Here is a 140,194-nt window from a genome sequence, read left to right on the forward strand (position 1 = left end):
GGACAGGTAGGTGTGAGATGTTAGTGTGTGGTGATGTATTGTGGTGAGGTCATTGCGTAGTAAGGACAGTGCTTGGTGAGGTCAGTGTGTGGTGAAGTCACTGTGGTGGGGTCAGTGTGTGGTGAGGTCAGTGTGTAGTGGGGTCAGTGTGTGGTGGGGTCAGTGTGTGGTGAAGTCAGTGTGTGGTGAGGTCAGTGTGAGGTGGACATGTGAATACAAAGTGAGAAAACAAAGAGTGGTGGTGAAAACAAAGATGATCACAGAAAACAAAGAATTTAATCTGCTGCCTGCTAAGTAGGGTTAAACCTATACCCCCCCCCAACATTGTGGTTGTCTTATTGCTTCAATGTGGGGTGATCCACTAGGACCACAATAAATGTGGGGCACTAGAGACATAAGTGGGACAGAATCAAACAAGCCCTCCATTCTGTGTAACGGGTATTGGTTATCTACAAACTTCCCTTATATGGGATCTACAATTCCCCTTCCCCTCTATGTGGGACCTACAAACCCCCCCCCCCCCTCCCTCAATGTGGGACCTACAATTCACCCCCCCTCCCCTGTATGTGGGACCTACAAACCCCCCCCCCCCCCTCCCTCTATGTGGGACCTACAATCCACCCCTCCCTGTATGTGGGACCTACAACCCCCCCCCCTCCCCTGTATGTGGGGTACCAATGTTGTGACTGAGTGGAATGGATCTGTGGCAGTACAGAAAGTTGCTGCTAGAGAAGAACCAGACGATTGCATGAGCTACATATACACAAGCCTCCAGTGATCTGGCACTAAAGAAAAAGATGAGCAGAAAGACAATGAAGCAGAATAGAGAATAATGGAGGTACATATTTGCAGAAACTCATGTTCATAGAATAGATCTGAAATCAAGCAATGATTTTTAACTTACTTTTTTTACATTAATTATTTAATCAAAGTAATATTTAATTCTAATTATTTTACAAAAACACTTCTTCAAGATTTTGATCCATTCAAATAAAGTGGAATAAATACAATATAACTACACAGTGGATACATAATATGTGTACATACATTGGATTCTTGTCAGAAGTGTAACAATCAAAAAGTGACTCAACAATGAAAAAATACTTGCAATAAAAATAAGCTGATCTGAAAACAAAAGCAAAAGGCTGAACAATATTTGAAAATATGAATAGTAAAAATTGAGGACATTTCATATGCATATACTTATTGCATAATCCAAGCTCAAGTGAAGACAGTTACAAGCATGAGATTCACAAGCAGACACCAGGTAGGCTACTGTTGTACCAACAAAACAGTTTTGTTACCAGTATGGGTTAGCTCCAGTTGATATGATAACACTAACTTAACAGTTTCAAGTCTCAATTCATAAGTGGGTTTGGGTTTTTCAAGGGAGGTTACTCACTAATATGTTTTATTGATAAACTTGTCTCCCCTGTCAATTGCTAAGATATCAGAAATAGGACAATTTGTACAATTTTTTATCCTATGTTACATACACATTTACAAAAATATTGTGTTATATTGGACTACATAATAAAAATTTTCAGAAAAAGTAAAAATATAAACTTCAGAGTACCACGTACCTCCTAGATTAGATAAAAATCACAGTACTATCTATAGTAGGACATTCTCTAGTTACTTGCGACCAGAATCCTGTAGCAGGAATCTAGTATGATAATACTGTCAAATCAAACACCAGTCAATGAACTAAAGCTTAAATTGGGCAGCCATTCAAGTTGTTAGACTGACTTTAAACTGCCAAACAAAATGAACCTAGTTTGAACTTTTGGTTAACAATATTTTCAACTGTGATAAAAATTACTGCCATCAAGCTCCATCTTGCTAGAACCTAGCTTGTATGGTCATCAACAGATTCACTCAACTTAGGTTTTTTACAGGTCATCAACAGATTCACTCAACTTAGGTTTTTTACTGGTCATAGCTGTGTCTTCTTCAGTCGAGAGTTTTCTCTTGGAGTTAAGGCCTGTCTGCTTATCAAGGCCAGTTGGGACAATTGTCTGCTTATCAAGGCCAGTTGGGACAATTGTCTGCTTATCAAGGCCAGTTGGGACAATTGTCTGCTTATCAAGGCCAGTTGGGACAATTGTCTGCTTATCAAGGCCAGTTGGGACAATTGTCTGCTTATCAAGGCCAGTTGGGACAATTGTCTGCTTATCAAGGCTAGTTGGGACAATTGTCTGCTTATCAAGGCCAGTTGGGACAATTGTCTGCTTATCAAGGCCAGTTGGGACAATTGTCTGCTTATCAAGGCCAGTTGGGACAATTGTCTGCTTATCAAGGCCAGTTGAGATCAGAGTTTGGTTTTCACCATCAATGGAAGTGACACCAACTGGAGTGTCACCTTCAATGGAAGTGACACCAACTGAAGTGTCACCATCAATGGAAGTGACGCCAACTGGAGCATGACTGTCATTCTGTGCCAAGTCGTTAGGTAGAATGGAACTTGTTTCAGTGGGCTGAGGTCCCAACGTATCACTTGGTATAACAGTGAGCTTAGGTCCCAACGTATCACTGGGTATAGCAGTGGGCTGAGGTCCCAACCCCAACGTATCACTTGGTATAGCAGTGGGCTGAGGTCCCAACCCCAACGTATCACTTGGTATAGTAGTGTGCTGAGGTCCCAACCCCAACGTATCACTTGGTATAGCAGTGGGCTGAGGTCCCAATGTATCACTTGGTACAGCCTCTCCTGACTCTGCACTGACCAACTCTAACACAACATGCTTGTGGACTACATTGTCTTTTTCTATACCAACATTATTTGATGGCTTGACCAGTTGACTCATTTGATTCTCATCAATTTTTTTGGAATCAGATGTCTGACTGATTTGATTCCCATCAATTTTCTTGGAATCAGATGTGTCACACCTCCCTAACTCTCCTTTTGTTGTATCAGTAGACTTTGTTGAAACATCAAGCTTTAGTTTTTTCTCATTCCTGTGTTTACTTTCTGAACCATTGTGTTTCCTGCTTGATTTACCATCTATTTTGGTACCATCTGCTTTAGTACTTGGCTGACCATCTGCTTTAGTACTTGGCTGACCATCTACTTTAGTACTTGGCTGACCATCTACTTTAGTACTTGGCTGACCATCTATTTTAGTACTTGGCTGACCATCTACTTTAGTACTTGGCTGACCATCTATTTTAGTACTTGGCTGACCATCTACTTTAGTACTTGGCTGACCATCTACTTTAGTACTTGGCTGACCATCTATTTTAGTACTTGGCTGACCATCTACTTTAGTACTTGGCTGACCATCTATTTTAGTACTTGGCTGACCATCTATTTTAGTACTTGGCTGACCATCTACTTTAGTACTTGGCTGACCATCTACTTTGGATGAAACAAGTTTGTCACTGCTAGCCTTGTGATTTGAGTGCCCATCTCTGCTGCTGTAGTTGACCAACTTGGCTCTCTCATCCTTGCTACTGCCCTTAGACTTGAGCTCTTTGCTTGTTTTCACATGCTCGTGTTTGGAGCTTAGCTTGGACGAGTCTTCTCTGTTACTGAGGGTGGAGCTTTTCACATCTTTACGGCTGATGCTTTTTTCATCCTTTCTACTGCTAAGTTTCTCATCCTTACATCTGCTTTTATCATCTTTCTTGCTACTACTTTTTTCATCCTTACTGCTGCTTTTGTCATTTCTACTGCTATTACTTTTGCTTGGTTTGAGCAAATTATCTCTACTACTGAGTGTATGTGTTAACTCATCCTTACTGACGCCATTCTTCTCCTTTCGGCTGCTACTTTTATCAACTTTACTGGTACTTTTATCATCCTTACTGCTGCTTTTATCATCCTTACTGCTGCTTTTATCATCCTTACTGCTTTTAACATCCTTACTGCTTTTATCATCCTTACTGCTTTTATCATCCTTACTGCTTTTAACATCCTTACTGCTTTTATCATCCTTACTGCTTTTATCATCCTTACTGCTGCTTTTATCATCCTTACTGCTTTTATCATCCTTACTGCTGCTTTTATCAACTTTACAGCTACTTTTATCATCCTTACTGCTGCTTTTATAATCTTTATTGCTATTTTTATCATCCTTGCTACTATTTTTATCATCCTTGCTACTATTTTTATCATCCTTATTTTTAGCAGCTTTGTGTGGCTTGTGTGGTTTGGCTGTGTGTTCATTAGTTTTGTCCCCACTACCACCAGCTCTAGAGCTTTCATTAGCTGGAGCTGCCTTATGACTTGATTTCACCGGGTCCTTAACCTTTTCAACAACTTGTTTACCAGTCTGACTTGACCTTTCACCTTCAGCTGATACCTTAGTATCCATTTTTTTATGGTTCTCTTTCTCAGAGCCGGCTTTTGATTGTGGCTTGTCAACTTTATTGTGTGATGTTTCTTTACTGTCAACTTTGTTGTGTGATGTTTCTCTAATGTCAACTTTGATGTGTGATGTTTCTTTACTGTCAACTTTGATGTGTGATGTTTCTCTACTGTCAACTTTGATGTGTGATGTTTCTCTACTGTCAACTTTGATGTGTGATGTTTCTTTACTGTCAACTTTGATGTGTGATGTTTCTCTACTGTCAACTTTGATGTGTGATGTTTCTCTACCCTTGTCCCCCAACTGAGGTACTTTCTGTTTATCCTTGCTTGACTTGTCTGAATGTTTCTGTTTTTGGGGAGATTTGAAAACTTCAGTCATAGCTGATTCAGGGTTGGCTAGTTTAGCCGGAGACTTGGTAAGAGCAGAGGGGTGAGCGGCACTTCGTTGTTCCTTAGAAGGTGAAACTAAGTTTTTCACTAGTGTAGAGCCCTCTATTCTATGATCTAAATTAGAGTCATCTGGTGTATCACAGGTTTCATTCTTATTGACAGCTTCACATTCAAATAGGTGTTTATAGTAAATTTTTAATCTGAAATAAATAAAAAATGTAATCAGTCTAAACTTAGTGTGTATACAATCTTAGAAAATAAACTAACTATAAGCCAATAATTTAATCCATACTACAAGTAATAAATGACATTGGTCAATGCACATGCAGATCATGTTAAATTTTAGAAGGTTAAGATTTATTAATAAGATGTCAATATTAGATTTGTTTGGTGAACAACAAATGAACATCTTAAAAATCAAAATAACAATATACTCGTTTTTTTAAAATTAAGAGCTGAATTGCATAAAATACACCCTTATTCTATATTATGCCATTAATTTTATTAAAAAAAAAAATAAAAAAGTTTGAATCTTTAAGAATTCTGTTTAAAAAAATAAGTTATCTTGTTCATTTCCAAAGTGACTTTTTGTTGACTGAAGAATGACTCAAATGACAAATAAATTTAAAAGCTACTCACCTGATATGCCATGCGATGCTTGTGACAGCAGAAACAGATCTAAATTGGTGAATAACATTTCTAGGAATAAAATAAATATCATTGTCTCGTAAGGCAATACGTGCATAACGAATCCCATCTCTGCGCAGCTGGTTCAATTTAGCTTCTTCAACCCAAGCAATGCACTGAAAAAAGGTTCAATAACTAAAGTTAAATAAGAAAAATTTAAAGAAAAAGATACAGAATCTAAAACATGATGTTGGTGAGCTTGATGAAGATAAGTAAAGGGCCACAACCTGTGAGACAGGGGGTTCATGTAAATCCAACTGCAACAAGTCAGTGAGCTGAGCAAAATCTCCAGGGTGAAAGCACACAACATCTTTCACAATTCTTCCTTCTGGTGGGTTATATTCCTCACTGGAATGGAGTTTTTAATTCATTAAATACAAAACAAATTACTGAGAAGCTGATGAATGAATCCTGCTGTAGTAGACTTACTTGTCTCCCCTTTTATAAACAGCTTTCAACATGCCCACTGCGGCGGTTGTACGGCGCTCAGGTCCATGGTCCACATGATCTGCATGACATCTTGTACGATCTTCAAAGAGGAACTCACGGGGTTCAGAAGCTCGAGGTAAATAATGGAGGTTTTTTAATTCATTGGCTCCGCTGGAGATATTAACAGGCAACATTCAGAGCAGGTAGAGCAAGGTGCTATGGTAAACAACAAATTTTTGTAACAAGTTCAAGATTATTTATTTAAACGAGGTTATAGTACAGTGACAGTATAATTTATCTATATTATAAATTACATATTTTGTTTTTGTACTGTTTTTCAATTATAACTATACCATCAATAAAAAAAATAATTATAAGTAACAAAAAGCAAAAATTGACAGGAGCAGTTCCACACTTGTTCCATTTATATTACAAGTTCTCACAGTTAAGCCTATAATGTTTATTACTCAGTTTACTGGATTTGTTTTCTCAGAACAGTCAAGCCCAGCACTTGGGAAACAAGGTGCGATCACACAAAAGATGGAGCAATTAATTTCTACTCACCGCTTCCTTTTAGTAGGAGATTTGGGCAGCTCAGCAGGGGGGATCATCTGTTCTCCTGGCCGGGTCCACAAAATAGGACCATCATCACTTTCTTTACGAGATTCCATTTTCTCCTTAGAGAAGCGGCCCCATGGTGTGACAGCTCTAATGAAAGGATCAGACTCCAGCTCATCCAGAAAGTCAGGGAAAAAATCCCCAACTTCCTCATTTACTGTTCCTACAAGACTTATCTGATCCAACCCTCCACCACGAAACACCCCACCCTTGTAGGTTTGATCAATCTGGGAGTGAAAAAAAAAACAAATTTTACAAATGTTATCATTCACAATGTCTATCAACAGTTTAAAAATACAATTATGTTTATTCAAAAGTAAAACAAAAATTAAACATATAACAAAAAAATTGATAAATAATTAACAATTCCAAAAAAATTTTAGCAAGTTGGGATCAGCAAATATTCACAGCAAAACATCAAATTATTTACTAACGGCATATGTAGTGTGCTTAAAAGAACACTTGACTTTTAAAGTCAAAAAAATGTCAACAGGTTTTCACTGACAAAAATAACATGTCTAAAATTTGTGTAATCTGATTTAAAAATGGTGTTTCACTAGTATACTCTACAAGATGCTGAAAGTTATGATTTTAATGTGTAGTTCATCTTGTCCTACCACAAATATAATGCTACGACAAAAAAAAATAATCCCTCTATTGTTTTCTACTTACTTGTTCTCTAAATTTCTCTATAGTTGTTGTTTCAATATCTGACTTTCCCTTGTTCCCAGTTTTCACAGTTAGATTAGGGAAATGTTCGACTAAATAATCCAGGAAGTCAGGCATTGGTTTAGCTGCCCCATGAACTATCCCCATCACAAACCTACTTTCTCCCTCCATCACTTCACCAAACACCAAATCAAAATAGTGATCCACAAACTGCTCCATGGTGGCACTATCCATGTCTGCAAGCTCATCATGGTAAGCGTGAAGAACAAAAGCCCCCCCATTTGTATACCTTTCAATGTGGATATATTTCCTAAACTGTGGCTTTATAATGTCTTGAAAATAGGATGAATTCATATTTAACCTATATAAACTCTCCATATAATTCATTTGGCATTGTGGTTTGGTGGGCTCAGAAGTTAACTCTGTAGGATCTGTTTGCACTCCTCTGTTTACTCTGGACTTGGATGATCTTGAAGATGAATGTTTAAGATCTTTGTTGACACTTTTAGATGATGAATGAGAGGATGATCTAGCAGGCGAAGGCTGTTCTTTACTTTGCTGTGATTTGTGCCTGTCACTGTGGTGAGAATGTGAACTTGATTTACTTACACTAGTTGATGATGATGATGAATGGGATTTGGTTGTACTTGATGATGAAACCGTAGGTTTTTCTTTTGATGAATGATGCTTGTTGGGTGAAGGAACAGGTTTTTCTCTAGACGTTTTGGTTGATGCGTCAGAAACAGAAGACACAGATGATGATAGGGCTACAGGTTTTTTAATGTCACCTTTCTTGTTATCTATGCTATTGCTAGTTACAGTATTAGATTTACATCCTGATTCTGGTTTCACCTTTTTTACATTTTTTATATCACAATTTACATCAGCAGTATAATTAGGCTGTAAGTTATCCTGTAGTTCTTTAGATTTAGCCCCACAAGCATCAAAAGAAACAGTGTGCTGATCTGCATCAAGTGAACTACTTTTCCCAAGATTACTGTCTTTGGGAGTTTCAGAACTACTGGTACTGTCACCCAGTTCTGTTTTCACCTCAGTTATATGATCACAATTAATTAAGGACTTGTCATCAAGAGTTTTAACAATTGATTCTAAATAAACCATTTTTTGATCAAGATTGATCACTACATTGGTAGAGGCTTGATCAGTCTCTTCAAGGCAAACATGTGTGTGGCTTTGCTCCTCAGGGCCTGTATGATTGTGTAAAGTATCTAAACATACAGGTACAGCAGCTGGGACAGTGTTTATTGCTTTTTGATATTCTACTATGTTGGTATTCAAAGAACTATTATTTACTAAAGAATGATCATCTGCATATGAATTATTTGTAATAAACTTAACAGGTCCTAATTCAGGAATATTTGTAGCCCCTGAAACATCATTATTTACACCATGGTTTAAACTGTCATTAGCTTCCTTAGCTGTTGAATGGGATTTGGATTTCAAAGCTGCTTTCAGAGGATCCCGTATTACTATTTTCAAAGGCGAAATCTGTAGTAGTTCTCGCTCTCCATCCAAATTATCACCGGTACTTTCATGCTTCTTGCTTGAGTGCTTCTTATGTTGAGAAGACAAAGTATGACTATGGTGTCGATGATGGCGATGGTGTTTTTGGTTATGGTTGGCTGTGGCATCTGAGACTTCTCGTTCTGCAAGGACTTCATTGTTGATGGGTAGTGACCCAGACAGCAAGCAACTCTCACTTAATGCAGTAATCTCTTCTTTTTGGGCAACTACTAAAGAGAAGATTAAATGTTTTAAAAGTGAGCACACTTTAAATCATACATTTAAAATAATTTAAATTGGTTCCTGAGAGCCAACATAGATTCTGATAGATTTTTCATTAACTACAGGAAGAATGGATAATTACCATACTGCTAGTTACTTTGTAATAATCACTTTTTAATATCCAAGAATGCTACACAAGACAGCAACTACACCAATGCTATTTACCATTGTTTGCTAATATGTTACCCTGACAAAAAAAAATCATCCAATGCAGTAATGTATTGTCCTGAAATTTATATTACCGCAGACAACAGCTTTTTATTGTAAATAACGTTTTGTCTACAATCCTCATACTTTACTTTTCTTTAGCTGACATTGTGATGTTTATAATACTACATAGAAATATGTTTTTGAAAGCTTTGTTAGCAATATTTTTGAAGAATTAGATTTTGATATTTTGTAACCCAATATTACTTTACACTGATTTTTACTTAATTATTACTGAATAAAGTGAAGAAAAGTAAACTGCCAATTGCTCACTTAAATGACATCTTGAAAATGGTTTAAAGCTTCTAACAATAACAATTATTTTATTTTAGGAAGAATTTTTTATTTTATAACTTGTATTTTACATCAGTGTAACAGTTTTTTTTTAAATTAAGCAGTCTAAAAAGTGTCTTAGGGATAACTTTAAAACTAATATAAGTTTTTTTGGATAAAACTTCAATATGATTTGTCGTATACTAATTTAGCAGTGATTATGTAGTGGATTTCATGAATTACATCTTTGTGACATCAGTCAAATTGACTTAGATAATCAATTCCTAAATCATAATTTTAAATAGATTTTTATAAACTATAAACTGCACTGTGATGGCTTAAGCTGTTGTTTAGATAGTCATTTCTTCTTCTTCTGTGTTCTTAATTTTAGAAAGAGATTCTTTTCAACACAAATAAGTATACGTGTCAACTTGTTTTTTGCGTCATATACACCTCTGACTTGGATTTCAGCCTGCTTTTCTTTTTGGATTTGCTTCCATAGCCTTTGTCCAACCAAGAACAAACTAAAAGGCAGCAGCTGTTTGATTTTGGAGTTGTCTCTCCTAGATGAGTTGCTATCCCCAACTGTCGAGCCTTATCTGCCCGAAGGTTCAAACTTGAGACTTTTCAGTTTAGTGACCATGAGCTATACCAACTTGACCACGCTCACCCCTACTAATGGAATTAATTTAGTTATATTTTGTGTCATTATTATTAAGCCTTCAATACTGTTAATTAAATATCGAATATGCAGATGTTCATGTGGCTTAAATTAAGTCTCTATTAGATTACTCTTTGAATTAGGCAGGAAACAGATTCAACCCTCAAGCATCTACTTTTAGGGTCGATTTTCGCCAATTTTCAAAGTAACAATTATTGACATATTATATATCAATTTTGTTGCTTAACAATCGAGGAATTCAAAAATATAAAAATTAATAGCACTAGACATTTACATCACGTTCAAAATGTAGATTAACCACACTCACTCAACTGAGATTTTTTTTTTACATCTAAATGTAGTGAGGTCTAAAAATACACGAAATTCACAAAATTAACAATATAATTACACAGAAATGTCACTTAGGCATACATTTATTTGTAATTATGTCAAACTTTACAAAATATACCAGTTTATAGCTTATTTCTATAATTATTCTTGAGAAAAAAAAACGACCGCCCTCCCCTTTAAAATTCTGGCTTTTAGAAACACTCTGAGGAAGAAAAAAATAACAGAGTTAAATATAGAAGGTCTATATAAAAAAACATAATTAATAAAATATGTCTATATGCCAATTTTTAATATAGTTGCAGCATTTACATGGCTAATTATAATTGTTTAGTACTTAAAACATTAATTTAAAGTTACGACTCTCTGTGGCGTCTTTCAAGTGTAATGTCAGTGTAGGTGAACAGGGTGTTAGGGCCTGATACGATTTCATTAGAATTGGTAATGAACAGAATGTATAATTAGAACTGGCATATAAAAACAATGTTGATAATAGATGCAGTTGTTTTAATGCTACTTATAATAGATCAAAATGACAAACATAATTAAAACCTAAGAATCTGGAAGCGCTGACCTCATTTTACTGACACGGTTGTAAGTAGATCTAGATCTAAAAAATAGATCTAGATTTACGTAATTTTGAAAATACGCTAGATCTAGATGCAAAATCACTTTTAAAAACTGAAGTTAGTGATTAGATCTAGCTCTATAATGAAATTGAAATCAACAACTGATATGTAAGTATCTTTTGATTTTAAAAAAAAATACGCTTAGTTCTAAGAAGAAAAAAATTCTATTGTGTACTCGATCCCTATCCCAAAACGTGCCAGCCATATCGCATGCGTAGTCAGCTACTCAGCTGCTTATCAAAACGATGAATTTTAAAATTATATAATAAAAGTAGGTCACCCTAAAAAAAAGAGTAAAATGGCTCCCGTTTTCACGACAGTCGTCACTCGATTCATAATTTACAGAGTTATAAAGTTCTACTTTCTTTTGGCTATAGATTTAAAGAAATATTAATTTGTTATTTCTCATGCGTTCCAACAATTGTACCTAATTTTAATAAACATTGGATTAGTAAGGACTCGATTCTTTTTAGAATTAGCCCTCGACACTATACAGACTATTGCGAAGAAACAGACTCGCGCGAATGTCGTGCGTAGGCTGGTTCAGTGGGCGAAGATTAGAACCCAATCAGACGGAAAATTTTTACTTTGAAATAATTACATTATCAATTAATTTCGATTTAAAACAAATGGCTTAAAGTCAAAAGTAAACTAAAATTGAAAAACTTTGTTATTCGCAGTGTACTCAAGATTCTCGTGTTTTAAAGATAAGTCTAGTTTTACTACGCGTGCGTGCATGGTGCGAATATCGATTTTCCCCGACAGAAAATCATAAACATTTTTTTTTAAAGTATCTACGGCAAAATAATACTTATATTTTACAGAATTAAATACATTTAACTAAACTGTTATTTAAATACATGCCTCGGAGGAAAAAAATACAATTTTATATCCGTAAAAAATTAACTGAAATCCCCGCTTTCAACGACGCCGATGTGTCGTAATTATGGCCATTCACTTTGTTCAAATTAAAGTAAAAAACACATTCAAATATACTTTTTTTTACTTTCATAATTTACAGCAATCATTTCTAATGAAAAATCCATAAAAATAATAGTTATTTTTACAAAATATTATTTCTTACCTTATTAGTGCAGTACACGTACTTTTCCAAGTAGATCCATTCCGTCTAGATTTGCATACTTCGCATCCTTCGCCGCGGCACAAAATGTCATAAAAAACGTATTCCACAAAAATGTTGCTAACGAAGCTTGTAAAAACATAGCTCTATTTATTAGTATAAACAAAATCCCCGACCGATGTCTGGTTAGAAAGTTTATGAACGGCGAAGATCGAATATGCATTTTGCGGTACTAATCTGTTTCCTGCCATTAGTGTTTACTGTTGCAACTACAGTAAATATTTTTAAACCCTAGGCCAAATGTTTTTAATTTTTTTTAAAAAAAAAAAGCCTATTTGTTACAAATAAAATAAAGGGGGACCTATTTTCTACATTAATCATAGAAATTAGGCTAGTTAAATAAATTATTTGTAGGCCTATCATGAGATTACTTCATTGAAAAGTGTTTGTTTTTTTCTGAGTTGGGCGCGGGGGTTGACCTTTTGATTTTTTTCATATAAATCTTATAAATAATATTCTTGCAATATTAATTTCTTAAAATCCTTGCCTAAATGTCGATATTTGTTTCAATAGCAAAGTAGACAATAAGTGCGCCTAAATTCTAAAAGACTGTTGGCAGCTGGAACTACTGAACTGTTTTCTGCGCTAGTCACCGTATGACTAGATCTACTTACTTAGGCCCTACTACTTAGTTAAAATTCAAATAAAACATTTTAGGGCTTTAGGGGCCAATTATTTTAAACAGAAGACTAGTTTCAAGTCTAATCTAACTAAAGTGAAACCGAGTGATACTGTTAACTTTCAAAACGTAAGAATTTTAGATAGATCTATATCTAGAATTCTAGATCTAGAACTTACCAGAGTACTTGTCAGAATTAATATTAAAATCTGCTGAAGATTCCGGATAAATTAATTTTGAATTATTTACGGGTGATTTTGTTCTCGGAGAAACGCTTTTTCTTCCTGGTGAAATGGGTAAAATGTCTGCATCTGTTGGAGAAGTAAATCTGTTATCTTTTCCATTTTCATAATCATCAACATATCCAGAACTTGATAATCTTCGATAATCATGATGTATCCGCTTTCGTTTACCATCGGGACTTTGTGTATCCCCAGTCGGTGAGGTAGTAAAAAATGTATTGTTACCGTTGTGTTGGTAGTGGTTTTGAGGGATGTGAAGTTTTAAACGCTTTGAACCAGTGTCAGAGAACAATTCATAATCATCATCGTTAGCTTCAGGTTGGAAAAAATATGTTTTATGACCCTGCTCCACTCCTACGTGACAAAAGACATGTTCGGGTTCACCCAACTTGGAGTCTGCTGCAGGCATGTTCTGCTGTAAATTTTCACCACAACTCGTATTAAAATCACTTTCAACACCTACATTATTCACTTCTTCTGAAGAATCGGGATTATTAAAACTATTTGCATTGCCAATCACAGAGCTTAATTTTGACATTTTTAAATGTTCATGGGAATTTTCAACGTTTTGTAAACAAATTTTTTGATCGTCGGCCATTTTTGTTAAGCCTGCCAATGGTGGTTCAATGTAAACGTAATAAAAGATATATTTTGATTGGCCATGGAGCGAAATCGACCAAGGAATCCCCGAAATTGAACCAATGATATCAATCGTAAGTTTTTAACAACTTCAAACGAATAATAATGGTACGCATGCGCGTGAACTTGTTAATATTATTATTTTCATAGTTAATTAAAAATATGGAAGTAACATGGAGGCGCTACGAATGAAAACAAATCAATCATTTGCAATATTTATTTTTACAACACCAGTAGGCGTAGGGAGCATCAATATAAAAATAAAAAACAAGCTAAAAGTTTAGACACCCTTTGGCAAAGCGCTTCTACTTTAGATGTCCATACAAAATTAACGTATCTCTTAAAAATTACTTCCACAATACGATATTAAATATTAATTCAATAACATTACATCATCTTTTCCCTTTTTGATTTTTGTGCCTAGACACAGGGCCGCCACAAAAAGCTCCCTCCGCTTGTGCTGTCTCCGGCAATTTTCCTTGCAGTTCCCCCCCCCCCCCCCCAACAGTCCTGCCACAGCCAGATGCTTACCCCCGTAGTACGACTCCACATCTCCTTTGACCTTCTCTGTTTCTTTTTCTGTGAGGCGTCCATCTACTATAGATAATCCAGATTAATTCTTAAGACTTCTTTTTTTTTGCGATCATTTCAAAATCTACTTCTATTTCCATCTATCTTATCAATAAGATTTAGGCGCCTCGTATTGTGTATAGACCTAGATCTAAATAAAATTTGCTAATAATACTAATAAACAAATAAGTAAGCTATACACATGATATTTATGTATTCTTTTCCGAAAAAAAATGTCTTGTTTTAATATTAAAAGTGTAATCTGTTTAGTAGGCTAACAGCAATATTACAGAAAAATGTTTTTAAAATATAGGCTAATTATAGGCCTATAAATATGATCAGCGCTTGTTTTTTTTACACCCCCCCCCCTAATCTTTCCTTTCAGATCGATCAAAAAATTCAGGTAGGATATTGAATTTAATTTGGGGTTTCTTTGTATAGACACGTTTTAAATGTATTTTCTCTATGCAACATTACATCGAGTTAATGACCTCTGTTTCTGGTACTCATTAGGCCTACCACCTGTTTATGACGTCCACGGTACCCCTTTCCCTAATTCAATTCTTCTCTAAAAATATACTTTTAATATAGCCTAGACTTACTTGTAAGTCTAATGGCCTTACCATGTGCTATTTAGCTCGCGATGTAGCCAACGGGTTTATTCTTTTCAGTAATGTCTAACTTTTATTAAATATTCTTCTTCGTCCTTGTTTTTTTGGAGGCTATTTCCTCCCATATATAAATGAGTATTATGTGCCAAGGTATAATGCGCCATATCGCAAGTTGACTGCGGGCAGCCTGTTGTTCTTTCTGGATTTGCTTCCAGTTCCATAGCCTAACTTAAGCAATTGTGTGATTTTAGATGTTTCTTTCTGTGACGAGTGCTGTTCCCAGCTAGAAGCCACATCTGCCAGTTTAGGGGGGGGGGGGGGGGGGGGGGGGAAAGAGGGGATTTGAAATTTTTGAGGGGAGTGAGCGGACACAGGTTGAAGTATGTCCTATATACATCGTATTTCAATCGAGTGGGGGAAGAGTAAATATGTGATATATAAACTATTGCATACAACCACTGTGAAGTTAATTATGTTCGAGTTATAAGGTAATGTGGGGTAATCTTACATGTTGTCTGTCAGTGTCCTTTGAACCTCATCAATATGTAAAGGGGGGGGGGGGGGTCAACCATCTGTGATTTTATGCACTGAAATGGTTGGGGGGGGGGGTGTGTTCTTAATGTGACTATGAACAACAGGAAGGTGAGTAGAAGACACTGCATACATTATTTTATATTGAAATTAAAAATAATTTTTAAAATTATTATAGAATCTGAAAGGTCTATGTCAAGTTGAACACAGAAAACAACCCAAGTCCTGATTTAGTCTTTGATCAAGCTGAACACAGAAAACAACCTGTTTAGTCTATGATTTATTGAAAAGATGTCCATATGTAAACACTGGCACAATCATGTATATGCTTATAAAAGTCAGACCCACAGATCTGCTCTGGAATGATACTCAGGCTAAAATACCATCAAACTTGATGAGCACATCTAACGTGCAGTGGTTACAAGAAAATAAACAATTCTTTTCTTCAATTTTCTTGGCAAATAAATAAAACAAACTAGAAATTAAATTCTGACAAAAAGCAAGTTGTACACAAATTAAAATGGTGGAGTAAGTGTTAGTGTAAGCCTGCTAGAAGCTAGTGGGTAGAAAATGTTATACAGTAAACTATTAAAAAATCAACTGTTATTATCATATTTATGCTTAAAGTATCTTTCAAATCACATAAATGAATGATAAATTAAATGTATTGTTAGCCTAAAAGTAAAAAATAAAAATACTGAATATCTTTAGTTCTAGCAGACCCATACAAAATAAAAAAAATTGAGACTAGAAAATATCTGTTTAATTTTAAAAAAATAAAAATTTCCCAGCTAACATACACCTGTGATATAATCATTTAGTCATATTAATGCATAGGAGTACACTGATGATATGCACACAATTGTTGGATTATGGTTGCAAAAAAAAAGTGGTACTTTATGGTTCATGTTAAAAAAAAAATTAGGTTAGCACCAAAAATATACAAAAAAAAAAAATTCTAATCAAAATGATGAAAAACAAGCTATGTACAAAAATGACTACACACTCAGAATTAAAACCAATCACATCTGATACTGCACCAGCATGAACAGGAGAGTTACATCAACAATTTAAGATCAACTTACAAACCAAAATCACAGTGGCTAGTACATTCAAGAAATGGACACAAAACAGCTGCAACTAGTGATTTAACAGAGAACTAACTAAGAAGAGTTCATCCTCTCATATAGTATCACATTGAGCACAACACAACAGCACACAGTTAAAGCCAAGTTTTACTCAGGACTAGACTACACAGACACATGGATAATACATCCTAATACAGTTCATGTCATTGTGTCAGGGGACCACAGCTTTTCTCTTCCCTCACATCTCATCAAGTTCGCTGTGCTTGAGTTATCTTTCTTACTACCATACTACTAGTTCAACTGAACTGGCTGATACAAATCCAATTTTTAATTCCAACCCATTTTAAAACAAGTTTAATCCTGTTACTCACGGAGTAGTATTTTAAGAATTAAATATTGCACGTTCAAAAGGTGTGATTGATTGAGTTATATAAACCTTCATAAAGCTCAAACTAAAATGTTCTGTGGGGATGTGAATGAGCAGTGGACTGAAAATGTGAGTGGATCATCAGTCTATTTACACCAGCTTTACACTGTTATCTTTACAGCTGGTGAAAAAATCTGTCCTTTTTCTTTCATTTTTGATTGTTTGCATAGGGTAGTTGACCCAAGCGTGAATAAAGGTTGGATACCTTTACAACACTTGTTCAGTTATAATTTTGTTGTATCAAAGAAATGTAGAACCATTTCAAAATGGAGTAAGCCCATAATGCACGTAGTAAATACATGTCATCCAACTCAGCAATTTTACAGCCCAAAACAAATGTGGGAAGATAAAAATCAACCATCTAATTACCTGAATCACATCTATTTTAAAGTTTGGGTAGCAGATTATCTAACTGCTCTAAAACAAAATCATTAACCTCACTGCAGCTACCATTTGTATTTATCTTTTAATGTTTGTGAAGCTAAGGTAAAATCAACCCTGATATCACCTAATTAAAACCTATTTTTAAAAAAGTTTGTGAATATAAAATGAAATCACCCAATAAAACTATCTTTTTAAAAGTGTGTGAAACTAAAATGAAGTCAACCTTTAGATCACCCAATAAAACTATTTTTAAAAAGTGTGTGAAACTAAAATGAAGTCAACCTTTAGATAACCCAATAAAACTATTTTGAAGTCAACCTTTAGATCACCCAATAAAACTATTTTTTAAAAAGTGTGTGAAACTAAAATGAAGTCAACCTTTAGATCACCCAATAAAAACTATTTTTTAAAAAGTGTGTGAAACTAAAATGAAGTCAACCTTTATATCACCCAATAAAAACTATTTTTTAAAACCGTGTGTGATTGTGAAGAGAAAAACTGGTGTCACAAAACATTAAGCTACATCTATTGCTCAAGGACTGAGTTCAGAAGTTCTTGACTTGTCAGCCATTCTCTCCCCTTCCTCATTGGTAACCTGGAATATGTACAAGGGATCAATGGTCATACAAAATACAACTCCAAACAAATCAGAATGGTTATACAAAGTATGAATTCCATACAAATATAAATGCTCATATTAAGTATGCAAAACTCCATACACAATGGTTGTACAAACTGAATACAGCTTCACGCAAACATCCAGTCAAACAACATCTGTACCCTCACATTATGTTTAATTATGGCAAGTCTGGAGTTTATGATTGTACATAAAAAATGTAACAAGCTGAGGATGATCAGGTTCTCTGAGATGGCTTGATACAGCATATCAGATGTGAACCAGCGAGCAGAAACAAGCGGTGAGCAGCAATAAGCGTAGGTGACTATTTTTTTTAACAACACTAAACACTGCTGACTGTGCAGATCTATCCAAGTGACTGCACGTGTTGTCATGTTTCCGAATGGTAGTTGCACCAGACACACAGAAGCCTTTGTTATGTAAGTTTATTGTATGGTAATTCCGTCTTTCCACTTCAAGTTATTTTACATTATTAACAACCACCACTCATTTTACACGTCCTTATGAACAAGTTTTAGGATATTTGAATATTGCACAATGGTTCTTGATAACACATTTTATCACATGACTTTCAATTTAAACCTACCCCAAATTGTAGGAATAAAACAAGTTACTTATATAAGTTGTACATTACTTGTTTGATAGTTGGTATAACTTAAATATATTACACAAGATGAGTTGATTAGTAGACTTCCTTCAGGAGAGTTTGGTCCCCTGAGTAGCTCACATTTAGTCAATTGACACCCCAGATGTTTGGTATATTATTGGAGATAAGATGCTCTATACCATTTATAAGTTAACTACTATGTCAAGAAGAATTTTAAGTTTTGTTTTGTCCAAGTAAATCATTTTATGATTATTAACAGACACTTAAAGCTATTTATTATTTTATTCATAATACAATTATAAATGTCAGTTTTATTAGCAGTTGCTTGTATTATTTGTATTAATTATCCCTATTTGTTTGTGATTATCCAGCAGAAACAAAAAATAACTGCTTTATTGTAAGTATAATGTAGTGTGTTAATACATTTGATTTACAGTTGGGAATGTAGAATCAATCCATTGAATATGCGACAGTTCAATAATGTTGAAAGTTGAAGCCCCCATAAAAATCAAGGCAGTTCACATCATCATGGTGTGTCTAAGTTTTGCTGTGTTTACCAATTCAACCAACATAAAAGCCAAGAGTTTTCACATCTAGACATAGCTCTGACACTGTCAGCTGCTACATACACATACAAAATTAACATTCCACAATTTTAAGTTTTGTAAGTTCATTTCTCTTCAGTCGTTAGATATAGTTTTATCCAGTTTCAAATATTTTATATTAGAGTGTTGTACTAATTCTGTACCTAAACTAAAAGTGAAAGGTTGATATTGTGATGTATTCTATTGTATATTTCAAGTTTGGCTGCTGGTAGATTGAATGTGTAGAGTGAATCCATTGTTCCTACACTGATCACCACCACCAATGTGTTATGTTGTTGCCACCCATTCAAGGTGTTTTTACAGCTGATCTATGGGACAAACACATGCATGTATTGAAGGGGCTGCATCCAGTGAGCATCAAGAAGCAACATGTCTTTAGGTAGCCTGGCTGTTCACATGCTAGGTTCACAAACACACAAACACCATTTAGCAGCAACAAAGTAGCAAAAGCCAAACAAAAGGGGGAGGCATGCAAGGAAAGCACATTTCTCTCAGAGTTTTTGTAAACAAAAGATTTATTTGCAATCTTAACAACATGCATCCACCTGTGTGCAGGAGAGAACCCAACCAGTCAATGGTCGCTATTTGTTTATTTTATGTATTAGGATAAATTATTAGTTCATCGTGTAAGTTCTTACACAGATCATTATTTCATTGTTAATATATAAAATAATTCAAATTATGTTATTAAGTATATATTTAATATTATTAGAAAAAGTTATTTTTTAAAATTACTGATTTGCATACAAAAGTGTACAAATGATACTAATGTATAGTAGTAAAATAATAATAAAAAAACAAGAACCCACAAGAATGAAAGAAAAATAATTGTGTAACAAAAAATGCTTTTATCATTGTATAACTATGAGTGTCTAGTGGACAAGTGGAGAAAATAATGGAGTTTGTCAGTGCTTGAATGTCAACTCTACACTGAACCAGTGACTGTAATGTCAACTCTACACTGAACCAGTGACTGTAATGTCAACTACACTGAACCAGTGACTGTAATGTCAACTCTACACTGAACCAGTGACTGTAATGTCAACTACACTGAACCAGTGCCTGTAATGTCAACTTTATGCTGAACTAGTGACTGTAATGTCAACTCTACACTGAACCAGTGCCTGTAATGTCAACTTTATGCTGAACTAGTGACTGTAATGTCAACTCTACACTGAACCAGTGCCTGTAATGTCAACTCTACACTGAACCAGTGACTGTAATGTCAACTCTACACTGAACCAGTGACTGTAATGTCAACTCTACACTGAACCAGTGACTGTAATGTCAACTCTACACTGAACCAGTGACTGTAATGTCAACTTTACGCTGAACTAGTGACTGTAATGTCAACTCTACACTGAACCAGTGACTGTAATGTCAACTCTACACTGAACCAGTGACTGTAATGTCAACTCTACACTGAACCAGTGACTGTAATGTCAACTCTACACTGAACCAGTGACTGTAATGTCTACACTGAACTAGTGACTGTAATGTCAACTCTACACTGAACCAGTGCCTGTAATGTCAACTCTACACTGAACCAGTGACTGTAATGTCAACTCTACACTGAACCAGTGACTGTAATGTCAACTTTACGCTGAACCAGTGACTGTAATGTCAACTTTATGCTGAACTAGTCACTTTACTTGCTGTCAAACTTACACATTCATGTCAGTGTTTCTATCTTTCATGGTTTCATGACTAGATCTAGTCAGAGAAATGTTCTGCTTTGACTCCAACCACCACAAAACATCCAAAGAAAAAAAAAAAAAAAAAGAAACCTCTTGGATAAAATCAGAAGAATCCAAAGAGATGCAAACTTAGCTAGCCCATATTTTACTTACACAGGACTGTCTCTGCTAATACACATTTCCAGTAATGGGACTATGTTGGCCTGGGGGAATACAGTACACAATCAACACAAGCATAACCCATGGGACATCATTCAATGGATGTGGAGAGGACAGGTTTATAATGAGTGGGTGCCACTGCTGGTGGATACCCTCAGTGTCATCAAAAGCTACAACAACTGGCTAGCCTCTATGTCATCTCTTGTTAGGCTCTAACACAAACTGTCTAACACTTGCCACTTACGGCAGCACAAAGGGCATACCATACAGCCTGACAAATTCCCATACACCACTAATAACTTACATAATTAAAGCAATATAAATCAAAGTTATAAATTAAAGCAATATAAATCAAAGTTATAATAAAGATCTTATTGAGATTCTGTTGGTTATCTTTGTGGTGTCTCTATTTTGATTATCTTTAAATATTTTCTACCCTTCAAATGACCGAACATTATCTCCCTTGTATCAACATCATTAGTTACTTCCCCTGGTATCTTCAATTCCACCCCACCCCATGTTTCTCTTGAGATTAATCCTGAAGTCATTACCACAATTAAATCATCTTTATAAATGTTGAGATGAAACTGATTGCCTGCTACTAGTGTTACAGCTAAACAAAAGTTACAATCTAACATTAACATAATATAATATTAATAGATATGAGATCCTGAGATTCTCATTGCACAACACACATATGGATGGTGGTACATCTACATAGACACGTAGTACCAATGGTATCTTACATGGATGGTATTGATACCAAACAGGTGGTTTTATACATGGATGGTTTAATAGACAGATGGTATCACACTGACCACCACAGTGGTGATGGACTTGTTAGTACCACACAGATGGTATCATACATGGATGGTACCACACACAGATGGTACCACACACAGATGGTATCATACATGGATGGTACCACACACAGATGGTACCACACACAGATGGTATCATACATGGATGGTATTATACAAAGATGATACCACAACACAGATGGCATCATACATGAATGGCTTAACACACAGATGGTATCACACACAGATGGTATCACACACAGATGGTATCATACAAAGATGATACCACAACACAGATGGCATCATACATGAATGGCTTAACACACAGATGGTATCACACACAGATGGTATCACACTGTCTACTATACTGATGGCGGGCTGTTGTGTAAGGACTAAGCTAAAGACAAGATAACTTGAGCTGTCACTGGAGTTATCTATGCATTTTCTATGGAGAAAACAGGAACTGGAAAAGAGAAGAAAAACCTCTCAGAGTTGAGCATTGGGAAGAAGAGGTCTGGGGCTGTCTAGAGCTACTTGCCACACAGAAACATAGATCTACTAACAGCTTCAACAATAGCAGCACACAAGGATAGCTTTCTAAACTTTCTCAGTTAATGTTTCAGGGTTACAAACTTAAAAAGTTATCCATTAAGACATTTAATAAAGTGAAGCAAGGATGTGGACTAAAGAAAATACATGAAACAGCAGTGGAAAGCTACACAGTTCTTGAAGACTTCTGGCAAAGCTGAAGATTTAAAATGTTCAACACAATACATTATGTTCATACAGTTGAACAAAACAATTCTATAAAATATTTGGATATACACTTAATTTGAAAAAAAAAAAGTATCTGTGTGGTATTATAAATAGGCAGACAGTAAAGCCAAATCTCCAGAGGTTAGCTAGCTTGTGAGGACAGCTCTATACAACCTTTCTAGCACAAACTTCTAGGATTTATTCACAACACACAAACTTCTTGTAGCTACACACAACACACACAAAGCTACACATGTTCCTCACTTGGTTTGCTGGGCATCAACTTGTCCTGTCAAATCTACACAGCCTGTCTACACACAAACTTCTAGTAGCTACACACAACACACACAGGATTCTAGTAGCTACACACAAACACACCTCACATAGAAAGCAAACAAATATTCATACAGGTAGCCTTTGGTAAACCAACAGGTAAAAAAAAACCCAGGTATGTGCAGGTGTGGGATAAAAGGGATAAACTTGCACACTATTTTAATTCATGGCTAACAAAACCATACTATCAATCTTTAGGTTGTTGTACCTTCTGTTCATTGAAAGGCATTCTAATATAACACTAAGACCCAGGGCTACCTGTAGCCTACATATAGCAGTAAGACCCGGGGCTACCTGTACTCTACAAATAGCAGTAAGACCCAGGGCTACCTGTAGCCTACATGTAGCAGTAAGACCCAGGGCTACCTGTAGCCTACATGTAGCAGTAAGACCCAGGGCTACCTGTAGCCTACATGTAGCAGTAAGACCCAGGGCTACCTGTAGCCTACATATAGTAGTAAGACCCAGGGCTACCTGTACTCTACAAATAGCAGTAAGACCCAGGGGTACCTGTAGCCTACATATAGCAGTAAGACCCAGGGCTACCTGTAGCCTACATGTAGCAGTAAGACCTAGGGCTACTTGTAGCCTACATGTAGCAGTAAGACCAGGGCTACCTGTAGCCTACATGTAGCAGTAAGACCTAGGGCTACTTGTAGCCTACATGTAGCAGTAAGACCTAGGGCTACCTGTAGCCTACATGTAGCAGTAAGACCAGGGCTACCTGTAGCCTACATGTAGCAGTAAGACCCAGGGCTACCTGTAGCCTACATATAGCAGTGACCTAAGGCTACCTGTAGCCTACATGTAGCAGTAAGACCCAGGGCTACCTGTAGCCTACATGTAGCAATAAGACCCAGGGCTACCTGTACTCTACATGTAGCAGTAAGACCAGGGCTACCTGTAGCCTACATGTAGCAGTAAGACCCAGGGTTACCTGTACTCTACAAGACTGACAAGAAGCAAACACAACCCTGGACCAGCAGATATCACAAGTATCAACCAAGGGGGACAACAACCAAGGGGGACAACAACCAAGGGGGACAACAAGCTGGGGTAAACAATGAAGGCAAAGAGACTGGGAAGGGTGGTGGATTCTATATCCTCTACTGCTGGACAAGTCATGTAAGTCACTCTTGTTGGTTTCAGTTTAGGGATGCCTGGCTCAAAGGTTAGTGTACAGGGATGTCTAGTACAGGGATGTTTAGTACAGGGATGTTTAGTACAGGGATGTCTAGTTCAGGGATGTTTAGTACAGGGATGTCTAGTACAGGGATGTCTAGTTCAGGGATGTTTAGTACAGGGATGTCTAGTACAGGGATGTTTAGTACAGGGATGTCTATTACAGGGATGTCTAGTACAGGGATGTTTAGTACAAGGATGTCTAGTACAGTGATGTCTCTAGTACAAGGTTTAACTTAAAGCCAAGCATCCACAAACTGAACTTGATCAAATATTAAATGACATGAATCTCAAGACTCATGCACAGGCAGTCAATAGAAAGTTCCAGAACAAATGGTGTGTATGTAACCTTGCTGCAGGTGTTAACTCTACAGGGTTGGTTCTAGACCAAGCCCTGGAGTGCCACAGGTCTGTGTGCAGGTGCTAAACCTTTTGAGGATCATTGTCTGAGACAGTACCTGGTTCAGTGGGTGGTTTAGCTTGAACTTTGAACCAGGGGGTTTCCTTGTACAGGAACCACAGGTTACCAACCCAGACCAGGAAGTTCAAAAATCCAAAGATCTGGAAGACAAAGATGGCAAACTCAGGTTAATACTAAACTAAAAATCCAAAGATCTGGAAGACAAAGATGGCAAACTCAGGTTAATACTAAACTAAAAATCCAAAGATCTGGAAGACAAAGATGGCAAACTCAGGTTAATACTAAACTAAAAATCCAAAGATCTGGAAGACAAAGATGGCAAACTCAGGTTAATACTAACCTAAAAATCAAAAGATCTGGAAGACAAAGATGGCAAACTCAGGTTAATACTAAACTAAATAATCCAAAGATCTGGAAGACAAAGATGGCAAACTCAGGTTAATACCAAACTAAAAATCCAAAGATCTGGAAGACAAAGATGGCAAGCTCAGGTTAATACTAAACAAAATAATCCAAAGATCTGGAAGACAAAGATGGCAAACTCAGGTTAACACTAAACAAAAAAAGTATTTGTAAACACAAAGTCAAATAATCCCACTGTGATGACGCAAGATTACGTCAGACATGTTTAGCAGATATAGGTTAGCAGAAACAGACTATAGGCCTAGTTGGTTGGTTAGAGAGGCCAATGGGCGCACAGGACTGACCGGTCACGTGGGACGGTCAGCTGACCACTGAGGCGTGGGTCAGTAGAGCGATGGGCAGAAGGTGTTAGGAAGCGGTTAGAGACGGTCGTAATATGTAGAGCTAGAGAACGGTAGTTAGTGTTAGGATTGATCATGGGAGTGCGTAGTTAGTAGTATAGTGAACAGTCAGTAGCAGAAGTAAATAGTAGAGAGTATAGCTAGTTAGGTAGGACATGATTATATACATGTGAATAAAGAACTTTGTTTTGGAACTTAAACTGTGTGTTATTGGATTCATACGTTCCGCCATCTTAAAAATCCCCACCCTCACATCTGGCGGAGCGCGGGTCGAGTGAGGGAAAGAACGTATATCAGCTATTCATGACGGAGTATGACTGGTGTATTGCTTTCTCTAACTCATCACAACAGCGGGTTTCTTCAGCCGGAGCGAGTTTGGATTACCAACACAAGGGAACAGTCAACGTGTCCAAAAAGATAAGTACCTTCCAAAATTTATTTAAACGTTTGGGTTTAGACCCGTGCTGGATAGTTTGTGCCAGCGGTTTTTCTGCCTTATACATTCTTATGTTACGCCATGTTGCCTTAGTTTTGTTGACTTTCCTCTACACACACACATACACATACACAACCATGGAGGCAGAGTTTCAATGCTATAAACAGGGCATACCATTAGACAAGAAAGAAGAAGAATTTGAAACATCTTTAGAGAATAAGTTAGGAAACAAGATAGTCAAGATAGTAAAACATGTCAAGAACAAAAGCAGAGTTAGCGTTAGAATTAGTGAAACGGAAAGTACAACACATAGATAACACGCAACTGCCCTAGAACATCAACCCCATGATCAAAAATGTGACCCGGACCGTCCCCATAAATGATTTTGAACAACGGACATAAAAGTGAAGTCAAGTCGAGTTTTTGTGTTGATCTAAGTAGTCGAGAAAATCGGCGTGAAGTCGATATAGTTGAAGTCGAAGTCAGTGTAGTCAAACTGAAGTCAATTGTGTTATTGAAGTCAGTGAAGTATAAGTCAGAACTGAAGTCGAAGAAGTTATTTGAAGTCAGTCAAGTCAGTCAATAAGTTGTTGAAGTCGTATTTGAGGTCATAGTGACGTAGTTGAAGTCATGTTGCAGTCAAAGAAAAGTCTTTGAAGTTATATTAAAGTCGTTGAGGTCATAGTGAAGAAGTGAAATCGTCGAAGTTATAGTGAAGTCTTTGAAATCAAAGTGATGTCGTTGAAATCTTTGAAGTCAAAGTTGAAGTCGTTGAAGTCAAAGTGAAGTCTTTGAAGTCATATTGAAATTGTTGAAGTCAAAGTGAAGTCTTTGAAGTCATATTGAAGTAGTTGAAGTCAAGGAAAAGTCTTTGAAGTCAAAGTGAAGACGTTTAAGTCGTCTAAGTCGTTGAAGTCGAAGTTAGGTCATTTTAAGTCAGTCAGAGGTCTATGAAGATGAAGTCAGTCAATTTAGTTGTCGCAGTGAAGTTATTCGTTAAAGAGAATTTAGTCGTCAAGTGAAGTCCAAGTCGGTCAGTGATGTTTATGAAGTCAGTGAAGTAAGTCGTCAAATTGAAATAAGTCGTCATAGTGAAGTCAGTCAAGCTACTGAAGTCTAAAGTGAAGTCAGTCGTTAATTTGAAGTCAGTCGAGTTACTGAAGTCAAAGTGAAATAAGTCAAGTTACTGAAATCAGTCAAGTTACTGAAGTCATGAGTGAAGTCAGTCATTAAGTCAAGCCAGCCAGTTTTTTGTCAGAAGTCAGATAGTGAGAGCTGCTCCACTATATGATCACGTGTTGAAATGACACGATACACACTCACATGTCTATTCTTTTTGTGAAGCTATTTCTAAGCTCTAGTAGTGTTTACGTCTATTGAGTTTATTAGGCTTTACAGATTGTTGTTAGATTAGAGTGTACTGATTTTTTTTTATTTGGTTATGTTGTAATGTTATTTTTTAATGTTTGTTATATTGCCAGACAAATGTTCAGCACGTTTAAATTTGGGATTGAGGTTTTTTTAAATGGAAGGTACCTCTGTCTGAATACTTGTCTGCGCGGGCACTAAGATGGTCACGTAAAGCCATTGCTCATGGTCTCATAATACAATTTCAGACCCACCAGCGCTATTCAGAATGAGACTAGATGAAGCCGACACTTCAAAGAGTGCCGCCACCTGAAACCCTGATTACGTTGAATTACCTGGACAGCGGACAGACCTGCTTAACAGAGAATTGCCCTGGTCAAGACAGCGGACGCATCGCCACCGCTTCGCCCCCGCACTGGGGTTGAATAACAGGCCGCCAGCTACATACACCTACGTCGGCACATACAAAGGGTAGAAGACCCATCGTCCAAGTTCCCAGCGTCGGAACGTTACGTCATTGTTCGCCACCGCATCAGACAGCTCCAGTTCATCGTATAACCACTCTACGTGGACGTCTCAACCAGCGTTGAGTTTGTTGCGTCATCACATTGACCAACGAAGTTACGCCTACACCCGCCTCACGGGAATTTACATCAAAACTCGCCACAACCCACCCACCACAGAGGAACGCCAGCAATTACATAACACATACACTTACACTGCTCGCAGAGCCCGTTCAACCAGTTACACATTCTACTAAGATTAGCTCAAGGTCAGTACACGACAACCGAGCCAGAACTGAGTTACACATGATTGAATTCACACATACCATAACATAGACATACATTATCAAGCAGAAACACTACAGACGTCAGGATACCTACACAAGAACGAAAACAATGACATTTTTTTTCAGGAACACAGACACAAGATTTTATGTTTTTGTAAACTGTACTGTCCCATTTTGTATTTGATTTATATGATTGATGTTAGGGATAGAATAGAGTAGTAAGATAGATAGTTGTTGATGTATTAGATTAGTAGCAGACGCTGAAAAATATAATTTGTCAGCTACAGAAAGGGAGGGAGATATGTGATGACGCAAGATTACGTCAGACATGTTTAGCAGATATAGGTTAGCAGAAACAGACTATAGGCCTAGTTGGTTGGTTAGAGAGGCCAATGGGCGCACAGGACTGACCGGTCACGTGGGACGGTCAGCTGACCACTGAGGCGTGGGTCAGTAGAGCGATGGGCAGAAGGTGTTAGGAAGCGGTTAGAGACGGTCGTAATATGTAGAGCTAGAGAACGGTAGTTAGTGTTAGGATTGATCATGGGAGTGCGTAGTTAGTAGTATAGTGAACAGTCAGTAGCAGAAGTAAATAGTAGAGAGTATAGCTAGTTAGGTAGGACATGATTATATACATGTGAATAAAGAACTTTGTTTTGGAACTTAAACTGTGTGTTATTGGATTCCATCGTTACCGCTTCATAAAACCCCCCACCCTCACACCCACCAATAAATGTTTGATTATTTATAAAACAGAGGACCTATGTTTTCCCCCAATCTAAATCTAAATGTCTAGTGTTTGTTTTAAAAAAAAAGCTCAATCAAGTGGTGAGCACAGTGGACCCAGTTAAACTTGGCAACAACTTACAAGGGATACATTAAGACTGGCGAAGTTGCCCAGGCTGTCTACTGTGCAAGCCTTCGTGTCCGCAGCACATTCTGGAATGCGTTCTTTAGTAAAGAGGCCGCCATCGACTGGATCAGTGTACATCTTGACGTCAGACACCCCAGAAGCCCAGGCTGAGGACCCTATGATCCACAGCAGTGTCAGCACAATGGAGATGACAAAGTCCTAAACACAGAGTTCAATATGGCAATTTTCATCATCACAAAGCTGGGTAAACACTTTTTTGTCAAAACAATAATTTAATCAATTTAAAAAACAAATACATATCTTAGAACTTAAAGGATCTACATAAAAAATGCTCATTAATACATTTTTGTAAGGTTTAATTTTTCTCATTGAGAATTCTGAATATAGTTTTATTTAATGTTTCAAATTTTACAAAAAATGAACAATATGTAAGTTGTCGCATATTCTATTTTCTTATTAACAAAAAGAAATATCACTAATTAAAATATAATCTGACTTGTTATTAAAATATAATCTCCTGTGGTAATATATTAAAAATTTAAAACTATAAAAACAGCTTTAATGAGAATAAGAGAAGAGCTCTTACAGCTATGATGACTCTTGTGTTTCTCCTGTAGAAGTCATCAAAGAAGATGTAGAGCACCAGTGCCCCCAGGCAGTACAGGAACACAATGACACCAACAAACACGTAGAACTCAGCAGATGACTTCGAGCCAGAGAGGAAGCAGACTTGTTTGCCACACACGTCCTTACATACACTTTCCAGGCTGAGAAGGGAGATCACTCTTCAGTTAGGACTTTTTCATTCATTTTACTTTTTAAATTGTTTTTAAAAATAAATTTCTCTTATTGATTTACACAGCACATTTGAAGCTAAAAATAGTGTTAATGCCTGATATGAAATGTTCAATACTTTCACTTAAGGCTAATCCACTGATTAAAAAAATTCTCAATACTTTTTTATAAGGCTAATCCATTCCTTTTCTTAACAATTTAAAGTTTTCTTGTATCCGCTTTAACATGAAGATAGCCATAATTAGAATGTAGTATTTTATTTATTTATGAAGGTAACCAATGAATGACTTACTCGTAAGGATATCCATACTCATAAACATATTTATGGGTTTTGTTGTCTGAATCACAATTTAGCACAGTGAAGGTAGTAGAGGTGTCATGACTAGTGGTTGTAGCAAAGGCAAATATAGACAGCACCTGGGGATCACAGAAATGGTCAAATATCATGTCTTCTACAGTGGTGTGGTTGTAGCAAAGGCAAATATAGACAGCACCTGGGGATCACAGAAATGGTGGTTAAATATCATGTCTTCTACAGTGGTGTGGTTGTAGCAAAGGCAAATATAGACAGCACCTGGGGATCACAGAAATGGTCAAATATCATGTCTTCTACAGTGGTGTGGTTGTAGCAAAGGCAAATATAGACAGCACCTGGGGATTACAGAAATGGTTGAATATCATGTCTTCTACAGTGGTGTGGTTGTAGCAAAGGCAAATATAGACAGCACCTGGGGATTACAGAAATGGTTGAATATCATGTCTTCTACAGTGGTGTGGTTGTAGCAAAGGCAAATATAGACAGCACCTGGGGATCACAGAAATGGTGGTTAAATATCATGTCTTCTACAGTGGTGTGGTTGTAGCAAAGGCAAATATAGACAGCACCTGGGGATCACTTAAATGGTTAAATATCATGTCTTCTACAGTGGTGTGGTTGTAGCAAAGGCAAATATAGACAGCACCTGGGGATCACAGAAATGGTGGTCAAATATCATAGAGCTACAGATCTGTGCCAACATTGTCTAGATCATTCTGGGAGAGGGGGCCTAGCGGTAGGAGCTAGACTGCTAACATGGAGGTCTAGAGTTTGGATCTGGCTTCAAATCAGTAGAGCTTCCCTGAGTCCAATCAGCTCTGTTGGGTACCTAACTCATGTTAGGGAAACAAATCTTGAGCACAAACAGGAAAAGATGATGATTGTGAGAGAAAGCAGACTAACTTTTAAATTTTGAAATAAATGATCAATACTGAATATATGATTTCAGATAGAGATTTAAGTTTTAGACAAAATGAATATATCCTTGATAGAACTAATCAAGTAGGCCTATATACACCTCAAGAAAAACAACACTCAAATATTTTCATGTATCTACATTTTAAAAAAAAACATGAAAATTTGCTATCCCCCCCCCCCCCCCCATGGGCCACCCAACTAAACTAGTAGACAGTTGTGATCTCTTGTTGGTCCATGACTGAAGGATGGCCAATGGTCAGTGGGCCACGCAACTCAACTAGTCGCCAGTTGTGATCTCTTGTTGGTCCATGAGTGAAGGATGGCCAATGGTCAGTGGTCCACCCAACTCAACTAGTGGCCAGTTGTGATCTCTTGTTGGTCCATGACTGAAGGATGGCCAATGGTCAGTGGGCCACCCAACTCAACTAGTGGCCAGTTGTGATCTCTTGTTGGTCCATGAGTGAAGGATGGCCAATGGTCAGTGGGCCACCCAACTCAACTAGTGGCCAGTTGTGATCTCTTGTTGGTCCATGACTGAAGGATGGCCAATGGTCAGTGGGCCACCCAACTCAACTAGTGGCCAGTTGTGATCTCTTGTTGGTCCATGAGTGAAGGATGGCCAATGGTCAGTGGGCCACCCAACTCAACTAGTGGCCAGTTGTGATCTCTTGTTGGTCCATGACTGAAGGATGGCCAATGGTCAGTGGGCCACCCAACTCAACTAGGGGCCAAAAGTGATCTCTTGTTGGTCCATGACTGAAGGAGGGCTAAAGTGGGGGGGGGGGGGGGGGGAATGAAGTGGATAAAGAAGGTTATGGACTAGGGGAAGCAAGTCATCAATTCATCCAAGTGTCAGTAACACCCCTGGCTTTACCCATGGCCTGAGTGGCTCAAAGGACTTGAAGAAACAGGGCTGTTGGCTTATATTGTATCAGTGGTCAGTTGACCAGGAAGAAACAGGGCTGTTGGCTTATATTGTATCAGTGGTCAGTTGACCAGCTCGCTGGACTTGCATTAGCCGACCAACCCTTTAGAAAAGTGTACTTCCTTCAACTGACCAATACATTAGAAATGTGTACTTCTTAAACTGACCAATACATTAGAAATGTGTACTTCTTAAACTGACCAATACATTAGAAATGTTTACTTCTTCAACTGACCAACACATTAAAAATGTGTACTTCTTCAACTGACCAACACATTAGAAATGTTTACTTCTTCAACTGACCAACACATTAAAAATGTGTACTTCTTAAACTGACCAATACATTAGAAATGTGTATTTCTTCAACTGACCAACACATTAAAAATGTGTACTTCTTCAACTGACCAACACATTAGAAATGTGTACTTCTTCAACTGACCAACATATTACATCATTAAAAATGTTTATTAAGACATAAACGAAATTTGAGCAGTGATACAAAGTTACATAAGCAGTATCAACAATAAAACGTGTTTCAAACCGTATTTGTAGGCCCTAATACATACAGGAGCAATGAATCAACACACTGAACTGTGATTTTAAAGTGCAATATTGGGGATAATGAGCCAAGTACAACATGCTATAGAAATTATAAACAATGTAATTGTATGTAAAAAAAAAATTGCCCCCCCTCCCCCCCTACACTTTCGTCAAAACAAGCTTTATAGAGTTAAAGACGGGAATTCCCGATAAGGAGTATTAGTCAGATCAATCTATTTTTAGCTTCTTGTTCACATCTCGACTACCCAGTCAATAGAAATACAGTTGTCAAAGAATTCGACACACGTACCATTAGCCACGTTGGCCAAACCACACAATATAGCTGTACAGAAATGGGGTATAAATAACCGGCTCAAACATTACATTAGACATTACATTCTAATCACATCTAATTCCTCTCTGTTAAAGCATTAGCGAAGTTAATTTCCTTAAACTAATAACTTTCACCGTGCCGTTATCGTAGATTTGATCACAACCCTGACCTGCGAACACCAAGGCTCCCAGTTAAAAGAGAATAGTTTGAGTGAGACGGAAATGAGCCAAGCAACAAACCTAGGGGAGTACGTGATGAAGGTTATTCTAGTGGGCGACTCGGGTGTCGGCAAGACCTCGCTACTGCTGCGGTATGCGGACGACACGTTCAGCCAGGGCTACATTACAACGATAGGAGTCGACTTCAGGTAAGGCTCAGTTTATTCATCGGGTCACTCGTAGGCAGACTTTTTTCTCCGGGGGGGGGGGGGGGCACTTGAAATTTTCGGGGGGGGGGGGGGGGGGGGGGCGGTAAACTTTCTTCGGGGGGGGGGGGGGGGGCGGACACTGTTAAAAGTATATATTTTTTATATAAATTATATAAATTTCATTCCGTTCGGGGGGGGGGGGGGGGGCGGTAAAAAATTTTCGGGGGGGGGGGGGCTTATACACCCCCCCCCCCCGAAGAGATGCCTGGAAGAAACTCTCTGCTCGTAGGGGAGGTACCCTATTACAAGATGTGCTTACCCTGTTACAAGCGGGGTATTTACCCTCTGATCAGCGTTGTTACCCTATTACAATGGTGTTATATCTCTGTTAACTAGCTTCACTATCTGAGCTCTAAATCTATTATTATACAGCTATTCAATGATACAGGTCCGACTAACTGAAACATCCAACCTCCATGACTGTTATAGCTCCGTACCAAACCCACCCTCCAATGAACGACCTTTCTTCCCCAGAATCCGGACGTTAGAGGCGAAGGGCGTGCAGGTCAAGATGCACCTGTGGGACACGGCGGGCCAGGACAGGTTCCGGAACATCGTGTCCAGCTTCTACCGGGGCGCCAACGGCTTGGCGTTTGTCTTCGACCTGACGGACATGGAGAGCTTCCAGAACGTGAGCCGGTGGGTGCAGGAGGCGCAGCAGTACGGCGGGGGGTGCTGCGCCAAGCTGCTGGTGGGCAACAAGGCGGACCTCCAGCACGTCGTCAGCCGAGAGGCGGCACTCTCGCTGGCTACGGCCATCGGCGCCCAGTACATTGAGGCCAGCGCCAAGGACGCGACCAACGTGCAGCAGGTGTTCACCAACATGGCGGACATGTGGGTGGAGCAGCTGCAAGAAGAGAGAATCACAGCCCACCCACAGAGACCACCCGTCAGTATTTCATCTCACAGGGTGCATGGCTATGGCTGTTTAGGCTCGGATTCCTGCTCTACATTGTAAATTTCGTGGACTAGTTCTATCTTATGGCTTTATTTTATTTAAACAATGTACATAGTGCGAAGCATACATTTATAATGCTTTAAAAAAGTGTTCAAGATATATTATGATGCATGTTTCTTTAAGTAAATTGTACAGATAGATTTGTGTAATTTTATGTAAATATGTACAATGTACATGTGTCGTGAATGTGTACCATGTAGTATGTAGGTTTCATTGTATATGTGTACAAATAACATTTATTGTATCATGCATGTTTCATTCAAATGTGCGGCCTCAAAGCGGTAATAAAACTATCTGATAATATATTGACTGTCTCTATTTTGCAAAGCTACCTTAAAGTTTTCATCAAATTTTAAAAAAAACTTCCTTTAAACAACAACACCAACACAAGTATAGGGATTCAAACAAAAAAAAAAACGCAGAAAATATTTTGGCTAGTTAAGTTTGGAAAAACATGGATAAAGCAGCATCATTTTTATACGCCCAAAACTTTCCTTTTTAAAGTCCCAGCAAACACTAAATGTAACTAGACGCTTATAATACAGTGTTTTCAGAATGTGTTATATTCTACTTATTTCACTGACCAACTGAACATCGGTCGCTAGCTAATGGCGAAACAAATCGAGAGGAGCAACCACCATTGAAAGCTGCTCACACACCATCAGATAATTGTTTAGACCGAAGCTCCGCCAGTTGAAGACGATAGTGTCACCAGCAGCTGACAGTGCTCATGTCTAACGAAGCTGGTAAGTAACGTGTAGTCACGTGACTACAAACCTATCAGTCTATACTATACATCACGATTGGACATTTGAGATAAGTTTAGTGTCACGACCACATGATAATATCGATGGCTGACGTATCACGTGGCTTGGGTGAAAACATTTCATCCCGGGTGCATTAATGCGAGCTAGCGTTTGTTGGCTAACAGAATGGTAAGTTTTATTTTTTATAATCTTTTCTGACAGAGATGAACAAAGTATGTATTTTAATAAAACAATCATCCCATGCTAGAGAGAACATGAGTTACCAAGGTAAGCTACCAACGTGAATCCAACGCTCCATTACAGACGGAGGAGAGCAGCTACTCCAGCAAAGTGATCGTGGTGGGGGACTCGGCTGTGGGGAAGACAACTCTACTCTTGCGCTACACACACGATCGGGTAGCTTTTGACAGCACTTTCAAAACAACCCTTTCAGCAGACTTCAGGTAACCGTTACATATTTTACAACCCGCTCAGTAGACTTCAGGTAACCGTTACATATTTTACAGCCCACATTTTACAACCCACATTTTACAACCCACTTGCTCAAACCCGACACAACTCTGGACTCTTTATTTTCTCTCAAGCACAAAGACAGTTGACGTGTCGGGGGTAAAGGTCAAGCTACAGCTCTGGGATACGCACGGGCAGGAACGTTTCCAAGCGTTGTCAAAGATTCATTACAGAAATGCTGTCGGTATTGTTATGGTTTTTGACCTGAGCCAAAAGTCCAGCTTCAACCACATCCAACATTGGCGGCAACAGGTCCACGAACATTGGCGGCAACAGGTCCACGAACATGCCGGAGAAAATGTTGACATTGTACTGGTCGGCAACAGGTCCACGAACATGCCGGAGAAGACGTTGACCTAATACTGGTCGGCAACAAGGTCGACCTGGCCAAGAGCCGAGCCATAGACCACGAGACGGCGAACTCCCTGGCCCAGACCATCGGGGCCATGTATGTTGAGTGTAGCGCTAAGACAGGCGCCAACGTTGACCGGGTGTTCACCTCGCTGGCCGGCAAGTTGGCCAATCGGGTGCCGGTACAACCGGAAGAGCCGGTACGTATAGGATCAGAACCATTTTACCAGGTGCCTTGCTTTGGAAAAAATACATGTTCCTCTTTCTAAGCCACAAAGATAGCGCAAACAAAAGAGTTGAATTAAAATTGCATTTGGATAAAAACTGGTACATTCATATTTTAGCAAAGATAAGTAGAAGACTTATACTAGTCAAATAATAAAACCATTTGATATATTGAGAAGTAAGCATTCGGCTAATAAATTTAAATAAGGAAAAAAATGATTCTTCAGTGGTTGTTTACTAGCAGTTAAGATAATGCGTGTCCTGTCATCATGGGGGTTATAGAAATTGCTTTTCTAACGCAGTGGTTAGCGTTATAAAAACTGCCCACGGCTAGGGTTAGAGAATTATCTTCAGGTTAACAAACGCAGTGGTTAGCGTTATAAAAACTCCCCACAGCTAGGGTTAGAGAAGCGATTATCTAAGGTTATCACATGCAGTGGTTAGCGTTATAAAAACTGCCCACAACGAGGGTTAGAGAAGTGATTATCTTCAGGTGAACAAACGCAGTGGTTAGCGTTATAAAAACTGCCCACAGCTAGGGTTAGAGATTATCTTCAGGTTGACAAGTGCAGTGGTTAGCGTTATAAAAACTGCCCACAGCTAGGGTTAGAGATTATCTTCAGGTTATCAAACGTAGTGGTTAGCGTTATAAAAACTGCCCACCGCTAGGGTTAGAGATTATCTTCAGGTTGACAAACGCAGTGGTTAGTGTTATAAAAACTGCCTACAGCTAGGGTTAGTGATTATCTTGAGGTTTATAAAAACTCTGCCAGCCTCACGTGGTGTAGCAGCCGGTACAAGACAAGAGAAAATATCTTATTAAAATCACTTTTTATTTCCTTAAAGAATACGATAAAAACAAAATCTCTAATGGCTTTAAAAAACTCTACAACACTTTCATAAGAAAAAAATCGTTTCACAATTTTAAAAAATAGCAGCTCAGGAAATATTATGAGGAAAAATGCTAATATATAAAAAAAATTCAGTTTACAATTTTTCGATTCCTAAAATAATATGTTTTTGAAGTTAGACGAATCAGTGTAGTTGGGTCATTTTAAAAATATTTTTAAAAAGTTTTTAAAAAGGTCACCTTCGACAATTTATTTTACTTATTGAATGATGTGATTCTTTCATGTAGAACTATGCGAATTAAAGATTACAACTGTGTAAATGTTTCCACATTTCCACCCTAAGGTCAAGATTAGCCTGTAAAGCTTGTACTAAGCTGAGTGGTTAAACAGGCCATACACAAAGGTGAAGTACCGTGGGCAGGTAGTTGTTGAAACAAAAACAAAAACGACGACACTCTTCCAAATGTAACAAAATATTTCAGAAAGCAAACACTAATGCTGTGTGATATATAAACACTCAACAGTCTCACTGTAGCGGCTAGTAGCCAATGTGCTGATGCAGGAATACATCATGTTCATACAGAGATACTATAAAATACAGCCACATACCATGTTGATACAGCCACACACCATGTTGATAAAGCCACACACCATGTTGATAAAGCCACACACCATGTTGATACAGCCACACACCATGTTGATACAGCCATACACCATGTTGATACAGATATCACACCATGTTGATAAAGCCACACACCATGTTGATACAGCCACACACCATGTTGATACAGCCACACACCATGTTGATACAGCCACACACCATGTTGATACTGCCACACACCATGTTGATAAAGCCACACCATGTTGATACAGCCACACACCATGTTGATACAGCCACACACCATGTTGATACAGCCACACACCATGTTGATACAGCCACACACCATGTTGATACAGCCACACACCATGTTGATACAGCCACACACCATGTTGATACAGCCACACACCATGTTGATAAAGCCACACCATGTTGATACAGCCACACACCATGTTGATACAGCCACACACCATGTTGATACTGCCACACACCATGTTGATACAGCCACACACCATGTTGATACAGCCACACACCATGTTGATACAGCCACACACCATGTTGATACAGCCACACACCATGTTGATAAAGCCACACCATGCTGATACAGCCACACACCATGTTGATACAGCCACACACCATGTTGATACAGCCACACACCATGTTGATAAAGCCACACTATGTATCAACTCTTCATCCCCTGGCAAGTGTATCCCACACGGGACAAAGAGCTAGCTATCAAGGCGACATAAAGGGGAGATAAGATGGCATAAAGGGAGGTCATCTTGTCTGGTTCTGTCACCCGAAAGGAGAGCTTTGATCTCAATTCTTGTCTCCCCATGCCATCATTTCTTGTAATCTTATGCAAATGACCGGGCCGCGAAAGGTCGAATGTTGAGTGAAGGCCACGAAGAGAGTAATGTCAGGTTTAAAACAGCAGATACAAGGAGATGTATGGGAGCTGGAGCAGGACTTGTTCAATACAAACCTGTCAGACTGTGGGTGCCATCTGGTCACAACATATACACAGCCAGTCACGTCAATCAGAAGGTGGGGCCCTCTGATATAAGGCACTTATTGCCAATATCCCCACACAACGTAGGCCATGAGACGACGGCGTGACGTCTCTAGGGGGTGGGGGGTCTATGCGGCGAGAAGCGACGGTAGATGATTTACATCAGACAGTGTAACGGAGATGTTTGATAGACAAATGGGGCTGGCCCTGAGGGAGCAATCAAGTCGGGCTCTGGTACATGGGATACGAACAACCCGCACAACCACACGTTTTATTTATCGCAGCAAGTCTGCCGGTACCAACCCGCACAACCAATAGTTTTATTTCCACGGTAAGTCTGTCGCTACCAACCCGCCAACCCCGCTAAGTGAGAAAAGTAAACTGCAAAGCACTAATTTAAAAATTGTAAATTTAATGGTATTAGCCTAAGACTTAAATAAGTTTTTAATGAGCCCAACACAATGCAATAACCCCAGGCGTGAGCAAGTATTTCTCGTGACGAATCCAGCAAATGTAGTATCCAAACTGCCATGAATATTTGAGGAGAATGCGTCCAGAAGAAGAGGAAATCGATAGATAAACCCGACCAAAACAAAAACTCTAGTACGTTAACTATTGAAGGTGGCGACAACAAAAGCACTTACAGCTGTGACAGCACGTCACCACAGGTCAAGGGTCACCCAAACACGAGCACTTGTACACGTAAGCGTTTTAATGCAGGGACACGAGGTCTGTCAGAGAGAACTGTCACTGCCACTCAATTCCAACCCAGGGGTCACCATCAGACTCCAACCCAGGGGTCACCATCAGACTCCAGCCCAGGGGTCACCATCAGACTCAACTCCAACCCAGGGGTCACCATCAGACTCCAACCCAGGGGTCACCATCAGACTAGACTCCAACCCAGGGGTCACCATCAGACTCCAACCCAGGGGTCACCATCAGACTCCAACCCAGGGGTCACCATCAGACTCCAACCCAGGGGTCACCATCAGACTCCAACCTAGGGTAACCATCAGACTCAACCCAGGGGTCACCATCAGACTCCAACCCAGGGGTCACCATCAGACTCAACTCCAACCCAGGGTTCACCATCAGACTCCAACCCAGGGTCACCATCAGACTCAACTCCAACCCAGGGTCACCATCAGACTCCAACCCAGGGGTCACCATCAGACTCAATCCCAACTAGGGGTCACCATCAGACTCAACCCAGGGGTCACCATCAGACTCAACTCCAACCCAGGGCTCACCATCAGACTCCAACCCAGGGGTCACCATCAGACTCAACTCCAACCCAGGAGTCACCATCAGACTCAACTCCAACCCAGGGGTCACCATCAGACTCCAACCCAGGGGTCACCATCAGACTCAATCCCAACTAGGGGTCACCATCAGACTCAACCCAGGGGTCACCATCAGACTCAACTCCAACCCAGGAGTCACCATCAGACCCCAACCCAGGGGTCACCATCAGACTCAACCCAGTCCAAGGACACCATAAGACCGTGGGGACACCATCAGACTCCAACCATATCGAGGGTACATCCACACATCAGAAGTAACGACCTCGATGAGACAGAGCAGCAGCACACCAACAAGACAACAACTTCCACAAGCCACTGCTAGCAAGAAACTTCCCCCTAGAGCTGTAAAGCCCTGCCAAACTTCGACCCATCCCAAAGGACGAGATGAATCAATAAGACAACAGGCCCTGAGAAAGCAAACCGCTGAAAGAATGTATCCCGCCGAGGCTGGTCGCCGGCTTTTCATCTTTTCATGGGGACGGTCGCCCATTGGGGCATCTGTTAATCAACAAACAGACACGTCAAACAGGGGAAGCCCAATCATCAGATCGCGTCTTCAGACAACTCAATACAAAACTTGTGAGATCAATGCTATGCTACTTCATCCAAGTTTTATCATCCGGCAAAAGGACGGCAACAGTATCCTGTTATAAAGAAAAGATTCAATCTTCCCATGCTCTGGTGTACATAGTGGGATGTTAATCCAAGGGCAATAAGAACAAGTTTCTAGTTTAATCCAAGGGAGATAAGAATAAGTTTTTTAGTTTAATCCAAGGGCAATAAGAATATGTTTTTTAGTTTAATCCAAGGGCAATAAGAATAAGTTTTTTAGTTGAATCCAAGGGATATAAGAATAAGTTTTTTAGTTTAATTCAAAGGCATTAGGAATACGTTTTTTAGTTTGATTCAAGGGCAATAAGAATAAGTTTTTTAGTTTAATCTAAGGGCATTAAGAATAAGTTTTTTTAGTTTAATCCAAGGGCAATAAGAATATTTTTTTTTAGTTTAATCCAAGGGAAATAGGAATAATTTGTTTTTAGTTTAATCCAAGGGTCATGAGTATAAGTTTCTACTTTAATCCAAGGGCCATAAGAATAGGTTTCTATTTTATTAGTATAGACTATAGACAAAGGGCAATAAAATTACCCAATCTATAAGGTTTGTACTTTAAATCAATGGCAATAAGAAAGACTAGATTTTCAAGGAATTTTCTAGTTGAATCTAAAGGCAAAAAGAAAGAACATAAATTGTATGGTTTCTTTCGTTATCATGAGGTTTCTAGTGTACTGGCGCTAAATGTTAATGAAACCAACGGGGAAACAAAGACCCAAATTCTGAGGTTTGTGCAGGACTGACGCCACTCTTGTTAAACCGGGATCAATGTGACTGACCAGAGCTAAAGAACAAAGACCCGAATCCTGAGGTTTGTGCAGGACTGACGCCACTCTTGTTAAACTGGGATCAATGTGACTGACCAGAGCTAAAGAACAAAGACCCGAATCCTGAGGTTTGTGCAGGACTGACGCCACTCTTAAACCGGGATCAATGTGACTGACCAGAGCTAAAGAACAAAGACCCGAATCCTGAGTTTTGTGCAGGACTGACGCCACTCTTAAACCGGGATCAATGTGACTGACCAGAGCTAAAGAACAAACCCGCATTCAACAAACATGTTATCGGAGAAAATAATTGCATTCAGACAAAACGTGCGCGGAAGAGCTGGCTGGACGCTGGCCGAGCGACATTAGCCGTAGGACAAATGCCCTAAATATGCTGTCTTATGCAAAAACCAGCCGAGCAAAAAACCGATCCCTCGACTTGGTATTTTTAGCCTCGGTTTAATGTGTCAGCCGGCCTTTGTGTGGGGGGTCTGTGTAAATAGTGGGGAGGAGATGTCGAACAGAGAGATAGATCTGATAGAAACAAGACGGCACTAGACAGGAATAAAAGCACCGTTGTTCCAATACCAGAGAACATACAGCGTGGGTATCAGACCATTAAAAATGTATATAAAACTCAGAATAGCCTTATCAAAAATGTAAAAATGGTATATTTCAACATGTACAGGAATTTTATTGTTATGGACGTTAACATTTTAATACGCAGCCGCCTAATTAATGGGCCTTGTATTTTGTGCATCAAATGAACTTGGTTGGTAAGTTGTGAACATTTGACCAAATAATGACCAGTTTCTAGCGAAATATTTTGTTTTCATACGCAGCCGCCTAATTAATGGGCCTTGTATTTTGTGCATCAAATGAACTTTGTTGGTAAATTGTGAACATTTGACCAAATAATGACCAGTTTCTAGCGAAATATTTTGTTTTATCAACAGTACAATCTTACAAATCTCCAAGTATAAGGTTAAGAAAATGAAGCAAGTAAAACCTACTAGAAACAGTGAGTTTTGTATAGAAACACTTCAGTACTCCACTGTCTTTGTGCGAATCATTCTACGCAAATGTTACACATTTATATCAATCAACCTATGATACAATGAACCAATAACAAAATAATCAATATTTTTTTCACTTGCAGTTTGTATGAATTGTATTATTGATTTTTTAAACCGTCAATTATCACAATTAAAAAGCACGTATATTTCTAAAGATAATTTTAAGAAGGCGTTTCACCAGAACATTCTATATAGCAATCAATTGATTGTTCGCTCGGTGTTAATGGCTCATATGTTGGCATTTCAGTGTGGACGTCTAACATTGTAGTCGAACAACTAGCTACTACACACGAATGTTGGTTTGTATGGCTAACATTGTAGTCGAACAACTAGCTACTACACACGAATGTTGGTGTTTATGGCTAACATTGTAGTCGAAAAACTAGCTACTACACACGAATGTTGGTGTTTATGGCTAACATTGCAGTCGAAAAACTAGCTACTACAAACGAATGTTGGTTTGTATGGCTAACATTGTAGTCGAACAACTAGCTACTACACACGAATGTTGGTGTGGACGTCTAACATTGTAGTCGAACAACTAGCTACTACACACGAATGTTGGTGTGTATGGCTAACATTGTAGTCGAACAACTAGCTACTACACACGAATGTTGGTGTGGACGTCTAACATTGTAGTCGAATAACTAGCTACTACACACGAATGTTGGTGTGGACGTCTAACATTGTAGTCGAACAACTAGCTACTACACACGAATGTTGGTGTGGACGTCTAACATTGTAGTCGAACAACTAGCTACTACACACGAATGTTGGTGTGGACGTCTAACATTGTAGTCGAACAACTAGCTACTACACACGAATGTTGGTGTGTATGGCTAATAGTGTACTTCTGACAACTAGCTGCTACACACACTAGATGTGATATAAGCTTGAGACAAGCCGCTAATTGGATTAAACTTTCTATAGCCATGAATATTTCATGTAAAAATGTCTATCAGGATAAAAGATGTTGCTCGGTTAGAGCTTTGTGACATAAATTAAGCGATGAGCGACTCAATGGTGACAGTATCTCCAGGACAAACAGTGGGTGGGTTCAACACGTTACACGTCAATACACAGGGGGGGGGGGGGGGGGTGAGTTCGTCAAGTTACACGCCAAGTACATAGTTGAATCAAGCACCATGTTGATACATATCAACAAGACAAACGGTCACCATGTTGATAGACATCAACAAGACCAACGGTCACAATGTTTATATATATAGATATATATATATCAACAAGACCAACGGTCACAATGTTGATATATATCAACAAGACCAACTGCCACCATGTTGATATATACCAACAAGACCAACGGTCACCATGTTGATATATATCAACAAGACCAACGGTCACAATGTTGATAGACATCAACAACACCAACGGCCACCATGTTGATATATATCAACAAGACCAACTGCCACCATGTTGATATATATCAACAAGACCAACGTCGACACCAACAAGCGCAACTGCCACCATATGCTGATAGACCAACAGTAAAACAAGACCAATGAAAACGATTGCACTTGACTTCAACTCTAACATTTAACAAGAAACCCCAGGGATTCGTTGTCAAGGTTACATCCTTACAAGAACAGCCAAGCAAGAAACCAAGAACATGTCTAGATCTATATAAAAAAAAATCTTGCCCATTTAACTGCACCAATCCGAGAAAAGGCAGGGCTTTAGTGGACTCCGAACGTCCAATTTTATGCTTACTAGTTGTGTTTTGTGTGTCTGTGTGCTCAAATATAATTCCCTGCAAGTTAGGTCATAAAAAATAATTACATATGACGTCTTTTTAAATCCAGGGCTATTTGCCAAACTAGCAGACAGGAATATTTGGTCGAGTGGACCAAACATAGGCAGCAAATGTAGACCTCTCGTACTTGTTTGGACAGCTGGCAAACAGCGCTATTGGTGTACTTCGTTCTCGACAGCTGGCAAACAGCGCTATTGGTGTACTTCGTTCTCGGCAGCTGGCAAACAGCGCTATTGGTGTACTTCGTTCTCGGCAGCTGGCAAACAGCGCTATTGGTGTACTTCGTTCTCGGCAGCTGGCAAACAGCGCTATTGGTGTACTTCGTTCTCGGCAGCTGGCAAACAGCGCTATTGGTGTACTTCGTTCTCGGCAGCTGGCAAACAGCGCTATTGGTGTACTTCGTTCTCGGCAGCTGGCAAACAGCGCTATTGGTGTACTTCGTTCTCGGCAGCTGGCAAACAGCGCTATTGGTGTACTTCGTTCTCGGCAGCTGGCAAACAGCGCTATTGGTGTACTTCGTTCTCGGCAGCTGGCAAACAGCGCTATTGGTGTACTTCGTTCTCGGCAGCTGGCAAACAGCGCTATTGGTGTACTTCGTTCTCGGCAGCTGGCAAACAGCGCTATTGGTGTACTTCGTTCTCGGCAGCTGGCAAACAGCGCTATTGGTGTACTTCGTTCTCGGCAGCTGGCAAACAGCGCTATTGGTGTACTTCGTTCTCGGCAGCTGGCAAACAGCGCTATTGGTGTACTTCGTTCTCGGCAGCTGGCAAACAGCGCTATTGGTGTACTTCGTTCTCGGCAGACAACACGACCGTCATTATCCACAACCATTTGTGTACATCACTATAGCCATTTGTGTACATCACTACAGACAGCCATTTGTGTACATCACTATAGCCATTTGTGTACATCACTATAGCCATTTGTGTACATCACTATAGCCATTTGTGTACATTACTATAGCCATTTGTGTACATCACTATATCCATTTGTGTACATCACTATAGACAGCCATTTGTGTACATCACTACAGACAGCCATTTGTGTACATCACTACAGACAGCCATTTGTGTACATCACTACAGACAGCCATTTGTGTACATCACTATAGCCATTTGTGTACATCACTATAGCCATTTGTGTACATCACTATAGCCATTTGTGTACATCACTACAGACAGCCATTTGTGTACATCACTATAGCCATTTGTGTACATCACTATAGCCATTTGTGTACATCACTATAGCCATTTGTGTACATTACTATAGCCATTTGTGTACATCACTATATCCATTTGTGTACATCACTATAGACAGCCATTTGTGTACATCACTACAGACAGCCATTTGTGTACATCACTACAGACAGCCATTTGTGTACATCACTACAGACAGCCATTTGTGTACATCACTATAGCCATTTGTGTACATCACTACAGACAGCCATTTGTGTACATCACTACAGACAGCCATTTGTGTACATCACTACAGACAGCCATTTGTGTACATCACTACAGACAGCCATTTGTGTACATCACTACAGACAGCCATTTGTGTACATCACTACAGACAGCCATTTGTTTACATCACTATAGCCATTTGTGTACATCACTACAGACAGCCATTTGTGTACATCACTACAGACAGCCATTTGTGTACATCACTACAGACAGCCATTTGTGTACATCACTACAGACAGCCATTTGTGTACATCACTATAGCCATTTGTGTACATCACTACAGACAGCCATTTGTGTACATCACTATAGCCATTTGTGTACATCACTACAGACAGCCATTTGTGTACATCACTACAGACAGCCATTTGTGTACATCACTACAGACAGCCATTTGTGTACATCACTATAGCCATTTGTGTACATCACTACAGACAGCCATTTGTGTACATCACTACAGACAGCCATTTGTGTACATCACTACAGACAGCCATTTGTGTACATCACTACAGACAGCCATTTGTGTACATCACTATAGCCATTTGTGTACATTACTATATCCATTTGTGTACATCACTATAGCCATTTGTGTACATCACTATAGCCATTTGTGTACATCACTATAGCCATTTGTGTACATCACTACAGACAGCCATTTGTGTACATCACTACAGACAGCCATTTGTGTACATCACTATATCCATTTGTGTACATCACTGTAGCCATTTGTGTACATCACTATAGCCATTTGTGTACATTACTATAGCCATTTGTGTACATCACTATATCCATTTGTGTACATCACTATATCCATTTGTGTACATCACTATATCCATTTGTGTACATCACTATAGCCATTTGTGTACATCACTATATCCATTTGTGTACATCACTATAGCCATTTGTGTACATCACTATATCCATTTGTGTACATCACTATATCCATTTGTGTACATCACTACAGACAGCCATTTGTGTACATCACTACAGACAGCCATTTGTGTACATCACTATAGCCATTTGTGTACATCACTATATCCATTTGTGTACATCACTATAGCCATTTGTGTACATCACTATAGCCATTTGTGTACATCACTATAGCCATTTGTGTACATCACTACAGACAGCCATTTGTGTACATCACTACAGACAGCCATTTGTGTACATCACTATAGCCATTTGTGTACATCACTATAGCCATTTGTGTACATCACTATAGCCATTTGTGTACATCACTATATCCATTTGTGTACATCACTACAGACAGCCATTTGTGTACATCACTACAGACAGCCATTTGTGTACATCACTATAGCCATTTGTGTACATCACTATAGCCATTTGTGTACATCACTACAGACAGCCATTTGTGTACATCACTATAGCCATTTGTGTACATCACTACAGACAGCCATTTGTGTACATCACTATAGCCATTTGTGTACATCACTACAGACAGCCATTTGTGTACATCACTATAGCCATTTGTGTACATCACTGTAGCCATTTGTGTACATCACTATAGCCATTTGTGTACTTCACTATAGCCATTTCTGTAAACCACTATTGACAGCAATTTGTGTACACCACTATTCACAGCCATTTCTGTAAATCACTATTGACAGCAATTTGTGTACACCACTATTCACAGCCATTTCTGTAAATCACTATCCACAAGCTTTAAACAACCTACACAATCACAAGAATCCTAACGGGCAGTTTTTACACCTTAGATCGTGGTCTACTATTTTACTGAGTTGATATATTTTTACATTTCAGTTTATTAAATAATCGACTGTTTATAATTGTTGGTCTCTCGACCGTTACATAACGAAAACTGTATAGATTAGATGATCATACTATGTACTTGCGACATTTGTTTCTTTAAATCTACTAATATTCCTAGCAGGTGCTAAACTCGGGAGACAATGGCGGCGCCCAGAGAAATGGAATCATTTCCAGGCGGCGTACTTGGGGAACCCATCCCCACCTTGTCGGTATCGTCCGACATGGAATGATTAGCACTTCGTTGGGCACCAATGATTAGCACTGTGCTGGGTACCAATGATTAGCACTACGCTGCGTAATCCTATCGACTGGGTAGGTAAACTAAGAAAAAACTGGCACTAAGATTTGACTCAATATATTGCTGGTATCCGTGTCTGTCTGATAGAATAATAGCCATCTCTTTAGACAACTCATCTATTGAGTTATTATTGAGTTATTATTCAGCAAAAACTTGATAGAATGAACCATTCTAGTGTCTGACTAGGCTGATTGTCTGGTGGACAGGGGGAACATGCATCAGCTGACTGCTGATGAACAAATTGTTACAGCTAACGTGCAACAAATTGTTATAGCTAACGTGCAACAAATTGTTACAGCTAACATGCAACAAAATGTCAGATACAATAGTCAATGTCAGATGTTCTACTTATGTCATACAAAAAGATGCCGTACTGACAGACAAGAAGCTTGCTGGCCCAATGATGCGGAAAAGACCAAATGTTAATGAGAAAGAACGAACAAACTTTCATGCACCAATGTAGTTAACAACATATAAAAGAGCAATATCTCGATAAGCCATTTCCAAGTAAAAACCAAATTTTAAGGTGTAGAAAGTGTATACCATTAATACCAATAGCTTACCAACTTATTGGGCGAGGCAATTTTTCTCTTTCATTGGTCGTAATTGTATAACGTTTAAGCTACCCCCCCCCCCCCATTATACGCTGCCAAGGATGTCTGTCGCTGGAGGCTGGAAGTCTTGGTAAGATTAAAGTCAGGGAAGTGCCACAGACTCTGGAAGTCTTGGTAAGATTAAAGTCAGGGAAGTGCCACAGACTACGTGACGACACGTACATATGAGATGTACAGATGTGACGTCATGTACACACACGATGACATGTACAGACGAGGCTAGCGTTGGTAGGGTTCAACGAATGTGGGCCTGCTGCCGGCATATTTAAAACGTAAGTGGACAAATCTCTAGACAAAATGTCGCGATTTATTTTTCTCTGGGGAAACAACATGTCATTTGTGTCATTTGAAAATGACAAGCAATTGAAACTTGGCTCAGTCGCTGAGCGTTGGCCGATAATAACGTCAAAAAGCAAGCGGAAATAAGACACAATTGCCCATTACTGTCTTCACAATTTCACTGCGGTATGTTTGAAGATTTCAAGCCAGTAGAAATCTAATTAAGTTTAAGAAATCAACTTTACAAAAGATGATTGATCTCAAAAAGATGATTTTTGTCAAATGGAAAGAACTAACAGCCATCACAAGAGCACTTATAGAAACCAAACATTGGAAGAGAAATCTACAAACGCTCAAACTGGGCTGCAGCAATTATTTTTAAAAGCCCGTTTGATTTGAGTTGACGGGTAGCAGCTTGTGAAACTCATGTAACTGGGAGAATAAGGTGTCACTCAGTCAATGTGTTACCTCACGCGTGCCTATGTAATGATGTTGGCCAACCAAGACTTATCGCCGGTTTTGTTTTTTTACTGGACATTCAACAATATGCATTGAAATGGTTTATTTATCGACCGCTGCAAAAATGCTCATCAAATTATACTTACAATTATGGCATCTATATATATAATTATCTTCGTGAACATCACCACGACGCAACAGACCATATCGCTCTCACCCCCACCCCACCAGTCTGGTGAGCTGTGGTTCACGCTGAATGTTTACAATCGTAGAGCCGGGTCGAGTTAGTGAAGGCTATTAGGGGCAGATAATTTAGTTTTAAACGATTTGAAACTGGAGGTAACAAGTTCTGCTTGATCTTTTCATTGTACTGTCGTCACGGACGGCGCCTTTCAAGGAAGGGGGGGGGGGGAGTGTCAAATTAATAAATTATGAATTACTGAAAAGTAGAAAATAAAACAACCAAATAGCATCGTATGCTACGCCGCGGGTCGGCTCGTTAGTGTTAACTGTACTACTTTTATCTGGTTGATATATCTGATATATGGGAGCAGAATATAATAAAGCAGTTGAACTTGGTTTCAAATTACAGAGAAACACATGTAGAATGTAAACCTGTTAGTTTAGACAATGTTTAAGCGTAAAGACCCATACGACACCCTAATCTAGACACGAGGTGTTGCTGCTGTCTCCTCTTGTTCCTGATATCCCTTAAACACCCCATGTGGTGACACCATGTTAAACACCATGTGGTGCGACCTTGTAGTACATACAACTATCTACAGCTATTTGTTTTGTCTCGTCTCGTCAAAGTCCTGATGTAGGATCCATGATTTGCTACTAACAACAGAAGCAGTGGCGCCAACCGTGATTAAGACTTGACACTAACAACAGAAACAGTGGCGCCCCCGTGTTTAAGACTTGACACAAGCAACAAAAGCAGTGGCGCCCCCATGTTTAAGACTTGACACTAACAACAAAAGCAGTGGCGCCCCCATGTTTAAGACGACACTAACAACATAAGCAGTGGCGCCCCCATGTTTAAGACGACACTAACAACATAAGCAGTGGCGCCCCCCTGTTTAAGACGACACTAACAACATAAGCAGTGGCGCCCCCCTGTTTAATACTACCCTTCATGTCTAATAACCAGCAAGTACCCCCATGGTTGGCGACTGTGGACTTACCACATCTAAGATTTTCAACATGATAATAAAAACAATCATGGCAGGCGAGTGTAGTCGTATCAACGTGTGGAGAACAACAAGAGGACCAGGTTGGGGCGTCCAGTCACGCGGGGTAGATCAAGGCTGACTTGCAGAAGATGAGACGCTGGCCCCGTCAGTTTCACTCACTCACACTAATGACATGGGCTCTCATCTCTCTGGCTCAACCATCAATGGACGGACGGTAAATCTCAGATCACTTGCGGCATCAGTCCTTGGTAGCCCACATTAGACCAACAGCTCACCTAGCCTACACATGATTCGTGGCACGGGAGAACAGACTCCAATCTTTTAAGGGCATACATTCAATTGTGCCGCATCAGCCTTTGTCCGAGTGCCCATGAATTGGGCACCAATAAGAATAATGGTCAGATTTACGTTGGTGCCTATACGTCTCCATCAGCACAAGCAAGTCAGTAACAGGTTCGGTATGTGCTCATATTATATAAGCCAGATGTCCAATACTGAGAGACTAGGTGAGCTCGATGCCTCCAGCTGGCTCCAGCACTAGAAACGCATACGTTGGATGAAATATGTCCTGTATCAACCGATTACTGGTGCAGTATAGTGATAGGTCTTCATTTATTGCTTCAGTGTGGAAGTAGCATGAATAGAATATCACAAACACCGGTATGGTCCTCATTGATTATCACAGTGTAAAGGAAACATGAACACAATTCAACTAAGGTCCTCATTGATTGCCTCAGTGTGGAGATAGCATGAACACAATTCGACTAAGGTCCTCATTGATTGCCACAGTGTGGAGATAGCATGAACACAATTCGACTAAGGTCCTAATGGATTGCCTCAGTGTCGAGATAGCATGAACACAATTCGACTAAGGTCCTCATTGATTGCCTCAGTGTCGAGATAGCATGAACACAATTCGACTAAGGTCCTCATTGATTGCCTCAGTGTCGAGATAGCATGAACACAATTCGACTAAGGTCCTAATGGATTGCCTCAGTATTGAGACAGCATGAGGCAGGCTACCAGCTGACAAACCCAAGTCCCACTGAGCGCACGCACGCACGCACGCCCCGGATAACTCCAGCAAAGATGAGACAACTCACACTAATGTTTTCTTGATAAATCGTTTACTCACGCGAACCACACGGCTTGAATAAAACGTGAGTTTGTAAGAAGCAAATATTTTTTTACACAAGTGTAAACCTCATTAGCGTAGAAAAAATCCATGTTAGCCGGCGACAAGAGAGACCGAGTGAATTGATTGAAGTTGTAGAGGGGATCCTCTAGGCCGGCCGACACGTGCTCTATGAATGCAGCTTTATTTATCTGGGCGAGTGGTTGACCACACGTCAAGTACCCCCGTGAATGGCGCGAGACGGTGAGCGGGGGGAGACTTGCTGCCAGAAATATCAATTATCTCCTTCTCGCCCGCAAACAGACCACCGGTGGCGGACCATGGTGGGCCGCTACATCCACAGACATGGCCTGGTGCAGGTTTATGGGGGAACTAGGGTTAATTGTAGGAGACACGTGTGTAGAGGGTTAATTGTAGGACACAGGTGTAAAGGGTTAATTGTAGACACTATAGGGTTAATTATCGGACACAGGTGTAGAGGGTTAATTGTAGGACACAGGTGTAGAGGGTTACATGTAGGACATTAGATGGTCAATTATCGGACACGTCTAGAGGGTTAATTGTAGGACACAGGTGTAGAGGGCTAATTGTAGACACCATAGGGTTAATTATCGGACACGTGTACAGGGTTAATTGTATGACACAGGTGTAGAGGGCTATTGTAGGACACTAGAGGGTTAATTGTATGACACAGCTGTAGAGGGCTATTGTAGGACACTATAGGGCTATTGTAGGACACTAGAGGGTTAATTGTATGACACAGGTGTAGAGGGCTATTGTAGGACACTAGAGGGCTATTGTAGGACACTAGAGGGTTAATTGTATGACACAGGTGTAGAGGGCTATTGTAGGACACTAGAGGGTTAATTGTATGACACAGGTGTAGAGGGCTATTGTAGGACACTAGAGGGCTATTGTAGGACGCTAGAGGGTTAATTGTAGGACACGGGTGTAGAAGACTACTGAGGGACATGGGTGAGAGAGTTATGAGACACTGCTTTAAATATTTGTCTTAATACAAATTTAGAACGTTAATCCTAATCATATAAATACAATAAACAGAGTAATCAGGTATACAGATTAGAGATAATATACTTTAAGACGTGCATCAAATCAAACAGACATTTCAACATTGACAGTGTGAACCACTTCTCTAGCCCATGACCAGAGTTAATGCGAATATTGAGACAGCGACTAACAATATTAGAACCACTTATCTAGTACAAGCCAGAGTACCGCATGATCCATTATTCTATCAGCTGCATGAAACACTCTACAGACCAACGTGAAGCTTTATCATGAATGGAGCACCAAAACATATTAAGTTTGTCAGATAGCTTCTATATTATCACAGATTTTTGTGACGCACACACAACAGACCCAACATTGTGTGATGTCTACACAAACAACAGAAGGGTATTTTAACTACAAGATTTAAAAAAAAACCCACCAAAGTATATGCCATGTCCTATATGTGACGTATACTACTGTACTTAGTGGTCATGGGATCCTATCTGTGACGTCCACCCCCCCCCCCTGTGTGAGCCAGGGATCCTATCTGTGACGTGCACCCTCTCCCCCCCCCCAATGTGTGGCCCAGATATCCTATCTGTGACGTCCAACCCCCCCTCCCCCCCCCCCACTATGTGAGCCAGGGATCCTATCTGTGACGTCGACCCCACCCCCCCTATGTGACCAAGGGATCCTATCTGTGACGTCCACCCCCGCCGCCCCCCCCCCCCCCCCTGCGTGACCCAGGGATCCATGGCTGGAGCAGACAATCAAGGAGACAGTAACTAATGTCAACCTCTCCGTGGTCCAGACAAGCCTTCTTCCAGCTCAACTTTTACAATGGCCGATCTCGGCGGTGCTGACCAGTAATTCAATTACCGGAAAACCAATGATCATCTTTAGCCAATCACCAAATAGACCGTAGAAGGGAGGGAATCTACGTCTGATTACTACACACACATACACACCAGCCTCCCTACACAGACTAACAAGAACTGGGCTCTCAACACACGTCAGCAAACACTGAGATGGTAGTGCAATCAGTGTTTCTTCCAGACTTTTTTCAACGGGGGAGGGGGAGGCGGCGGTAGACTTTTTTCGGGGGGGGGGGGGGGGGTCGGACACTGTTAGAAGTATATACTTTCTATATAAATTTCATTTCGTTCGGGGGGGGGGGGGGGCGGTAGACTTTCTTCGACGGGGGGCAGAGCTCCCCCCCCCCCCCCCCAAGAGATGCCTGGAAGAAACTCTGAGTGCAATAAGCTCAAGTACCTCTGGGTACAAATTTGAAACTGAAGAGAAACGATATGAGAAATGAGCGTAGAGGGAATTGATGGTTTATTTAAGTTCCGAGATTTAGAAACCTAGCTCGGACATACTGGAATATTTCCAACTAGAAAAAAAAAAACGAGACAAAAAAACAGAACCATTACCAACCCCCACACACAGACCAGATAAAACTCCCCCCCCCCCCCCCCCATACACAGAGAGACAAGATAAAACAACCCCATATGTCTGGGAAGAGTTGAGCTACGACAGGCCGTGACTATTGACTAGTCAGACAATCCATACAAACATCTCCCAGAAATGTTCAAACCTCTTTTATTCTATTCAACTGGCCCATTGTTCGCAGACCCCCTCCTGCTCTAAAGTGCTCACCTCCAAACTCACCAGCATACACGAGAGTGCTGTAGAGGAAAAAACCGTCAATTTCTTGTCTCCGCTGCTAAATCCTTTGACATAATGGAAAAGAATGATTTAAAACCCATAGAAAATAACGGAACGAAAAAAGGGACGTAATCCTCTACGACATCCCTAGATGATAATGGCTTTTCTAAAGGGGAAAAAAGTGGACGAAAGGGAAGGGGGGGGGGGGGCAACTCAAAGTAGCTTTTTAGTGTGCAAGAGGTATAAGGAGACTGAAGGACTAAGAATGATCTAAAAGTAACTTCTCACCAGCTTAGAGACTAAGTACAAAAGTAACTACTTACCTTGTGGTTTCTGACCAGTACTCTTAGCAAAAAATAATAATAGTTATTTCTTACGCAAAAAGGCTCTGACCCGCTCAAAACAATTATAAAAAAGCTATTACAAGTCTTTAGATTTGACATGCACTCAAAATAAGGAAATAAACTTTTCTTAAGCTATAGCAGTAATTAAAAAGTTGGTCGTGATATGTATTGAAAATTATTTTCTTGAAAAAAATCAACGTTTTTACTACTATTAATAGTAAAAGCCTTTAATAATTAAAGCCGAGTAGAGTTTGTTAGTTTAAAAATTATTTTTGTATGTATTTATAAAGTTTTTATAATTCATTTTCTACTTTTGAGAATGGGCACAATTGGGTTCCGAAATTTGACGACAACCAAATAGACAGAAGAAAAAGCTTAGATAAAGGCTAGTACAGACTTAGAGTAGCTCAGCAACACGACTCACAACTGCTTCAAATGGACAGTAGGGAGTAACAGAACAATTGATCTAGTTACGCTAAAATAATGTATCGAAAAGTCGAACAACGGTCAAGTTAAAAAAAAAAAGAACCCAGGTCAAGAAAAAGAAATCTGGCAGGAAGATTGGAGGGTCGGCCATCAGACGACACGTTCACAGAGCGATGCACAGATGGAGCAATAACAAACCACCGGATGATGAAGTAACGAGATGGACTACAAAAACCACCTCCAACAACCGTACACAGATGAAGCAATACATAACCCAATCACCGGATGATGAAGTAATGAGATGGACTACAAAAACCACCTCCAACAACCGTACACTGATAAAGCAATAACAAACCCAACCACCGGATGATGAAGTAACGAGATGGACTACAAAAACCACCTCCAACAACCGTACACAGATGGAGCAATACCAAACCACCGGATGATGAAGTAACGAGATGGACTACAAAAACCACCTCCAACAACCGTACACTGATGAAGCAATACCAAACCACCCACCGGATGATGAAGTAACGAGATGGACTACAAAAACCACCTCCAACAACCGTACACTGATGAAGCAATACCAAACCACCCACCGGATGATGAAGTAACAAGATGGACTACAAAAACCACCTCCAACAACCGTACACTGATGAAGCAATAACAAACCCAACCACCGGATGATGAAGTAACGAGATGGACTACAAAAACCACCTCCAACAACCGTACACTGATGAAGCAATACCAAACCCAACCACCGGATGATGAAGTAACGAGATGGACTACAAAAACCACCTCCAACAACCGTACACTGATGAAGCAATACCAAACCCAACCACCGGATGATGAAGTAATGAGATGGACTACAAAAACCACCTCCAACAGCCTGTTATGCAATAGCAGTATTAAATGATAAAAAAAAATTCTAGAACAGCGGAAACGAGGTTCTGAAAATCAATTCAGCTTCCAATAACCGAACATAATTTTAAAAAAATTAAAAGAGATAAATAAGAGTCGGGGAGAGACAATGTGACGCCTGCCGAGCATGAAAACCAGGCAGCTGGCTGTATTAGGTGCTGCAGACACGGGGGCCCCCGCTGGGAGGGGCTTATTAAAACCGATACGGCAGGAAATAGGATTCGCACATCGAATGCCAAACATTTTTTAACCACTCACGGAACAGAAAACCAAATTAGTCGGCGATACCACAACTTTTTGGTATCCTAGGATCCATCAATCAATGACTGACTGTATTACCCTGTATTATCCTAGGATACTCGTCCATCAATCAATGACTGACTGTATTATTCTGTAGTATCATAGGATACTCGTCCATCAATCAATGACTGACTGTACTACCCTGTATCATAGGATACTCGTCCATCAATCAATGACTGACTGTACTACCCTGTAGCATAGGATCCATCCATCAATGACTGACTGTATTACCCTGTATTATCCTAGGATACTCGTCCATAAATCAATGACTGACTGTACTACCCTGTATCATAGGATACTCGTCCATCAATCAATGACTGACTGTACTACCTTGTATCCTAGGATACTCGCCCATCAATCAATGACTGACTGTACTACCTTGTATCATAGGATACTCGCCCATCAATCAATGACTTACTGCCCTGTATCATAGGATACTCGTCCATCAGACTGACATTATTACAATGCTTGAAGCTGCATAACAGCCACATATAGAGCATTATATATAGACAGAATGGAAGATTGGAAACCCGTCTAGAGACACCTGACAGTACTAGAGAGAGTGGCATGAAAAACATCGATACCAAAGACATGCGAATGTAACGAGACTGACGGAGCTAGAAAGGCAGGACTGACATGAAGGAAATCATTACGCTGACAAACGTTAGTGCTGGCTGTACACGCGCATTGAGAAACGTGTGATGAGGCTAGGCAGAAATCTGCACGCCGGCCCGGCAACATAATCAAACTAAGCACTTGATTATAGCCTGGTTATAAAATCAATTGATACAGTGTCACACAACCATGTTTTACAAGGGGAAAAAACGGTTTTCAAGACAAATGAGAATGATTCTCACGAGAAAACGACCTCATTATTTCGCTCGAGTGCATTCGGCAACAGCTCGAGCGATATATTGGAATATTTCCTCCCAGTACCATTCTGATTACACCCTTCTCTCTCTCTCCCTCTCTCTCGCACACGTCTGCCAATGTTTCATCCGCTATTACCTCCCCCTTAAGGAAACCGTCTATTCTTCATCATTCTATTTCAGAGTTGATCTTCTTCGAGTTAAGCCGATTGGCAAGCTAATCAAAGCAATGGGGAGAGGTGCTAAAGAAAGGCTGGCAGCGGGGAGAGATGAACCAGATTAAGCCAATAATCCCATCTCTACATCACCTGGCCATTGTACCTGGACAACAATCAGGCGCCGGCTTTGTTTTATTTTTATTCACCACGGAATAGCTAATGTGTCGCCCCGTTTTCCTAACGAACGCGTTAAAACGTAAAAAAAACCCAGCGCTAAATATTTAACTAACCGGGCTATTGTGGTAGGTTAAACAATTGGTTCAATGTAGGAGAGTTACAGGGGTAGAGCAACAAAACTTGTTAGAAATAGGAAATGGAGGAAACAAGGGGGGAGGGGGTGGAGCTAAAGATCTTACTAGACCAGCTGGTTGAAAAGGTAAAATAACATTACATTCACTATAAATTGAAAGACAACTTCAACATATACACAATGCGTAATACAAGTGGACTAACTACAATTACACTACTCGGTCAAATTATATTGGCTGTGTAGGACATTTGAAAAGACTGCTGTTGTTATCAGAAGAAAAAAAAAAAGAAATAGACTTTAATAATGACCTTATAAGTGGATTAAGATGTTGCGTAACTAGAGACAAGCAATACATCAAGTTGTACGTTGGAACTCTCTTTGGGGAATTGGCAGGAAAGAAACGATTGTAACTAGAAGAGAAAAATATTTTTCTGGCGACTTGAGCCAGATATCCGTGGAGAACAATGAGCTTCACTAGACACAGTGCTGAAGCTTAGTTCTGTGGCACCGGCACCAGGACAACATGTGTACATCATACACGGTGGGTCAAAGTGCATGGAAAAATAAAATGGATGCCAGAATGTGAGGTTAGGGAGCTACGAGGAAATAAATAGCCTTGAATCAGGCAGCACTCAGGCCAAGTTAAAGAAAATTGTGTGCTAATAAATGTCCTCAACTGCGCTGTATGAAATAAATGCTTCATCACAGACACCTCAGTGGTTCATCTCAATATATTACTCGGCTTGTGGTCTGCCGAGTGGGGGAGATGTGGCAACACAGGGGGGGGGGGGGTCATATAGGATATGTCACTTTCCTACAGAATGGCGTAGAGACTGGTGCCGTTTACATCTGTATGAGGAAGTTGCAACACAGGAGGGGGGGGGGGGTAGTGCTCTAGAAGATGTCACTTTCTTAGAGAATGGCGCAGAGGCTGGTGCTGTTTCCACAGTATGTGCAAATGGAGATCAACGGAACAAACAGAAAACTGTATTTCTGAAGAGGAAAAGGGAGAAAAGGATGAAGGGAGGGGATAGAGCAAGACATAAAAACAGAAGATTTTATAATTTTCCCAGGGACCGCCTGTAGAGGATTTGATCTTCCTAGCGATCAGAGCCGAACACCGGAATAGGGAGATGGGCCGCGGGCACTTGGGCATAAGTCGGACCAAAACTTCCTCCACGAGATAGAACTGATTTCCTCCAGATCAATATCCCTGCAATATTCTCTCATCATTACAGTCAAAGAGCGGAAGTCGTTCAGACAAAACTAGGCAAACGGGTGAAAACAGTGGCATTACAGCCTCCAGTATAGCAGTATCCAGTTCGTCATTATCTGTCTCCCGCTAATAACATGAATAAATCAAACAACACCAAATTGCATCACGGATTGTACAATTAATTCGCCAGAAAATGGCATAAAACACCAGAATAAATGATACAGTAAAAATGAAATGCCACCAAAAAAGTAGAGAAATGAAACAATGAATAATAAATGCGCGCTGCCAATAGGACTAATATCTCAACACAATGGGCAAGTAATCATGAAAATATTTCTGTGACCAAGAATTACAAGGCTTAACAAAACAATTTTCTAAATCTGGAAAACAGTTTATTTTTTCTTTATTGGGGCGGTACTTTGTGACAGTATTATGCGGTGTTGTAATGTAGTGTGGCCTATTTGATGAGACCACTGTTACTTGTAATCGTACATTAAAAAAACATCCCGCCCACGGCAACAAAAGACATAAATTCAATGGTTTGATCCTAACTCCCCGCCCTCCACATCTATTTCTGGATGTTCCAAGCTTAAAGGGCCCACAGAGATATCATTTGTCTCCCCTCACAGGCGTCAGAGGCAGCGTTTTATTTCATCTATTGTCTGCGACTATTTTCTCGCCAACTTTTGTCCTCGGCTAATGGGTGTGTGTGCACGTAGTTTGTTTAATTTTCTGGATATAATTTGTCCTCATGTATTGTTGGGACATATTTTGTCCTATTTTCTGGATATAATTTGTCCTCAGATATTGTTGGGACATATTTTGTCCTATTATCTGGATATAATTTGTCCTCTGATATTGTTGGGACATATTTTGTTCTACTATCTGGATGTAATTTTGTCCTCAAATATTGTTGGGACATATTTTGTCTTATTATCTGGAGATTGTCCTGGTGACTAGTGATATATTCTCCTACTGATTGGATATAGTTTGTCCTACTGACTGGATATAGTTTGTCCTACTGACTGGATATAGTTTGTCCTACTGACTGGATATAGTTTGTCCTACTGACTGGATATAGTTTGTCCTACTGACTGGGTATAGTTTGTCCTATTGACTGGATAGTTTGTCCTACTGATTGGATATAGTTTGTCCTACTGACTGGATATAGTTTGTCCTACTGACTGGATATAGTTTGTCCTACTGACTGGATATAGTTTGTCCTAATGACTGGATATAGTTTGTCCTACTGACTGGATATAGTTTGTCCTAATGACTGGATATAGTTTGTACTGAACAGTCAGTTTTTGGCCCGACATAATTTGTCTTTGGCTGAAGCACTTTTAAAAAAAAAATGAATTTAGTTTATTGTCTGAGATTCATCTCTCTCGAGGATATGTTACCCGTGTATTGCTATGTGATATTCTCGCCACATCTCGTAGTCATCCAAACAAAAAGTGTATGTCTTGATTGAGATAATAAACCAGAAATCGGCCTGTGTTAGAGTAGTACGGACGGGGAGTTGGGGGGGGGGGGGGGGGGGGGGAATCAAAGACTTCCGGACAAAAAATGGATCTCTTTTACACGTGCATAATTGAAGAGCGGATGTACACAGATCCAACTTGGCTTGATAGCTAACATGGGCTTTACCTCATGTGACAGGACATTGTTATATCAGAAATACGAGCGATTTCTATCTAGGACATTATATCTAAAAAAAACATAAGTTAATTAACGATCCATGCAATTCCTGTTAAGTCAAGAGAAGCCACAATGGCACGCGTGAACAACGGTATTATATCTAGAGAAACTGCATAGTAGTCTATACATTATTTTGTCAAGAGTAGCCAAAAGGTCCTCTGGTCAAAGACAGGTTTAGAGTAGCCAAAAGTCCTCTGGTCAAAGACATGTTTAGAGTAGCCAAAAGTCCTCTGGTCAAAGACATGTTTAGAGTAGCCAAAAGTCCTCTGGTCAAAGAAATGTTTAGAGTAGCCAAAAGGTCATATGGTTAAAGACATGTTTAGAGGGGCCAAAAGTCCTCTGGTCAAAGACATGTTTAGAGTATCCAAAAGTCCTCTGGTCAAAGACATATTTAGAGTAGCCAAAAGTCCTCTGGTCAAAGACATGTTTAGAGTAGCCAAAAGTCCTCTGGTCAAAGGCATGTTTAGAGTAGCCAAAAGTCCTCTGGTCAAAGACATGTTTAGAGTAGCCAAAAGTCCTCTGGTCAAAGACATGTTTAGAGTAGCCAAAAGGTCCTATGGTCAAAGACATGTTTAGAGTAGCCAAAAGGTCCTATGTTGAAAGACATGTTTAGAGTAGCCAAAAGTCCTCTGGTCAAAGACATGTTTAGAGTAGCCAAAAGTCCTCTGGTCAAAGACATGTTTAGAGTAGCTAAAAGGTCATCTGGTCAAAGACATGATTAGAGTACCCAAAAGGTCCTCTGGTCAAAGACATGTTTAGAGGAGCCAAAAGTCCTCTGGTCAAAGACATGTTTAGAGTAGCCAAAAGGTCCTATGGTCAAAGACATGTTTAGAGTAGCCAAAAGGTCCTATGGTTAAAGACATGTTTAGAGGAGCCAAAAGTCCTCTGGCCAAAGACATGTTTAGAGTATCCAAAAGTTCTCTGGTCAAAGACATGTTTAGAGGAGCCAAAAGTCCTCTGGTCAAAGACATGTTTAGAGTAGCCAAAAGGTCCTATGGTCAAAGACATGTTTAGAGTAGCCAAAAGTCCTCTGGTCAAAGACATGTTTAGAGTAGCCAAAAGGTCCTATGGTCAAAGACATGTTTAGAGTAGCCAAAAGGTCCTATGTTGAAAGACATGTTTAGAGTAGCCAAAAGGTCCTCTGGTCAAGCACGTGTCTAGCTAAAAGCTCCTCTGGTTAAAGTTCAATCTGTGTGGTCTGCGACCTTGTTACAATGTTTTTACTTCACTAAACATGATAAAATCTCTTGAGACAAATGTGCTGATGGTTAATTTAACCATTTCAAAGGACTCACATATAAGGTAATGCTGATTAATTAAAAATATAAATGGAACAAAAATAGCCTCTTGGAACAACTCCATCGTGTTTTTTTTCTAAAATAAATGGCTTTACAAACAACAGACGGTGATACCAAAATAAACACGGGAAAATTGTGGCAGTGGATATGGGAGAAAACAAAAGAAAAGACGAAAATAACCAAACGATGGCAGAAACGCAGTGGATATGAGAGGAAACAAAAGAAAAGACAAAAATAACCATACGAATCCCACGCATGTGGGTAAATACAAAGACTGATAATAACAACTATATACAGAAAAAAGCATCCTTCAAAAAGTGGCCGTAATCCTCCAGTCCTCTATTATTCCGTGTAAATGCCAAAATAATTTGTCCGAGAGGTCGACGGGTTGACGCTAGGGGGAGAAACTCCGCTCGCCACTGCCACAAGTCATTTCTGCCTTTTACAGTATTTACAGCCTGTGATCTTTAATTGATCTTATCCCCTCAATTAGTCCCGGGGAACTATTTCAATCAGTACCTTGGGCGCCTCCCTAAGGGAAACGGGAACGTTCCTTAATAAAAACACAAATCTGCATTGATTCTCGGGCGAAGGGTTAATTTGCATTGAAAGCCCCTGCCGATGAACAACGCATTAGAAAAGATGAAGGGGGCTCCAGAGATGCGGGTTCTGATTAAATTACAAGGCTTCGCTCCCCTGATTGTTTACTGCTGGACCAGGCGAGTCAGGAGCCGTTCGCCGGCGTACAAAACCTAACCCAATCTCAGACTTCATTTCACAGGAAAAAAGGAATCACTTTACACGCTGCCAGTGTTTCAGGTCTGCGGACGTTCAGACATGGAAAGAAAAGGCAAGAATAGCGTTATCGAGATGAAAGATTGAATCAATCTTGGGAATAAAGCCCAAATACCGCTACACGAAGACTTCAAAGGATACAATTCAAACATCATCAATCTACTTAAGCGTGATATAGGCTACATCGCTGACAATCAAATGAAATTTTTAGAACATTTTTTTTATTTGTGATTTAAAAAAAATGTTTTGCCAATTTTAATTTCTAACGAACTTGTAAAAATGTATGTTGCAATATCCATTTATCTCCTTTAAATTGAACAGTTGAGTGGATAAATCATTAGCTGATGCATAAATTGTCTGTGGTTTTTTAAGACGGAAATAAGGGGAGGGAAGGAAGGAAACACATTACATAGAATGTTGGAGAGATGAGATCATTCAGTTAGTATTGTAAACATGTCGTTCCAATGTACCAAAGTTGGGTTCCATTGGTGATACAACAGTTTTAAACTCAGATGCTACTAAAAATCACCGTGTTTCACCATACCGTTAGAAACGTTTAGAGAACAGAAACTGCATGATTCTTCGAACTTAACAAATATGATCTGAGTTTTTAAACATGGCATAATCTTATTTTAACTCCCCCCCCCCCCCCCACTTCTCAAATAAAACTATAGGCCTACCAATCGTCGCTTTAATTTTTCCCGAGTCATTATTACAGCAGATAGTAGCAGGCGAAACACTACAATCAACTAATGGCTTATGCTTACGGTATGCAGTTACAGCAGTGATTAGCACAGAAGTAAGGCATTCTGAAAAGCCATTTCTGACCCATTTAAAGAAGCAATTTCTAGACATCCTATTTTAAGTGATCTGCGAAGTTGGTATCGAATTAAAGGGTGATAATGTAGTTTTTCAATTATACGAGTCTACAAGAATAGAATTTCAAATTGTGTGCAATACACTAAAAGCATTTCATTTACTCCCCCTCCACCCCATACACTTGCAGGTTTCTTTAAAATATTAAAGATGAAACGTTTTCTCTTATAATCTTTGAGTAAGCTATTTTCTTAATGTCTGCTTCCCACACTTTCACACTGGGTTTCGTACAAGTAGGACGAGCTAGAGCTCAATATTTGTCATACATTGAACGTCACGTGATATTGGCTAGGCCATATCAAGCCGGGAGTGAGACAGCACCACAAAAATCTATTGTCTTCACATAAATCAATAGGGTATCATTTACAAAGGATTAGATTCACATTTTTTTATTTGTTTGTGCCATTAAGATGAGAACCTAAGGCTTTTTGTCAATAATCAAATTTTTATGTAGACGTTTCCAGTAGACCAAAGCCCTGAGCACCTAGATAAACCTTGTCAGAACTACACAGGCCACTTGGGATCTAACGTGACGGCCTTAATGTTCTGGGGCTCTGGATTCTACACGACTGAGGGTCGACGTTCGGCACAATTCATGAGTACCTGACGAATAGAGATGTATCTCAACTTGTCAGGGAGTTATTGACACACTCTACAGGCGGATTTATTTACCTGGCTTTAACATTAATTAAAATCAATACTTGGAGCTGTTTTTTTTCAAGTAGAGTTTGTGGAGCTCAACCATAAATATAAACCACCGGTAGAGTAACTGTTCAATTAACGTTCAATGGTTATGAGACTATAAAACTGACTAGCTCTGGCCAGCGCTGGCTGGGGGATGTGGCTGGGAGGCGCCGATTGAACGCTGGGAAAAGTAATGTGTTGAGCTACTATCGACCAAACACGAACCTAATTAGCTGCCCGTCCACAGTCTCCAAAGTAAATGAGCGGATTCTTGAAAAGTTCCATTTCTCTGATGTGTCTGCGACACCAGCTGATAAATGGTACTTCTCTCTCTCGATAAAACAAAACCCCAGTCTGTTTATGGTGGACAGAAATGGTTTTCTACTAGTGGTGGCACTGGGTGGGTTTAGTAGTGGGGAGGGGGACACAGAAATCTCCCACCTTCGTATGGAGACTGACAGACATTTCCCACATTTCTGTGGAGACTGACAGACATTTCCCACCTTTGTGTGGAGACTGACAGACATTTCCCACCTTTGTGTGGAGACTGACAGACATTTCCCACCTTTGTGTGGAGACTGACAGACATTTCCCACCTTTGTGTGGAGACTGACAGACATTTCCCACCTTTGTGTGGAGACTGACAGACATTTCCCACCTTTGTGTGGAGACTGACAGACATTTCCCACCTTTGTGTGGAGACTGACAGACATTTCCCACCTTTGTGTGGAGACTGACAGACATTTCCCACCTTTGTGTGGAGACTGACAGACATTTCCCACCTTTGTGTGGAGACTGACAGACATTTCCCACCTTTGTGTGGAGACTGACAGACATTTCCCACCTTTGTGTGGAGACTGACAGACATTTCCCACCTTTGTGTGGGGACTGACAGACATTTCCCACCTTTGTGTGGGGACTGACAGACATTTCCCACCTTTGTGTGGGGACTGACAGACATTTCCCACCTTTGTGTGGAGACTGACAGACATTTCCCACCTTTGTGGTGTGGAGACTGACAGACATTTCCCACCTTTGTGTGGAGACTGACAGACATTTCCCACCTTTGTGTGGGGACTGACAGACATTTCCCACCTTTGTGTGGAGACTGACAGACATTTCCCACCTTTGTGTGGAGACTGACAGACATTTCCCACCTTTGTGTGGAGACTGACAGACATTTCCCACCTTTGTGTGGAGACTGACAGACATTTCCCACCTTTGTGTGGGGACTGACAGACATTTCCCACCTTTGTGTGGGGACTGACAGACATTTCCCACCTTTGTGTGGAGACTGACAGACATTTCCCACCTTTTTGTGGAGACTGACAGACATTTCCCACCTTTGTGTGGAGACAGACATACATTTCCCACCTTTTTGTGGAGACTGACAGACATGTCCCACCTTCGTGTGGAGACAGACAGACAGTACCCCCTTCTGTGTGGGATACTCCCTACATCGAGGCCAGTCTTTGAGGCCAGTAACGCAATGTTGTCATCCCAGGATTAATAATTAATCAACAATTATATTAATGACCAAAGTGCTAACAGGAGAAAACAAAACATGCTGACGTCAACAAGGGAAATTAGATGCAATCAAACACCACACACACAAAAATAATGAAATATTCAACATAATAAAAACAGGGGTGGGGGTGGTTTGTTTTTTTCAAACATGGACTCAAGTTACTATTTACCTGTTTAGACCTCGAGTTTTACAGCAAGTACGAGCGAGAGATATAGAGCTAGACGTAGCTGCTGTAGAGTATGTAGAAAAAAAGGCAGCTAAAACGTATCGAGTTGCTAATGATGTGGCCAAGGGAAGACCATCGCTGTGCTGCAGGATTAGCAGCCCGTGAATATTCCAGCGTATGGCTTGTTAATGGCTTGTTTAACTAGCACAGATCAGCCCTGCTAGAAACGGGCCGGTGCAAGAAATGTGCACCTTTTAACCTTCTCATTATGGGAGAGTAAACAAAATGGATGGAGCAGGGGAGCGGACACTGATTAATTCAACCACTTGATCACACAGCGCACGGGCATCTTAGGGACTGGACAATGGCTTACAAAAGGTCAACATAGAAGGTCGTTTGGAGCAAGTTTCTTTTTTACGTTTATTACTGCTGGGAAATCTATGGCTCAGCAGTTCTACTTATCTAATTTAAACATTGGTTGAGGGAGGGTCGATTGGAAATTAAACGTCTTTGCCACTTCAAATCTAAAAAAATAAAATAGTTTTTTTTAAATAGTCTATAGACTGTTAAAAGAAAAAAATGTAATTGTGAAATTTATTCGGTACTTTAAACGATAATATTTGTAAGGTTAATCCGATTTTTTTCAACCTTATAAAAATCAAAATGATAGTATACCCAAGTTCACCCAACTTTGATGGGTACGTGACTTACGTTAGGGAAAGTAAAGGCGGCTGACATAATGCTAACAACAGAAACAGGTGAACTCTACTTCACCTGCCTCATGGACCGTCAGATTCCAAAGGAAACTTTACTTTTACTTCTATACCACAGTTCGGAATATTTCAAGGAGAAAAGCTCAATATACAGTGTTTTTTTAAATCTATAGGCCTACATAATCACATACTGATTAGCAATCAAATAAGACGCCGAGAAAAGGTTGAGACTTAATTATAATAATGGGTTGCATTAGCTCCGCAATGTTAAGTCCACGTATCGATGAGATTTTTTTTTCGCTAACGAATTCGTTCTGCGGCCAAGCCGCGGGATTGTGCAAGCTATTAAAGCGACCGGTAGATGAGCTCTTGTACTTGATAGATTTAAAAAGTTCGACCAGCTCGGATATTGTGAAAGTGGTTGTCTCAAATCAAACCTGGGCCAAAGAAAGGACAACAACCTATATCCATGTCATCGAGTGGTATTGTTTCGCCAATGTATAGATCCCGTAATCAGGTCATTTTCTAGGATGAATAATTAACCTGTGGGCATTGATTTAGAGTCGGGCCGTGTTCGTTAAAGCTGCATTATTTCAAATCTGTTCGGCAAGTTTCCACGCAGCTTCAAACGCCCAGCCCCTTGAGACTATGTCCTTCTAAATCAAACGCAAGAGAATCAATCAGCATTATTTTTCGTGTACAAACCCACAAACATGCGATTTCATGACGTCAGTTGGAAGGAAGTGGGGGAAAAAGCGAATATTGAAAACAGGAAGAAGTGAAAGGGGTGATGAATGTTGGCCATGGCTGATGAGAAAACCCACCCCAACCTGCCCGCGGCTGTGACGTAGCCATAAAAAGACATTTGCCATGCACTCTGATAATCTAAATAGGCACAAGTGTGAATACATCGTTTATAGTCTGCTCATACAGGCGAAATGTTTTATTAACATCGTTACTAAATTATGCAAATGTCTCCCTGGGAACTGCGACCTCCCCCTACCCATATGCATAAGCAATGAACCTGAAGCTGTTAAAAATTCATGACGAGAGTACAGCCTAGCTCAGCAGGACCGTGCGTGCCCCGGGCTACTCCAGTCTTGTTGGGGGTCTCGTTATAAGCTTAGCGATAACTGTAACCAATTCTCGATAACTGTAACCAATTCTCGTAGAAAATATTTCAATCCATTCTAAGTTTCTTTACAGAGGTAATCTTCATGATCTAATCCTGTGGTTAACTATGATCGACACTCAACATACCATAAACACTGACAGGTTTAAACAAGCATTAATCTTACTGAACACAGTTGACTTTTTACAGGTCTATCTAGCATCAAGCTATTATCATAATGTACTTTATTATAATAAATGTCATGGTTTCTTAACACTATTCAAAAAAAATTTTAATGTGATTTTAGATCCACCGAGCTGGATTTGTAAACAATGCAGACATACACAGCATAAAATAGGATGTTCTTCACAAATACCTCACACCACTGTACAGGACAGTGTCAGTTACAACTGCCCTAAATTTTGCTCGAGCGTTTCAATCTATGTCGACAGATATAACAAGCTTGTAAAAAACAATACACTTTCGGATAAGTTATTCTAGGCAATGTATAATGAGTCTATTTTTCATTGTTTATGAAAATTAAAACTAAAAATCAACTTTATCCCAAAGTTTTAGGGTGTGATCAAAGTAAATTGACAACTGTTCTGTTTACCACATTTTGTTCATTAGGAATATAGGTCAAAATGAAACGAGCACAAATAGGACACAGAGAAAGTCACATCAGACATAATCAGACTTGCACAAATCTGACGGCTAAGTATGACAAACCTTTATGTAAAGACAATGAGTAAATGTTGAAATAGAGGTTTTATAATCAATCCTTAAATTAACATATGTGTATAGTAATGGAATAATGTGTTTAATTTTTATTTTTAGGGTTAAAAACCAGTTTCTAAAAAAATAATTAAATCGTAATGTATTTAAAATAACTCTTAGAGCTAAGGGAGAAGACTCAAGTAATAAATATTGCTTTAAAATCTAGTTAAGTCCCTTTCCAGAATATTTTAGTCTTAAAAACCACTAGTAAAATTATTACAATGAGCTTGTTTCTGTGACGGCAATAGCTTAAAGAATTTAACAGTTGCTCACATTTGAAAACAAAAATAAACATACAATAAGTTAACACAAAGTACACAAATTACATAGAAAAAAAAAGCCATTGTTTTTTTGTCAGTTCAAAGAAAACAACACAATATAGTCTTTTTCATTTCAATTATTCTCCTTAATTTCTTCAGAGAAATGATTTTTCTAAATTTATATTTATAATTGGTCATAAAATGTGTTACATCAACCTCTGTTTTTAGAAATTACATAAAAAATGTAAATTTTATAGACCTAAAAGACACAACAACCAACTTCGGCAGTCGACCGCCAGCTACACACATGAGTATTCAAATTTAATTAAATACATCTTTTTAACTTTATTGTATTTAAATAAAATTAGTGTTTTAACAATTCTGAATGCTTGTAACATCTAGGAAAAATAAACTATCTACTTACAAATTCAAGTATCTTGATAAAACCTCGAGGTTCTTTGAACACTCCAATGTTGAAAGCAGATGAAACCTGAAAAATGAGAAGGCAAATTTTTGGTTATTCAATAAGACAGAATTAAAAGACAGTAAAAGACAAACAAAATATTTGCTTAAGTTACGTTCTGAAATTTTCAAAGATTTTTTTGGCTAGACAAGATAAGTCATATCATAAAGATGTTTTTAAGATTTACGAGTACTTTGCTAATGTAACGTAACAAACACAACACATTATTTTGTCAGAGAGAGGTAAACAACATTCACTCGTGTTTTCACTGGGGTGAATGAAAACACTGCAAGTCTTGCTGATTTTAATTATTAATTATGAGAGACTATGAAGAAATCTGTTTTATGCTAGAACAATTTTTAACTATGGATTTTAATTAATATATACAATTAGTCACTTTATCAAAACTGAACAGCTAGCTCAAGACTGAAACCTGGCTCAATATTATGTGTCTACAAAAAAGCAAAAAACAAACAAACAAACAAAAACAAGCACTTTTAAGCAAATATAAACAGACATTGAGAGCAAATGAAAAGAAGAAACAAAAAATAAAATCAGATGGAGTAACTTAAATGTTATTGATTGATGTTTAATTTACAATAACTTTAACTAGATGTTTTAAAGAATGGAGGCTCAAAAATCAGGAAAGAAGTAGAGAATGTAATTTATTAAGTTTAGTGAGACCACTTATGTGTCACAACCCTTACCATCTTAAAATCTTAGTTATATCTGAAAATATTATGTTACTTTTTAATCCCAGCCTATTGTTTTTATTGTATTTTTAATAGATGATTGAGCATTTTACTTTTATATTATTTTTTTTAAAGGTTGGTATTATTTAGTAAATACCCAAATAACACTATCTGGACCCAGCATTAAGTATTGCTTGTGCCTATAGTTACTTTATCTGAATTACAATGTGACTTTGTGACTTTTTGCTTGTGAATTTTCTAGATCTAATATTTTCCGTATTAGATCACTAAAGTCCTAACGCAAACTGCACCAGGTGTGTGACCCATAGTGCGTGGACTTCAACATGAGCAGTATGATAAATTCATAAGTTTCAAAAAGCGCCCATAAATTATCCATCACATGCCTCTCTAGCACCATATGTAGACCTAGGATCTGTTGTTATAACTGGAAAAAACCCAGACCTTCAGTGTATGTTAATCACCCTCCACAAGGGTGAGGTAGAACACCCCTCATTGACAGCCCTGGTGTCAGGGTCTCCAGGTGCGATTTCAAGTTTGGTTTAGTCGTTGAATGTAGAACACCCCTCATTGACAGCCCTGGTGTCAGGGTCTCCAGGTGCGATTTCAAGTTTGGTTTAGTCGTTGAATGTAGAACACCCCTCATTGACAGCCCTGGTGTCAGGGTCTCCAGGTGCGATTTCAAGTTTGGTTTAGTCGTTGAATGTAGAACACCCCTCATTGACAGCCCTGGTGTCAGGGTCTCCAGGTGCGATTTCAAGTTTGGTTTAGTCGTTGAATGTAGAACACCCCTCATTGACAGCCCTGGTGTCAGGGTCTCCAGGTGCGATTTCAAGTTTGGTTTAGTCGTTGAATGTAGAACACCCCTCATTGACAGCCCTGGTGTCAGGGTCTCCAGGTGCGATTTCAAGTTTGGTTTAGTCGTTGAATGTAGAACACCCCTCATTGACAGCCCTGGTGTCAGGGTCTCCAGGTGCGATTTCAAGTTTGGTTTAGTCGTTGAATGTAGAACACCCCTCATTGACAGCCCTGGTGTCAGGGTCTCCAGGTGCGATTTCAAGTTTGGTTTAGTCGTTGAATGTAGAACACCCCTCATTGACAGCCCTGGTGTCAGGGTCTCCAGGTGCGATTTCAAGTTTGGTTTAGTCGTTGAATGTAGAACACCCCTCATTGACAGCCCTGGTGTCAGGGTCTCCAGGTGCGATTTCAAGTTTGGTTTAGTCGTTGAATGTAGAACACCCCTCATTGACAGCCCTGGTGTCAGGGTCTCCAGGTGCGATTTCAAGTTTGGTTTAGTCGTTGAATGTAGAACACCCCTCATTGACAGCCCTGGTGTCAGGGTCTCCAGGTGCGATTTCAAGTTTGGTTTAGTCGTTGAATGTAGAACACCCCTCATTGACAGCCCTGGTGTCAGGGTCTCCAGGTGCGATTTCAAGTTTGGTTTAGTCGTTGAATGTAGTGGCGCACTAAGTCAGTATTGTCAGTAGTGCTCTTTAAAACAAAAGTAGATGCCATAGTGCTGATTAGGGAAGCTAGAGGGTGCTCACAGTCCATCAGTCTGATTTGATATAATGAACAATTTAAATACCCTGTCATATCCACACTGTATGGCCCCCTTAACACCATGACACACCTGTCACAAATGTGTCAATACCACCTGTGCAAGCATGCAAGCTGTGATGAACATACTTTTTATGAGTTTTTATTAGTAGTATTAGTTCCTTTGTCTTTTATCTAATTTCTAAGCTTTTTCATGGATCGAATCTGGCAAGTGAACCTCAAAATCAAGGTAATCCAAGTCTTTAGTATAGTAAGCTAGATCTAGATAGCTAAATCTAGATCTATCTAGTAGTATTACTCGCTAACCCGGAGACGTGGCAGGTTGTTAACAACAGTATGGCGTACAGACAGGATGAATGACTTCAGACAATTTTTTGTCTTAGTTCCAGTGACCTTCTTAGAATTACTGTTTAAAATGTTTAACACGAGCAAAATGGCGGGGTTTTCGCGTTGTAAAAACAAACCATAGGTGGCAGGGCTATATAAGCCATAAAAGCATTTTAAAATTTAGTTTGGAGAATGAACGCTAAATTCAAAAGTTGGTTTCATTAAATTTAATAGAACTTTTAAAATATCAAAGGTGTAGGTACAAAAATGAGCGAGAATGTAAAGCATTATTAGTTTTATCAGTCTAAGAAAAAAGAAATCAAATTTTGTGAGCTGTTTTTTTTATAAGACCAGCATTCATATCACAACCAATTTATTTATTTTATTTAAAAGCCATTTGGCTCATCAGTAGTGAGGAACTCTGGTGCATAGCCAATTAAAAAGTCGAACCGATTCGTGGTTTGCTGTGGCTTCAGATGTAAGTTATGTTGTCACGGAGAGGTGTGTCGTGCATGGCAGTGAGTGACAATCAATATTAAATTAACCCTAGTTTAAATCAAACTTAAAACTTCAAAATTAGTGACTAATGGATTAATAATGGATGTCTATTATTCAGTGGTCAAGTTTTAAATTGAAAATTGCGTAAATTTTAGATTTAGTGGGAAATCTGGTGATCTATCGCTTTAGGTATGTAAAATCGCCCGTGGCCAGTAATGTACGAAAAAGCCAACTCATTGTCAAGGCTTTAATAGAAGTATATTGTGGTATATTTGTGTCAAATATTATAGATAAATGAATACTAAACCTAAATCAATGACAAAATATATCAATATAGGCCAGAAATTAACTATAAACAGCAGTGTTTGCAAGCAAAATTAGTTATATAAACAGCAGTTATTTGTAAAATAGAGTCGCTTCCCCTGAATCTAACGCTATAAGTTTACAAAAAAAAACTTAAACAAGATGGCTGCTATAGTAAATGAGCATGGTTGCATCTGTTGGAAACATCGCAAGTCTTCATTTATTACTGAGAAGTTTAAATTCAATTGTTTAAAAACAGGTCCATAAATGAAACGAGGAAACATTTTTATTTTTCAAAACATAACTCCTCCTCAAAATGTGAAATAGGACTACTTATTAAAATTTAAGAGTCACTTGTTTTTCTCATTACTAGAGTAAAGTGGCGTCTGCGGACAGTCGTAGCAAAAAAATCGGAAGTGCCGATTTCCATTGAGCGCCATTCAGTAACCGCTTCACATAGAAACAAACCGAAAGTACCGTCTCACTCCGCATTCTTTCTAGTTTAATCACGTCTGATTCATTTTGTATTCATACGCATAGCATTGAATGTATTAACATTTTCAGTGGTGAGACTCTGTGCGGACAGTAAGTGCACTTTTTTTTTACATTTTATTTTCTGTGCGGACACTTGCTCCTTATGCGGACAAGGCATATTTTGTTCATTTTGTTTTTTTTTACATTTTATTTTCTGTGCGGACACTTGCTCCTTATGCGGACAAGGCATATTTTGTTCATTTTGTTTCTATTTAAATGATTGAAATAAACATGTTACATACATAAATAGTGTTGTTGATTGTTTTATATATTAATATATTGGAAAACAAAAAATATGAAGAAATATGAAATAAGTTTTAATTAAATTAAAGTGATGCCTGAAAGAAACTCAGGACCCAGTTGAGATTTTATTTCACTTTTTGCTTAGTAGACACGTTTGATGATCAAAAATATTTTTAAAACCTAAAAACATCACTAAAAACTAATAGATCTAGATTTAGACTTAATTTAAATATAAATCTGGAGAATCAAGATTAGTTTAAAGCTCCTTTTTACTTAAAGTGTAAGAAATATACTCTGATTTTTCATTAGTGTCCGCAAAAGGTTAACCCTCAAAAAAGATGCGGACACCCCAATTTTTCCTCTAAGATGGCTTAAACAACCGTAACTATGATATTTATTAGCTTTTCTTACTAAATCTAGAATTTACCCAAATTTCAAATTAAACATGACTACTGAATGATAGACATCCATATTTAATCCATTAGGGACTAATTTTGAAGTTTTTAGTTCGTTTTAAACTAAATTACTTAATTTAATATTTATTGACACTCACTGCCATGGACAACACATCTCTCCATGACAACTCTTCTTACCCCTGAAGGCACTTGAAGCTAAAGAGAACCACAAATGCGGTTAGACTTTTTAAGTGGCCATGTACCCAGAGTTCCCCACTAGTGATCATCAAATAGCGGTCACGTGGTCAAAAAAATTAAAAAAATTTGGTTGTCATTTTTTGGCCACTCTTATAAAAAAAAGGGTTGACTATATTTGATTTATTTTTTCATAGACTGATAAAACTAATAATGCTTTAGTAGGGAAATCAATTTTGTAATAGGGAAATCTATATTTAAAAAGTTCTAGTATTTTTGATGAAACCAACTTTTAAATTTAGCCTTCATTCTCCAACGCAAATTTTAAAATGCTTTTCTGGCATATATAGCCCTGCCACCTATAGCTTGTTGTTATAACGTGAAAGTCCCGCCATTTTGCGCGTGGTAAACATTTTAAAAACTAATTAGTAGAAGGTCTCTGGAATTTGGCCGAAAAATCATCGGAAGTCAAGCGTCCGGTCCGGGCGCCATATTGTTGTTAGCAACCGGCCACGCCTCCGGGTTAGCGAGAAATACTAATATTTATAGCTTTCTATATATATATATAAGCTATTTATAGTTAACCCAGTTAACTAAGCTATGATTGGTTCGATTTATTCCTCTAATCCGGGGACTAGTGCTCTTCATCCGGGTGAGGTTTCCTACCATAAAACGTCATACATCGCAACTTTGAAAAATTCCAATAATCTCCCTATTGAGTGAAATAGAAGAAATGGACTCAGATGTGTTTAAAAATGGACATGCTTTGTGTTGTTTGCGTTAGTTTCCTATAAAACATTCATACAATTATTGTTTTAAGCGAAAAACAGCAAGGTGTCCGCACAGAGCCGGACAGAGGCAACTGTCCGCAGACGCCACTTTACTCTAGATCTAGATCTAGTCACAGGCGATTTTACGTAGCCTACCTAAAACGATAGATTACCGAAAATCTAGATCTACATCTGAATTTTAGATTCTAGCACTAGATCTAGAATCTAGAGAATCTAGATCTAGCTAGAATAGTAGTCTAGCTAGTGACTAGATCTGCTAGTGACTAGATCTAGATTTTCTAGATCTAGTCTAGATTCTAGCAGCTAGCTAGTCCGAGTAGATTTCTAGATCTAGATCCGTGTCAAAAATTATTTTAAAAATTCATATTTGTGTATACTTGCAATAAGTATATAAACAATCATTAATTAACTTTTACAAATCATTAGTAGTACTCATTAAAAGTATCTGAAGCAAAGTTAGCTGTTTAAAAATGTTTAATAACAGAGTTATTTACTAATTTGTAGATATTACCTGTCCGGCAGCCTCCATTTTGTTATTATTTTGCGAAGCACATACGCATAGAATACGTCTTTATCAGTCTATTGGGTAAAAACGTTGTGGGGTTAATTAATTAATACAATTTGCATATTTTTAAAACAAAGACAAATTAGGGGCCTAGTATAGAGCCTAATAATTTCTATGCTGTTTTATATGTGAACAGGAGAAATTCATTAAAAAAAATAGCAAAAATGGGTCACAAACCTATTTAAATTTTTGCTTAGCTTTCAGTGTACCAGAGTCTATAAATAGTAGGAGTTAGTACCTAAAAATAGTAAAAGTTCTCTGTTTAAAAATCTGTAGCCTAATTTGGTAGATCTAGTGCTTATTTCGGCGAACGGTTGAAGAAATACGCAACCGGCTTAGAATAATTAGATGCTATTACATCCGATCAAAGATCTATAAAAGGAAATATGCACTGTGTTTATTTCATCGACAGGATTTGAGAGGATATGAACACGTTTCGTATTTCCTCTCTCTAAAGTAGTCTAAAGTATGAAATTGTCAAAATAATTAAAATGTAGATCTATGTAGATCTTTAATTTAGATAAAAATATGAATATTTGTTCTAAAAACAAATCTTTCATATTATTTTCTCAGACTATCCCTTAACACATTTCGTTAACCATAAGTTTGATATAAATAACGAAGTGTCTATTTCCAGTCGACTGGGAATAGCCGTATTAGGACTATAAATAATGCACTAAAGATATAGATTCTATATTAAAGCCATATGACAGGTTTCAAACCCAAAACCTTGCTTGATGGCCGCTAACCCATCGATTCTGCCACGCCACGCAGAGCTTAAAAAAATGAAGACAAACAATATATTGAATAAAACAAACTTCTCTTTGAAAAAATCATTAAAATATACATTTCCAAATCAAACATCCGTTTCAAAAATGTTTTAAAATGTTAAGGTTATTAAATATAAATTCTTTTTAAAAGCTTTTATTTAACTTTCTGTCTGTCGTCAGTCTAGAATAGTCTAGATAGAAACGGCGGCCGAGCGAAATGCGCAAGTGGGTCAAGACTTGAAGACAATGCAATCTGACATTAAATTTGACTTAATTGGATGCCGAATTAATTTTTTATGAATTAATTAAAATTTTGTCCAAAGTAGTAGGCAGTCTGATCCAACTATTCGTACTATTATACGCGCTTTGTCATGTTCATTAGGTGAGCAACGATTTTTAGTCATGCATCTCCTAGTAAAGGTATCCAATCAGTGTTTCTTCCAGACAATTTTGTCCGGGGGGGGGGGGGGGTAAGGGGGGGGGGGGGAAAGGGGCACTTCAACTTTTTGGGGGGGGGGGGTGGGGGTTGTACAGACCAGGTAGAGAGTGGACGAATGATGTCTTTGAATGCTGCCCATGTATTTTTCTGTAGCCTATTAATTAGCTAATGAAGTTGGGGGGGGGGGGGGGCGTCACTTGATATTAGCGAGCGCAAAAATGAGTAGAAGCCTTTTGTTTTTGGACTGCATGATATACACAGTCGAATAATACCATTTTACAAATACAACATTTCGCCTTGGCAAAAAGGGTAGGAAAAATATATTTAAAGTTTATTTTAAAATGTATTACTGAATAATACAAAGGAAACATACAGCTAGTATAATACTAATAATTAAGAAGTTATGTTTCTCTGAATTTCAACATTATAGACCCAAAACTTGCGTAAGATTGCTATGGATATTGTTTGTGTACTATATTGTTAGTTCTCCCTAGGCATCCGAATGGGTCGCAGCGCCTCTGCAGGCAGGGGAAATGGCGTTAGGTTAGGCAAAATATTATCTTCGTAAGAAGAAAAGACACCCCACCCCAAGTGATTTCACAAAGTTCGTGACCCCCCCCCCCAACTATTAATTCAAATTACTACTAATATTCTTAAATATATAATGTCATTCACCTTACCAGAATAGTAGTATATTAACGGTTTTATAGAAACTGGACATGAAGTAAGTACCACTTCCGATATCGGAAATCGTTTAAAAGTTGGGGGTCATCCATAAATGACGTCACGCTTTTTTGATGACTTTTACCTCCCCCCTCCCCACCGTCACACATCGTCACAATAAGCCAGACCCCCCCCCCCCCTTTAGAATGACGTACACCTCAGCCTATAACCCCCCACCCCACCCCTCAGAATTGCAAATGAATTTTTTGAAAACATCGGCATTTTTCCAAAATCTTGTCTGGACTGTCAAAATCGAGTATTTTAATCGATTTCTATTACAATTTCTTAAAACAGTTGTCTAAAACGCGAAATAACGTCTAAAATACGTTTTCAAACATTGCTTTTTTACTTTCTCGAATATACGAAGTATATAGAAAGTCTTGTATCGTGCACAAAAATCACATTAAACTTGGACAGTTTTCACCGTTTTACTCCTCAGTCCTTCATCACATCCGGGATGTAGAGGACTTATTTTAATCGGGCAAAAATTATAAATCCAGATATATCAAAATTTTGGCGTTTTATGCGTAATGGAGACGGAAAAACTGGATTATCCAATTCTGTCCGTATGTCTGTGTGTGTGTGTGTGTGTGTGTGTGTGTGTGTGTGCGTGTGCGTGTGCGTGCGTGTGTGCGTGCGTGTGTGTGTGTGTGTGTGTGTAAACACGATAACTTGAGTACCGTTACAGCTACCCAGCTAACACAGTATGTAATACCAGGGTCGGCCCTTCATTGGCCCAATATGGTTATCTTGGCCTTACACTGGACAAGCTTACGCCAGGGTACAGCCAAGATTTGTACATGCTTGCATCCCTTGATATCTTGATATTTAACCGTTTTTACCTTGGCTGCCAAGATTACACTGATTTATGTATTCACTGCAGTAATTTTAGTTAAATATGCTTGTTAAACTTAATATATGTTTGCTAAAATAAGTTATCTTTTAATATCATGCTCTAATTTAAACATAGCATTGATAACAAACTACGTTGCATGTTTTAAACATTTTGTTAAACTTTTTAAAATTGTGTGCGCAACTGCCGCTGGCCCCTCTCGCCCATTGTCCCTTTGTTCACATTCCTTCACATTCCTTCCTATTGTTCGCAAGCCAGCATCCCGGTCCTGCGCCATTTTTCTTAACAAAAGACTTTGTATCCAGTCACAGGAAAACAGGTAGGCCCACTGCAGCCATTTTAGTTCAACAGTGAGAAGCAGTATAACTTTATTTATACAGAATCTGGAAATTTCGTTTTTTTTTTTGTTGGAAACTTCATAAGTCATTCATTAAATAAAAGGTAGTTTATTTGAGGTAATAAAATGTGCCTAGATCTATAATCTATAGGCCCTAGATAGATCTAGATCTATATATTAATAATACTATATTCTGCTTATTTTGGCATTATGCCATTATAGGGTTATCCATAAACGACGTCACGCTTTTTTGGACGATTTTTACCTCTACCTCCCCTCCGTCATACATCGTCACAAAAAGCCAGACCCCCATCCCTAAAATGACGTCACACTTCAGCCTGCAACCCCTCTCAAAATTACAGTTGAATTTTTCTTAATACATCGATATTGTTCCAAAATCTTGTCTGAACTCTGTCTATATATAATAAATATATAGAGTATTTTTATCAATTCCTATTACAATTTATTAAAACAGTTTTCTAAAACCCAATATAACGTCTAAAATTAGTTTTCTAACATGGCTTTTTTATAATGCAAAAGTCACAGTGTGAAGTCGCAACATCTGAACCCCCCCCCCCCCCCTCTCCCCCTCATCACACACCGTCACAAAATTACGCCCCCCCCCTCCCCTACGAGTGTGACGTCATTTATGGACGACCCCTCAGGCCTTAGGCTATAATTAAATTTTACAATAATCTCCTAAATTCTAGACTAAATGATAGATCTAGTTACTAAAAGTTTTAGGATCTAGATCTAGATTAGATCTATGTTTTAAAGGGAACACTATCTAAAAATTAAATCTAAAGTTCTGATTGTCTAATCTAATTCATAATATCTTAAAATGTGGCAGACTCAGAAATGTTAATTTTAGGCTAATTATTTTAGTTATGATCTAGATCTAGATTCTAATACTAAATAACAAAAAATCGTAATTAGAGGGCTGTTAATTTTGTCAGCGTTTTTTGTGTATTGAAAAGTATGCAAGTATGTTTGGGATTATATTGATTATTGATAGATGTATGCATTTTTTGTTTTTCAACTTTAGGTATAATTATCAAGCAATTGGGTGGGGGGGGGGGGGGCTTAAATGTTAATAAATTAATAAATAGGGCCTAATCATTCACTTTAACTTTAAAAAAAAAACAACTGAATTTTATTGTAGTAGGCCTATTTGTGTAAGGATTTGAAACTGTCTTTAATATTAATTCATGGAGAGAGAGAGAGGAACAGTAGACACAATTATAGAACACATTTCTACATGTTAAACAGTGGTATTAATTTTGAAAATAATTAACTTAGTCTAGAATTCTAAATTGATTCAAGATTGTCATTCAAATTCCTATTACTGTTACAGCTTCCTATGGGAGAATAAGATGTAAGATGTGTAAATGGTAGTGTGGAGACCTCAGAGCAACACTTAATTTCATGACCAACAGCGGTAAGGTGGTACTATTCATAAGCTTTACTTATAGATCAACACTACTCCTATTATCATATAGAGGACAGAGTAGTCAAATGGTTGAGGACGCTATTGCTAAACATAAAACCAAGTTAGTAGTACATTCATCTGTGCACCTAACTCTGATATATACCCGATTTAAGACTATGAAATAAAAAGGTGGCTAGATATAGTGCTGACTACACAATCACATAACTTGTCCTATTGCACACGCTAGAAAGGGAACTTGACATTTTTAGACAATCTTATGATACTTATGTACTATAAATAACATGATAGTATCATTTTTGGAGTTTTGTGTAGGATTACGCTTGGTATTGATGTATCGTGTCCACAATTAGTACCTTATTATTAATAGTCTTAAAAATTGAGTATCTAATCTGGCTATCATTTATTGTATTACTCCCTCACTTTATTATTATATTTAATAACTAATAACTAAGAATGCCATTTATTTTCAGGTCTCCAGGTGTTGTGTGTATCAATCAGCCCACTGTATCAATCTTTTAATAAATTATAAGGTCCCCACTGCTTGATACTTCACCAAATACTGGCTACACCAGAAGATGACTAAATGTTCTTAACACTTAACAACTGTAAGTTTACATTGTTTCAAAGTGAATAATAATATTCATTTAGTATTTTTTGCTTGCATTTAATGATCAGCATGTGTAGTTAATGCCTTTACTGATATTAGTAAAATAATTTCAGACCACAAGCATCACTTCTGGGCCACTGAAGGGTCCAATCGTTCAATTACGGAAATGATAAAGTTAATGAAATTGCTCAAAAGTTGTCTGGCACCTTCTTAACTCAGAGACATAGGGTAAGGGGTTTATAATATTTATATACATACTATTTTTTTTTATTACAAGGTCTTTTTTTTCACTCTTGTTTATAAAAATATACAAATAACACACACACACACACACACATATATATATATATATATATATATATATATATATATATATATATATATATATATATATATATATATATATATATATATATATATATATATATATATATATATATATATATGCAGTATAAGTGTACACAGCAAGGAACTGCAGTTCTACTATTAAAATTATATATAGCCACTTTTTATTTACCTGGGTAGCATGAACACCCCAGACCACCAGTCTTTATACCTATATGATATATCGTTACAAAGTAGCAAACATGATGTTAGGGGCTTCTTGTTGTATGTTTAGTGCAGTGCAAAATAAAATAAACATAACAGATGTAGTGCAAAAAGAGCAGTGTATAGTTGTAATTATTTCATAAATGACTTTTAGTGTGTAACTTTTCTTTTTTAGAATGTGGATGGATTATGACATACCTTGCACAAATCAACAACCAGGCTTTTATTGGATTTGAATCCCAAAGGAAAGAGAAAGTCTGTTATCCAAAACAAACATGGAAAATATCAGAAACCAACAAAGCACAAGCAGGCAGAATGTCATGGACCCAACTTTAGGGAATCTCCCAAAACCAAGTATAAAAAGAGAGAGGTGTGGTTGTGTCTCTCAGCTCCACAAGGGTCAACAACATTGATTTTTGTAATAATTTTAGATCAGATTTTCAAATTTTTTTGGATCAGTTGGATCAGGTTAACAGTTTCATACATATTGCATTTAAGTACTTAACGAAAAAGATGCTCTTACCAAAATAGTCTAAGAAAAATGCTGATTTGTAAATTAATAAATTGTTTCCTTTTGTAATAATATAATAATTTAAGTTTGCATTGTATGTATGTTTAGTGTAGATTTAATGCCCTAAATGAAATGCAATATACAATTTACATTTTTTTCTTTAAAGAATTAGTTGCAAATTTCTTTCATTATTTTGTTTCACTGTACAATCTGAAAAAAGTTTGCAACATTTGTATTGACAATACTTCTGCTGGTGATATTTATTTCTAATTAATGAAGTAAATTAATATATATTTAGTTTACTATAATTAAATACCTCACACTCGAGGCAAAAAAACATATTTATTGAATATCGCAGTGATATTCCTGTTCTACATAATGCATATAAACCCTCGAACCATTGGTCTTTTGAAAGATTGTACATTTTGTATACACAATGGCATTCATTTTAACACTATTTAACCACAACTATAATCTAGAGATCCTGAACATATTTTCGTTCTGTTATTTATGGACAAGGCAGACTGGTCCAGCATTAAACTGTAATCTACCTTAATTAGAATACTTAGAATATACAAGCTATGCAAGTAATTGTTTTAGACAAATATTTTATACTTTTTATTTTTAATGTTATGTTTACGTAAGATACTACAAGACAGCTTCTGTATTCTTGTACAGTAAATTAAGTTTTTACATAAGTTTAATTTAAACTGTACTTACCATCTGTTACATTATATGAACATGTTTTGTATATTTGTTTTAATTTGTTTGTATAAAAGTCAAAATGAAAGTTACTACACTATTATTTACATAGTCGTTTTCAATCAATACTTTATAGTATAGTTATAGTTTTCTTACATTTGAATGGATCGTATAATACAGATTTTAATAAATGAGCAGTTTTTGTGAATGTATTGCTGCTTTACTACATTTTGATTAAAATTTCTTTCACATTTTGAAATTAACTTTGTAAATATTATGACTGATGTGAGAATTGATCTTTTTGTATGCTGAAAATCAAAATCTTAGCCAAGATGTAGCCAGGATATAATACAGGCTGAGCCAAGGTATAGCCGAGATAAAGCCATTATTGGGCCAAGATGTAGCCAGGATATAATACAGGATGAGCCAAGGTATAGCCAATATTGGGCCAAGATATAGCCATTATTGAGCCAAGATATAGCCAATATTGGGCCAAGATATAGCCAATATTGAGCCAAGATGTAGCCAATATTGGGCCAAGATGTAGCCAATATTGGGCCAAGATGTAACCATGATATAGCCAATGTTGGGCCAATATGTAGCCGGGATATAGCCAATATTGGGCCAAGATATAGTCAATGTTGGGCCAATATGTAGCAGGGATATAGCCAATGTTGGGCCAATATGTAGCCGGGATATAGCCAATATTTGGCCAAGATCTAGCCAATGTTGGGCCAATATGTAGCCGGGATATAGCCAATATTGTGCCAACATTGCGCCAACATCATGCCGAGTTTCACTACCAATGTTTGGCCAAGGTTAAGCCAATGTTGCACCAAGATGTAGCCAATATTGGTAGCCAATGTTTAGCCAATATTGGGCCAATATATGTGTGCTGACTGGGTAGGTTGATGAAAATTCATATATAAGTATTATATCAAAATCGTAGATCCGTATCAACTTTTGAGCGATTTCCGATAACCGGAATACTATTTCAGACGGATAAATGAAATTTCACATGTAAGTAAAAGATCTAATTCTCTGCCTTCTATCAAATTTTGAGTAATTTCCGTTGACGGGAAGTAATAATTTTCGCTATTTCCGATTTCTCAAAAAACGCATGTGAATTTATAAAGTACTAATAATATTCCGCACTATTTTGCACATTTTATATGACGTTCACTTGGTGTGCAATTCTTTTTTCTACGAGATTTTGTTCTATTTTAAAAAGTTTAAGTATTTAAAATGGATTAAAAGTCTTGTCTATATCCCGAGTTGCCATTCCCTGCTGTTTCATATAAGTCATAAGAACATTCGAGAAATTTTATGCAAAAGTGTGACATCGCACCATCTGAACCCCCCCCCCCCCCCCTTCCCCCTCATCACACACCGTCACAAAATTACGGACCCCCCTCCCCCCTACGAATATGACGTCATTTATGGACGACCCCTTGATACAAACCAACGTAGATCTCAATAGAGACGCCCTACATACGAAATACTGTTCACTGTACTAGGTTATCGTGTTCATGGATATAAAGTATAAAGAAAACCAGAAGGCTATATTGCAAGCTGAGATTTTCCGGATAAAGCGTAAAACGTTTGACAAATCTTGATTTTCCCATTTTTAAAATATTTTTTTGTGTGCATGATTTTTAAATTCCCCCTTATAGATCTAGATTCTAGCTCTACCTCTACTCGGTTTACGGGTTACGGTTTAGGGCCTAGCCTACTGAGAAGTTTGTTATTCAGCGCAGTACTAAAAATAAAAAGCTGCATCGTTGTAGAGGCCAAACAATATAAATAGCCTAATTTAATTTATGGATTTTCATTCTAGTAGTACTAGTATACACACATATTAATTTTGATTATAAATAGCTTAAATTTTGTATTTAGTATAATTATAATGCATAATGCAAGAAAATATTTAGCAGAGAGATAATATTAGATTCGCTGTCAATCAAATTAGGTTTTTTACAACGCCATTTGTAAACTTTCATTTCATGCACAGTCATTTTCTGAGCAAATCCGGCGTTTAGATTAGGTATCTAAGTTAAACCAACTGCATCTAGAACTTATGTAAATTGGATTTCACATACAGTAAGCAAAATAATCTAAGTATCATCAGTGAGCGACTTTCTAGATCTAGATATCTAGATTCTAGAAGCAACAACACAGTGACAACCGACACAGACTTTTACATTTCACAGTCACTGAGTCAGCGATGTACTCGTTGGTACTTCTACATTCTACTGTGACAACTGTAACTCAGTGTTAACACGGGCTTATGTACTAGATTAACAGTAGTAAGAATAACAACTGAGTAAAGTAAAAAGGAGTACACGTATAGTGAGTGAATAGTAATAATAGTAGTGCCCTCAGTCCAGCTTATCAGCTCTTCTTGAAATTTTGATTTAGGCCTAGAGTAAAGTTCGGTAAAACTCCATTTCAGCGTATTTTATTCTCCGTTGCTTGTTTACCTCCAGTTGAGCGTATTTTATTATAATAACCGAAACACACCAAAACATTAGAAAAACACGATTTATTTTTTGTATTGTATTTCTGTTTTCACAAATGAATAAAATGAATGTTTAAAAAACACGACTTATTTATTTGTATTGTATTTTTGTTTTAACAAAAGAATAAAAAACAACAAAGAGACTGAGTGAAGTGCTTTGTTTGTTGGTTACAAAAATAGAGATGCACACTTTGTACAATTAAGTGTTCCAATTTCAACTAAACTGAATAAAAGTATTAAAAGGCACAATGGTGCTGCCGAAAGTGGGCCGAGGGGGGGGGGGGTGGAATTTGGTGAGGGATGGCTTGGAGTGTTAGAGAAAGTGTGACAACTCACGTTGTCATTTTAAAAAAAATAATGTTAGAGGTCGTCCATAAATGACGTCACACTCGTGGGGAGAGGGGGGGGGGGGCGTAATTTTGTGACGGTGTGTGATGAGGAGAGGTTCAGATGGTGCTACGTCATTTTGGGGGGGGGGGGGGTCTTGCTTTTTGTGACGACACGCTTTTTTTTACGAGTTTTACCTCTCCCCTCCCCTCCGTTACACGTCGTCACAAAAAGTCAGACCCCTCTAAAATGACGTCACATCTCAGCCTACAACCTCTGAAACCCCTCCCCCTCATCACACACCGTCACAAAATTGCTGACCCCCCTCTCCCTTACGAGTGTGACGTCATTTATGGACGACCCCACATCAATTTTTTTTTTAAAAGTCAGAAATTTACTCATACAAAAAAAGGAAGGATGGTAGATTTACTATGAATTTAAATAACATACAACTCTATAGTAAAATTTTTTTTTCAGTTTTAGCAAAACTGTCAAATTAAAAAACACAGCGTTTGTACATTTATTGCATAAATACAAAAATATAAAACAGAATGATTAACAGTGTATCAGTTTCACCATGAGACAAATGCCTTTTTTTAAAAAATACAATACAAATAAACAAGTCGTGTTTTTTTAAATATTCATTTTTATTCATTTGCTAAAACAAAAATACAATACAAAATATAAATCGTGTTTTCCTAATGTTTTGGTGTGTTTCGGTTGTTATAATAAAATACGCTCAAGTGGAGGTAAACAAGCAACGGAGAATAAAATACGCTGAAATGGAGTTTTACCTAAAGTTCCACGCGTGGTTAAAACACCGGTGCGGTCATCGCCTGTTTATCGCTTCGTACAATATTTGTTTTGATGTTTTATACGAAACTACCGATATCTGCTGTAAACCTGTCCATTTCTAAATATATCCAGGTCAAATTCTTTTGTTTTTCTCCTTCTGGAAGTCGAGTTTTTAAATTTTAAAGTTTCGAGGTATGACGTCGAAGGCGATTCTAGTTCCCCGTATGAAAAACACTAGGTCCCGGATGAGATGAATAAACCAACCAATCAAAGCTTTTTATAACTAGGTTAACTATAAATAGCTTCTACAATATGTGCGGGACACTGTACATACGATAGATTAGGCTAATAAAGCAACCTGATAGGTGAATAGGGGTGGCCGCAGCATGGGTGTCGATTTGGGTGGTTTCACCGCGCTGCGTAACCAACGACTTGAGCTAGACTAGCCTAGTTCTAGATGCTCTACATTTCAAGCTAAGCCTAGAATCTGTATAATTTCTATTTTTTTCTGCTGTTTTAAATTATTTCGATCATCTACTTCTTCTAAATCTAGTTTGTGTCTCTACATACAAGCATATCTAAGCAAATGTTACGTTATGTCTTGTCAGTGGTTGTTACGTCCCTTTGTTATGATTATTATAGTTGCGTCCCTTGAGTCATCACTGGGTCAACTTTTAATGTCGTTAATTAATTTAATTAACATGTTTTTAATTTGGTTTTAAAATCTATTAATTAATAATACAATCAACAACACGTTTAAAAGTGTAAAATATTTATTTTATTTATTAAACTAGGATTAAAACGTATAAAACACGATCGTTACGCAAGCCGGTTCAGATGGCCGCAGGGAAAAAAAAAGAGGGGAAAAAAATATTGCAAGTAGCACGTCACTAAAACATGAATAGCTCAAATTCAATGCGTAGGAATATAAAATGATTGATACATATTAAGAGTAGAAAGGCAGAGGAATAATATAGTACTTTGGGTTTGTTTCTGTGTTAAACGGTTACAAAATAGCGCCCGATGAAAGTCGGGAGTTCGCTATGTGTGACCGCGCGTGGAACTTTACTCTATGTGTAGTAGATTTTCTTACTAAATCTAGAATTTACCCAAATTTCAAATTAAGCATGACTACTGAATGATAGACATCCATATTTAATCCATTAGGCACTAATTTAGAAGTTTTTGTTAGTTTTAAACTAAATTACTTAATTTAATATTTATTGACACTCACAAAAATGCACAACACACCTCTCCATGACAACTCTTCTTACGCTTGAAGCTAAAGAAAACCACAAATAGATCTAGGTTAGACTTTTTAAGTGGCCATGTACCGGAAGTTCCCCACTAGTGATCATCAAATAGCCATCACGTGGTTTAAAAAAATAAATAAATTTGGTTGTCATTCAAAATTCGTGTCTTATTTTAAAAAGCGCATCCAATATTTGATTTATTTCTCCATATAATGATAAACCTAATAGTTCTATAACCTCCAATTCATTTTTGTGACCTCCGGGCTGATATTTTAGAAGTTCTATTAATTTTAATGAGACCGACTTTTAAATTTAGCCTTCATTCTCCAAAGCAAATTTTAAAATGCTTTTCAGGCATATTTAGCCTTGCCACCTATAGCATGTTTTTATAACGTAAAAACCCGCCATTTTACTCGTGATAATCATTTTTAAAAGTAATTCTAAGAAGGTCTCTGGAACTAAGATGAAAAATCATCGGAAGTCATGCATCCGGTCCGTATGCCATATTGTTGTTTGCAACCGGCCACGCCTCCGGGTTAGCGAGAAATACTAATGTGTAGGCCTAGTAAATCTAAACTAATTTACTGATTATTATATCTACATTAGAATTTCTAAGTATATTTTGATGACTGGACTGTTGGACATATGAACATTTATGATAAGACTCACGGCACTAAAAAAAATCAATAAAAAAACACACAAAAATGAGACATTGAAGTGCTAGATATGTACTAAAATAGTTAGAAGCAATCTGATTGGCTCATATGATACTAGAAAGCCAATCGTGTGGCTTCTACTATCACGACTGACACCCAGCCGATAGATTGGCTGCTCATCTTTTTGGCTATAAAACCAGCGGCCAATCGGCCCAGTCGTCCCAAGGTTAACATTGTTTTAAAAAAATGTACTGGCATTTTTTTAGGTAGTAGCCTAAGAAATGAATTTTTGAGTATTTTATCCCAAAATCATAGGAAGGATTAAGAATTCCATTGGTAGCAAAAATTTATATTTCTAGCTTTAGGGCCCTAATAGAAGAGGAGAAATATATTTTTTTCTATTTAAAATGTACACTCTTATATCAGCTCTGTAAAAAATGAAGCTAGTGGGAAACAAAAATGAAAATTTTATAAAATACGTTTGCAAAATTTTTTTGAATTCTAATGACAAATTATGAAATATGGGTGTTTTTAATGTAAATTTGCATTACATTAATAATTGTGTTAGGTGGTATGCTTTATTTAAAAAAATTTAGGCCTACATTTTTTCTGTGACTAATTATATAGGAAAAAACAACATGGCCAACAGTCAGAATCTTAAAAAAATACATAAAAAATGTATTTGCAAAATTAAATTAAAATTTTCTTGATAAAATAAGAACCACAAGTGGTTTATTTAACTAATTTTGTATACATTTTTGTGCAGGCAATTGTTTAGGCCTAGGCCTTATAGGGCCTATATTAAAATAAAGTTGATTTAGGGCTTATTTTTAACTTATAGGGCCTATTATTTGCATATGGCAGGAAACAGATTCAACTCTCAAACATCTACTTTTAGGGTCGATTTTCGCCAATTTTCAAAGTAACAAATATTGACATATTATATATCAATTTTGTTGCTTAACAATCGAGGAATTCAAAAATATAAAAATTAATAGCACTAGACATTTACATCACGTTCAAAATTTAGATTAACCACACTCACTCAAATGACATTTTTTTTTTACATCTAAATGTAGTAAGGTCTAAAATCCACGAAATTCACAAAATTAACAATATAATTACACAGAAATGTCACTTAGGCATAAATTTATTTGTAATTATGTCAAACTTTACAAAATATACCAGTTTTTAGCTAATTTCTATAATTATTCTTGAAAAAAAAAACGACCGCTATCCCCTTTAAAAAATGTTCAAAATTCTGGCTTTTAAAAACACTCTGGGGAAGAAAAAAATAACAGAGTTAAATATAGAAGGTCTATATAAAAAATATTATTAGTAAAATATGTCTATATGCCAATTTTTATTATAGTTGCAGCATTTACATGGCTAATTATAATTGTTTAGTACTTTATAAATTAATTTAAAGTTACGACTGTCTGTGGCCTCATTCAAATAGTGTGGTGTCAGTGAACAGGGTGTTAGGGCCTGATACGATTTCATTAGAATTGGTAATGAACAGAATGTATCATTAGAACTGGCCTATAAAAACAATGTTGATGATAGATGCAGTAGTTTTAATGCTACTTATAATAGATCAAAATGACAAACATAATTAAAACCTAAGAATCTGGAAGCGGTGACCTCATTTTACTGACACGTTTGTCAAATAGTTAGTAAAATCGATCTAGATCTAGAATCTACGTAATTTTGAAAATATGCTAGATCTAGAAGCAAAATCACTTTTAAAAACTAAAGTTAGTGATTAGTTCTGTAATGAAATTGAAATCCACAGCTAATAATATGTAAGTATCTTTTGATTTAAAAAAAAATACGCGTAGTTCTAAGAAAAAAAATCTCTACGGTGTACTCGATCCCTATCCCAAAACGTGCCAGCCATATCGCATGCGTATTCAGCTACTCAGCTGCTTATCAACTTTTCGAATTTTAAATTTATATAATAAAAGTAGGTCACCCTAAAAAAAAGAGTACAATGGCTCCCGTTTTCACGACAGCCGTCACTCGATTCATAATTTACAGAGTTATAAAGTTCTACTTTCTTTTGGCTATAGATTTGAAGAAATTTAAATTTGTTATTTCTCATGTGTTCCAACAATTGTACCTAATTTTAATAAACATTACATTAGTGAGGACTCGGTTCTTTTTAGGATTAGCCCTCGACACTATACAGACTATTGCGAAGAAACAGACTCGCGCGAATGTCGTGCGTAGGCTGGTTCAGTGGCGAAGGTTAGAAGTCAATTTCAGACGGAAAGTTTTTACTTTGAAATAATTACATTATCAATTAATTTCGATTTAAAACAAATGGCTTAAAGTCAAAAGTAAACTAACATTTAAAAACTTTGTTATTCGCAGTGTACTCAAGATTCTCGTGTTTTAAAGATAAGTCTAGTTTTACTACGTGTGCGTGCATGGTGCGAATACCGATTTTCCGCGACAGAAAATCATTAAAAATTTTAAAAAAGTATCTACGGCAAAATAATTATATTTTACAGAATTAAATAGATTTAACTTAACTGTTATTTAAATACATGCTTCGGAGTAAAAAAATACAATTTTATATCCGTAAAAAATTAACTGAAATTCCCGCTTTCAGCGACGCCGATGTGTCGTAATTTTCGGCAGTCATTTTGTTCAAATTAAAGTAAAAAACGCATTCAAATATACTTTTTTTTACTTTCATAATTTACAGCAATCATTTCTAATGAAAAATCCATAAAAAATAATAGTTATTTTTACAAAATATTATTTCTTACCTTATTAGTGCAGTACACGTACTTTCCAAGTAGATCCATTCCGTCTAGATTTGCATACTTCGCATCCTTCGCCGCGGCACAAAATGTCATAAAAAACGAATTCCACAAAAATGTTGCTAACGAAGCTTGTAAAAACCTTGCTCTATTTATCAATATAAACAAAATCCCCGAACGATGTCTGGTTAGAAAGTTTATGAACGGCGAAGACCGAATATGCATTTTGCGGTACCAATCTGTTTCCTGCCATATTAGTTTTTTTAAAGGCAAAAATGAAAGAAAATGAAAAGTAATTGTACTAGGTTATTGCTGAACCTCAGTAGATATTAAAAATGTGTTTGCTTTTGTATTGGAAATGAATATGATATTAATTTTAACTTAATAAGAGACAGTGGTAAAAAGCAAAATTTAAAAAAACCACTCAAGACCAATCAAGAGCTCTTTGCAGGGTTTTGTACGAAAATTATCTCCCTTAGTCCAAATGCTATATAAGATAAGTCATTAGGTTAGGCCTGATTTAGACTATAAACCAAAAAATGAAATTTTTCTGTGACATAACATACAAGCAAACATTTTTTATAGTTTAGCATTAAAATATTAATGAGATTCAAGGATATCAGCAAAGTTTTTGTTCAACCCATTGAGGAACGACATTTTCAGTTGGAACCAAAACCATTGTTTGGGGGTCAGAGGTTATTTCTGCTCTGTTTTTAGACAACTGGCAATAACATTTTGCTGGATTTTTTTTTCTGTTCATTTTTATATCTTGTAGACCTAATCTAGATCTAGCCTAAAAATTGATGATCTGCAATGCCTATTGTTATTGAATAATGTCACTAGATTGGAGTTGTAAAGTGAAAAGGTTTTTAATACAATCATCACAGAATAATACTTTGGGAGTATTTGTTTTTTTATTGCCACGGCAATAAATTAATGATTAATGGAAACGTCTTATAAATGGGGTGTTAGGTTACTTAAATTATTAATACAACTTGCAAATATAATGCCAGTGCTAACACCTTATCTTTTAATATCTTCGTAGATTTACACCAGTAAGATGTTTCTGACAAGGTCTGAATATGATCGAGGTGTCAATACTTTTTCCCCTGAAGGTCGTCTTTTCCAAGTGGAATATGCAATTGAAGCAATCAAAGTAGGTTTTTATTTATTTTTAATATAGTTACATTATTTCTTTGAAGCAATCAAAGTAAGTTTTTTATTTATTTTTAATATAGTTAAATTATTATTTAGTAATAATATTAGTGTTGTCTGTCATTAAGGATGAATCATTTTTGTAATATGCTGTGTAAACAACTTGATAGTCTACCAAGGATCTTCAATTTTCTCTCTCTCATAGTTGGGGTCTACAGCCATTGGGATACAAACTAGTGAAGGAGTTGTACTTGCGGTAGAAAAAAGAGTTACATCCCCTCTCATAGAAGCTGCAAGCATTGAAAAAATTATGGAGGTTGACAAGCACATTGGTAAGTTTATTTTATATTAACATTTCCTTCTTTTATTTTGATCTTCCAAAAGTGTTTATAAATATCTATGGACTCATTTTGTATTTTTAATTGCAGTGAGTGTTTTTTTTGTAACAATTAAAGTAAAATAGGGCCAGATAAAATAAGGGAGGCCAAACAGAACTATTCATTTGAAATTTTACAATAAGCTAAAGAAATCAATTTAAGAAAAATATTTTCTTTGGCACAATTGTAACACAACTTGTAATTGCCTCTGTCTCAGTTTTGCATTGAACTATTTTTATTAACTAATTAACAGGGTGCGCTATGAGTGGTCTTATTGCTGACTCTAAAACATTGATTGACAAAGCCAGAGTTGAGGCTCAGGTAAGTTACAGTTGTTTGCTTGTTATCTCTGTCTGAGACATCTAACACACAGGTCACACTAATTTAGCTGTCAAAGCCTTCTTCAACCTAAGAATCAAAGAAATAATTTTAGTATTTGTTAACATTTATTGTAACATTCAGTTTGACATAGGCATTAAAGATAGTAGTACATTTAATTTTTTATATTCCAATAACAAATCACTGTACTAGTTATGAATCCAAATGGACAATGTAAATTTGTGTATTGTTTGACATCTGTAGAACCACTGGTTCACCTATAATGAGAAGATGAACATAGAGAGTGTCACACAGGCTGTATCCAATTTAGCCTTGCAGTTTGGTGATGATGACCCTGACCCTGGTGCTATGGTAACTCATTTTTCAGTTTTTTAAAATATTTTTTCCCCTTTGTAATATTTACTTCAATATTAAATATACAATCAATCATTTCTGAAGTATCAAGGTTAAATGCTTCAACGAATACAAAAAGTTTGATAAGAACTAAAAAGCTAGTAAACAAAGTGAAGACATGCTCTTTGTATTAGGTGCTTATACTCTTGCTGTTTTTTTTTGATGTAATTATTGTATAATTTTTGTCTTACAGGGCTTACTGTAGAAGTTTGTTTATTTTTTAATGTAATTCTTGTATAATGTTTGTCTTACAGGGCTTACTGTAGAAGTTTATTTTTTAATGTAATTCTTGTATAATGTTTGTCTTACAGGGCTTACTGTAGAAGTTTATTTTTTAATGTAATTCTTGTATAATGTTTGTCCTACAGAGCCGTCCTTTTGGTGTGGCCTTGTTGTTTGCTGGAATTGATGAGAAAGGTCCACGATTGTAAGAGCTTTGTTTTTTTACTTCTACCTTTTTTCATCTATTTCTTTTAAGTTTGCCCTTTTGCTTTTAAAAAAATAGTTACCTTTTTAAATTTCTAAGCCCAGATGCCTTTACTTAATTACTTTGCCTAATGTGAGTCAGGTACACTGGGTTGTCTCAGAAACATCCTACAAGTTTAACAATGGGATCCAAACTAGATACTTGGGGTTATCAGTCCTGCACCCATTCTTTTGTATTTTTCACTAAATATTTCAAAACTGTTTCCGGTTGTTTGAATAATAATAATAGAAGTGCAAATATTTTCAGATATCACATGGATCCATCTGGCACTTTTATCCAATATGATGCTAAAGCCATAGGGTCAGGATCAGAAGGAGCTCAACAGGCTTTGCAAGAAGCTTTCCATAAGGTAAGACTCTAGTGTGTCTAGGAACACATTGTCACAGAGCTGTTTTAGATTATAAAGGTTTTGTTTGATTAGAAACACTTTGATTTGGTAGCTTATTGGATTGTAACATCATACAATTTTCATCCACACATCATTCTTCTTTGTTCTTAATTATTAGTGTTGAAGGGGATCGAGATTTATCTGCCAGTGGGTTTGAACTCTAGACTTTGTTCGAATTTATCAACCATGAGCCTTTTGCCGACTCGACCACGCCTCCAACACAATTAAGCTTTACGTGTCAACTGGTTATGCGCCATTGAGGCCATTGACTCCGATATCAGTCTGCTTTTCTTGTTGGATTTGCTTCCATAGCCTTTGTCCAACCAAGAACAAACTAGCAGTTGTTTAATTTTGGAGTTGTCTCTCCTAGAAGATTGGCTGTCCCCAGCTAACGAGCCTCATTTGCCCGAGGGTTCGAACTTGAGACTTTTCGGTTTAGCAACCATGAGCTTTACCGACTCGACCACGCCGACCCCCACACCTCATTATATATACAGTATTTGTCTTTTGTTAACCTATGACAACATTTCATTTCTTTTTTGTGAGTCAGTGACTGTATAAATACTTTGCTTTAGCTAGTTATAACTATAGGAATATTTCTCTTTACTAGTCCATGACTCTGAGGGAAGCCTGCAAAGCTTCATTAACAATTCTCAAACAAGTGATGGAGGAAAAACTCAACTCCACAAATGTAGAGGTAAAAGATTTTTTCTAATAATACAGCCATTTCTTAGTTAACTCACCTCCACAAATGTAGAGGTAAAAGATGTTTTCTAATAATACAGCCATTTCTTAGTTAACTCACCTCCACAAATGTAGAGGTAAAGGTTGTTTTCTTTCATAATACATCAATTTTTTAAAGTTACAAATGTGGAGGTAAATCAGAGTTAAATCAGATTTAATTAGGGCATTGGGCAACTACAGTATGTTGCAGTTGATTTTTACATTTTGTGACCCCATTTTATCTAATTAAAAAAAGTCTTCTTAGAAAAGATATAAGCAATAATTAACCCCCATAAATAATTATGAAACTAAGTTGAATAAATCTGATTTATCCAACTGTAGTGAGGTTGTCACTGCTTGAAGTTGATAGTTACTGAGTTATCCAACTGTAGTGAGGTTGTAACTGCTTGAAGTTGATACTTACTGAGTTACCCAACTGTAGTGAGGTTGTCACTGCTTGAAGTTTATAGTTACTGAGTTACCCAACTGTAGTGAGGTTGTAACTGCTTGAAGTTGATAGTTACTGAGTTACCCAACTGTAGTGAGGTTGTCACTGCTTGAAGTTGATAGTTACTGAGTTACCCAACTGTCATCATCATGTTTGCCTGTCGTCCCTACTGGGACATAGGCCGCTGACAAGAGCTTTCCAGACGTCTCTGTCCAGGGCTAGTCTCTCCAACTGTCTCCATCGGGAGATCCATTTTTCCCCTGGTCCGAGCTGTCTTTGTTTCTCTCTGTCTGCGTTTCTGTAGCGGGTAATTTGTTTTACGAGATAAGGTTGCTGACCTTATGCTCAACCCCCAACCTGGAGGACCAGGGTGCTAGCTTTCGTCTGACCCCTACCCGCGCAGACCTTCCCAGCTTGGTTGAACCTGCCAGGAGTTAACACTCCCGCTGGTATAGTTCTGGGGGTCGTCAGGGTACGCAAGCTGCCAAGCCACGACAAGGCCCTAGCACCAGATGACAGTACCCAACTGTAGTGAGGTTGTAACTGCTTGAAGTTGATAGTTACTGAGTTATTCACTTTATTTATTTCTAAGCTGCCCTTTGGTTTCTAATGAATGTATTGAACCGTATAAAATTCATATTGTAAGCAGTTAGTTTGAGATGTTCAAAATGTTAAGGACCCTATTTCAGTGAATACAAATGTCCATTTTTATTTCAGATGTGCACTGTAACCCCCAAAAATTTATTCCGTATGTTTACGAAAGAGGAGTTGGAGAATATCATCAAAGACATTTGAATACTGTTTACTGTTTTTTACTACTGAAAGTTTGATTTCTGTTTTTAATGTTGTGTGGATGTGGAGGCAATACAGGGCTTTTGTGACTTGATTTGCATTAAACAATAAACATTAATAACATGGCTGACCCAGTGTGTTCATCTTATGTTGACCAGTCTGTCCTCATTATCTTACACTCCAGCTAGTATCTGATCTAACTCAGATTATACACACCACTTAATTATTTACACTCCTGTGCTAAACTTGGTGGAAAAAAAACATCAAAATAAGATTGTTAATCCTGAAAACACTCTGCTGACCGATAATGCTGGTTCTCACACTGGCTATAAAATAATTTGGTTTTTATTAAGGAAGTTTTACATAAGGGGTAAGAGATTGTAGCTGTGGATACTGACGACTATACAAGAACTACTTCATTAATCAGTCATTTCACAGTTGCTTAAATCACTTTTTGTGGGCATGAGTCATGTATACTTTGAGCTTTCTCCTATATTATGACACACCTAAATTATAAACCCATTAGAAACAGTTTTTATTAAAATTGTTTCTATTTTGATTCTATTCAGTAATTATTCAAACTAACATACCATATGAGAATATCATGAATGGGAAATGACCCTGAATTATTATGCTTTATAGTAAGAAATAAATCTCTATAACATGTGGAAATAAAGTCATGAAATGTACTAGACTTTTTTATATCGATGGAAGTAATGAGCGACATAATGAAAAAACTGAAAAAATAAACTACATGTTAAAACACTTTATTTTAGTTGAAAGGACATCAACTTTAATTAAGTCAACAATTCTGTCTTAATGTCTATAACTAAAGTAAAATCTCTGTATAAATACTCAATTCAATATAAAGTCAAGATAATGTAATGGTGTGTAAAATTAAATTCATCAAGTAAAATATGTATATATATATACTTACTACATTCACTTAAGTCGCAGCTATTGTAATTTAACATTCAAGTTGACAAGATGTAGTGACATGTATCCAAAGTTTAGAAAGGGATCCCTTACTGAATCATGTAGACTAAGCTAACAACATAACTTGCTGCTACACAACACCAGTACTGACTTAATGAAGTTGTTAGCTAGATTATACAGAGTTTTTTTCTGTACAGATCTACTACTTCAGTGTATGGCTTACAACCAAACAATTCAGCTAAACTACAGCTAAATCAGTTTCACACCATCGTACTTCCCTACCACATCAATAACTAGCAACATTTGTTTCATGAGATGTCATTAAAAAGTCAATATTAAGCTCCCACTTGATCGTGGCAGTTGAAACAAATTTTCTCATAGAATAGGAACGGCTACTCATATTAACGGTTTACTGTGAACAAGTTAATAAATGAGTAGTTTCCCTTTGCTCGAAATGTAAAAAACCAACACAATTCACAATCAATAATTACGTGAGTTCATGTGTACAACTATTTAATATAGTTACCCATCATTTACGAAACTTAGCACACATGAGTTATTAGTTAGTTATTGGCAATAATGTTATATTTATAGATTAAAAAAAAACCCATAATAATAAGCAAACTAGTTCTAATAATCTAATTTTGGCTTTACCACTAGGAAAAAGTCTACATATCTTTTCGATTTTGAAACCTGTCTTTTGTCGGACCAACGTACAGATAGTCCAGGACCAGGGTAATATGGTCATTTAAAACATACATTTCTCCAAAACAACTTAAGCTTTATTGTATTGGGCATTTGTCAAATCAGCATAATCTGATACATTCTAAACACAAAATACACAGAATGTACACTGACGTGAGGTGTCATTAATACATATAATACATGTAATTCAATGAATATATATATATATATATATATATATATATATATATATATATATATATATATATATATATATATATATATATATATATATATATCCATATATGAAGTGAGCACTGTGTGTCGAGTCAATGTGATGACCTGCCAGTGCCAGGATCAGAGCAAACAACAACAACTAGACTTGGGTTTCTCCAATGACTTCCCCATCTCCACGATCGTGTTGAAGAGTTTTCTCCAAGCGCGGACCTCCTCGCCGTTCTCGTCAACCTTCAGCTTGGGCACGATAAAAAGGTGGAACTTGTCCCGGAATTGCTGGGGAAAGAGAACAAAAAGGTGGAACTTGTCCCGGAATTGCTGGGGAGAGAGAACAAAAAGGTGGAACTTGTCCCAGAATTGCTGAGGAAAGAGAACAAAAAGGTGGAACTTGTCCCGGAATTGCTGGGGAAAGAGAACAAAAAGGTGGAACTTGTCCCGGAATTGCTGGGGAAAGAGAACAAAAAGGTGGAACTTGTCCCGGAATTGCTGGGGAAAGAGAACAAAAAGGTGGAACTTGTCCCGGAATTGCTGGGGAGAGAGAGAACAAAATGCTGGAACTTGTCCCGGAATTGCTGGGGAAAGAGAACAAAAAGGTGGAACTTGTCCCGGAATTGCTGGGGAAAGAGAACAAAAAGGTGGAACTTGTCCCGGAATTGCTGGGGAAAGAGAACAAAAAGGTGGAACTTGTCATGGAATAGCTGGGGAGAGAGAGAACAAAAAGGTGGAACTTGTCATGGAATAGCTGGGGAGAGAGAGAACAAAAAGGTGGAACTTGTCCCAGAATTGCTGAGGAAAGAGAACAAAAAGGTGGAACTTGTCATGGAATAGCTGGGGAGAGAGAGAACAAAAAGGTGGAACTTGTCCCAGAATTGCTGAGGAAAGAGAACAAAAAGGTGGAACTTGTCATGGAATAGCTGGGGAGAGAGAGAACAAAAAGGTGGAACTTGTCCCAGAATTGCTGAGGAAAGAGAACAAAAAGGTGGAACTTGTCCCAGAATTGCTGGTGAAAGAGAACAAAAAGGTGGAACTTGTCATGGAATAGCTGGGGAAAGAGAACAAAATGGTGGAACTTGTCCCGGAATTGCTGGGGAAAGAGAACAAAAAGATGGAACTTGTCCCGGAATTGCTGGGGAGAGAGAGAGAGAACAAAAAGGTGGAACTTGTCATGGAATAGCTGGGGAGAGAGAGAACAAAAAGGTGGAACTTGTCATGGAATAGCTGGGGAGAGAGAGAACAAAAAGGTGGAACTTGTCCCGGAATTGCTGGGAAAAGAGAACAAAAAGGTGGAACTTGTCCCGGAATTACTGGGGAAAGAGAACAAAAAGGTGGAACTTGTCCCGGAATTGCTGGGGAAAGAGAACAAAAAGGTGGAACTTGTCCCGGAATTGCTGGGGAAAGAGAACAAAAAGGTGGAACTTGTCCCGGAATTGCTGGGGAAAGAGAACAAAAAGGTGGAACTTGTCCCGGAATTGCTGGGGAAAGAGAACAAAAAGGTGGAACTTGTCCCGGAATTGCTGGGGAAAGAGAACAAAAAGGTGGAACTTGTCATGGAATAGCTGGGGAGAGAGAGAACAAAATGCTGGAACTTGTCCCGGAATTGCTGGGGAAAGAGAACAAAAAGGTGGAACTTGTCCCGGAATTGCTGGGGAAAGAGAACAAAAAGGTGGAACTTGTCCCGGAATTGTTGGGGAGAGAGAGAACAAAAAGGTGGAACTTGTCCCGGAATTGCTGGGGAAAGAGAACAAAAAGGTGGAACTTGTCCCGGAATTGCTGGGGAAAGAGAACAAAAAGGTGGAACTTGTCCCGGAATTGCTGGGGAAAGAGAACAAAAAGGTGGAACTTGTCCCGGAATTGCTGGGGAAAGAGAACATAAAGGTGGAACTTGTCCCGGAATTGCTGGGGAAAGAGAACAAAAAGGTGGAACTTGTCCCAGAATTGTTGGGGAGAGAGAGAACAAAATGCTGGAACTTGTCCCGGAATAGCTGGGGAGAGAGAGAACAAAATGCTGGAACTTGTCCCGGAATAGCTGGGGAAAGAGAACATAAAGGTGGAACTTGTCATGGAATAGCTGGGGAGAGAGAGAACAAAAAGGTGGAACTTGTCATGGAATAGCTGGGGAGAGAGAGAACAAAAAGGTGGAATTTGTCATTGAATAGCTGGGGAGAGAGAGAACAAAAAGGTGGAACTTGTCCCGGAATTGCTGGGGAAAGAGAACATAAAGGTGGAACTTGTCATGGAATAGCTGGGGAAAGAGAACATAAAGGTGGAACTTGTCATGGAATAGCTGGGGAGAGAGAGAACAAAAAGGTGGAACTTGTCCCGGAATTGCTGGGGAAAGAGAACATAAAGGTGGAACTTGTCATGGAATAGCTGGGGAGAGAGAGAACAAAAAGGTGGAAGTTGTCATGGAATAGCTGGGGAGAGAGAGAACAAAAAGGTGGAACTTGTCCCAGAATTGCTGAGGAAAGAGAACAAAAAGGTGGAACTTGTCCCAGAATTGCTGAGGAAAGAGAACATAAAGGTGGAACTTGTCCCGGAATTGCTGGGGAAAGAGAACAAAAAGGTGGAACTTGTCCCAGAATTGCTGAGGAAAGAGAACAAAAAGGTGGAACTTGTCCCGGAATTGCTGGGGAAAGAGAACAAAATGGTGGAACTTGTCCCGGAATTGCTGGGGAAAGAGAACAAAAAGGTGGAACTTGTCCCGGAATTGCTGGGGAAAGAGAACAAAAAGGTGGAACTTGTCCCGGAATTGCTGGGGAAAGAGAACAAAAAGGTGGAACTTGTCCCGGAATTGCTGGGGAAAGAGAACAAAAAGGTGGAACTTGTCCCGGAATTGCTGGGGAAAGAGAACAAAAAGGTGGAACTTGTCCCGGAATTGCTGGGGAAAGAGAACAAAAAGGTGGAACTTGTCCCGGAATTGCTGGGGAAAGAGAACAAAAAGATGGAACTTGTCCTGGAATTGCTGGGGAAAGAGAACAAAAAGGTGGAACTTGTCCCAGAATTGCTGAGGAAAGAGAACAAAAAGGTGGAACTTGTCCTGGAATTGCTGGGGAAAGAGAACAAAAAGGTGGAACTTGTCCCAGAATTGCTGAGGAAAGAGAACAAAAAGGTGGAACTTGTCCCGGAATTGCTGGGGAAAGAGAACAAAAAGGTGGAACTTGTCCCGGAATTGCTGGGGAAAGAGAACAAAATGGTGGAACTTGTCCCGGAATTGCTGGGGAAAGAGAACAAAAAGGTGGAACTTGTCCCGGAATTGCTGGGGAGAGAGAACAAAAAGGTGGAACTTGTCCCGGAATTGCTGGGGAAAGAGAACAAAAAGGTGGAACTTGTCCCGGAATTGCTGGGGAAAGAGAACAAAAAGGTGGAACTTGTCCTGGAATAGCTGGGGAAAGAGAACATAAAGGTGGAACTTGTCATGGAATAGCTGGGGAGAGAGAGAACAAAAAGGTGGAACTTGTCATGGAATAGCTGGGGAGAGAGAGAACAAAAAGGTGGAACTTGTCATGGAATAGCTGGGGAGAGAGAGAACAAAAAGGTGGAACTTGTCCCGGAATTGCTGGGGAGAGAGAGAGAGAACAAAAAGGTGGAACTTGTCATGGAATAGCTGGGGAGAGAGAGAACAAAAAGGTGGAACTTGTCATGGAATAGCTGGGGAGAGAGAGAACAAAAAGGTGGAACTTGTCCCGGAATTGCTGGGGAGAGAGAACAAAAAGGTGGAACTTGTCCCGGAATTGCTGGGGAAAGAGAACAAAAAGGTGGAACTTGTCCCGGAATAGCTGGGGAGAGAGAGAACAAAAAGGTGGAACTTGTCCCAGAATTGCTGAGGAAAGAGAACAAAAAGGTGGAACTTGTCCCAGAATTGCTGGTGAAAGAGAACAAAAAGGTGGAACTTGTCATGGAATAGCTGGGGAAAGAGAACAAAATGGTGGAACTTGTCCCGGAATTGCTGGGGAAAGAGAACAAAAAGATGGAACTTGTCCCGGAATTGCTGGGGAGAGAGAGAGAGAACAAAAAGGTGGAACTTGTCATGGAATAGCTGGGGAGAGAGAGAACAAAAAGGTGGAACTTGTCATGGAATAGCTGGGGAGAGAGAGAACAAAAAGGTGGAACTTGTCCCGGAATTGCTGGGAAAAGAGAACAAAAAGGTGGAACTTGTCCCGGAATTACTGGGGAAAGAGAACAAAAAGGTGGAACTTGTCCCGGAATTGCTGGGGAAAGAGAACAAAAAGGTGGAACTTGTCCCGGAATTGCTGGGGAAAGAGAACAAAAAGGTGGAACTTGTCCCGGAATTGCTGGGGAAAGAGAACAAAAAGGTGGAACTTGTCCCGGAATTGCTGGGGAAAGAGAACAAAAAGGTGGAACTTGTCCCGGAATTGCTGGGGAAAGAGAACAAAAAGGTGGAACTTGTCATGGAATAGCTGGGGAGAGAGAGAACAAAATGCTGGAACTTGTCCCGGAATTGCTGGGGAAAGAGAACAAAAAGGTGGAACTTGTCCCGGAATTGCTGGGGAAAGAGAACAAAAAGGTGGAACTTGTCCCGGAATTGTTGGGGAGAGAGAGAACAAAAAGGTGGAACTTGTCCCGGAATTGCTGGGGAAAGAGAACAAAAAGGTGGAACTTGTCCCGGAATTGCTGGGGAAAGAGAACAAAAAGGTGGAACTTGTCCCGGAATTGCTGGGGAAAGAGAACAAAAAGGTGGAACTTGTCCCGGAATTGCTGGGGAAAGAGAACAAAAAGGTGGAACTTGACCCGGAATTGTTGGGGAGAGAGAGAACAAAATGCTGGAACTTGTCCCGGAATAGCTGGGGAAAGAGAACATAAAGGTGGAACTTGTCCCGGAATTGCTGGGGAAAGAGAACAAAAAGGTGGAACTTGTCCCAGAATTGTTGGGGAGAGAGAGAACAAAATGCTGGAACTTGTCCCGGAATAGCTGGGGAGAGAGAGAACAAAATGCTGGAACTTGTCCCGGAATAGCTGGGGAAAGAGAACATAAAGGTGGAACTTGTCATGGAATAGCTGGGGAGAGAGAGAACAAAAAGGTGGAACTTGTCATGGAATAGCTGGGGAGAGAGAGAACAAAAAGGTGGAATTTGTCATTGAATAGCTGGGGAGAGAGAGAACAAAAAGGTGGAACTTGTCCCGGAATTGCTGGGGAAAGAGAACATAAAGGTGGAACTTGTCATGGAATAGCTGGGGAAAGAGAACATAAAGGTGGAACTTGTCATGGAATAGCTGGGGAGAGAGAGAACAAAAAGGTGGAACTTGTCCCGGAATTGCTGGGGAAAGAGAACATAAAGGTGGAACTTGTCATGGAATAGCTGGGGAGAGAGAGAACAAAAAGGTGGAAGTTGTCATGGAATAGCTGGGGAGAGAGAGAACAAAAAGGTGGAACTTGTCCCAGAATTGCTGAGGAAAGAGAACAAAAAGGTGGAACTTGTCCCAGAATTGCTGAGGAAAGAGAACATAAAGGTGGAACTTGTCCCGGAATTGCTGGGGAAAGAGAACAAAAAGGTGGAACTTGTCCCAGAATTGCTGAGGAAAGAGAACAAAAAGGTGGAACTTGTCCCGGAATTGCTGGGGAAAGAGAACAAAATGGTGGAACTTGTCCCGGAATTGCTGGGGAAAGAGAACAAAAAGGTGGAACTTGTCCCGGAATTGCTGGGGAAAGAGAACAAAAAGGTGGAACTTGTCCCGGAATTGCTGGGGAAAGAGAACAAAAAGGTGGAACTTGTCCCGGAATTGCTGGGGAAAGAGAACAAAAAGGTGGAACTTGTCCCGGAATTGCTGGGGAAAGAGAACAAAAAGGTGGAACTTGTCCCGGAATTGCTGGGGAAAGAGAACAAAAAGGTGGAACTTGTCCCGGAATTGCTGGGGAAAGAGAACAAAAAGATGGAACTTGTCCTGGAATTGCTGGGGAAAGAGAACAAAAAGGTGGAACTTGTCCCAGAATTGCTGAGGAAAGAGAACAAAAAGGTGGAACTTGTCCTGGAATTGCTGGGGAAAGAGAACAAAAAGGTGGAACTTGTCCCAGAATTGCTGAGGAAAGAGAACAAAAAGGTGGAACTTGTCCCGGAATTGCTGGGGAAAGAGAACAAAAAGGTGGAACTTGTCCCGGAATTGCTGGGGAAAGAGAACAAAATGGTGGAACTTGTCCCGGAATTGCTGGGGAAAGAGAACAAAAAGGTGGAACTTGTCCCGGAATTGCTGGGGAGAGAGAACAAAAAGGTGGAACTTGTCCCGGAATTGCTGGGGAAAGAGAACAAAAAGGTGGAACTTGTCCCGGAATTGCTGGGGAAAGAGAACAAAAAGGTGGAACTTGTCCTGGAATAGCTGGGGAAAGAGAACATAAAGGTGGAACTTGTCATGGAATAGCTGGGGAGAGAGAGAACAAAAAGGTGGAACTTGTCATGGAATAGCTGGGGAGAGAGAGAACAAAAAGGTGGAACTTGTCATGGAATAGCTGGGGAGAGAGAGAACAAAAAGGTGGAACTTGTCCCAGAATTGCTGAGGAAAGAGAACAAAAAGGTGGAACTTGTCATGGAATAGCTGGGGAAAGAGAACAAAATGGTGGAACTTGTCATGGAATAGCTGGGGAAAGAGAACAAAATGGTGGAACTTGTCATGGAATAGCTGGGGAAAGAGAACAAAAAGGTGGAACTTGTCATGGAATAGCTGGGGAGAGAGAGAACAAAAAGGTGGAACTTGTCATGGAATAGCTGGGGAAAGAGAACAAAATGGTGGAACTTGTCATGGAATAGCTGGGGAGAGAGAACATAAAGGTGGAACCTGTCTGCAAAATGTCTGCTTCCAACAAAAGGTGTGCTAACAAAATGTCTGCCAACGCAAGAGCTAAAGGCCTAGGTCAGACGACTGACCTCAAAATACGAGATCGAGACGGGGTTGACCCTCCTGTCGACGTGAAACGTGATGAGGTCCAGCAGTTTGATCTCCAGACGAGAAGGCTGACCGAGGAGGTTGACCAGCTCCTGCAAGCTGATGACGATGGCGTGCGAGTGGTTGACGAAACGCTCGTCCTGTGCCATCTGGTCTAGCGGCATGTTCTTGAACATCTTGAAGAATTCCCGCATGCCGTTGATGTCAGACATCATCCTGTGGAGAGAAATCTAAAACCTCTTCAAGACATGTTTACGTTCTCTAATGTCAATTCATGTTTACACGGGAGTATATGAAGAAAAGAATTGTGATCCATTCAATAGCACCCACACATGAAATGTGATATGAAACAGCACCCACACATGAAATGTGATATGAAACAGCACCCAAACATGAAATGTGATATGAAAAACAGCACCCAAACATGAAATATGATATGAAACAGCGACCACACATGGAATGTGATATGAAACAGCGACCACACATGACATGTGATATGAAACAGCACCCAAACACGACATGTGATATGAAACAGCACCCACACATTGAATGTGATATAAAAACACCACCACACATGCAATGTGATGTAAACAGCACCTACCACAACAACAAGTCGTGCGCAAGTTTTTCTCTTCCGTTCTCCATCAAGTCTGCCCATGATCGCGTGATGACAAATCTCTCTCTAAAGGACAGAAATGTTTGTGTACAGTTGTAAATAGATATGAAAACAGACTTGACAGACCGGCTACTATATACAGATCTGTCTGTACAATAGTTTTGGAAAGACAGGGCAGTAGATTTAAGACATCTCCACATTAACACCGACATCTCCACATTAACACCTGAACATTAACACCGACACCTCCACATTAACACTGACAACTCCACATTAACACCTGAACATTAACACCGACACCTCCACATTAACACCGACATCTCCAAATTAACACCTCCACATTAACACCTTCACATTAACACCTTCACATTAACACCGACACCTCCACATTAACACCTTCACATTAACACCGACACCTCCAAATTAACACCTTTACATTAACACCTCCACATTAACACCTCCACATTAACACCTTCACATTAACACCTCTACATTAACACCTCCACATTAACACCTCCACATTAACACCTCCACATTAACACCTTCACATTAACACCTCCACATTAACACCTTCACATTAACACCGACACCTCCACATTAACACCTCTACATTAACACCTCTACATTAACACCTCCACATTAACACCTCCACATTAACACCTCCACATTAACACCTTCACATTAACACCGACACCTCCACATTAACACCTCCACATTAACACCTCCAGATTAACACCTCCACATTAACACCTCCACATAAACACCTCCACATTAACACTGTCCCTACACTGTGGCCCTCCACTGTCCCTACACTGTGGCCCTCCACCGTGGCCCTCCACTGTCCCTGATTGTGGCCCTCCACTGGCCCTACACCGTGGCCCTCCACTGTCCCTACACTGTGGCCCTACACTGTGGCCCTCCACTGTCCCTACATTGTGGCCCTCCACTGTCCCTACACTGTGGCCCTCCACTGTCCCTACGCTGTGGCCCTCCACTGTCCCTACACTGTGGCCCTCCACTGTCCCTACACTGTGGCCCTCCACTGTCCCTGATTGTGGCCCTCCACTGTCCCTACACTGTGGCCCTCCACTGTCCCTACACTGTGGCCCTCCACTGTCCCTACACTGTGGCCCTCCACTGTCCCTGATTGTGGCCCTCTACTGTCCCTACACTGTGGCCCTCCACTGTCCCTACACTGTGGCCCTCCACTGTCCCTGATTGTGGCCCTCCACTGTCCCTACACTGTGGCCCTCCACTGTCCCTACACTGTGGCCCTCCACTGTCCCTACACTGTGGCCCTCCACTGTCCCTGATTGTGGCCCTCTACTGTCCCTACACTGTGGCCCTCCACTGTCCCTACACTGTGGCCCTCCACTGTCCCTACACTGTGGCCCTCCACTGTCCCTACACTGTGGCCCTCCACTGTCCCTACACTGTGGCCCTCCACTGTCCCTACACTGTGGCCCTCCACTGTCCCTACACTGTGGCCCTCCACTGTCCCTGACTGTGGCCCTCCACTGTCCCTACACTGTGGCCCTCCACTGTCCCTACACTGTGGCCCTCCACTGTCCCTACACTGTGGCCCTCCACTGTCCCTACACTGTGGCCCTCCACTGTCCCTACACTGTGGCCCTCCACTGTCCCTGATTGTGGCCCTCCACTGTCCCTGATTGTGGCCCTCCACTGTCCCTACACTGTGGCCCTCCACTGTCCCTACACTGTGGCCCTCCACTGTCCCTACGCTGTGGCCCTCCACTGTCCCTACACTGTGGCCCTCCACTGTCCCTGATTGTGGCCCTCCACTGTCCCTACACTGTGGCCCTCCACTGTCCCTACACTGTGGCCCTCCACTGTCCCTGACTGTGGCCCTCCACTGTCCCTGACTGTGGCCCTCCACTGTCCCTACATTGTGGCCCTCCACTGTCCCTACACTGTGGCCCTCCACTGTCCCTGATTGTGGCCCTCCACTGTCCCTACACTGTGGCCCTCCACTGTCCCTGATTGTGGCCCTCCACTGTCCCTACACTGTGGCCCTCCACTGTCCCTACATTGTGGCCCTCCACTGTCCCTACACTGTGGCCCTCCACTGTCCCTACACTGTGGCCCTCCACTGTCCCTACACTGTGGCCCTCCACTGTCCCTGATTGTGGCCCTCCACTGTCCCTACACTGTGGCCCTCCACTGTCCCTACATTGTGGCCCTCCACTGTCCCTGATTGTGGCCCTCCACTGTCCCTACACTGTGGCCCTCCACTGTCCCTACACTGTGGCCCTCCACTGTCCCTACACTGTGGCCCTCCACTGTCCCTACACTGTGGCCCTCCACTGTCCCTACACTGTGGCCCTCCACTGTCCCTGACTGTGGCCCTCCACTGTCCCTGATTGTGGCCCCCTACTGTCCCTACACTGTGGCCCTCCACTGTCCCTACACTGTGGCCCTCCACTGTCCCTACACTGTGGCCCTCCACTGTCCCTACATTGTGGCCCTCCACTGTCCCTACACTGTGGCCCTCCACTGTCCCTGATTGTGGCCCTCCACTGTCCCTACATTGTGGCCCTCCACTGTCCCTACACTGTGGCCCTCCACTGTCCCTACACTGTGGCCCTCCACTGTCCCTACACTGTGGCCCTCCACTGTCCCTGATTGTGGCCCTCCACTGTCCCTACACTGTGGCCCTCCACTGTCCCTGATTGTGGCCCCCTACTGTCCCTACACTGTGGCCCTCCACTGTCCCTACACTGTGGCCCTCCACTGTCCCTACACTGTGGCCCTCCACTGTCCCTACACTGTGGCCCTCCACTGTCCCTGATTGTGGCCCTCTACTGTCCCTACACTGTGGCCCTCCACTGTCCCTACACTGTGGCCCTCCACTGTCCCTACACTGTGGCCCTCCACTGTCCCTGATTGTGGCCCTCCACTGTCCCTACACTGTGGCCCTCCACTGTCCCTGATTGTGGCCCCCTACTGTCCCTACACTGTGGCCCTCCACTGTCCCTACACTGTGGCCCTCCACTGTCCCTACACTGTGGCCCTCCACTGTCCCTACACTGTGGCCCTCCACTGTCCCTGATTGTGGCCCTCCACTGTCTCTACACCGTGGCCCTCCACTGTCCCTACACTGTGGCCCTCCACTGTCCCTACACTGTGGCCCTCCACTGTCCCTACACTGTGGCCCTCCACTGTCCCTGACTGTGGCCCTCCACTGTCCCTGACTGTGGCCCTCCACTGTCCCTACATTGTGGCCCTCCACTGTCCCTACACTGTGGCCCTCCACTGTCCCTGACTGTGGCCCTCCACTGTCCCTACACTGTGGCCCTCCACTGTCCCTACACTGTGGCCCTCCACTGTCCCTACACTGTGGCCCTCCACTGTCCCTACACTGTGGCCCTCCACTGTCCCTACACTGTGGCCCTCCACTGTCCCTACACTGTGGCCCTCCACTGTCCCTGATTGTGGCCCTCCACTGTCCCTGACTGTGGCCCTCCACTGTCCCTACACTGTGGCCCTCCACTGTCCCTACACTGTGGCCCTCCACTGTCCCTACACTGTGGCCCTCCACTGTCCCTACACTGTGGCCCTCCACTGTCCCTGATTGTGGCCCTCCACTGTCTCTACACCGTGGCCCTCCACTGTCCCTACACTGTGGCCCTCCACTGTCCCTACACTGTGGCCCTCCACTGTCCCTGACTGTGGCCCTCCACTGTCCCTGACTGTGGCCCTCCACTGTCCCTACATTGTGGCCCTCCACTGTCCCTACACTGTGGCCCTCCACTGTCCCTACACTGTGGCCCTCCACTGTCCCTACACTGTGGCCCTCCACTGTCCCTGACTGTGGCCCTCCACTGTCCCTGACTGTGGCCCTCCACTGTCCCTGACACCTCCACATTAACACCTCCACATTAACACTGTCCCTACACTGTGGCCCTCCACTGTCCCTACACTGTGGCCCTCCACTGTCCCTACACTGTGGCCCTCCACTGTCCCTACACTGTGGCCCTCCACTGTCCCTGACTGTGGCCCTCCACTGTCCCTGATTGTGGCCCTCCACTGTCCCTACATTGTGGCCCTCCACTGGCCCTACACCGTGGCCCTCCACTGTCCCTACACTGTGGTCCTCCACTACAGCCAAAAGAACCACTAACCACACACGAGCCCACCTTGAAGTTAGCCCTGTCAGGGGACATAGTTCTGGACCCTCGGCTGGGAACAAGCTGTTGCGGTGTATGCGGTTTTTAGACGGCACTCGATTCTCCTCGATGGCCATTCTAAACCACAGAGAGATTGATTCAATGATACAAACAGCTGGCAACAAGACACTAAGGCAGTATATTTTAGCTAGCGGACGTAAATATTAGGGAATATTGGGCTACTCAAGACAGTGCTAGCTCAGAAATAACTCATTAATAAGGATAACCCATTAATGCCTAAGATTTATATATATATATATATATATATATATATATATATATATATATATATATATATATATATATATATATATATATATATATATAATGTATTTAACATCTGGATCTAACCGTAACCCTGAGCTTAATTAAAACCAAAAACTACATCAAACACTAACAATATTTAAATAATACGATTTTATATAATTATTTTTTTCTTTTTTTCTTTGAACATTTTTTAAAAACTAAAAGCATTTTCAATATTGTGAATGTATAACTCTAAACGTTTTCTTACCAGATGAATTAAGATCCTAAATGACTGCCAGTTGATGGATGGACTTAGGCCGATGATAAACATTCCTTATTTAAGACATCGAATACGATTTTGTTATTCCTCCATGAAGATAGTACTTTCTTTTCCATTGTTTTTCTTGATTCTTGTTTTTATTTACATCCCCTAAAGGCTATTTATAGCATCACTCTTTGATTGGACTTCCCTGTTTACAATGCCAAATTTCCAATACCAAATCAGGCGGCGTGCAAACATAGAGAGTTTTCTCTAGTTAGACTATGGTAGAAGTCATATTTTTGTCACTAAAATTGTTAAGTCAAAAAGAATGTAGAAATAGTCAGTAGTTAGTCAACAGGAAAGCCAAAATACAGAAGAAAAAGGAAAAAAAAGGAATAAAAAAGACAATAGTAAAAAGCAGCGAGTAAAAAAAAAGGAATTTCAATAGGATAGAATAACGAGAATATGTTCACAAGATGTCCTAAAAATAATGGCTAGAGGTACTCAATCTTAAAACTTAGGCCACACAGCGACACACTTGAAAAATCTGGCACAGCCACACCCTTGAAAAATCTGGCACAGCCACACACCTGTAAAATCTGGAACAGCCACACACCTGAAAAATCTGGAACAGCCCCACACCTGAAAATTCTGGCACAGCCACACACTTGAAAAATTTGGAACAGCCCCACACCTGAAAAATCTGGCACAGCCACACACCTGAAAAATCTGGCACAGCCACACACCTGAAAAATCTGGAACAGCCACACTTGAAAAATTTGGAACAGCCACACCTGAAAAATCTGGCACAGCCACACACCTGAAAAATCTGGCACAGCCACACACCTGAAAAATCTGGAACAGCCACACTTGAAAAATTTGGAACAGCCCCACACCTGAAAAATCTGGCACAGCCCCACACCTGAAAAATCTGGCACAGCCCCACACCTGAAAAATCTGGCAAATGCACACAGATTACGCGACATGACGGAAATCGATGGCTAGTGTTTGGTCTTGCAACGTTCAATTAAAACCCCAATAATTACCAGCAGCCGGAATAATTGTATGTACTGTTGGTAGCCAAGACTAGCCAGTCGTAGAATAATTGTATGTCCTGTTGGTAGCCAAGACTAGCAAGCGTAGAATAATTGTATGACCTGTTGGTAGCCAAGACTAGCCAGCGTAGAATAATTGTATGTACTGTTGGTAGCCAAGACTAGCCAGTCGTAGAATAATTGTATGTCCTGTTGGTAGCCAAGACTAACTAGCGTAGAATAATTGTATGTCCTGTTGGTAGCCAAGACTAGCCAGCGTAGAATAATTGTATGTCCTGTTGGTAGCCAAGACTAACCAGCGTAGAATAATTGTATGTCCTGTTGGTAGCCAAGACTAGCCAGCGTAGAATAATTGTATGTCCTGTTGGTAGCCAAGACTAGCCAGCGTAGAATAATTGTATGTCCTGTTGGTAGCCAACACTAACCAGCGTAGAATAATTGTATGTCCTGTTGGTAGCCAAGACTAACCAGCGTAGAATAATTGTATGACCTGTTGGTAGCCAAGACTATCCAGCGTAGAATAATTGTATGACCTGTTGGTAGCCAAGACTAGCCAGCGTAGAATAATTGTATGACCTGTTGGTAGCCAACACTAACCAGCGTAGAATAATTGTATGTCCTGTTGGTAGCCAAGACTAACCAGCGTAGAATAATTGTATGACCTGTTGGTAGCCAAGACTAGCCAGCGTAGAATAATTGTATGTCCTGTTGGTAGCCAAGACTAGCCAGCGTAGAATAATTGTATGTCCTGTTGGTAGCCAAGACTAACCAGCGTAGAATAATTGTATGTCCTGTTGGTAGCCAAGACTAACCAGCGTAGAATAATTGTATGACCTGTTGGTAGCCAAGACTAGCCAGCGTAGAATAATTGTATGACCTGTTGGTAGCCAACACTAACCAGCGTAGAATAATTGTATGTCCTGTTGGTAGCCAAGACTAGCCAGTCGTAGAATAATTGTATGTCCTGTTGGTAGCCAAGACTAGCCAGCGTAGAATAATTGTATGTCCTGTTGGTAGCCAAGACTAGCTAGCGTAGAATAATTGTATGTCCTGTTGGTAGCCAAGACTAGCCAGCGTAGAATAATTGTATGTCCTGTTGGTAGCCAAGACTAGCCAGCGTAGAATAATTGTATGTCCTGTTGGTAGCCAAGACTAGCCAGCGTAGAATAATTGTATGTCCTATTGGTAGCCAACACTAACCAGCGTAGAATAATTGTATGTCCTGTTGGTAGCCAAGACTAACCAGCGTAGAATAATTGTATGTCCTGTTGGTAGCCAAGACTAACCAGCGTAGAATAATTGTATGTCCTGTTGGTAGCCAAGACTAACCAGCGTAGAATAATTGTATGTCCTGTTGGTAGCCAAGACTAACCAGCGTAGAATAATTGTATGTCCTGTTGGTAGCCAAGACTAGCCAGCGTAGAATAATTGTATGTCCTATTGGTAGCCAACACTAACCAGCGTAGAATAATTGTATGTCCTGTTGGTAGCCAAGACTAACCAGCGTAGAATAATTGTATGTCCTGTTGGTAGCCAAGACTAACCAGCGTAGAATAATTGTATGTCCTGTTGGTAGCCAAGACTAACCAGCGTAGAATAATTGTATGTCCTGTTGGTAGCCAAGACTAATCAGCGTAGAATAATTGTATGTCCTGTTGGTAGCCAAGACTAACCAGCGTAGAATAATTGTATGACCTGTTGGTAGCCAAGACTAACCAGCGTAGAATAATTGTATGTCCTGTTGGTAGCCAACACTAACCAGCGTAGAATAATTGTATGTCCTGTTGGTAGCCAAGACTAACCAGCGTAGAATAATTGTATGTCCTGTTGGTAGCCAAGACTAACCAGCGTAGAATAATTGTATGTCCTGTTGGTAGCCAACACTAACCAGCGTAGAATAATTGTATGTCCTGTTGGTAGCCAAGACTAACCAGCGTAGAATAATTGTATGTCCTGTTGGTAGCCAAGACTAACCAGCGTAGAATAATTGTATGTCCTGTTGGTAGCCAACACTAACCAGCGTAGAATAATTGTATGACCTGTTGGTAGCCAACACTAACCAGCGTAGAATAATTGTATGTCCTGTTGGTAGCCAAGACTAACCAGCGTAGAATAATTGTATGTCCTGTTGGTAGCCAAGACTAACCAGCGTAGAATAATTGTATGTCCTGTTGGTAGCCAACACTAACCAGCGTAGAATAATTGTATGTCCTGTTGGTAGCCAAGACTAACCAGCGTAGAATAATTGTATGACCTGTTGGTAGCCAACACTAACCAGCGTAGAATAATTGTATGACCTGTTGGTAGCCAAGACTAGCCAGCGTAGAATAATTGTATGTCCTGTTGGTAGCCAAGACTAGCCAGCGTAGAATAATTGTATGTCCTGTTGGTAGCCAAGACTAACCAGCTTAGAATAATTGTATGTCCTGTTGGTAGCCAAGACTAACCAGCGTAGAATAATTGTATGTCCTGTTGGTAGCCAAGACTAGCCAGCGTAGAATAATTGTATGTCCTGTTGGTAGCCAACACTAACCAGCGTAGAATAATTGTATGTCCTGTTGGTAGCCAAGACTAGCCAGCGTAGAATAATTGTATGTCCTGTTGGTAGCCAAGACTAACCAGCGTAGAATAATTGTATGTCCTGTTGGTAGCCAAGACTAGCCAGCGTAGAATAATTGTATGTCCTGTTGGTAGCCAAGACTAACCAGCGTAGAATAATTGTATGTCCTGTTGGTAGCCAAGACTAGCCAGTCGTAGAATAATTGTATGTCCTGTTGGTAGCCAAGACTAACCAGCGTAGAATAATTGTATGTCCTGTTGGTAGCCAAGACTAGCAAGCGTAGAATAATTGTATGACCTGTTGGTAGCCAAGACTAGCCAGCGTAGAATAATTGTATGTCCTGTTGGTAGCCAAGACTAGCCAGCGTAGAATAATTGTATGACCTGTTGGTAGCCAAGACTAGCCAGCGTAGAATAATTGTATGTCCTGTTGGTAGCCAAGACTAACCAGCGTAGAATAATTGTATGTCCTGTTGGTAGCCAAGACTAACCAGCGTAGAATAATTGTATGTCCTGTTGGTAGCCAAGACTAATCAGCGTAGAATAATTGTATGTCCTGTTGGTAGCCAAGACTAACCAGCGTAGAATAATTGTATGACCTGTTGGTAGCCAAGACTAACCAGCGTAGAATAATTGTATGTCCTGTTGGTAGCCAACACTAACCAGCGTAGAATAATTGTATGTCCTGTTGGTAGCCAAGACTAACCAGCGTAGAATAATTGTATGTCCTGTTGGTAGCCAAGACTAACCAGCGTAGAATAATTGTATGTCCTGTTGGTAGCCAACACTAACCAGCGTAGAATAATTGTATGTCCTGTTGGTAGCCAAGACTAACCAGCGTAGAATAATTGTATGTCCTGTTGGTAGCCAAGACTAACCAGCGTAGAATAATTGTATGTCCTGTTGGTAGCCAAGACTAGCCAGCGTAGAATAATTGTATGACCTGTTGGTAGCCAACACTAACCAGCGTAGAATAATTGTATGTCCTGTTGGTAGCCAAGACTAACCAGCGTAGAATAATTGTATGTCTTGTTGGTAGCCAAGACTAACCAGCGTAGAATAATTGTATGACCTGTTGGTAGCCAACACTAACCAGCGTAGAATAATTGTATGTCCTGTTGGTAGCCAAGACTAACCAGCGTAGAATAATTGTATGACCTGTTGGTAGCCAACACTAACCAGCGTAGAATAATTGTATGACCTGTTGGTAGCCAAGACTAGCCAGCGTAGAATAATTGTATGTCCTGTTGGTAGCCAAGACTAGCCAGCGTAGAATAATTGTATGTCCTGTTGGTAGCCAAGACTAACCAGCTTAGAATAATTGTATGTCCTGTTGGTAGCCAAGACTAACCAGCGTAGAATAATTGTATGTCCTGTTGGTAGCCAAGACTAACCAGCTTAGAATAATTGTATGTCCTGTTGGTAGCCAAGACTAGCCAGCGTAGAATAATTGTATGTCCTGTTGGTAGCCAAGACTAACCAGCGTAGAATAATTGTATGTCCTGTTGGTAGCCAAGACTAGCCAGTCGTAGAATAATTGTATGTCCTGTTGGTAGCCAACACTAACCAGCGTAGAATAATTGTATGACCTGTTGGTAGCCAAGACTTGCTAGCGTAAAATAATTGTATGTCCTGTTGGTAGCCAAGACTAACCAGCGTAGAATAATTGTATGTCCTGTTGGTAGCCAACACTAACCAGCGTAGAATAATTGTATGTCCTGTTGGTAGCCAACACTAACCAGCGTAGAATAATTGTATGTCCTGTTGGTAGCCAACACTAACCAGCGTAGAATAATTGTATGTCCTGTTGGTAGCCAACACTAACCAGCGTAGAATAATTGTATGTCCTGTTGGTAGCTACACCTGAGGCAATAGCGCCACCTACCTGCTTGTGAACGTGGTCAGTTCTTAAAGTACCTCATTGGTTTAGTAAAGGTCTTGTAGTTGTTTATTTTATTGCCGTGTGGAACACAAGATGTGAGTTAAAGCGTCGAAGTATGAGCGTGTCTTGACTTCAAGCAAAATGTCGGGAGTTTTTTCTTCCTTTAGTTCCTGTGTACTTAGTTTCCGTTTAAAAAGACAGAGACCAGAACATCGTTTTAATTAGCCAATACGAATGGGAAATTTAAAAAAATAGAAGAAGACTAACAATACAAGGACTGCCTGTTTCAAGCTAAGAGACATTTTCCACAGTAAAGGGAACGGACGACATACAAATAAAAAAAAATGTCGTTGAGACTATGCGATAGACATTGTACACTCCGGCCGATAGAAACGTCGCAGGAATTTAACGTCACGGAGTCTAGAATAAATGACGTATTACAGACCAAAGTTTATGTATGTAAAAATACTTTAGCTACCATACACAGACTCGATTAAACAAAATTATGTCATCGTGAATACAAAAAGTTAAGATCACTTGAACAGAGGACTTTTTAAATCCAAACATTCACGCAAAACATACGAATTTCTAATATAAAAAAAAATTACAACAGATACGACATTCATAAACCAAACATTCATAAAAAGTTGATTCATTAAACATTGATAAATTTAACACAAAAAGCAAACTCAAACGGTTGATAATATAGAATATTTTTTCCAGCTTTATTTAATACAAACAATCAAAGAATTTACATACTTATAAAATGCAATACAACTACAGGTCTCTGATATTAATTTACGTCCTTTTCAAACCGGACACTGAAGATCAGAGTATGAAAAACCAATCCCACAATATATGACCCCAAGAAAATCAGAGTAACAAATCCCACTAATGTATGACTCTGTAAGATCGGAGTATGACAAATAAATCCCACTAATATATGACCCTAAGAAGATCAGAGTATGACAAACAAATCCCACTAATGTATGACCCTGTAAGATCAGAGTATGACAAACAAATCCCACTAAAGTATGACCCTGTAAGATCAGAGTATGACAAACAAATCCCACTAATGTATGATCCTGTAAGATCAGAGTATGACAAACAAATCCCACTAATGTATGACCCTGTAAGATCAGAGTATGACAAACAAATCCCACTAAAGTATGACCCTGTAAGATCAGAGTATGACAAACAAATCCCACTAATGTATGACCCTGTAAGATCAGAGTATGACACATTTATCCCTGCGACTGAAGTGCCCCTGCATCAGGCGGACCTTGTGGGCGAGCAGACCGATGCACATGACCCACAGCCTGACCTCTTGGTGGTCCTCTGGTCTGTCCAAGGCTTTGGATATAAATTTGGGAAATTTCTGTTCTAATGGCTGTAGGAGAATAAAAGTTCTGTTCTCATGTCTGTAGGAGAATAAAAGTTCTAATGTTTGTAGGAGAATAAAAAATCTAATGTCTGTAGGAGAATTAAAGTTCTCATGTCTGTAGGAGAATAAAAGTTCTAATGTCTGTAGGAGAATAAAAGTTCTAATGTTTGTAGGAGAATAAAAGTTCTAATGTCTGTAGGAGAATAAAAGTTCTGTTCTCATGTCTGTAGGAGAATAAAAAATCTAATGTCTGTAGGAGAATTAAAGTTCTAATGTTTGTAGGAGAATTAAAGTTCTAATGTCTGTAGGAGAATAAAAAATCTAATGTCTGTAGGAGAATTAAAGTTCTAATGTTTGTAGGAGAATAAAAAATCTAATGTCTGTAGGAGAATTAAAGTTCTAATGTCTGTAGGAGAATTAAAGTTCTAATGTCTGTAGGAGAATTAAAGTTCTAATGGCTGTAGGAGAATAAAAGTTCTAATGTCTGTAGGAGAATAAAAAATCTAATGTCTGTAGGAGAATAAAAGTTCTAATGTCTGTAGGAGAATAAAAGTTCTCATGTCTGTAGGAGAATAAAAGTTCTAATGTCTGTAGGAGAATAAAAGTTCTCATGTCTGTAGGAGAATTAAAGTTCTAATGTCTGTAGGAGAATAAAAGTTCTAATGTCTGTAGGAGAATAAAAGTTCTAATGTCTGTAGGAGAATTAAAGTTCTAATGTCTGTAGGAGAATAAAAGTTCTAATGTCTGTAGGAAAATAAAAGTTCTGTTCTCATGTGTGTAGGAGAATAAAAGTTCTAATGTCTGTAGGAGAATAAAAGTTCTAATGTTTGTAGGAGAATTAAAGTTCTAATGTTTGTAGGAGAATAAAAAATCTTATGTCTGTAGGAGAATTAAAGTTCTAATGTCTGTAGGAGAATAAAAGTTCTAATGTCTGTAGGAAAATAAAAGTTCTAATGTCTGTAGGAGAATAAAAGTTCTAATGTCTGTAGGAAAATAAAAGTTCTAATGTCTGTAGGAGAATAAAAGTTCTAATGTCTGTAGGAAAATAAAAGTTCTGTTCTCATGTGTGTAGGAGAATAAAAGTTCTAATGTCTGTAGGAGATACTTACATTAAAGTATCTGACGCCAATACACATATTCAAATGCTTTAAAGCCAGATGCATGATTGTCATGTCAAGTTTGGTCGGTTTCTTGACGTTGGAGACGATGACGTTGATCCAGTTGAGCAGCAGAATGACGTGGATCATAAACAAGCGGCTATGGATTCCTTCTTTCTCGCCAAACATGGGGTGGAAGAGGGATCTCATCTTTGGGATGTTGTCTAGCATCCTAAGTAGCGGAGGGGAGGGGGGGGGGGGAGAGTAAAAATCACAGAACATCAGTCAACATCAAATTGTGAAAATAGTCGGTCTTTGTAATCCTGGACATCACAGAACATCAGGCAACATCCGGGACATCACAGAACATCATGCAACATCCAGGACATCACAGAACATCAGGCAACATCCGGGACATCACAGAACATCAGGCAACATCCGAGATATCACAGAACATAAAGCAACATCCGGGACATCACAGAACATAAAGCAACATCCGGGACATCACAGAACGAACATCAGGCAACATTCGGGACATCACAGAACATCAGGCAACATCCGGGACATCACAGAACATCAGGCAACATCCAGGACATCACAGAACATCAGGCAACATCCGGGACATCACAGAACATCAGGCAACATCCGGGACATCACAGAACGAACATCAGGCAACATCCAGGACATCACAGAACATCAAGCAACATCCGGGACATCACAGAACATCAGGCAACATCCGGGACATCACAGAACATCAAGCAACATCCGGGACATCACAGAACATCAGGCAACATCCGGGACATCACAGAACATCAAGCAACATCCGGGACATCACAGAACATCAGGCCATAGTTAGAGTTATTGAGATCAAATGAAACAAGATTTTGCCCTATTTGGTTTTTTAAAACAGCATTTTCACAGCTTTCGTTGTTAGTTAGACTAAGAAGTATTGGGGATATCAAACTGCGACTACTTGCAAGTCAAAAAAGGAATTCAATTTCCGTCTAGCCAAAGTCATATGAAGGAATTCAATGTCCGTCTAAGCCAAGTCATATGAAGGAATTCAATGTCCATATTTATCCCGGGTTCTTAAAGTAAAACCACAAATCAAAGCATTAAATCCACAAACCAAAGCATTAAATCCACAAACCAAACCATTAAATCCACAAACCAAACCATTAAATCCACAAACCAAAGCATTAAATCCACAAACCAAATCATTAAATCCACAAACCAAAGCATTAAGTCCTTAGCAAATTTCCTGCCCAGTGTATTGAATTCGTCCTGATTGCTGCCCACCATACGTTTCCATGACGACACGAGTATGTCCTTCTCTCTGTTAGCAGAACAGATCAACAGTCAACACATAGTGAATGTAAGGATCTCAAGGATTTGGCAGACGGCTAGAAGTGTGATGCCATTTATGTTGGTAAGATCATGTGACACGCAGCCAATCAGATATTGCGAATAAGATCATGTGACAGATGTACAGAGAACCAGGTGTGTCACATGCTAGACGTACAACATCACGTGACAGGTGTGTCACATTCAGATGTCAGATGTCACATGTCAGTTGTCAGAGAATCAGGTGTGTCACATGTCAGATGTGGATAAACTTACTGATCTGTCATCCGTGTTATAGGGCAAACGATTGTCTGATATCCAGGCTGGCTTGCTTCATTGGATGGTGTCAGTAAATCTGCATCCACTGCTTCACCGGAGTCTATATCCACACTTGAATCCAAGGATCTCAAAGATTCTTTCTGAAATGTGTTAATAGGCTTTTACTATGGTTACAATGACATTTTTCTAATGGACTAATTTCGTTCAAAATTTTCAAATAAATTTAATGAAAACCCAAGGCAATTTAATGTCCAATCTATTTAGTTGGTCTAAAACATTAATTTAGGCTCACAATAAATAGGCCTATCTGAATTTTTATCATCTTTATTTTTAAATTAAATGATTTTCCCCATCTCGACCTCATCTTGATGTCACCTATGATGAATACTCCCCGCCATTATGATTTGCTTTATTATATGTATAATCAACTGAATAAAGCAAAATATCTGTATTCGAAGCTTTTAAGTAAAAGTACAACATCCTCTTTCTTAGCACGACCGGTGAAGTTCTAGCTAATGAATTCTAGCAGTGTCTGGTCTGGTTATCCTTTACTTGGCTGCTTCATTTACTTTGGTACCAAGTCCCTGTATTAATCCCCTATATCCAAGTCCATGTATCGTCCCCTGTACCACGTCCCTGTACCAATCCCCTGTATCAATAAACCTGTACCAAGTCCCTGTACCAATCACCTGTACCAAGCCCCTGTACCAAGTCCCTGTACCAAGTCCCTGTACCATGTCCCTGTACCAATCCCCTGTACCAAGTCCCTTACCGTTCCTGTACCAAGCCCCTGTACCAAGTCCCTGTACCAAGTCCCTGTACCAATCCCCTGTACCAATCCCCTGTACCAAGTCCCTGTATCAATCCCCTGTACTAAATCCCTGTACCAAGCCCCTGTACCAAGCCCCTGTACCAATCCCCTGTACCAATCCCCTGTATCAATCCCCTGTACCAAGTCCCTGTATCAATCCCCTGTACTAAATCCCTGTACCAAGCCCCTGTACCAAGCCCCTGTACCAAGTCCCTGTACCAATCCCCTGTATCAATCCCCTGTACCAAGTCCCTGTATCAATCCCCTGTACTAAATCCCTGTACCAAGCCCCTGTACCAAGCCCCTGTACCAAGTCCCTGTACCAAGTCCCTGTACCAAGTCCCTGTACCAAACCCCTGTACCAATCCCCTGTATCAATCCCCTGTACCAAGTCCCTGTACCAAGCCCCTGTACCAAGTCCCTGTACCAAGTCCCTGTACCAAGTCCCTGTACCAATCCCCTGTACCAAGTCCTTGTACCAAGCCCCTGTACCAAGTCCCTGTACCAAACCCCTGTACCAATCCCCTGTATCAATCCCCTGTACCAAGTCCCTATACCAAGTTCCGGGTCCACAGTGACAGTCCTATCTTCTGTTTCTACACTGTCACGTGTAACACGAACCACACACCTAAGTCTACATACCGCGTGCAATAAATTTGTAAACATGTTGATCTGTTGGCATCAATTCCAGACTCTAGCATCAGTTCAGCAAAGAAATCTTCAAGGGCTTCACACAACACAATAGATAAGTTGCTGATATCTAGCGTTCAAGATGGCGTCAATCTTGTGCGAATCTGATTGTGCTGCGCAATCGAATCGCATCTGAAAACTCTGTTTACGAATAGTGAATTCCTTTGACACTGTCAAAAGCAACTTTTTGTTTTTTTGTAGCTATACGGGAAGCAAAATATTGTTTAAATAAAGCTGGAGTGATCTCAATTAAACTTTTTAGAATATTCTTTTATAACAGTATGAGGGATGGCAATTCGGGATGTAGACATGATTTTTAATAAATTTTAAAATTAGAATAGAATCCCGCAGAAAAAAATATTGCGCATCAAGTAAACAGCAAACAATATGTGTATAATAGTGCGGAATATTGTTACTTTATAAATTCATTTGCGTTTTATGTAAAATTGGAAATATCATAAAGTACTACTTTTGGTCAACGGGAATTACTCAAAATTAGATGTGGACGGTAAGTGTGGACATTAGATGTGGACATTACATGTGGACATTACCTGGACATTAGATGTGGACATTAGATGTGGACATTACCTGGACATTAGATGTGGACATTAGATGTGGACATTAGATGTGGACATTAGATGTGGACATTAGATGTGGACATTAGATGTGGACATTAGATGTGGACATTAGGTGGCGTTGTTGATTAACTATGTAGTTCTACAGCTCGAGATTTCTATTTAAAACTTCAAACTAGAAAGTCTTTACCACAAGCTGGCGAGACACATAACTCATAACTAAAAATAAACCATTACTAAGATTATAGATACACTTATGATGCAACTAGTCAAGTCCCCACACGCTCGTTAACATAAAATAACAAACCATGTCCAGGTTTAATATCACACATTTTTTATTCCATTCACCACTGGTAACATTGTGATGCATTAATTTAAGCGAGCTGACATAGTATGGCCTGAATGGCCCGCGGACCGCTACTGAACCGAACAGCACTTCTCACTGTTGAGGTAGCGCTCAGACTTCTCTACCTCGACCACGATGAGTCCCATGAAGCGGTTCCACAGGCGCACCTCAGGGTCGTTGGTTTTCTTGCCGAGGGTACAAGCCATGAAGGCGGGGAACTTATCCTCCATTGGCTTAAAACAAGGGAACATCACGTCAGGGTTACTACAGAGATCAGAACATACCGACATGACAGTACAAACATACGTCATACGTACAATACGTAAGACAACGTGAAGTGTAAGAAGGGTAAGAGCAGTTTAACGTGCAGATATAAAGGACAATATTGTCTTTGATATTTAGACAACCAATCTTTTACTTTTCAGAGGGGATAAGGCATATTTTAAATCAGCGCCTTTTGCTGTATCTGCTCCATATATTGCACCTTCGCACATAATGACTAGCTATACCACTCCCCCCATTGACTATATTATTACGTAACACTGCTCCCAGATGGCCATCTCTAACACTGTCCCCCACCCCTGATAACCATCTCTAACACTGTCCCCCACCCCTGATAACCATCTCTAACACTGTCCCCCACCCCTGATAACCATCTCTAACACTGTCCCCCACCCCTGATAACCATCTCTAACACTCCCGCCCCACCTCAGCACTCACCCCGCCCCACCCCACCCCACCCCGCCCCACCACTCACCCCGAAGTAAGCCATACCGACCCACCTCAGCACTCACCCCGAAGTACGCCATACCGACCCTCCCCTCCTTACCCCACCACTCACCCCAAAGTACGCCATACCGCCCCCACCCTACCCCGCTCCCCCACTCACCCCGAAGTACGCCATCCCGACCCTGCCCGGCATGCTGAGATGCACGTTAGCGATGTGCGCGGCCTGCTGACGGAACTTGGTCGGCTCAAACAGCAGCGTGATCATGGACTCTAACCACGTGACCAGCGTCTTGCTGTGGTTCTGGAACTCAGGGTCGGCACTGAGGGCGGGTTTGGGTCGGAAGGGATCGAACCTGTGCTTGAAAGTTTTCTTCATGTTGGGGACGTTGTCAAACATCCTGGGGAGAGAGGAGGGGAGATGTGGGGAGATGAGGGGAGATGTGGGGAGATGAGGGGAGATGTAGGGAGATGTGGGGAGTTGAGGGGAGATGTGGGGAGATGAGGGGAGATGTGGGGGGATGCGAGGGAGATTAGGGGAGATGTGGGGAGTTGAGGGGAGATGTGGGGAGATGAGGAAGATGAGAGATGAGGGGAGATGTGGGGAGATGAAAGGAGATGAGGGGAGATGTGGGGAGATGAAAGGAGATGAGGGGAGATGTGGGGAGATTAAGAGGGATGAAAGGACAATAAGGGGGATGTGGAGTGAGGGGAGATGAAGGGAGATGAGGGGAGATGAAGGGAGATGAGTGGAGATGAATGGAGATGAGAGGAGATGTGTGTGTTCGTGTGTGTGTGCCTGTGTGTGTGTATGTTTCGTGTGAGTGTGTGTTCGTGTGAGTGTGATGGTGTGTATGTATGTTTGTGCGTGCGTGCGTATTATACAATTAACCGTTTGATAATTATATCGAAAGACAAAACAATTTTTAAAAAACCTCAGCTTTAAGAAAAAAACAGGGTCATGAAATCAATACAAAACGTACATCTAGAGCAGGTGTTCCCAACCCCGTGCCCGCGGGCGCCTGGCGCCCGCCGAACGATTCGTATGTGCCCGCCTCTCACTATTCGACAGAGACAGAATTTTTTTCATAAACATTATTGAAAGGTTGAAGGGGATGGAAATCAAAAGTTTGAGGAGGGGGGTGCAAATCGAAAATTTGAGGGGGTGTGCAAATCGAAAATTTGAGGGGGGGGGGGGGGGGAGGGGGGTGCAAATAAAAAATTTGAGGGGGGGGGGGGTGCAAATCCCCGGGTGACGGGAAGGGTTGCTACGCCTCTGGAAGGAGTTTGTCGATTTAAAATAGGTGGTGCCCGCCACCCTACCGATATTTTAGAATGTGCTCTAGAGTAAAAAAAGGTTGAGAACCCCTGATCTAGAGGTACCAATCAAATCAAAGGTACCAATCAAATCAAATGTACCAATCAAATCAAAGGTACCAATCAAATCAAAGGTACCAATCAAATCAAAGGTACCAATCAAATCAAAGGTACCAATCAAATCAAAGGTACCAATCAAATCAAAGGTACCAATCAAATCAAAGGTACCAATCAAAACAAAGGTACCAATCAAATCAAAGGTACCAATCAAATCAAAGGTACCAATCAAATCAAAGGTACCAATCAAATCAAAGGTACCAATCAAATCAAAGGTACCAATCAAATCAAAGATACCAGTGCAAAAAGTCGATGCCGAATTGTTCTCCTTTGAATGCAAACTCCTCCGGCGTCTGCCCAACTAGACTGTGCCAAGACTTCAGGAGAGTCTTCTTTTCCCTGAAGACGGGACAAAAGTTATTTCAAAAGTTGGTTTTGTCATTCATGGGGCATGTGCCACTCTCATGCCAGACCAAAAAGTCAGATGAAAGATCGTGGATTGATTGATAGATGGCTGAATGGTATGAGAGAAACACAACTCATAAATCAACTCACGCTTCCGTCATGCGGGTCAGCGGGTCGTACTTGACGGGGGTGGAGAACCTGGCGATGTAGTCCGAACTGTCCTCACTGTCGTACGACCAGTGGTACGGAATGTCAAGGTCGCCGGACACCCTCCTGGGAAAGCTGAAGGCCCGCGCCCGTATGGCGCTGACCGTCAGGGTCTTGTTTCTGGGCGTCACGTTGATCTTTGTGGGCGGCATGGGCCACCCAGGGGAGCCGGTCTTGGAAGTCTTGGGGGTGCTGGCAGCGAAGCCTGGGGCAGGGCTCCCCACCAAGGTGTCGTCATTAAAGACGGAATCTGAGCTTGATTTGAGTCGTGAGCCGGGCGTGGCGTAGACTGTCGTTGGCGAACCCCCCATTTGGGAGCTGGGGGTTGCAAAGACAGTGGTTGGCGAACCCCCCGGTTGGGAGCTGGGGGTTGCAAAGACAGTGGCTGGCGAACCCCCCATTTGGGAGCTGGGGGTCCCGTAGACGGAGTCGGGTGGGCCCTTTGTCACAGGTGTGTTAGGTGGCTCAGACATTTTCTTTCGTGATTTGGTCCTGATGGTCACTGTACCTCGATGGTCACTGTACCTTGATGGTCACTGTACCTCGATGGTCACTCGATGGTCACTGTACCTCGATGGTCACTCGATGGTCACTGTACCTCGATGGTCACTGTACCTCGATGGTCACTGTACCTGGAAGGTCACTGTACCTGGATGGTCACTGTACCTCGATGGTCACTCGATGGTCACTGTACCTCGATGGTCACTGTACCTCGATGGTCACTGTACCTCGATGGTCACTGTACCTCGATGGTCACTGTACCTCGATGGTCACTGTACCTCGATGGTCACTGTACCTCGATGGTCACGTTACCTCGATGGTCACTCGATGGTCACTGTACCTCGATGGTCACTGTACCTCGATGGTCACTGTACCTCGATGGTCACTGTACCTCGATGGTCACTGTACCTGGATGGTCACTGTACCTGGATGGTCACTGTACCTCGATGGTCACTCGATGGTCACTGTACCTCGATGGTCACTGTACCTCGATGGTCACTGTACCTCGATGGTCACTGTACCTCGATGGTCACTGTACCCGGATGGTCACTGTACCTCGATGGTCACTGTACCTCGATGGTCACTGTACCTCGATGGTCACTGTACCCGGATGGTCACTGTACCTCGATGGTCACTGTACCTCGATGGTCACTGTACCTCGATGGTCACTGTACCTCGATGGTCACTGTACCTCGATGGTCACTGTACCTCGATGGTCACTGTACCCGGATGGTCACTGTACCTCGATGGTCACTGTACCTCGATGGTCACTGTACCTCGATGGTCACTGTACCTCGATGGTCACTGTACCTTGATGGTCACTGTACCTCGATGGTCACGTTACCTGGATGGTCACTCGATGGTCACTGTACCTCGATGGTCACTGTACCTCGATGGTCACGTTACCTCGATGGTCACGTTACCTGGATGGTCACTGTACCTGGATGGTCACTGTACCTCGATGGTCACTGTACCAGGTAGTTAACGGTACTTGGATGTTAACGAACGGTACCTGGAGGGTTAACTTTACCTGGATAATAAGGACAGTTTTAACTAAATGCTAACCACACCTAGAACAAATGTTTGGTGATAGTAAAAGCATATTTATCTTAAAATATTGATTTTTTAAACACACACATAGATCTTGAATTTTTGAAAAATCATATTGTTGTTATATATATATATATATATATATATGTTATAAATCTATGTACATAAATGTGTAGCCTATATATTTATGTATATAAAATTTAGTTTAGGTTTATTGCAAAAATATATAAATATCCTAATAAAAGTATATAATCTTTAGTACTACAAATAATGTTGTCTCTACTGCTACTTTAGTTAACTTAATCTTTTACCTGTATAAATCTTTGATTTGCTTTGACCAAATTTGATTTGTGGATGTCAACCTCGAGGTTTTGGCGTGGTGCCATATGGTGCTAGGTGTTGCACCACAAATTTTTTTTGTTTGGCGTGGTAGGTCTACCATATGGTGCTAGACGTTTCACCACAAGTTTTTTGTTTGGCGTGGTAGGTCTACCATATGATGCTAGACGTTTCACCACAAGTTTTTTGTTTGGCGTGGTAGACATTTCACCATCAATTTATTTTTTGGCGTAGTAAACATTTTCACGATGAGTTTTTGCAATATTCGATGTTTGATCAACGTCATGGTACTAAACAGTAAGTTTCTTTGAAATGTATGCTCTAGCCCATATTCTATCCGTTTTGTTACCTTAGTACTACTTCTTTTGAAAGCAACTCGTGACTGGAAACTGATTTACATATAGTTGTAGTAGAATTTTACTTATTGATCACATTTTGGCTGTGTTGTAGTGCCAAAGTCAAGGCTTAATGCTAGAAACTAAACAAACAGTCAACGTAATACTAAACGACTAAATTAATACCGGTTTAATGTAATGACCGAATGAACCACCCGCTCGATACCTTTCACACCATGACACCACTACAAGATATATATATATATATATAGAACGAGTTTAATTGGCATAACGATGTTTTATTTTTTTAGCCATTCAATGACAGACACCCAACCCCTCCTCCCCACCCCCCTCCCACTTGTCTGTGTTCTGGACACAGAGAGGACGAGATGTAGACAGAACTCATGACGCACGTGCAACATCTGCTGCTGACATTAGCTGGACTGCAGACACTCTGGGCGCACGAAACGTGTGCAAAGTTGCAACATTTTTGTCAGACGTTGGCTGAACACATCAACCAACCTGACAAGGGATTTATTGAAGGACATTTTTGTAGTTGAATTGTGCTCTTAATGTCCTGAAAAAACATTGTATGGCTGGACAAGCCCGCGTGCCCACTACTGAAGAGAACAGCACTTATCATTGCTGTTGTACTGCTCCGACTTCTTGACGCGGGCCACGATGAGACCCAGGAAACGGCTCCACAGCTGGACCTCGCGGTCATTGACCCGCTTGGCCAGGGCGGTGCCGATAAACTGGGGGAACTTTTCATTCAGAGGCTGAAAGACGGGGAGAAGGAACGTCAGATATGTACATAGGGTGGGGACGTCATGCACATAGGGTGGGGACGTCATGCACATGGGGTGGGGACGTCATGCACATAGGGTGGGGACGTCATGCACATGGGGTGGGGACGTCATGTACATGGGGTGGGGACGTCAGAGATGCACATGGGGTGGGGACGTCATGCACATGGGGTGGGGACGTCATGTACATGGGGTGGGGACGTCAGAGATGCACATGGGGTGGGGACGTCATGTACATGTGGTGGGGACGTCATGCACATGGGGTGGGGACGTCATGTACATGGGGTGGGGACGTCAGAGATGCACATGGGGTGGGGACGTCATGCACATGGGGTGGGGACGTCATGTACATGGGGTGGGGACGTCATGTACATGGGGTGGGGACGTCATGTACATGGGGTGGGGACGTCATGCACATGTGGTGGGGACGTCATGTACATGGGGTGGGGACGTCATGCACATGGGGTGGGGACGTCAGAGATGCACATGGGGTGGGGACGTCATGTACATGGGGTGGGGACGTCATGTACATGGGGTGGGGACGTCATGTACATGGGGTGGGGACGTCATGTACATGGGGTGGGGACGTCATGCACATGGGGTGGGGACGTCATGCACATGGGGTGGGGACGTCATGCACATGGAGGAGGGGATAGTACAAACAAGCAAAAAATTACGCGAGCACAAATGATATAATCACAAATTATGCGATTATTCTTCATGACATCTCCTTTTACCTCACTCCTGAAACCTGACTAATGTAGAAAGACGCCTCACCCCTGTCTACCATGTACCCACCCCCCAGTAGGCCCCACCCCTACCATGTACCCACCCCCAGTAGGCCCCACCCCTGTCTACTATGTAACCACCCCCAGTAGGCCCCACCCCTGTCTACCATGTACCCACCCCGAGTAGGCCCCACCCCTACCATGTACCCACCCACCAGAAGGCCCCACCCTACCATGTACCCACCCCCCCAGTAGGCCCCTATCTACCATGTACCCACCCCCAGTACGCCCCACCCTACCATGTACCCACCCCCCAGTAGGCCACACCCTACCATGTACCCACCCCCAGTAGGCCCCTATCTACTATGTACCCACCCCCAGTACGCCCCACCCTGTCTACCATGTACCCACCCCCCAGTATGCCATGCCGATCTTCTCCGGGAAAGCCAGGTGCATGTTAGCGATGTAGACGACCTGCTGCTCGAACTTGGTCGGCTCAAACAACATCACCATCATGGACTCTAGCCACGTGACCAGCGTCTTGCAGTGTTTCTGGAACTCAGGGTCGGCACTGAGGGCGGGTTTGGGTCGGAAGGGATCGAACTTGTGCTTGAAAGTTTTCTTCATGTTGGGCACGTTGTCAAACATCCTGGGGAGAGATGAGGGGAGATGTAGGGAGATGTGGGGAGATGTGGGGAGATGTGGGGAGATGTGGGGAGTTGAGGGGAGATGTGGGGAGTTGAGGGGAGATGTGGGGAGGTTAGGGGAGATGTGGGGACATGAGGAGAGATGAGGGGAGATGAGGGGAAATGCTCCTTACCAGGCATCACATCTTTTTTTTTTTTAAAATAGACTTTAGAAATAGGAAAAGGAGTAAGTGCTGATGCTAAACTAAAATAAAGCAGGAGTGATCTCCCCTAAACTTATACATTACGGGTTGTCGACTCGGGATATAGACATGATATTTAATCCAATATTAATCCATTTTTCATTACTTAAACTTTAAAAAATAGAATAGAATCTCGTAGAAAAAAAAACGCGCACAACGTGAACGGCAAACAATAAGTGTATAATAGTGCAAAATATAAGTCTAATATTTAAAGCTCAATTCTGTATGTAAAATGTTTGTAAAATGTTTGTCGTGGATACTTCGATGGATTTAAGTGTTAGATTATTATAGTGCTCATGGTCTAAATTTATGAGTTAAAAAATTACTATTGAAAGTCTTTAAAAACAATTTTCATTTTATATACTTAGAATAATAATTTTCAATTATGAACATTACTTAAAATTTAAAAAAAAAAAGTGTATCAACGTTTATAAAATTTCTAAAATTTTGTCTAAAATGTATTTGGATTTTGTCCTTTAGTTCTCATAACGTCCCTTGATTTGGAAAACACAGTTACTTCCCTTTAAAGAACCATTAAATCGGGGGAAGAAAGAATTTACTTTTTATTACTTTGTTTTGGTGTTAAGAAAAAAAAATAACATAATTAGCGGGGATTGATTAAGTGCAATGTCTTTGGTATTTTTAATACTGCCTTTTATTTAATCTATACACTGAACATACTGTTTACTAATTATTTTTTTTAATCAATAACATTTAATAAGTCAGGTCCTACACATCCTATATGTTTATTTCTTTCCATTTACGGATACGCTTGGAGTTTTATAATTTTGTTCGCTAAATTGAAACAGGCGCGTCCGCCGGCGCCCCTGCACCGTTCGAATTTGGCGCTCTGGGCTATCATGTGAGCGCTATTCTGCATAATTTCGTTTTAAACAGTGCGATAGACTATGGATACGAAAGGTTACTATAGTCTTTAAGTGAATCAAATCCGGGCGTCCTCCGGCACCCCGACAGGGTGCTATTTGGCACCCCGGGCCTTCCCGTGTACGCTATGGTACCTTCGTTCGCGTAAGTGAGTTCAAAAGACTATGAATAAGTTAGGTACTATAGTCGTTTACTAAGTTGAATCGGGCGGTTACGCCGCACGTCGTCATGGTGCGATTTGGCGCCCCGGGCTAGACTGTGGACACTTTGAGTTTATATTTGCGTTTGTGTTTTCTTTGTGTTTGAGTTTGGGTTTGCGTTTGTTGTTGTGTTTGCGTTTAGATTTGTGTTTTCGTTTGTGTTTGTATTTGTGTTTGTGTAATGTTTGCGTTGTTTTTTTTGGGTGTGTTTTGGTTTTGTATGGTTGTGGTTTGGTTTGTGTTTGCGTTTGGATTTGTTTTCATTTGCTTTTTGTTTGCGTTAGTGTTTGTGTTTTCTTTGTGTTTGTGGTTGGGTTTGTCTATGCGTTTGTTTTTGTGTTTTCGTTTGTGTTTGTTTTGTGTTAGTGTTATGTTTGCGTTTTTTTTTTGTGTTTTGGTTGGTTGTGGTTAGGGTGGGCAATGCCGGGTAAATGCTGATTACTAAACACACACGTTATGGTCCTTTACAGATACGTTTTTCAGAGATGCCAGTGCAGGGCCTGGCCGGGACGGCTAGTACTTTATAAATTCATATGCGTATTAATTAAGAGAAATAAGAAATAGCGTAAATTACTACTTCCTGTCAACGGAAATTACTCAAAATTTGAGAGAAATTAGATCTTTTACTTATATGTGAAATCTCGGTTATCTGTCTGAAATAGTACTCAAGTTATAGGTTTTGAAAAACAAAAAGTAGAATGAGTTCCACTTCCGTTTATCGGAAATCGCTGAAAAGTTGATACAGAACTACAAAATTGATATAAAACTTATGTACACCAAACAAGTTTGTAGAACATGTACACCAAACAAGTAACCAATGTAGAACACATATGCACCAAACAAATTTATAGAACATGTACACAAAACAAGTTTGTAGAACATATATACCAAACAAATGTGTAGAACACATGTGCACCAAATACGTTTGTAGAACATGTACGTCAAACAAGTTACCAATGAACACCAATGTACACCAAAAACGTTTGTAGAACAAGTACACAAAACAAGTTTGTAGAACATTAACACAAAACAAGTTACCAATGTAGAACACATGTACGCCGAATAAGTTACCAATATACACAAATATACACCAAAAATATTCTACAACATGTACACAAAACAAGTTTGCAGAACATAATGTACACCAAACAAGTTACCAATGTAAGAAATCCAGACCAAACTGTTCTCCCTTGCGAAAAAATTCTTCCGGCGTGACGCCCACAAGTGTGTACCAGGACTTGAGCAGAATCTCTTTTTCTCTGGACATTGGGAGAAACTTAAAGTTAGGACTTTTTCTCTGGACATTGGGAGAAACTTAAAGTTAGGACTTTTTCTCTGGACATTGGGAGAAACTTAGTTAGGACTTTTTCTCTGGACATTTGGAGAAACTTAAAGTTAGGACTTTTTCTCTGGACATTTGGAGAAACTTAAAGTTAGGACTTTTTCTCTGGACATTTGGAGAAACTTAAAGTTAGGACTTTTTCTCTGGACATTGGGAGAAACTTAAAGTTAGGACTTTTTCTCTGGACATTTGGAGAAACTTAAAGTTAGGACTTTTTCTCTGGACATTGGGAGAAACTTAAAGTTAGGACTTTTTCTCTGGACATTGGGAGAAACTTAAAGTTAGGACTTTTTCTCTGGACATTGGGAGAAACTTAAAGTTAGAACTTTTTCTCTGGACATTGGGAGAAACTTAAAGTTAGGACTTTTTCTCTGGACATTGGGAGAAACTTAAAGTTAGGACTTTTTCTCTGGACATTGGGAGAAACTTAAAGTTAGGACTTTTTCTCTGGACATTGGGAGAAACTTAAAGTTAGAACTTTTTCTCTGGACATTGGGAGAAACTTAAAGTTAGGACTTTTTCTCTGGACATTGGGAGAAACTTAGTTAGGACTTTTTCTCTGGACATTGGGAGAAACTTAAAGTTAGAACTTTTTCTCTGGACATTGGGAGAAACTTAAAGTTAGAACTTTTTTCTCTGGATATTGGGAGAAACTTAAAGTTAGGACTTTTTTCTCTGGACATTGGGAGAAACTTAAAGTTAGAACTTTTTCTCTGGACATTGGGAGAAACTTAAAGTTAGAACTTTTTTCTCTGGATATTGGGAGAAACTTAAAGTTAGAACTTTTTTCTCTGGATATTGGGAGAAACTTAAAGTTAGAACTTTTTTCTCTGGACATTGGGAGAAACTTAAAGTTAGGACTTTTTCTCTGGACATTGGGAGAAACTTAAAGTTAGGACTTTTTCTCTGGACATTGGGAGAAACTTAAAGTTAGAACTTTTTCTCTGGACATTTGGAGAAACTTAAAGTTAGGACTTTTTCTCTGGACATTGGGAGAAACTTAAAGTTAGGACTTTTTCTCTGGACATTGGGAGAAACTTAGTTAGGACTTTTTCTCTGGACATTGGGAGAAACTTAAAGTTAGAACTTTTTCTCTGGATATTGGGAGAAACTTAAAGTTAGAACTTTTTTCTCTGGATATTGGGAGAAACTTAAAGTTAGGACTTTTTTCTCTGGACATTGGGAGAAACTTAAAGTTAGAACTTTTTCTCTGGACATTGGGAGAAACTTAAAGTTAGAACTTTTTTCTCTGGATATTGGGAGAAACTTAAAGTTAGAACTTTTTTCTCTGGATATTGGGAGAAACTTAAAGTTAGAACTTTTTCTCTGGACATTGGGAGAAACTTAAAGTTAGAACTTTTTTCTCTGGATATTGGGAGAAACTTAAAGTTAGGACTTTTTCTCTGGACATTTGGAGAAACTTAAAGTTAGGACTTTTTTCTCTGGATATTGGGAGAAACTTAAAGTTAGGACTTTTTCTCTGGAGATTGGGAGAAACTTAAAGTTAGGACTTTTTCTCTGGATATTGGGAGAAACTTAAAGTTAGGACTTTTTCTCTGGATATTGGGAGAAACTTAAAGTTAGGACTTTTTCTCTGGACATTGGGAGAAACTTAAAGTTAGGACTTTTTTCTCTGGATATTGGGAGAAACTTAAAGTTAGAACTTTTTCTCTGGACATTGGGAGAAACTTAAAGTTAGGACTTTTTTCTCTGGACATTGGGAGAAACTTAAAGTTAGGACTTTTTCTCTGGAAATTGGGAGAAACTTAAAGTTAGGACTTTTTTCTCTGGATATTGGGAGAAACTTAAAGTTAGGACTTTTTCTCTGGACATTGGGAGAAACTTAAAGTTAAGACTTTTTTCTCTGGACATTGGGAGAAACTTAGTTAGGACTTTTTCTCTGGAGATTGGGAGAAACTTAAAGTTAGGACTTTTTTCTCTGGACATTGGGAGAAACTTAGTTAGAACATCTCTTACCTGTTTACTGTGTGTTCGAGCGTGTGTGTGTGTGTGTGGTGGGGGGGGGGGGGCAGTGGAGATTGGAGGAAACTCAATGTTAGCACCAGAACTCATCTTTTACCTGTTGACTGTGTGTATGTGAGTGAGTGGGGGTGGGGATGTCTGTAGGTCTACCGTCCTCACGGCTCATTGAAGTGTTGCATCGTCTGTTTAGCCAGGAAACTATTTATGCTTATAATAAAGGAATCTTGGTAAGAATGCAGAGGCGTATCCAGGTTTTCGATGTAGGGGGAGCGAAAAGAGCAAAAAAAGGCGCCGAATTTTTAACACGTTCTATATACATGAATTATATATATTATAGCCTATATATATATATATATATATATATATATATATATATATATATATATATATATATATATATAGGCCTACTAGCTGTATTTGTCATTACTTCGCTATGATGTAAAATAAATTGAAAGTAGCACTCTGAAGAAATAAGAAAAAACACACAATGTAGGCCGACAAAACAAAAATTGTATCAAAATATATATATATATATATATACTAGGCATACTGCCTAGCTTCGCTTAGGTTTTCAAAAAAGTTGAGAAATTGAATGATTAATTAATAGGTGATTGGCTGTTATGTTAAATGCTTAGGGCCTAAATTTATACAGTGGGATACTTTTATTGTGCCCATAAATTGATGCAATATTCGCTAACTTATTACTCGCAAGGTTATTAGAACTGAAAGGGCTTTCATAAAAATTATTAATCAAATATAATATTAAATTACTTTTGCAATTAATTTTACAATTTCAATACAATACAAAACTTAATTTATAACAAAATATCCTTTTAAACAATGCTATACATTATGATTTTTGTTTTTCTTAAAAAGAGGATACAAAATATAAAAAAATTGTGACATTAAAAAGTTACCGCCCCTGTTCATAGACCAAATGACCAAATCTCGTATAATGAGAATTTCAATCGCAGTCAATTTTAGCCCTCTTCGAGGGCTTTGATGCTGACCAACAGTTTTTCCATACGGCCCAGTCATCTATAGAGGTGTATGCAAAATATTAGCCAGTTATACAAAGAGTAAGTACCCTAAAATTTGTGTAGAAATTACCGTTTTCCCTATAAAATACAAAGATTATTTAGGGAAATACGACTGGTCAGTTTTGACCAATTTCCCGATTTTTCCCAGACATGGCAAGTTTTTTGTGACACCCCAAGGCGTTCTCCTACCACCTCACAAAATTTCAAGTGGGGTCGTCGGAGGAAATTTTTTTTCGTAATAGAGCTCATATAAAGAAAATTTCACTCGCGGTCACTTTTTAGCCCTCGTCGAGGGCTTTGAGTCAAACCGACAGTTTTCCCTAAAGGTCAAGCCATTTACCTAAGAGTATGCAAAAAATTAGCCATATACACTGAGTTTAAGTACCCTAAAGTCTGCGTTGAAATAACCCTCTGTATTTCCACATAAAATACAAAGATTATATAGGGAAATACAACTGGTCAGTTTTGACCCCTTTACGAAGTTTTCCCAGATATGCCGAGTTTTTTGTGGCACCCCAAGGCGTTCTCCTACCACCTCAAAAATATCAAGGGGGGGTCGTCGGAGAAATTTTTTTTTCGTAATAGAGCTCATATAAAGAGAATTTCACTCGCGGTCACTTTTTAGCCCTCGTCGAGGGCTTTGAGTCAAACCAATAGTTTTCCCTAAAGGTCAAGCCATTTACCTAAGAGTATGCAACAAATTAGTCATATACACTGAGTTTAAGTACCCTAAAGTCTGCGTTGAAATGACCCTCTGTTTTTCCCATAAAATACAAAGATTATATAGGGAAATACAACTGGTCAGCTTTGACCCCTTTACGAAGTTTTCCCAGATATGCCGAGTTTTTTGTGACACCCCAAGGCGTTCTCCTACCACCTCACAAAATATCAAGGGGGTCGTTGGAGGAATTTTTTTTCGTAATATAGCCCATATAAGGCGCCGGTCAGTCGCGGTCAGTTTTGACCCCCTGTCCGTAGACTTTTCGGCCAACCGTCACCGGCCCTCGTGTTCTATCGCCCCAAGGCACCATCGTGCAAAATTTGACGCGCCGGCGGCGCCGGGAAGTGCCCTATCGGGCACCCGACCACTTTGCTTTATATATATATATATATATATATATATATATATATATATATATATATATATATATATATATATATATATATATATACACACTACAACCAAAAACAATGAACGTAACACACTCTGTTTTGTAATTCTTGTAAAAACTTTCTTACCTAATAATTCCTGGGAAATTATTTAAGACCAGTGAAATAGGGGAAATAATCACTCTCTTAATATAAATATGTATATATCTACACATTTAATTATAAATGTCAAAACAAATAAATAATTACTTTAGAATATATTTTAAATTCTTTAACACTATTTGTGTTTACAAAATGTTTTTGTCTATAATCATAATTTAAAATATCGCCATCATAAATGCTAAAGTATTACAGCATAATGAAAGTTTTTAAAATCAGATTTGGTATAAAACCACGCTTTTCAATAAAATAGAAAACATTCGGAATAACAGCCTACATATAACTAAATATTGGTCTTTTAGTTGAGATCATAAATTTTAATTAACTTCTGCTTCTTTGTGTTCTTTAAAGATAATTTTTTTAACATTGTGATAGGTATGGGTTAGATCAGGGGTCTCCAAACTTTTCAGTCCGAGGGCCGCATTAACTATCAAATTTCAGTTCGGGAGCCAGTTAGTTCCAGGCATGTCTTTGATTTTTCTGGGCAAAGTTCCTCAGCCATCACCAGCAAACGTTTTTTCCGTGGACAAAAAGATCTCCGCGGGCCGGATGAGAGGACCTCGCGGGCCGCACCGGGCCGGGGGGCCGTAGTTTGAAGACCCCTGGGTTAGATCACTGTATTGATCACACACCTTTTTACTGGTAATTGCAAAAACAATATTCACAGAGTTTTATGTTTAAAAAGCTAATTTTCTGGCGACGACATTATACTTTGGTACATCATTAAGCGCTTTTCTACATGTACTTTAACAGATCAGTTCGGGGTGGGTTGGGGGGGGGGGGGAGGATGGGTTTAACTTCATTCACCACTGTCCGTTCACTTTAGGTCAATTATCCAACCAAGTGTATACCTAGGTGTGACATTAATGTCGCTCTACACAATTGTGGTGGTGAGGTGTGTGTGTGTGTAGGGGGGGGGGACGGCGGGAGATAACCAACTCAGAGTGAACATAGCGTCAGTTTTTAGATGACTGTTCTAAACATACATATATATTATACAAATATATATTACACAAATATATATTACAGAAATAGATTTAAATACGTAGCAGTGGTATTATGGCAATATTTTTTTTACAGAGGGGTCCATGGGGGAGGGGGATTGTAACTGTTTCATATAATTTGTAATCGTAATCACTATCTTCCAAACTGTAAGAATACTACTACTTCATCGCGATGACGTTGTTAACCTTGTCAAAATTTCCCCACCACTACGCAGTTTGCTCATAAGTAAATTTAAATAGAGGTGCCACATCAGTTGTATTTGTTTCTGTATCGTAATTTTAAAAAAAATTAATCACACGATTCAAACTATATATAAAGTAATTATGTGTGAAGTTTTATGTATAACATTTTCTAATTCAATTATTCGTAAGCAAATACATTATACAGTTGCCTTAAACGTAACACCCTTCTTGCCAAGTGGTACTACCGTAGAGGTTTTTTAAACATTGCAATGCATCGTAATGGTTATTTTTAGAATGGCAAACTGATGCAGCTGTTAATTAATACGTGTTGTAAACGTAGACTCTACTAGACTAGTACAATAATGCTTAATTGCTGCACCAAAAGAAATCTTGTGATTTACATAGATGTGCCGACCAAAAATATTTTTACAACAAATATCATTGTTTAAAACTTTGAGTAAAAAGTTTCCAAAAAGGCGCCACTTTGCTGAAAATGGCCAGAGGGGGAGCGGCCGCTCCCCCTGCTCCCCCCCTGCGTACGCTACTGTAAGAATGGTTTATTTACATCTTGTTCTCGAAGCAAAATGATGTGGTTCTAAAACTTATTATTGTTCTAAAGATTCTTGGTTCTTAAATCTTTCTAGTGTCCCCACCTGAGCCCTACCCAACCCCCTGTTAGTGGGCCTTACACAATTTATAATGTATGTGTACCTGTTACCCGATGGTTTCAACCAAAGGGTAGTTGGTGGAGAGCATAAGCAGATCGGGGGATGGGCGTGGTGGACGAGCTAAAAATAGAACCTACTCTTCCGTCATCCCCGTGACAGGGTCCACCATGGTGTGATAAGCGTGGTCAGTCTCGTCGACCTCACTAAACTCGCTGCCCCACGACCACTCGCCGGAGCCGGACCCGGTGCCGGTGCCGGTGCTTGTGTCCACTGAAAACATCCGAGGGCTGCTGCTGAAGGTCCGCGCCCTCCGTATGCGGGGCGTCCGGCCCCTGGAGGCGGGCGTTATGGGTGTGGTTGGGCACCCGGTCAGCGATTTGGTCTTAGACTGTCGGGGCGTGCTGGTGGAAAAGCCGGCAGGGGGAGCCTCGGTGTCGTCTTGGAAGACGGAATCGTCCGCTTTCTGGGAGCTGGGGGTGCCTTGGACGGTTGGGGAGCCGGCATTCTGGGAGCTGGGGGTGGCGGTGACAGACTCGGGTGGGGCCTCACTCACGGGTGTAGCAGGTTCTGCCATTTTAAAGGTGTCTGCCTTTTTTAACGGTGTCTGCCTGTTTTCAAATGGTGTCTGCCTTTTTAAAAGGTGTCTGCTTTTTTTAAAACGGTGTCTGCCTATTTTTTTCTGATTTGTTCCTGATGTTAAGTCCCAGGGCTGTAGCGAGAGGGGTGCTGGTTGGATTAAAATGAGGGTTGGATTAGTATGGTGTTTGGGATTGGGATGCGGTTGGATTGGGGTAGAGGTTTGAAGAATATAAAAAACAAGCGAATTATAAAAACATAAGTTACAAACTCGATTAACCGTAACATCTCAACACCTTTTAAAAATAAGTCGTGTTTATAATCAGTGTGTGATTAATTAAACTAACTGCCGTATTAATGATAATAAAGCCCCCCCCCCCCCCCCCAGGATTGAAACTTATCCTTTCACCCTGTGTTAAAAAAATTCTTAAGACTAATGCGTATGTGGAATCATATCAGTTGAAGGTTTAGCTGCTTGCTATTTCGTTTATGAAGGATTTAAATTAAAAAAGTGTTATGTTTAGGGACATTGGTACACATTTCATAGTACAAGAACTAAGCTCTACCCAATACACAGACAGGTAGATGTGTCTGGACAGAGATACAGACAGGTAGATGAGTCTGGACAGAGATACAGACAGGTAGATGTGTCTGTACAGAGATACAGACAGGTAAATGTGTCTGGACAGAGATACAGACAGGTAGATGTGTCTGGAGATACAGACAGGTAGATGTGTCTGGACAGAGATACAGACAGGTAGATGTGTCTGGAGATACAGACAGGTAGATGTGTCTGGACAGAGATACAGACAGGTAGATGTGTCTGGACAGAGATACAAACAGGTAGGTGTGTCTGGAGATACAGACAGGTAGATGTGTCTGGAGATACAGACAGGTAGATGTGTCTGGACAGAGATACAGACAGGTAGATGTGTCTGGACAGAGATACAGACAGGTAGATGTGTCTGGAGATACAGACAGGTAGATGTGTCTGGAGATACAGACAGGTAGATGTGTCTGGACAGAGATACAGACAGGTAGATGTGTCTGGAGATACAGACAGGTAGATGTGTCTGGAGATACAGACAGGTAGATGTGTCTGGACAGAGATACAGACAGGTAGATGTGTCTGGACAGAGATACAGACAGGTAGATGTGTCTGGAGATACAGACAGGTAGATGTGTCTGGACAGAGATACAGACAGGTAGATGTGTCTGGACAGAGATACAAACAGGTAGGTGTGTCTGGAGATACAGACAGGTAGATGTGTCTGGAGATACAGACAGGTAGATGTGTCTGGACAGAGATACAGACAGGTAGATGTGTCTGGACAGAGATACAGACAGGTAGATGTGTCTGGAGATACAGACAGGTAGATGTGTCTGGAGATACAGACAGGTAGATGTGTCTGGACAGAGATACAGACAGGTAGATGTGTCTGGACAGAGATACAGACAGGTAGATGTGTCTGGACAGAGATACAGACAGGTAGATGTGTCTGGAGATACAGACAGGTAGATGTGTCTGGACAGAGATACAGACAGGTAGATGTGTCTGGAGATACAGACAGGTAGATGTGTCTGGAGATACAGACAGGTAGATGTGTCTGGAGATACAGACAGGTAGATGTGTCTGGAGATACAGACAGGTAGATGTGTCTGGACAGAGATACAGACAGGTAGATGTGTCTGGACAGAGATACAGACAGGTAGATGTGTCTGGACAGAGATACAGACAGGTAGATGTGTCTGGACAGAGATACAGAGAGGTAGATGTGTCTGGACAGAGATACAGACAGGTAGATGTTTCTGGAGGGTGACTGAGAAATCAGGTCTCTAATCAAACAATTACAATAAACAGTAACTAAATGAAAAAACTGTTTTAAAAGTTTAGATCATTTAGTATACGTATAGATCTAGGTAAGAACGGTAAGTTAAAAAAAATGATTCAACTAAATATAAACGTTCCGGGCCAGCGGACATTACTTTGCTGTTTAAAATTGTACCCCGTAAATAAATAATTTTCATCGCAGATTATAACTAGATCTATATCCCCTCAAATTGATTCAACTCCTGACTAATTCTAATTATCCCCGCTATCACGCCAGGAACATTTTTACCAGAACAAATCCTGCTTTTTAGTCTGGGCAGACTGACGTGTTGATGTCGCGTTCAGTACCCGTGCTTTCAAGTGCTACACTGGTTTAGCGCGCAACTCCTACTTTTTGGTTTGACAGTAACGATTCTAAAATCTAAGGGAGTAGATGCGTGGTTAGTGTGACATTGACATCTGCGACACCAGCATAACGCGACACAATCGCATCATCGCCATCGGTACTAACAACACGAGACAACTATCGATGTGGGGGTTCATGGGGTGGGGGTTCAAAGGATGGGGGTTCATGTGGTGGTGGTGGGGGGGTTCATGATGTGGGGGGGGTCGTGGTGTGGGGGTTCAGGGCGTGGGGGTTCATGGGGTGGGGTTAAAAAGGTGGGGGTTCAAAGGGTGGGGGTTCATGTGG

At 39.7% G+C, this 140,194-nt stretch overlaps 9 protein-coding genes and 2 long non-coding RNA genes across 22 annotated transcripts; 4 read left to right on the top strand and 7 right to left on the bottom strand.

Annotated features, from left to right (window-relative positions):
* Positions 1-632: 632 nt before the first annotated feature.
* On the bottom strand, positions 633-13,676 carry LOC131948060 (uncharacterized). 2 transcript variants are annotated; one of them, XM_059309544.1, is made up of 7 exons: positions 12,969-13,676; positions 7,109-8,856; positions 6,383-6,663; positions 5,819-5,989; positions 5,617-5,737; positions 5,342-5,505; positions 633-4,902 (listed from the first exon to the last, which is right to left on the bottom strand). In XM_059309544.1, the coding sequence occupies exons 1-7, from the start codon at positions 13,627-13,629 to the stop codon at positions 1,893-1,895; spliced, it is 6,156 nt and encodes a 2,051-aa protein (XP_059165527.1). In that variant the 5' UTR covers positions 13,630-13,676; the 3' UTR covers positions 633-1,892. The 2 variants fall into 2 exon arrangements, with proteins under 2 accessions (XP_059165527.1, XP_059165526.1); XM_059309543.1 differs by having other exon boundaries at positions 7,109-8,859.
* Positions 10,236-12,333, bottom strand: LOC131948067 (uncharacterized). Its single transcript, XR_009387961.1, has 2 exons — positions 12,114-12,333; positions 10,236-10,605 (listed from the first exon to the last, which is right to left on the bottom strand). It is a non-coding gene; the product is annotated as an uncharacterized LOC131948067 (long non-coding RNA).
* A 1,972-nt stretch (positions 13,677-15,648) lies between the features above and the next one.
* On the bottom strand, positions 15,649-74,729 carry LOC131948061 (synaptophysin). 7 transcript variants are annotated; one of them, XM_059309545.1, is made up of 8 exons: positions 74,662-74,729; positions 68,556-68,621; positions 29,798-29,922; positions 29,297-29,477; positions 28,705-28,908; positions 24,516-24,618; positions 20,981-21,030; positions 15,649-17,876 (listed from the first exon to the last, which is right to left on the bottom strand). In XM_059309545.1, the coding sequence occupies exons 1-7, from the start codon at positions 74,677-74,679 to the stop codon at positions 20,996-20,998; spliced, it is 732 nt and encodes a 243-aa protein (XP_059165528.1). In that variant the 5' UTR covers positions 74,680-74,729; the 3' UTR covers positions 15,649-17,876; positions 20,981-20,995. The 7 variants fall into 7 exon arrangements, 4 of the variants coding, with proteins under 4 accessions (XP_059165528.1, XP_059165531.1, XP_059165530.1 ...); XM_059309548.1 differs by lacking the exon at positions 20,981-21,030; XM_059309547.1 differs by lacking the exon at positions 15,649-17,876 and having other exon boundaries at positions 17,884-22,249.
* Positions 32,498-34,097, top strand: LOC131948064 (uncharacterized). The gene is made up of 3 exons (XM_059309551.1): positions 32,498-32,562; positions 32,689-32,905; positions 33,440-34,097. The coding sequence occupies exons 2-3, from the start codon at positions 32,760-32,762 to the stop codon at positions 33,921-33,923; spliced, it is 630 nt and encodes a 209-aa protein (XP_059165534.1). The 5' UTR covers positions 32,498-32,562; positions 32,689-32,759; the 3' UTR covers positions 33,924-34,097.
* LOC131948065 (uncharacterized) lies at positions 34,784-35,930 on the top strand. 2 transcript variants are annotated; one of them, XM_059309553.1, is made up of 3 exons: positions 34,784-34,858; positions 34,994-35,133; positions 35,275-35,930. In XM_059309553.1, exons 1-3 carry the CDS (start codon positions 34,856-34,858, stop codon positions 35,558-35,560), a joined length of 429 nt encoding a protein of 142 aa, XP_059165536.1. In that variant the 5' UTR covers positions 34,784-34,855; the 3' UTR covers positions 35,561-35,930. The 2 variants fall into 2 exon arrangements, 1 of the variants encoding a protein (XP_059165536.1); XR_009387958.1 differs by having other exon boundaries at positions 34,789-34,858; positions 34,938-35,133.
* A 2,740-nt stretch (positions 74,730-77,469) lies between the features above and the next one.
* LOC131948066 (uncharacterized) lies at positions 77,470-80,839 on the top strand. 2 transcript variants are annotated; one of them, XR_009387959.1, is made up of 5 exons: positions 77,470-77,819; positions 79,192-79,275; positions 79,758-79,892; positions 80,008-80,122; positions 80,619-80,839. It is a non-coding gene; the product is annotated as an uncharacterized LOC131948066 (long non-coding RNA). The 2 variants fall into 2 exon arrangements; XR_009387960.1 differs by lacking the exons at positions 77,470-77,819; positions 79,192-79,275 and adding an exon at positions 79,312-79,387.
* Positions 80,840-83,617: 2,778 nt separating this feature from the next.
* On the top strand, positions 83,618-95,208 carry LOC131948063 (proteasome subunit alpha type-5). 2 transcript variants are annotated; one of them, XM_059309549.1, is made up of 9 exons: positions 83,618-83,756; positions 91,022-91,132; positions 91,337-91,463; positions 91,762-91,829; positions 92,091-92,198; positions 92,609-92,667; positions 92,974-93,076; positions 93,726-93,812; positions 95,004-95,208. In XM_059309549.1, exons 2-9 carry the CDS (start codon positions 91,037-91,039, stop codon positions 95,079-95,081), a joined length of 726 nt encoding a protein of 241 aa, XP_059165532.1. In that variant the 5' UTR covers positions 83,618-83,756; positions 91,022-91,036; the 3' UTR covers positions 95,082-95,208. The 2 variants fall into 2 exon arrangements, with proteins under 2 accessions (XP_059165532.1, XP_059165533.1); XM_059309550.1 differs by having other exon boundaries at positions 83,638-83,700.
* A 1,793-nt stretch (positions 95,209-97,001) lies between these two features.
* LOC131948087 (uncharacterized) lies at positions 97,002-109,273 on the bottom strand. Its single transcript, XM_059309594.1, has 5 exons — positions 109,147-109,273; positions 108,603-108,710; positions 104,431-104,511; positions 103,811-104,045; positions 97,002-97,211 (listed from the first exon to the last, which is right to left on the bottom strand). Exons 2-5 carry the CDS (start codon positions 108,707-108,709, stop codon positions 97,056-97,058), a joined length of 579 nt encoding a protein of 192 aa, XP_059165577.1. The 5' UTR covers position 108,710; positions 109,147-109,273; the 3' UTR covers positions 97,002-97,055.
* Positions 109,274-115,360: 6,087 nt separating this feature from the next.
* On the bottom strand, positions 115,361-120,292 carry LOC131948096 (globin-like). 2 transcript variants are annotated; one of them, XM_059309611.1, is made up of 5 exons: positions 120,194-120,292; positions 118,738-118,880; positions 118,352-118,453; positions 117,130-117,349; positions 115,361-115,989 (listed from the first exon to the last, which is right to left on the bottom strand). In XM_059309611.1, the coding sequence occupies exons 1-5, from the start codon at positions 120,215-120,217 to the stop codon at positions 115,909-115,911; spliced, it is 570 nt and encodes a 189-aa protein (XP_059165594.1). In that variant the 5' UTR covers positions 120,218-120,292; the 3' UTR covers positions 115,361-115,908. The 2 variants fall into 2 exon arrangements, with proteins under 2 accessions (XP_059165594.1, XP_059165593.1); XM_059309610.1 differs by having other exon boundaries at positions 115,361-116,026.
* Positions 120,293-121,159: 867 nt separating this feature from the next.
* On the bottom strand, positions 121,160-124,414 carry LOC131948100 (uncharacterized). Its single transcript, XM_059309616.1, has 4 exons — positions 123,818-124,414; positions 123,560-123,661; positions 122,052-122,289; positions 121,160-121,395 (listed from the first exon to the last, which is right to left on the bottom strand). Exons 1-4 carry the CDS (start codon positions 124,345-124,347, stop codon positions 121,234-121,236), a joined length of 1,032 nt encoding a protein of 343 aa, XP_059165599.1. The 5' UTR covers positions 124,348-124,414; the 3' UTR covers positions 121,160-121,233.
* A 1,976-nt stretch (positions 124,415-126,390) lies between these two features.
* LOC131948101 (uncharacterized) lies at positions 126,391-139,855 on the bottom strand. The gene is made up of 5 exons (XM_059309618.1): positions 139,793-139,855; positions 137,234-137,822; positions 130,765-130,866; positions 128,045-128,282; positions 126,391-126,878 (listed from the first exon to the last, which is right to left on the bottom strand). The coding sequence occupies exons 2-5, from the start codon at positions 137,668-137,670 to the stop codon at positions 126,717-126,719; spliced, it is 939 nt and encodes a 312-aa protein (XP_059165601.1). The 5' UTR covers positions 137,671-137,822; positions 139,793-139,855; the 3' UTR covers positions 126,391-126,716.
* Between the last annotated feature and the right edge of the window lie 339 nt (positions 139,856-140,194).

Source organism: Physella acuta, unplaced genomic scaffold (genome assembly GCF_028476545.2).
Source record: "Physella acuta isolate Inbredline_101_S28 unplaced genomic scaffold, ASM2847654v3 ptg000622l, whole genome shotgun sequence".
Classification (NCBI taxonomy): Eukaryota; Metazoa; Mollusca; class Gastropoda; family Physidae; genus Physella; species Physella acuta.

Bases quoted from the DNA above. Each gene is read 5' to 3' on its own strand.
- LOC131948096 (XM_059309610.1), bottom strand. From the start codon at position 120,217: ATGTTTACAAATTTATTGCACGCG. The intron at 118,881-120,193 runs GTATGTAGACTT...AACACATTTCAG, and splicing joins TTACAAATTTATTGCACGCG to AAAGAATCTTTGAGATCCTT. The intron at 116,027-117,129 runs GTAAGTATCTCC...ATTCTCCTACAG, and splicing joins TTGGCGTCAGATACTTTAAT to CCATTAGAACAGAAATTTCC.
- LOC131948060 (XM_059309543.1), bottom strand. From the start codon at position 13,629: ATGGCCGACGATCAAAAAATTTGTTTACAAAACGTTGAAAATTCCCAT. The intron at 5,990-6,382 runs GTGAGTAGAAAT...TAATATCTCCAG, and splicing joins TCTCCTACTAAAAGGAAGCG to CGGAGCCAATGAATTAAAAA. The intron at 4,903-5,341 runs GTGAGTAGCTTT...TATTTATTTCAG, and splicing joins AGCATCGCATGGCATATCAG to ATTAAAAATTTACTATAAAC.
- LOC131948063 (XM_059309549.1), top strand. From the start codon at position 91,037: ATGTTTCTGACAAGGTCTGAATATGATCGAGGTGTCAATACTTTTTCC. The intron at 92,199-92,608 runs GTAACTCATTTT...TTTGTCCTACAG, and splicing joins ACCCTGACCCTGGTGCTATG to AGCCGTCCTTTTGGTGTGGC. The intron at 93,813-95,003 runs GTAAAAGATTTT...TTTTTATTTCAG, and splicing joins TCAACTCCACAAATGTAGAG to ATGTGCACTGTAACCCCCAA.
- LOC131948061 (XM_059309545.1), bottom strand. The intron at 29,923-68,555 runs GTAAGTAGATAG...TGTGATCCCCAG, and splicing joins TTATCAAGATACTTGAATTT to GTGCTGTCTATATTTGCCTT. The intron at 24,619-28,704 runs GTAAGTTGTTGC...TTTGTCTTCCAG, and splicing joins CCAGTCTTAATGTATCCCTT to ATCTTTGGATTTTTGAACTT.
- LOC131948065 (XM_059309553.1), top strand. The intron at 35,134-35,274 runs GTAACCGTTACA...TTTTCTCTCAAG, and splicing joins ACCCTTTCAGCAGACTTCAG to CACAAAGACAGTTGACGTGT.
- LOC131948064 (XM_059309551.1), top strand. From the start codon at position 32,760: ATGAGCCAAGCAACAAACCTAGGGGAGTACGTGATGAAGGTTATTCTA. The intron at 32,906-33,439 runs GTAAGGCTCAGT...TTTCTTCCCCAG, and splicing joins ACGATAGGAGTCGACTTCAG to AATCCGGACGTTAGAGGCGA.
- LOC131948101 (XM_059309618.1), bottom strand. From the start codon at position 137,670: ATGGCAGAACCTGCTACACCCGTGAGTGAGGCCCCACCCGAGTCTGTC. The intron at 130,867-137,233 runs GTAGGTTCTATT...CCCAATGTCCAG, and splicing joins GTCACGGGGATGACGGAAGA to AGAAAAAGAGATTCTGCTCA. The intron at 128,283-130,764 runs GTAACTTGTTTG...ATCTCTCCCCAG, and splicing joins GGTCTGGATTTCTTACATTG to GATGTTTGACAACGTGCCCA.
- LOC131948100 (XM_059309616.1), bottom strand. From the start codon at position 124,347: ATGTCTGAGCCACCTAACACACCTGTGACAAAGGGCCCACCCGACTCC. The intron at 123,662-123,817 runs GTGAGTTGATTT...TCCCGTCTTCAG, and splicing joins CTGACCCGCATGACGGAAGC to GGAAAAGAAGACTCTCCTGA. The intron at 122,290-123,559 runs GTATCTTTGATT...CTCTCTCCCCAG, and splicing joins GGCATCGACTTTTTGCACTG to GATGTTTGACAACGTCCCCA.
- LOC131948087 (XM_059309594.1), bottom strand. From the start codon at position 108,709: ATGGCCATCGAGGAGAATCGAGTGCCGTCTAAAAACCGCATACACCGC. The intron at 104,512-108,602 runs GTGGGCTCGTGT...TCTGTCCTTTAG, and splicing joins CTGACAGGGCTAACTTCAAG to AGAGAGATTTGTCATCACGC. The intron at 97,212-103,810 runs GTCAGTCGTCTG...CTCTTTCCCCAG, and splicing joins TCTCGATCTCGTATTTTGAG to CAATTCCGGGACAAGTTCCA.